Source organism: Fopius arisanus, unplaced genomic scaffold (assembly GCF_000806365.1).
Source record: "Fopius arisanus strain USDA-PBARC FA_bdor unplaced genomic scaffold, ASM80636v1 scaffold00072, whole genome shotgun sequence".
In the NCBI taxonomy this organism is placed as follows: domain Eukaryota; kingdom Metazoa; phylum Arthropoda; class Insecta; order Hymenoptera; family Braconidae; genus Fopius; species Fopius arisanus.
The window spans coordinates 160,512-274,838 of record NW_011887811.1 but is presented as its reverse complement, the minus strand read 5'-3'; the positions used below and the strand labels follow the sequence as shown (position 1 = coordinate 274,838).

Genomic DNA, 114,327 nt, shown 5'->3' with positions numbered 1-114,327 from the left:
CTTCAGGGCTAAAGTAAGAGGGTACAAAAAAAAGTGCACAGGGTACATTCAAGTACTCAATGAGTACAATCCAAACCAACAAAAAAAAGTTAGATTTTTCAAACTTCGATGCCAACTTCACATAGCTGCGTTATTTCTCCCAAATTTTGCAGGATTTTTTTCTGTCAAAATCCACGATGGTATATTTTTTGTAATTTACTTCGAGCTTTTCGAAATCCAGTCAATAATTCAATAATTCGTATTTCCACCAAAAATCGTGACTTTTCTCACATTTCCACAGATTTTATATTCTGGTAAATCAAAAAAAAAAAAACCCGTTCATTGTTCTTGAGTAATTGAGGTGTTTTCGGTGCATTCATTGATTACCGTTAATGTTCATGAAAAATATTAATCCCAGCGCGCTTTTCCCAGAAATAATTCCTCCCATGTTTATAAATGTTAAATAATGCATACTCATAATTCCGTTTTTGTTGAAACGTTATCGCTTTTAATGTTGCACTCGGGCGACGTGAAAATATAATAGAAACCATAGATCCCCGAGTCAATGGACACGAGCTTGCGCTCTAGTCCTCTACTCGACCAAATGCGTGAATAATTTGCGATCGGTGAAATTCTCTCCGGATCATTATTTGCTGGATATAATAGTGGTTGGATCCGGTTATCGGCAAGCCCAGATAGATGAGGTAGAGTGTCCTGATGGTATTCTCACGCAGATATACATGAATTAATAGAAGAGGTCAGTACCGGTGGTGAATTTTTTTTTTGAAATGGCGAATAAAAAAAAAAAGAGGAAAAACCGGTATACCGGGGATTTCTGCGAGATAGAAACGAAAGGGGAATTACACACTTTTTTATTCATACATCGGTGCTTTCTTTTTCGTGTTAACATGAGGAATGGAGGTGCGGGAGATCTGGGGAATTCAGAAGTGCAGAGGATGCCCGGGGAGTAAGATACTATTTTGGTAGGCGCGTCAGGTTTGCACCCCCTGACAAGACCGCGCAAACTCCACCTGTATTATATCTCTATGCTAAAGAACCGGTGTACATAGCCCCATGATCCTCCTCGTCCTCATACTCCGGTAGAATTTTAATTTTTATTACTGAATTGTTTAACATTTTTCTGTTCAACCTTTCGGAATTACACTACACGACAATCTCTCTGAAAATTTCGGAAAATTCCCCGGCCAATTATTTTTACACGACAAACTTCCAAACTCGAGGAAAAAGAATCAAGATCAAGGTCACTGCTGGCCACCCACCGCAGTGAAAAAAAACCGCCGGAAAAAAAAAATTAAACAATTACCCACACACATAAATGAGTGAAAAAGCAACAGTACACAGCAGATGCCAGAGTGGCGTTTTAATGGACTCTTCAAAACTAAAAGGCTGCGGTAGTTGCTGACGGTGTGGACCACTGGTTCGTAATAGATAGGTCCCAGGATAATTGCTTCACTTAACGAGAAACACGTTCGACCTATGGCTGTGCACCCTTTCCCCTTGACTGTACACCTTCCTCAATTCTATTTCATCCACCGCGTCACGTGAGCCATAGCAAAATTCATTTGGCCCATCGCTCCTCCGACCCCTCGAAAATTCACAGTAAAAATGCCAGCGAAAGGAAGTGCAAAAACATTAACAATCAACGTTCTCATGAATCCTCGTATTATCATGACGATGGTACCTACGTTTTCCAATTGTTACCGGTGTTGCTGAGCTTTACCTCCCCATCCGTGATTATCTGACGGCAGAATCTACAACTGTGTGTACCCCCCTCACGTACACATGCAATGTCGACAATAATTTTCGCACGTACCCAAGGTGTGATTCTCCACAGTTGCTAACCACCTCATTCTACTCCTCGACTGTTTCGTACAAAAGCATCATCGGCTTTTGTTGCACATAACGAGGCGGTCGACTGTGCAATTTAAATGGACGTCGAGATCATCCAGAAAATCCCCTGCAGTTCTCCAAGCCCCTTTTTTTCATCTTCTTTATTATCCCACTTGTACAAAGTAGATTATGCGAATTCACGCGAGTCAAGTGAGAAACTGCACTTCAGGCTGTTCAGCTCGTAGGTGCAGGTACATTGTTAAAACATTTTGACTCGAGTTTTTACAGCATCTCTCGGGAAATTTTAGATTGAGGGCATTTTGTAATTAACGGGACAAATGGGACTTGAAGGAAATTTTTCACTTGAAATACTTGATGTTTCGTGATTAATTGGAATTAATTCAAAATATGGAGAAAATTATCATTAAACTTCTAATCAGCTCATAATTAAATTGAAATTTCCGAGAAATTTGTCTGCAATTCGAATTTAATGGCGATATCTCGGGGATTACTTACAGTCCATGGAATTGCGATTTCTTTAAAAGTGGGGCGAGCTTTTTGGCTTCTTCTCCTTCAAAATTGCTTTTTTATTCGTGAAGATTTTTCCAACAAGTTCGAGCCGATAGAAGAGTAAGACAATCAAAAGAAAAAGAATGGCCTCTGTATGAATACATCTCCCCGCGGATGGGTATTTAATTCACAAGGTAGACCCTGGGTAGCCCCACATGCCCATCTTTCCTCCGGGGAATCCTGTTTTCCATACTACAGCCTCTCCCTCCTGGGAAAATAAAGATATCAAGTACCGCTCGAAACCCTACGCTTTTTTCCATCCAACTTTATTATCTCCTCAAGATGTAAAATTGAAAAATTGAAGTAGGAAGAGCAGCCAACCAAGCGCCAAGTTCATAAGACATTCAACTAGGGATGAGCGAATTTTTTAAAAAACATTGTTAAAAAATTGATGTTTTATCTGTGGTAAAGACTCTCAAAAAATTATTCAAAGCAATATCGTTAAAAATATGATAAAATTTCCACGTTTGAATTACGTATGGCGCAATTAATTCCGAATGAAATAATGAAATGAAATGAAATGATTGTGTCACCGGAAGTAATAATAATTTAATTCGCGAGAAATCTTTGGAAATAAACGTCGACCCGAGTGTGACCGTGTGTCGACCCGTGTCCAAAATTAAATTTCACCGAATACTCAATGCTCCACCAAAAAATACTCACATCCGCTCTCGGTACCGAACTGTCCTCCACCTCATTACCTAAATAATCTCCAAGCTTGTGCGATAACCGAGTAAAAAGCCACTGGAATCTCCAAAAATATATTTCCAAACAAAGACTTATTGTCGGTGTAGCCCTCCACGGTTTTCTCACTGCAGTGACAAAACTTTAACGATCAAGTCAAAAACTTCTTCCAACTTGGTCATCGTTTGTAGACTCGTTTATATGCTAATTACCCATTATCCCTGGGAGTTACAAATTTTCAAGAATCTAACAATTATTTCAGTCGTGCAAAGTTCTCCCTGAAATTAATCATTACTTCGATGCGCAAATACAAATATTCTCCACTCTAATATATACGATAAAATAATGAAGTGTCGCCGATTTTCTTCTGAAATCAAAATTCAAATCGGCAAATCCCTGACAAATCGATAAATTGTGTGGATTGAGGTGGGAGTGCTCTCCAGTAAAAATCATTGACACGGGAGTTGATGAAATTTAGTCAAAGCCGTTGGTTGAATATACACTGGACCGAACAAGGGATGACAGTAAAGAAGGTGGAGAGTGGGTGGAGATGGCGACCGATGGAGGTGATTTTGTCAGTTCAAAGGTGAAATTCCCCTCTCCCCGCAACAACGCATCTAATTACTTCCTTCCTGTGGTCGCGACGAATTTACATGTTGTTGATTTAAGCACTCGGTACAGGGTAATCTTGCCAGGGCATAGATTGGATGGTGGAACATCCACTGTCCACCGTATGCAAACTGGAAGACCCGCAAAGTCCTTCCTCTTGTACACTGCGCAATTGTTGTATGTAACGTCACCCAATATGCGTGTAAATTTATCCGTTGCGACGCCAATCATGTACATTAGAATCTTACCTCATGCAAGTGAGAGTCGAATCTTTCTGATTATTATCTTGTCTTATTCGTTTTAATTTTTCATGAAAGTTATTCAATTTCCCTTGAGCATCCGCGGCTGTTATTTTTTTTCATTATTTCCACTCATTTTTATTCCCACTACATTGGACAACGGGATTATAGATTACGAGTCAAACATGCGTGAGCGGTTGGAAATATGGACAAACGTGTAATCAGCATAAAATGTCTCTTCAGGAGGGAACAATCCTCTTTGTACTCCGTTGACATGACTTTTGCAAGCATTTTCATCCCTTCGCTTTGTTGAATTCTCATGTACTACTTCTGCATCCCCGCGAAAGCACAAATAGAGCGAGTATTTATTTTTTGAATTTCCGGAATAAAATCGATGCAGTGACCGATTTATTCCGTAACGAGCAAACGAGAGAATACATACCGAGAATATTTCCAGAGTTATCAATTATGTCGTTGATAAAGTTGCAAATTGGTTTTCCATGTGGGAGGTGTACGAAGGGTTTCTCCAACATCCCAGAAGATATCCTGGGGCGAATAATGAATAATAAACCCAATGTCCGCATATTTCCCCTACCTTCTACGCTCCCTCCTCTAATTACATTCAGATGTTATTCCCGGGTGTGCACTGGTGAATTTTTTTTTTTCCCAAATAAATTCATTCCAAAATTTACCAATTAAATAATATCCTGCGCCGAGAAAAAATTTTATACGAAGTGTCCGATTACCAATTTATTTACCGATTGTGTTCGTATTTCGAATTTAAATTGTGGAGCATATTCCTCGATACGAGTGAAGACGCATTTAAAAAAAAAATGGTCTGAGTGTACTTTGAGAGAAAAGACTGCTCCCGTCAAAACGAAATTATGGGAAGATCGAGGTAAAGATTCCGTGGGGCGTCCAGTTCTCTAGATTTATATCGCTATAAATGCGATATCCGAGCGATATAACAGCCGGCAGTATCGAAAGCATGGAGAGGTGAACCCGATACAAGTGGTGGATCCAGGGTGTACCATCAAACCCCTGCAACACGACGTGCGATCAAATCGAGCGAGGGTAACACGCTCATGACGTTCGCGAAATTCTCGTGTCGCAATCGATACACGATACAATCGAGAGCCCGTCCCTGGGATTTATACGAACTACGAGTAGACAACGTAGATTCAATCGGACATTGTGTGCAACGTGTGCAACACTACAGGGATATACGAATGCTCATCGATACGCGGCAATCCTCTGGTACGATCGAATAATCGAAATTCACAAGTTTCGGACTGTTTCGAGGATATGGGGTGGCCCGTGTCCATCGTCATTCAAATATCATGAGCTCTCGGTTGCTCACGTGGAGGAGTGGATAAACTAGCTGAGCTAAATTGCCGTGTTCTCAATTGAAATTCACTCCTCGGAGGATTGGAAAAAATCCACTCGACACAAGATTCAAAATTGCATTCGCTCCCGAGAAAGGGGAGCCATTCTCTATCGATTCTCTAGTTCTCGGCCGTGATTTAATTCAGTCCTAAATTTTTTTATTTCCGCCATTTTCACAATTTTTATTTAAGCATTCGATTAAATACTGCACGGTAAAAATGACAACTCACCACAAAAAAAATAATAATTCTCTTTTTTTCTGGAACTCTCCGAAATATGGAATAAAATAAAAAAAGAGGTATAAAATTTTTCTCCTGAAAATTTTTGCTCATTTTCAGGTCCTTTACCTCCAGCATCACAGACATCCCTCATTCCCGTCATTCAGAGCCTCGTTGATGCTCTCTTCCCCATTTTTTTTACTCTCTTTTCCTTTCTTTCCATTTTTCCCCGTGCACTTTCGCCCCCTTTCCCTGTCTCTTCTTCAGTCCCGCCGACGGTTTCCTTTCATCCTCTGTATTAGTATAGAAAGCACAACGAGATGTGCGCCGTCCACGTGACCGTTTCATTACTCATCTCCTCCGTACGCGCGTCATCATCGCGTCTATACAGAAACTCCTACAGTACACCCTTTTTTTTTTATCCAATCTCCCCCTTTATTTCCCCTTCGCACCTGTCTCAGACATGCCATCCACGTTCTCCTGGTTGTTATAATGTTTGCAACAATATCCATTCTCATGATAATGCCATAGACCGGGTCTCATTTTTACACCGCGTGAAAACCCTTTATTTCCACGGATTCCCAGCTTTTATTAAAAACATTGAATCCCTTTCAGAAAAAATTCTGGTCTAACCAAAATTCTAGAAATTTCTCGGACAAATTGTCTGGGAAATTATTCCATCCAATAACCGATAAATTTTAATTTCGCTGGATTAATAAAACATCTTAATTACGATTGATGAAGATGTAATCGATGGGTTTCTTTTTTAATCGGATGAACAACCGAAAAAATTGAGGTGCATGGCATTTTGAAATTCGTGACGAACTGATTTAACGAATGTACATTCATCGACCATCACGTGATTGCCGCCCACTCGCAAAGGAGGAGTCGAGTTACAGAGTAATGGGAAGAATCCATTGAACTTAGTTTAATAAGACGGGGTATTTTTGGATGGCGAGCATGGGATCGTAAATCGGTTTCTTTGTCTCGAGTTTAACGAGTCCCAAAGGGGTTCGTTAAAGATGGGAATGAATCAGGGCCAATATTTCGAATAATTTCGAGAGGTCGTACAGCTGGATGACTCTTTGACAAATTTCGCGGGGTCGAACAGGAATAGTTCGATTATCATGAATGTTTTCATCTCGGGTCCTTCCTTCTCCACCATATGATGATTCTGAATTAATTAATGACATCTATATCGAATTTATTTGTATAAAAAAAATTCAATCCGCGCCTTTCTAGAAATCCCTTAAAATTTCATCTGTAATTCCTGAAACCCCTATCACTTCGACATCATTTCCAATTCATGACCCCCGACTCCCCAGGAAAAACCTCTACCCTCTCTCAAAAAAAAAAATCCCTTAATAGTACCCTAACAGTCTCTAAATAAACCCTCGTTAGCGCGGAAAAAAACTCATCCATAAATTACCCCTTCACCTCATAAACCCAAGAGTATAACCTTACAAACTGCGACGCTGAAATTCATTAAACTTCCCGTAATAAGATTTCATCCCGCTATTTTTAGTGGACCAGAATAATCCCCATTGAGGTTCCGCCCCCCTGAAGTTTTTTTTTTTTAAAGTTGCGGAAAAAAGTTATTTGATACGGTTTAAACGGATCCATGCGGCGACATCACGTGGTCCCGCATTATTGTCCCAGACATTAGAGAAGAAAAAAGACGGTGGTTGGAGGGGGTGGGAGGATTTAACATTTGGAGTGGCCAACGACAAAAACAATGCCATTGCAAACCAGAGAGAATGTCGGTTACGTTGAGCTCTTGGGTTTTCCCGCGATGCAAGCAAAACACACGCGACTGAACCTGACACATCGCCGTGGGTAGATGATGGTGGGAAGAATGGGGCGTAAGGGGGTAAAAAGGGGGGTTGGTATGGGATGGATGAGGGGTGGAATGATGAGGCAGAGGGTGAGATGGGGTGTGAGGTGAGGGATTTAGTTTAGATGGAAAAGGTGGAGAGGGAAATCTAGACGCTTACTTAGCGGCACGTGCATGCACACGAGGGGGTGAGGGTGAGATGAGTTGCCAGACTCACTCCAACCCTCTCCTCCCAACCACCCTCTGCTACAACATGTATCGCGTTATAAGCCCTTAACCCGACACAGCGAGCCTACGTGTACGACTCGTCGCAGTGACAAAAGCAGACATCGCAGACATGAGCCGCATGTGACATCTAACCCCTTACCATATGTGCCCACTGTTTATTTATTTATTTATTTTTTTTGAGTTCATGTGTTTTTGATGTCACCGGGATGCATTACATTTAAAATTCAAGTTGATAATGGAGATTTATTAATTTTTACATGAAGACTAATTTTCTTCAAATGGTCGAATTTACCGGACGATAAAAAAATATTTTTTGACAGAATGATAATAGTATATTATGCAACACGTGCGTAATATATTTTTTTACTCGTGGGAGGTTTGTAACACGAGCCGAAGGCGAGTTTTACAATCCCACGAGTCGAAAAATATATTACGCACGCGTTTCATACAAAATTTTATGTCATTGCGCCCGGAATCCGCGATTTAACCGAGCGAAGCGAGGTTAGAATCGCGTGATTACGGGCACCGATGGCATAAAATGAATTAATAAAAAAGCAATGAAAATAAAGCTCCTCAATTTTTCAAGCATGAACAAATGAGTGGCCGAATGAATAAATTCCATTGGGCAGAATATTCATGAGAAAAAAAATAGGGTTTGCACAATAGCGAAGAAACACGTCACCCGGCCATATTCCAAGCATTTTTACTCGACCCCATAAAAAAACAGAAAACCACCCCCCATTCGAAAGAAGCGTGACCAAGCAACTTGACAACACCTATTTCCCAGAATCCTCTCGCAAACAATGAACTTTTAATTAACAAATTCTAATTTTATCCCTTTCCTCCTCTCAGCGACTCGTGAAGAGAAAAAAATGCGGTTATTTCATGCCGACTAAAGTGTCCCCGATCGCGGTGAATTGATATCATCCTTGAGTGACATTTCGTCGCCCACACGCGACCCCTTCTATAATACACATGTAGAAATAATAAGCCCACCCCTCACCCCACCCCAAACAACCCCCTTTGACTTTTGACACGCAAGACTGCCCGCGCGCGCCATCACACCACTCACTCCACACCCGTTTATATGCTTTACCCTCCCCTTCCTGCCTCCATTTATTTCCTCTCCCCACTCTATTCCAAGAGTTTACTTCATCCGACAACTCGGCAGTCATACAAGTGCAATTTTATTCCCCGTGTGTTCACCGTAATATGCGTTACGGCCTCTGCGTCGAGAGAGGGATCAACTAGAAATGAGAAAAAATGAGACGCGCGAATTATGCGCTTCCCCACAAGAAAATTATTGCATTCGACAAAATATTATTCCATAAAAAGACCGCTTACCGTGAAAAGTTTATTAACCAACCTCGGGTTGAATTGAATAATAAATAAAATTAGAACGGAGTTAAAAAATAGGAATTTTTAATATTTCTGAAAATATAATTGAGGGAATTGATGGAGAGGGTGGAGAGGGGCAGATCTTAATCGATTACATAGGGAGTAACAACAAAGCTATCTCAGCCGAAACATCATTTCCATATTTCACGAAGCAGAGCCTCGGCTAAATGAAGAGCAAAGAAACGTAGGAAGAACAGGAGCAAATTGAGAAATAAATGCTTACGAGGAGAAATGTCGAGACTCCGGGGCATTTCTGCCGACGCATGCCGCCATAATTCCCCTGATTTGTCTTACTTATGCGCTTTTCCATGCCGGTGAGAGCCACTAGGTGATTCCCCTCCGTTTTCACCAAAAAAAGGGAGGCACCGACCGCGTATGAACGTCGAGGGGAAAAAAAAGGTAGATAAAAAAAACGAGAAACGACGTAAAATAAAAATGACAGGATTACACAGTTAGTTTTATTGTCAGTGGCAGCAGGAGAAACGAATGAAACCGGGCGGAAGTTTTTTGGCCAATAGCCTCATTCGTTTCAAGGAGGGAAAAACTTTTAAAGTCCCCTGGACTAGTCCTCTGTGTTAACTTTTTCCCTCAAGACAATGATGCCACGTGTTTCTTCGGAAACAAACGTGTATCATATTTGAAAATCGATTATTGTCGAATAAAGTTTTCATTTCTTGCAACAGTCTGCATCCATCGGTTAGTTATAACAGATAGACCCGAGATCGGGTGGAAATATACAGTATTTCGATGATTCAATAATACATTTTTATGACGACAATAAAGAAAAGTTCAGGCGAGTTTATTAATTTTTATGGGGTCGATACGGAGCGAGCAGATCTACATCATGATTCAATCGATATTTCTGCCGCATTTTTCAACTGTCAAGTTTTTTTCCAGTTGTCATGATAAAAAACATTTCGACTCTTGCCGATTATTAAATTGATTCGAGATGCATTTACGCAGACAGGGGGAATTAAATCGCAGTGTCGACTTGAATCAAGTGAAAAAATCTACGCGAGTCAGACCGATACGTTAACTTGAGCTTCAGTCATAAAATAGGTCTCGGCATGATTCAATCCCGATTTGAACTTTTTTTGACTTGATTCAGGGGATGTTTTTTTTTTTGCGATATTCGTTATCCCGGGAATGAGTGAGCTGAGATTTTCTCACTTGCTTTTGACAAAAGAGCAGATGGGGCGGTCGAACAGTTTGCTTTACACTCTATTTCGTATCCCGCGGTGTCGTATTTCTGTCTCTATGGTGTTGTGTCTCACTCTAAACTGGAGTTGAGAGTTACGCAAACTCGGTCCAACTTCAATTTACTCTCACTGTACTAACATTTCTCTTTGCCAACAGGGGCAACTGTGTCTTATAGTCCATAGGGGGTGCGATATGTACCGCGGGGGTAGTTAATTCAGGTGTTTTGCGATGGTTGTGTGTTTGAGCGGAAACTCCGATTGATTGACTATTTTTTGATAGAACACCCCAAATTTTTTTCCATTAATTTGATCATCACTATGTTATTTGACATTTTTTTGATTGATCAATCTTTTTTCAATGAAATTTATCCAAAACTTTTGCAGATTATAATTCCAATATTTCTCCTCATCAAAGATTGACAGTTCGATAACGAGATTCACTAAAAATTCATAGTACTCGTAAAAAAATTGCGTACTTCGAGCAATAATTCTAGAACGCAAACAATCTCTTCAAGCGTGATTGAATATTTGCACAAATGTTGAGCTTTCCCATTTTTTAATTAAAATATTATTAATGGAGAATGCAACGTCATGCGACGTATGAAAACCGCACTCGTAAATTGCGTATCGAGAATACGTTTCTGGATGAATTAATTGTTTTTCACTTGACGTTTCATTAATACAATAAATATTTGAGGGGACCCGAACGGTTGAAATCGAGGGCTTTTCCATTGTCCGAGAGATATGAAATTAGAGTCAGTTATATTGTGTTATTATTGTTGTTTGTGAAATGCCAGAGTGTGTCTACTGGTCGGTTGGCAGAAGTGAGAGAATGAGATACAGAATGGAGTGAGAGCGAAGGGATTGGCCACTTGGCAATCGCAACTTTGCAACTAGCCTCCATTGTGCCAACGTTGGCTGTGGGGGGCCCTTTATTACTTCGCGCCTCGTTCAACCCCGGCGAAACGTCGTTACACTGTTGAGAGGAAATTGACATAAACTGTTGGCCAAAGTATAAAGTGTTGGCAATTGAATCTTATATTTTTCGGTCAGATTCCAGGGCTACTTCCTAATTTAACGTTACGATGCCATTAATACACCATTTTAGACCAATTTATAAAGTCCTTGCGGAATTAAAGTTCTAATTATTATTTGAAGGATTTAATTAGACTATTGAAAAACAACTTATTGCTGGACAATTGCACTGGAATTTTCAAAATATGTAAGACGCGTAATGAGTGCTGTTGATTGAAATTTAATTACCCGGGTAAAAGAAATTGTAATCGGAATATTTTTTCCAAATTTTTGAAACATTTCTGGAAAACTTTTCGGAAAATTTTTCTTTCGAAACAAAAAAAAATCGGGAAACAAAAGAATTTTATTTTTGGGAAATGGTTTGAAAAATTTTTCGGAAAATTTTTTTTATAATTTTCTAGAAATTTGTGCGAATACAATTTTTTCTTTTAATTATACGGCGGTTTTTTTACTTTTTTGATTTTTCAATATTCTCAAAAAATACGCTATCAAAATTGTAAAAAAAATTCCTATTCAAATTTTTGAAAAATTTTTCAAAATCTTTCCCAAAAATAAAATTGTTTTGTTTTCCGATTTTTTTTTGTTTCATAAAAAAAAATTCCGGAAAAGTTTTCCCGAAATTTTTTGAAAATTTGGAAAAAATATTCCAATCACAATTTTTTTTAATCGGGTAAAATTCCTTTTAAAAAAAAGCATGTGAGAAATTCGATGATCCGGTGATGAGCCATTTTCGGACCGTACATATTAATTCCCTGGGAGACCGTAAACTATCAGAAACCATAAATAAAATGCGTCTGCGTGAATTTAATCAACCGCATCTATCTTCTATCTGATATAGTGGTCCATTTGGTTCATGGTTGGGGAATTTACTTTATCGCTAGCTCCTGTTAGAATTTGCGAACTCATCAGCAACCCGCAGGCGCTTTGAATCCCTCTACATAGTGATGGAAGGAAGTAACTCAAAACCGATAGACCAAAGAATTCATGGCATGATGGAACAGACGACCTCTGAACCACTGATTAAATTTGGACATCTCTTCCCCCAAAAGTTCAAAAAATTCCGAAAAATTCGGGGACGACATGCATTTCCGCGAACAATTACCCAATCCACTCAACTTTTTACACGACTAATTTCAATGAATTTTAATTGAGAGAAGTACCTGAAAATATTTCCTTTACATTTTCATTGAGTACTCGTGATGTACTTACGAAATATGAGTGGGTTGTCCCTCGCATTGAAGGACGATTGCATTCTGTAAAGGGCAACCTAGGGCCCCGACATAACCGACCTATCGAACCTCTTGGAATGTCGAACACGTATTGAAGTTTCCTGGGTCGAGACACCTGAGGTACCAGAAAAGACGTGTCCTGGGTTTTAGTATAACCTTCGATGCTCAGAATATATCCCACTTTTTCTCATGATCGTTTTGTGCTTCACATCTTTATTTATCGTTATTCTACATCCCATATAGTCTGTAAATCGAGGATATACTGATGGGTATTCGATACGTATATCATCGGATTTATCAGGTCTAACGGCCGGCAGACGCTAGATTTATAAAATATTTATATACATACGTTTACAAATGAAGAGTTAAGCCGACCCCCGAAATTTATATTATCTCAAATATTTTCGCAATATAAATTGGCGCAATTTATTTATTATTCCCCAGCGATTGGCCTCCACCAAAATTTTCTTATATTTTTTATTTCGCGGGATTCGCGGCGAATTAAAAAAGGAATAATCACAACAGCTGTTGGTAATGAGTCAAACACCGGAAAACAATTTCCTGTTTTAAACAATTTCCAGAAGGCCATCCCATAAAAAAAACGAATTAAAATTCATTCATCTTTGCAACATATTATATTTAATGAGAAAAAATATCCACATCGTATCGCAAATAAAAATGATCGTCAATGGTTAATATGAAAAAGACGTGACAACGACCGACAGTAGATAATTCAGTACCCGACAGGACCATCGACCACAAAAACCAATTGGAGTCCATTCACAACACTCCGGCATTCCCCGGGTGTGAACCCCGCCCCCAGGTTGCCACAAGGTGGGGATAGACGTGCGCCAGTGATGATACGACCGCGTGGACGTATTCCAGAAAGTGGGGACTACTCCGACAACCACAATACCAAGAATCTCACCCTGGATTCATTGAGGTTTTATCATCGCCATTCGCTCGCAGGCCGGTGGTGCGTGCGGATTAGCAATACCCAGGTGTTTCGCGTTTCACCATTTAAATTCCCTGCCAACTTGTCCCAATTACCCACCCATTACCTCCCCCAATCCAACAATCGCAATCTCAATCAATTGCTAAACAGCTGAAGCTTTTCATCGAGTGTTCACCCAAGTTTTTACACATTTTTTTATTCACTTGAACTTTTTATTGAAATTTTTTTTATTCAATTTTTTATTGAGCTTTTTTACACAATTCGTGTAATTGAATGGGCATTTGCGAGCGAATGATAAAAATAGAGGTGTGAGGCGTTAGAACGAACCGAGTGAGACGCAACAACGGTACTTGCAGCTACTTGATACGTACTTGGTACTTGGCAAGAGGCACACGGTGGAAAGTGGTTGCACGCTCCGTTTCACGTTGCCGCATCAGAAACACAACGGCTGACTCGCGATTCCGTGGATGATTCAGGTGAATTAGGAGGTGGAATTTTTATTCTCCTCGAGTATTCAGTGAATGAAGTAATACGGAGAATATCGGGGTGGAGGAGGCACTGTGATACGATTAAATCGTGACGAGGACTCGGGGGTTAATAGCGGATAATTAGTGGGGATGAAGTGACAGTTGGAGTTGAACAAGCTGTTGGGATTTTTTTTTTCCTCGTTGAGATTGCAGATTAGCTGTTAGGTATCATGGAGATCATCATGCTTTTGATGGTGATGGGATTTGCTGCTGGGAGTCAGAGTAAGTAAACTCACTTTCGCTTTGGGCATGCGTTGAACGTCTGTTACCATCGAGATAATTAGGGGAATTATCTGGAAAATTTGTGCTTGGTAAACACGAGAAAATATTCAAGTGTTCGGTATTACAAAAGGCGCCGAAGCGGCTGCGGAGAGACGTTTCCGGCATTGATCAAACAGTTTGTGTTTACAGATTTGAGTTTTTGGAATGTTAGAGTTCAAATTCTCGGGTTGAGTACTTTCTCACGAGTATGAGTTTTATTTACTTTCGAAGATTTCACGTATTATCGGGATTGGCTATTTGTATCAGCGTAAACTTGTTTTGGATGGAATTATTTCTCTTTTCCCATCGATCTCCGAAAAATGGGCGTCTCGGGTAATAATTCCGGAATTGTCACAAAATAAATTTGGCAAATAGCTTTCCGTATATAAAATTCTCTGAGAGATTGCCAGTGCAGTAGAAACACCTGAAAGTTCGAAGAATGTCCCCGTAGAATTCATAATTGAAATATTATCGGCAACATGTTCGTGTAAAAATGAAGAATGAATGGAGAAGGAAAAAAGTGGTCATTGGACATTCCATTGAGCTCACGATCTGTCTGCACGAGTCAATACCAAGTATTACAACCTCACGTCGTGGTAGGTGTATTTCTACCTGTCTGGGCGCCAACTCCCCGCATTGTGAACTCAAAGTCCCCAAACCCCAGTGATCTCCAAAACCAGATAACCCCAAACTAAAAAGGCCAAAAACTGTTTGAGGTGTATTTAGAATTCACCGTCATCTCCAGCAAATGCGTTTTTCCGGTTTAAATGTCAAAAATGGGAGGGAAGAAAAAAAATGGGAAACTGGTGGCAAAGACCCCCTGGCCGTTTATTGTCGTCGAAATAACAATGAGAAACGATCCTGCATACGAATGCATCCACCAAAGTATGTAATCCCATGGTCGAGGGATTCCGAGAGATATCCAGAAAAACTGCCTTGCCTTTTATCGTGTCGCCGTAAAGAAAAAAGGGATAAATAGAGGGAAAGCAAATCGTTTTAAGACTCTTTTCACCGATTTTTGCATTGAACCCATTGTAAAAAATATTTTCCATTCGAATTCCCCGGTGAATTGACGTGAAACCCTGAAAATTGGACTAGTCCGACATCTCGATTGAATTTCAAGGGAAATTTTTTCATTTCGATTGTCTTGAGATGAAATAACGTGTCGGGGGACGAAAGGCTTTGGGAATATCGTAAAAATATGAAATATTGTTCGTGCACACCTGTGGAACGTGTCTTTTCTAGAGCTTGTACCAGGTATACGTCGACACGATAAGGAAAAACGGAAATGAGGCAGAGATAGCCGCCGGCGAAACTGCTGACACGTGCAATCTTGAGATGTTTTGAAATATATCGTGGATCAAGTGTTTTCGTTTGATTCATAACGGAATCAACGGGTGTACGTTGGCCATGACTAGAACAAATCAATTATTTCCCAAGTTTGTTATCAGTCTATGCAATATTTCGTTTCAATACACTATTTCCGTGAAGAACAATAAAAACAAATGGAAAATTAATCAGCAAAAAAAATTCACCTCAACACGAGTATTGAATTTCGCGATATAATTAAAACATTATTTCATTATATTTATATAATTGCTCCATAATTATTCACGTTAATTTCAAATTGTCTAAAAATCTCGTTATTCTTCTCGTACCAATGCGTAATGCATTGCTCTTGATTCCCAAGTATTTTCAACCACTTAAAAAATACAAAGAAAGTCTAGAAAATTGTTAAATGAGTTTGCGATAACAACAGAACCTCTAAGAATAGATTTCTTGGAAAAGAACGGTGAAAAAAAAATCGCTTGAACAATAATCCATTCACACGACGCAGTTAATGACTCGTGTTTTTTTTTCCCTGATGAGTAATCATCTTGGTTGTCTGACGATCAATTCAGGAATTTCCCGTGAAAATATTCAGCTGAGAGTGAGTTCGCAATGACGAGAATACGATAACAGCTCGCGAAGTCGATATGGCATTCGATTCCAGATCGAATCCAAATGATCTGCGTGATGAGATCATAATTATTATCATTCATTGAATTTCAATGCAAGTAATTAATAATTCATAATATATTTAAAAGCCCCAGTGATGGGAATAAACAAATCCAAATTCTCCCATTGTATTATAAATATTTGATTGATTAATCGAATTAATGGATCGATTTAAACCGAAAAAATTTTTCGGTGACAGTAATTTCGGTTCGTGGTGATGACGATCAATTTTTCCACCTAAAAATTCTCCTCGTCATGATGAATTATTCGCGTTTCATCCCCATTATTAATTACCGTAATTTTTTCTATCGCAATATTTTTTCTGGGCTTCCTGTCCTATTCACCTGGCGGATCTCCGGCAATTTTGAGAGACGAAAAATCAACGAGTTTCGAGTCGATTTGACCGCCACAACCGCCACAACCGCAAACAACGGGGCTGCGTATTACGGCTTTATCGAAAGAGGCCGCACAATTTTTTGCCCCGATAATTCTCAGGACCGGGCCCCTTGCGGATGCTGAAACATCGTATTATTTTTTTTAATCTCCCAACGAGAATTTTCGATGGGAGAGAACTCTCGTTTAATTCCCATAAAAAATGCTCCATCGATATACTCGAAGAAAACGAGACGGAAATAGCCATCCATTTGGCCTCGGGGGGGAGGTGGGGTGAATTAAAAACATTTCTGATCCTATTCACTGTCCACTTGACTCTCAAATCACAAATGCATACACTTCAGAATTTATTTTTGAAGATTTATTTATGGGAGGGAAAATGGCCTTTTGTTGTGATGCATCAGTTTTGGGAAATGTCAAACAAATTTCGAGGGATTTATTCCGGTGTGAGGAATTTTTTTCATCTGTGCTCAACACCCATTTGAAAATAATTCCGTCTTTTCTCCGTCTCTCAGGATTTTATTATTTATCATTTTACCGTGTGTAAATGTGTGAAATCATTGGCTACTGGAAAAAAATCGATTTTGGAAAACAGTCGTTTTACTCTTCCAAAAATTTGATCCCTGGGAATTTGGTCCCTTGACATCACTGCGACGATTATATTAAATCGAAATTTAGCCGAAACCCGTCGAGCACTACCACAAGAATTTTCCCGAAGAATTTCTCTTCGTGTAGCGCATCGGTCACCTTAATGGTCCTGCGTGATAGAATTCCCGACGAAAAACCGGGGATTTTTATCACCTCTCTTTGATCCACCGCAAATCGCGAGCGATGATTGATGAGTTCATCCACTCGCGCCCGCGGGACGTCCGATCAAAAGGAATTCGGAATAACGTGATAAAAGCATTAAAAAAATTCCCATCTTCCAAGGGATAGTAATAGCGCAAGAGAAAAGCCTGTCAGAAAATTCCATTGGAAAAAATCCAAAAAATCCACGGATTAAAAATTCTTCACTCAAAATTATGAATACCTACTAATTCATTTTCATTGCAATTCGCTGCAAAATTCGGGATAATGAAGATATCAAAGAGAAAAAACTTTTTTTTTTTTTTGAGGAACGATCATAACTCATGTTGAAATATATTGAGTCATGACGAGGAATATGATCTGTAGGTCGATGAGTTGGAACGATTGATTATGGCGACAGATGCGCCACGCGCCACCTTTGACCCCCTCGGCTGTATGAGACACGTGATCACGGTAAATAAATACCATCGATAACTATTGATCGATCCATCGAGGAAGAATATTGGAGACTTTTTTCCGCACATTTTCGATATTAAATGTTCTGACAGATGCGACCGCTCTCGAATTACCGGAAGCCCTTTTCCCTCATCTCACCTTGATACTCATCCCGATGTTCCACCCAATTCCGGTTTTTTTTATTAATGCAGGTTTTTGTTAACGCATCACGTGCCCCACGCCGGATGGCAACCATTGTTTCGATCTTTGTTAATTTAAAAAAAAAAAAAATAAGTGGTAAATCGTTGGGAAAAATCCCTTTAATTTCGCGGAGGTGATATTTTTTTTTATATCATCGTTCGATCGAGAGATATTCGATGTTGAAAAGTGGTGAAAATTTATTTGTAAATTGAACATTATCTGCAACGTAAAAAAATGGATAGCTGCTTTTGAGACGAGCGATGAAAGGAAAGTTTAAACGTCGCGTGTCGAAAATAGACGTGCCCATGCCGTGCAGGATGGAAATGAGGGAAAAAAATGATAAAACAGGCAATAACTCCAAAAGGAAAGAGCAAATAAACAAAATCCATCAGCCCCACCTGAACCCGCGCTCCTTCTCCACCCTGAAAACAAAATAAAAAATTCCTGCAAAAATTTTTAAAAATTTTTCCTGCATTAAACATCAAATAATCTCAAAATCCATCGACTTCTCCCTGAAAATTCTCTAATTACCACTAGCTAATTAAAAAATACAGTTTTCCGCACCTCGAGAAAGTGATTTATTTCCATCGAAACGATTCAAAATATACGATAGAAAATGGCGGGGCGAATTGGTCATGAACTTGCGCGTTATTGCGTGGGTCATGCGCGTCACCCCATTCCCCCCGCGAGGAGGTGTTGGGTGGGAGGGAAAGGGGGGCCGAGGGGGGATTAAACTACAATCTACTTTCTAAAGCACTCGGTTGAAAGTGTGATTGGCCGACACGCGAATTCATCAATCATCCCCAAGATTGCGCGGATGGTAGCGATAAAAAAAAATAAAAATAAAACAAAGATGATATTTCGTGGAAAAACGGCGAATGATGCATTACAGGGTGACTATATCTATAGAGAGGAGTCGCGTGGGTCGATCGGAATTCCTATGCAAATGCCGCTCAGGCATATATGTACAGTATATAACCAGCCCTGTGTTAACTCCAGTTCTCTCCATTGGGGCTCTTGTCTCGGTTTCCACAATGAAAATAAAGAAAGCAAAACACACTCTCCCCTTTGGATCGCTTCGGCAACTATATAACGAGTCTTTGTTTATGCAAATTTTTTTTTTTTCTACCGAGCTGAAAAAATAAGTGGTGAAAAAATTGGGGACAGGATTGGGGGGTCATTGTGGGAGTGGGAATGCTTTTTCTTTCGGGCGTTTGTTCTCGTGCCTGTGATGTGAGTCATAACCTGTTGGGTGACGCAAATTTCTTCATCGTGTCACAACTCGTTTAACGATAAATGGGGACTGATTATCCTTCTGATGAGTCCGACAATGTGGGGGCGGTAGAACTGAAGATAACTCAGCCGATTAACTCGGTAGTACCTGGAATTTACGAATGGTATTTTAGTATGGGAACAGTCGAATTTTTCGCGGAATCCGAATAAATTGACGAAAATTTTTCTAGTGGCCACCTTCCCACCCACAGAACACCTTGCAGGAAATTGATTTAATGATTTTTTTTTTCTTTTTTCTCGTGTTCCTTCAACCCTCAAGATAACAATAAAATCGAAATTATCACAAATTATCGCACATTAACGTTCATTGGATTAACGATGACAAGTGCAGACTGCCACCGATTGGTGACTTCCTCCAGTTGGTGTTACCCATGGACAAAATGCAGAACCGCGGGAACGTGAGAATACGGCACCCGGACGGCTTCCGAGGTAGAATCACGAAGCCTTTAAATTTCGAATGGAACAAAGACCGAAGTGGCGAGGAAAGACTGAGGGAACACAGTGAGGAGGGATCTGGCATAATACCTCCTCTTGGCTATTATCTAACCGCAGGGATTGTATATCCCCGTGAATTTTTTCACCAGACACCGCCCGATGGGAATGTCGCCGACACTAGGTGTTCGCCAATTCCCAAATATAATTGCTGGAAATATTTTCGACGTTGACACGAACAAGGAAGCCTGTGTAACAGGTCCCAAGAAATAATGAAAAAACTTCTGCTGTTTATGACCGAAACAGTACGTGGACCACTTGCTTAAAAAAAATTCCAAAAAACCAAAAATCTCATCGGAAAATTTCGCCTCAGAGGATTATTTCCGTTTTAATTACTCCTTTTAATTGGAATGAGAAATAATTCCACCGGCGATTTATTCATGGGGAGTGCCTCTCTCGCTGAATAATTTCCCGAACCCCACGAAAATAAATGGCAAGAGCAAAGCCCTGTACCCGAGGATCAAACTTTAATACTTTTATTCAGCCTCCCCTTGGAAAAGGGACATTAAATGGCTCCCCAGTGCCAAACTCTCCCTCTCGTTCATCTCCTCGAGTGGCCAATCGATAGGGTGTGTACCCCAAGCAATACCGTTCACTCGATCTCCACAATCACCAGCCTGAATTCCCAAAAAAATAAAATTTCTCCTCTCCGAAATTGAAAGCCAAAATTTACAGCTGCTCTTCGACGAGCGGTACAAGCGCATTATCCCATAATGACCTCGGCAAGTGCTTGATTCTCGTTGATTACCACGATGAATCGAACTCTCGCTCTTCGCGATATTATTCATCGGGGAATTAACCCCGGTATTTGAATCTGCGTAATACAATAATGCCTTGAGAACTCATTGAAATCCGACACGCGAGCCTCGACCACCTCTCTCGTCTCACTCCTCTCTTTTATGCTGATTTATTTATTTATTTATTTATTTTTTGCTTTCGGTGTTCATTCAGAGTTCGAGAACCGCGTGGAGAGTCACTCGAGTGTATTGTGCACAGCTCAGCCAATTGCGTTAACATTTCACCAAGGGAATTGTTTTTTTTTTTACGAGGACCAGGTGATGGTTAATGTGAATTGGAGATTTTGTTCTTGATCCTCTGCATCATTGCACAAAATTCTCATGCCTCCACCGCTCGTGAGAATGACGGAAAATGACTAATAACGGAAAGAACTTATTCCCAAAAATTTATTGTTCCCTCGATTTAATTGATTAATTAATTAGGTTGCGATAATTTTAAGTTGGAATTTCTGTATTTCCTCTCCGAGGACTCAATACAATGAATTTTATTCAGCAGCTGGCGAAATCCTTCAGCTCTTGAGTCCTTCAAGTTCTGTTGACAAACCTGGAGCGAACTAAAATTAAGATGAAAAAAAAAAGAGTCTTTCACCGTAAAAAGATCGACAGATGTTCCGCATTATGGGTGCTTTCTCATTTCCTCTCAAATGCTTTTTATCTGAAAATAGCACCCTTTGATTCTCCTGACCGTCTCCCATGAATTACAATTCCTCCCCCGCGTTACGTAGAAATCCCCCGAAGAAACTCGGCGTAGCGATAAATAAAAAAAAAATGAGTCATAAAAAAATGGAAAGAGGCAAAACAGATATGGTGATTCTTGGAGCGAGTCGATCGCGTGCCCCGTGAATCACGGATTCGTCTACTGAAGGTTTTATTTCACCTATTGCTCGTTACTTTGCTTACTTGGCGTATTGCCCCCACGTTAAATCGGACGAGTGCGTGGCACGAGCTAGTCCCAAGGAGACAAGATTTCCTTTATTTTCATGCTTCTTGATCCTGGGACAATAATGGAGCAAGTGCTCGGCTTGATGCACTGCCTCACCGTATATAATGTTTATCCTCGTCGGTCAATTCGTCACACGTATTGCACGTCACACGTATTGCCTCGGGTACATTCTGTGAAAAAATACAAGAATTTCTCGGGTTATCACCAATTTGACCGTTATTTTACCCGATAATGACCCGGGTAAAAAAAAAAATTTTAATCGGAATATTTTTTCCAAATTTTCAAAAAATTTCTGGAAAACTTTTCGAAAATTTTTTTTTGAAACAAAAAAAATGAGGAAGCAAAGCAATTTTATTTTTGGAAAATGTTTTGAAAATTTTTCAAAACCTTTGGCAAAAATAAAATTGTTTCTTCTGATTTTTTTCATAAAAAAAATTTTCTGAAAAGTTTTCCCGAAATTTTTGGAAAATTTGGAAAAAATATTCCGATTACAATTTTTTTTTACCCGGGGATGTATTCAATCTTCGTCTACCTTCCGGAAAAAGGACGATTTATCATTCTCGGATGCGAGTGGATAACCGTCGAGGGAGAATTTACCGGTTTTTTCGGAATTAGAGGGATGAGAATGGGTTTGGACTGGAGAAAATGTGGAGTGGACCTGGTTGAATACTCGAAAATTAACGGTTGGAGGAGAAATTTTGAGGGAAACGTGTGCGAGTCCATCTGTGCATCAGGCCCAGGTGTTGCATACCAAAACAACTCCGTAAATACGTGAGACACGAGACACCGTGATAGAAAGAGGTTTTATTTAATAGCCACACATTCCAAGAATCCGAGGACCGAACTTGAGAATTGAAGCTGCCTCTTGTCATTTTTTGGGAATTTGTCGAATATTTTTGCCATTCGTGAGAATTCAAAAGAATTTTTTTTCTCGTACTTACATAGAATTTTCACATATAATGGCGCAAGAATTTTTGACGAGAATTTTCGCGAATTTTTCAGTCATTTAAAAATAGGAATCCAATGAGAATCGAGAAGTGGATAAATATGTTCACGTCGTTCCAGGATGTATCATCGATTAATTTAGTTATTCTAAAAATCCGAACATGATGTAGTTCCGGAGAAATATTCTGACATCATCTGTTGAATATTAAAATCTTTCATCAGAATTTCAAATAAAGTTATTCAGCGTTGAAAGGAGAATAGGAAACAGAAGTCTGAAGTGCGAGATAATTTTTATCTGCCAAATAGTCTCCAGAAAGTTCCATTTTCCGCACTCTTCAAAAATCAAGATCATCTCACCCCTACAGGTCGTTTTCCTCGAATCTCCTCAAAACGAAGAGAGATAATAAAATCCCTATGATAACCTTTTTTACAGCGCCAATTAACAGCAACAAAAAAGCTCCTTACAAAAATCTCTGAATTTTCGTCGGTTTCCTAGATATCTCGGAAAAATCCATCGCATCGACTCGACTCATTCGCATTACCCCTGAAGGTGCCCCTGGGCGGCTGATATCTGACCCCCAAGCCGTAAAAACAAACGGTCAACAATATATCGCGAACCTTTATTATTTTATTACCCAGCAATGAAGAATCCCCAGTGCGGATACCTCGGGAGCGCAACGTGGAACGGACGAGTCCCACGTATTCCCTAGATAAAGATATTCTGCCACAGTAAGAGGGAAATCCACTGTCAAATGTCCACCATGCAATTGTTCAAATTTATGCCTCCACAAAGACTGAAAAAAAATTGAAGGTAAACCGAACAAAAGGGGCTGATCCGATACGCCAGCAATCTCATTCATCCCGTGTTTTTTCTCCTCCTCTAAAAATCCTTTTTTTCATTATTTTTCGTTGATTTTTATTTACTCGGGCGCCTGATAAAAGCACTCGCATAAAACGTGTAATTGGGCATTCGATTTCATCCCGTCCAAGTTGATATCCGACTCTGCCTCATGCCGAGATACGTAAAACCTGTCGGAGCAGGCTGGTGCAGGCATTCCTGCGGATTATAACAAACTTCCGGTCGTACCTCCTCGGTGCGATTTTTTTTTTTCCTCAACTTCTTGGCGCAATCGGTTGGTCATTGTTGCGTTGCCAACGGAGTGCGACGACCTGGCAACCTCGATACATACTCCTCTTCGGCGCACGCCTCATTTCCCGGAGGAAGAGATTGCGAGAAGCTGTTTTTCAATCAGGGGAACATTATACGCACCATAAACATTCTATTGAATTTTTCGTCTTCGAGGAGGACGAGGGCTCATTTATCACGATATCACCGATTGAAGTTTCAGAGCATACGGGGAACTTCATTAATATTACGCGTCGGTATGGATATGCGGAGATGAATTTATAATTGAATTTACCCTAGACCCAATTTTCATTGAAATGGCGATTTGAAAATTATTATTAAAACTCCGAGCAAAACTGCATGGAATCTTTAATAATAAAAAAACAATTTTTCTCATTTCAATAGTTTTAATCAATTCAATTAAAACCGAATTCCAACCCATATAAAAAATTCAAACGACTGCAACTGAAATATGAAGAATTTTTTTTCAGTGTAGGACTAATTAGTTAAAATTTCGAGGATTAAATGTCGCGTACGATATTTCTCTCGTCCCCAGGTATTTCACCAGGGGAAACTGCAAATGGGTAATAATATCTGTAGAAAGTTATGGTCCGCGTAACAATTGATAGGGGCACCTTCCATTAGCATAAAAATAAAAATGGGCAAAAATGATTTAAAGTGAGGTGCAATGAAATACTTGAGATACGACATTGCGTGCTGGGTGGAGTTAGGTGCTCACATATGTGTTATTCGTTTGGCAAGATGAAGGATGCATCTACCTCATACCTAAATGCATACGCAAGTCGAGCGATCGTGACTGCATATTACTGGGTGCATATAGGGCCCCCGGGCGCCGACGACGTTCCTCCGTGTTGTGTCTGTGTAACATGCTCCGCTTTGATGCCAGTATACATCCTCTGGGATAAATTAACATTCCGCTGTGAATCGGACGTTAATAAGCTTCTCGTTTGATTCTCGCGAGAGTGCCGGTTTCATCCAATCCGCAATGGGACTCAGTACCCGATTGTCATCATTTTTATCTCATAATTTCACCATTCGAGAGAATCCAAAATAATAAAAAAACATTGACGAATTATTTTTCACTCCATTTTACTCATGACTGTGAAAATTAATTCCAATTAATTCATGAATTTCTCCACGAAAATTCCGACGCTAGGAAATTCGTCGATTTTTCGCGGACGATGGGACTTATTTCATCTTGCAAAATCTTTGAAATTTCAAGGTTGTGGTAAAACGGGGGAAAATGGTGGAAATGAATGACGGAGTGAATGACAAATAGAGAGTGAGATATAGGATCATATCAGGTATAGAATGGCGCATAGTTACGAAACACGTGGATAAACCCAGAAGACGTAACAATGGGCACACGCACATATTACCGATGCCGGCGGTACCATATAAGTTTTTACCATCCACTTTTACCCAGTTACAGACCGACCTTATCTCCCAGTGTATCAGCGTACTTTAACCTTCTCTGTTTCCACGTACATCCACGCAAATGAATACAACATTCTGTTCTGGGAGTTGAAAAATCCGATGGTGAGTTAAAATTTAGCGGTGAGAGAAGAAGTCGCGTGTATTTTATGCACAACTAAAAGAGAAACTGTTGGCGTGGTGTAACGATAACACCACGGGTCTGACATCGTCTAACCCACTTGCACATTTTCCCATGCCACTCCTCAATGTCCATATGCACCTATTACCGCCGGTGGCGTTTGATGTAGTCGAGGGTAAATATAATTTTTAAAAAATTGAGAAAAAAAAAATCATCAGCCAGAGGTACCGATCATTCGATTCTCCCAACGGGGATCGAACGCGATTTTTTTACGTTTAAAAACTGAACTCCAGCGATAATAATTGTGTCAATTAGGAAAATGTGGGAAAATTAAAAATTCGCGATCCAGAAAATTATTTTTGCGGGGGACAGGGTGAATTGATTTTGCGGAATTTTTGTGGGAAGTTATTTTATTGATTTTTTTATTTAATCGTCACCAGCTGATCTCACCGACAACACCTACCAAATTTAACAATGGCGCTTCTTCGTCGTCATATGTGATGTCGTCTCACATCTCGCACATGTTCCCGACTAATCCCACCCGAAAATACCCCACATCACACAGTCGACTGAATGTCTCGACGTCTCGATAATTTTCACAAAGCTAACCGCCCCTAACTCTCCCCTACGTCCCATTAAAAAAACCGCAAGATATAAAAAATTGTGGAATATTCAGATCAATTGCAGGATTTTTTTAAAATCGTTTTAATGATCCCCTGAAGAAAGGTGAAGTCTCAAAATTTGTGACTCTCTGACTCTTCAAGGGAATTCATTTGACATACGTTTTTTATTTGGACAGTTGTGACAAATTTCAAAAATAAATCGGTCCTCCCGACATTACCGCGAATTGGGGCGCATCTATTTGCTTCTTTGATGGCCGCCAAATTTTCGTTTCAAACTAAAAATAATACCTCCAACTTCCGGTGGTGCACGTGCTTTTTTCCGCTCTTTTATTTTGTTATTTTTATGAATGAAGAGGCATTAGCCGGCAACGTAAGGATAAAATGTGCAGATTCACCGGGAAATTTTTCATCAAAGAAGGGGGAAAAAAAATGGCACGCATTTCCGGTGGTTTCGTTTTTCAATGAGCGAAACAGACGAGTAAATCGCGAATTCGCTCATTCATGATATTCCACTGGAGTAATTAAACATTACAAATATAACCGCGAAAATGTTTCAATTGAATTCCAAAAAGTTCAGATCAGACGTTTACCTCAAACATTTGGAATTTTTTTTTCTCTCCCGACTGCAGTTGCCAATAATCGTTTGAATATAAACTAAAGGGCTTATGAAGTGAGGACCACCGAGGAACTTAACGAGCTGAGGGAAGGGATCTGTTCATCACATAACGCGAGAAATCTCAGAAAGACGAGACGAGAGTGAAGAAGGGGTGCACAGGAGAGGCAAAGAAAGCGTCGCGGTGGGTAAGCGAAGACGAGAACAGGAAGCGCAAAAAAAAAAAAACGAAGAAGCCTTTAATTTTTTTTTCTACTCCCGAGCAAAACGAAATGAGCAAGAAGGTAAAAAGTCGGAGGGGTAAAAGAAATGAAGGAAGATGAAGGTAAAAGAGGCGGACGAATGACGGTGGAAAGGGAGAAGTCGCGGTAACAGGTGCAGCCGCACACAGCCTAATTGACTCTCCGCGAGATGCTCTCTCCCCCTTATTTTCCTCCGTTACCCCCCTTACCTCCTCCTTTGCATCCATAATACATCGACATTCTGCTGCCTCCCCTTTCCCCTCCCCCTCTAAACACACTCTAATCGACTGGAAAAAGTCGTTGCAGTAGTTCATTTTGCGGATAGCGCTCTCAAATTGAAATAATTGACGTGAAATCAATACCAAAATATATATTTTTAAAATGAAATTGTTAATTAAAAAACCGAGGTTTTTCTTCTCGGTAGATATCGATGCCCATGTCGATGGATCGAGTAATCGATCTGCGCTGGTTATCGGGTCAAAGCACACGCGCCGGAAGCGTCTCGTCCCTTTTCATTTTTTATTGTTCCAACGATTATCCCTTTCGTATTAAATCGTATTGAATCAGCAATTTGGGATGATTGGAGTGATGTGGAGAGGTCGAACCCGAAGAAGCGAGAGGAAGTCTCACCCCAGGAATGAACCGCAGCGTCATCCGGTGCTCTCGATTCTTCAACGACAAAAAATTATCGGAATTGTTCTTGAATATGCCGAGTATTTTTCGCTTGAAATTTCCGGAAGTTATAAATTCGAGAGTGACGGGAAATTTGGAAAGTTCTGGCTCTCAATTTTTTTTTTCTCTTTGGTGCAAACATCCGACTTCGGTCTCTCCCTCGGTTCATTATTACCGTTTTTTTTTTTCGGGTAAAAACGGTTAAGTGGGCATAAACTTGCTGGGGCCGGTTCCCAAAATTGTACGAGATATAATGTTTCGGGTTACAGAGGTACCTATAAAGATGAGGTCTTGTTCTGAGAATTCAGTCTGTCCCAATGAACTTCCGGTGGCGAAAACTGTCAGGGAAATTGTTCCACTTTGATGCACCGCGGAAATAATTTATTCTTTCTTATTTATTTATTCTTATACCAATTAATTTAAAAAATCATCACTTGTTTTATTGTAATCACTGATTTATGGGGGTGTATACTGAATATGTGGATGATCGTAATAAAAGCGAAGTATTATATGCAAGGTATGTCGAATGGAGGCACAACGGTTCGTCCCGTCATTAGAGGATGAGGAGGGAGAGGATGCCGTGGACCATATGGCGCATCCTCGGGGAGAAATCGAGGATGTACAAAGGAGAGGATAAAACTTATGGACAGACGAAAACGACACACTCGAGGTCACTTTTTGCCGCGTCATTTATCATAAAAATGAGATACCGCGACCATTGGATAAATTGGTTTATCCTCCTTATTCGTCCGGTGGAACTGAATAATTCCATAAATTCCAATTGACGAATCAATTGACCAATCAATTTTCCTTTCTGACTCTACTTAATTCAAATATTCAATCGCAATATTATTTTAATGAATTACTCCATGAATTTATTGAATCTTCATTTAAATTCATGAATGATCTCTTCTATAATTTCAGATTCATTCACAAATTTTGCAATTTTTATTTAGAATGAATTTTCAATTTGTGATATACTTTTCGGTTTGAATTGACTTAACAATTTTATTTGCTTCTCATCATTACAAAACTTGGTTTTCTTCACTCGTCACGCTTTCCCCGCGCTCACATTACCATCCACATTCAGAATAGCTCAGCAATTATTTAATAATTCACTGATGAACGGAAGTAAACCACCAATACTATTCAAGAGACCTGGGTATTGTACCCCTTGAGTTCGACGTACTCCTGGGTGTAAACCGGGTAAACCCTCATCTTTGCTACTCAGGTAGTCTTTATTGTTTTACAGCTAGACGTAATTGGTGTAATCAAGGTACGCAGGCAGGTCATGCGATTTGTGTTCTACGCATTTACGTTTTGTCTTCGAGTTATTTTTTTAAATTCCTGTAGGAAACTCCGATAAACATCTAGATTCACTACTATTTTTTAGAGGACGACCTCAATTATCCAATCAGTTTTTCATTTTTTGTGAATGATCGTTACCTTCACTTCTTCCGTTGATTTTTTTTTTATTCGGCTCTGACCAGCGATTCAGGTTTCTAGGTGGGAAATTAGAGGTTACCACTGTGATCTCTTTGATGTTGTCATAATTACAGCAAAAAATTGACTTATGGAACGATTGACTAATGAATCCCGAGTGTGTCGAAGTATATTTAGAATTCTCTTGGAATTTCATTACAATTATCAGTCTGATTATTTATAATTGTGAAGCCATACACCCTTGAACATTCCAGCAATAATTTCCCTGGATTTTCAATTTAAAATGGGCACTGAAGGAATTATCTCATGCAATTGTAAATGAGAAAAAAATTCCATTCTCGAACCCAAAAAATGCGGAGAAAAAAATCCGCAGAGCAACGCGTGCCCCACACACGTGGACTTTCCATAACCATCTCCCGTTGATGAAAAAGAGAAAAGAGTACAAAAAAAACCGGTAATTAAATGCTTCTAGATCTGAAGAGCAGACAAGATCCAGCTAATAGCGAACTTCCGGTTGGAAGAATAAGGCAGCAATTCGCGGGGCGCAAAAAGCGTCGGGGAGTAAAATCCGGTGAAAATATTTGGCTGGATAAAATTTCTCGCTCTCGCTACACAATAACAAGAAAAAAAAAACATACGAACTGCTACATTTACATGATAATATTTCGAGGATTAATATTATCAGTGAAGAAAATTTCGAGCGGTCACCCGGGAGACACTTGTCCAGCGAGGAATGTTATCATAGCTCACCCGAGACGCTGGAATAAAAAAAAAATGAAGATGAAGCGACACGGAAATACGAGATGTGAGAAACATAAAACTCTTGTGTAGGAAGTCTGGTTAACGCCACGAGGAAAAGCGGTTCTGCGGTTTGAGTAGAGTTGAGGTGAATCCCACATAAAGCCCGTCACGTACACTATGAGTTCTCCCTGGTAAACGAAAATTGCTGTTATTGCTCAAGGTGGAAACCACTTGTCAATATCTAATTTGACGATAAAAATATTATTCCCACGCTATTCTATCAGATTACCCACCCTGGAGTGAGAGGGAGGTAAATGTGGAGGTCGAGGTGAGACAACTGTAAAAGGGAGTGGTGGGATTACAATACATCTAGACTTTAGACTCAGCTAAAATTGTTGCATTGTATGAGAACGAGTCTCTGTCACACGGAGAGAAGAAGAATTATTTTTAATTCATGAATTTTTATTTATTTATGGAAATATAAATAAATATAATATAATAATGATAAGGAATTGAACAGAAAGTCGATTTCGTGATTTCGTGATATGATATCGTGATATCCTGGTGATAGGTGAAATTCGGACACATGGATACCTGAACATTTTTTTTTTGAGCACCTCCTGGTCGGACAGCCTAAGGAAATCATCACTCATTAATTTATAAGGCATTACCACGAAAAAGTGCATTAAACCCGGCAAAAACTCGTATCAACTTCCGGCGATGAGCGAATCTCGGGGCAATCTTCAATGAAATTGGCATCGACCCGACATACAACCGGGTCTGCTACTTTTTTCCTTCACTTCCTCCCTTCGTCCATAAACCATTCAACTCGAGCAACCGAACATCATGTATTTATTTATTGCCTCACAACCTTCGTAAAATTTAATTCCACATTTTGCTGCACGTTTTTGCGTTATTGAATAACATACCGGGAATTCTGGTGTTTTTTGGAATTGGTAAAAATAAATTAAATTCTTAAGAGCAGATTACTCATTTCCGGAGGATTAAATAATAAACTGACAGAATTTTTTTTCACCAATTCACGAATTTTTACGGATGAGAATTTTCACTGGCAATTGAATTTCAAAGTGAATTGTCATTGGGAATTCAGATGCAGTTGTTATTGTAAATTCAAATAATTCTCACAGGCGTAGTAGAAAAATAATTCAAAGAATGATGAAATGTCTCGAGAGGCGGATCAATTCGTCGCGTGAAATTATTTCGTCCGACTCTCACGGCGACACCCCAAAAATTCCCGCGACCGTCCATCGTTTTTTAGTCGTCTGGACCATAGAATGACCGTGAAAAAAAAAGGCGAGAAAACAAAGAGCTTCAGAAATAAAGAGAAATAAAAACTTAAATTCTCGGCGTCATTATCGCGTTCCGCCCAGATGATTCGGAGATGTTTTTGTTCAGTCCGCCCTATTTACTCCTGGGTAGAAGAGGGTGTGTACCTCTCACCCAAATAAAAATTCCAGTTGTCCATTTTTCATTTTGCAAATGCAGAAAAATATTTTCCATCATCTTCCACGTCAAATCCTTAATATTAATTCCATAAACCGGGAAGAGAAAAAAATGACAAGTCAGTTGTGAAAAAAATTGTTGATGGAAATTATTGGTTTTGAAAATTGGACAACTGTCATGCAAGTGTCAAAATTTCTTTTTGGGGGGATTTAATGGGATTATGAATGTTTATTCTGTTGAAACGAGCCTGGTGGTCTCGAGTGGCCATAAGCCAGTCTGCAAAAATCCTCGCAGAAGTCTGCACCTGCCACCACATCGTGACCATTTAATAACGGATTCTGCGCTAATGACCTTTCATGCTGTGGTTAAGCATGTGCACGGGTGATACGCAGTTGTATATCACTTGTTTCAGTTTGTGGGAGGGGTCTTTATGATTTTCGCACTCGATTTACGATCGTCGCAACACTCTATTAAAAAGTATTTATTTTCAACGACTCGTACGTTATTTTACAACAGTGTAATTAATTCATTCCACATTTCTGCAGTTAGCCATTTTAAATAATCATTATATTTATTATTTGCATGAAATTAATGATATATACATACGGAGAGTAATTTTTTAATCAGCTTTTCGTGGTGCTTATCGCCAGTAGATCTTCAAAAAATGCACCCCATCACTTAATTTGCCATTAACTCCCTGAAAAAAAAAACACATAATTGTATTAAATCAACATGAAAGGTTTGTGCGTGATGACATCCGGTCTGAGAGTGTCCTGAACTAGAGAAAAGTGAAATTAATTGACCTCGATTTAGCGAATAATTTTCACATGACCCTGTCCCCCAATTAATGCGTCTCCCCGCGGATTAATTAATTACCCCGCAGAATTAAACGAATAAAAAAAAAATGTCATTCGCATCTGTCGCCTCTCCCCCCCGTGTCTTAATCAGTGAATCTGAGAATTTATGAGGACAACACGAGTGTAACAGCGGGATGATTGGTAAAAAGGAAAAAAAAAAAATTTTCTTACCTACGCACTTTTTGCCGCGCCGGCGAAGATGAATCTCCCAGCAAAAATCTCACGATTAATTAATACCGGATGATGATTATGCACTCAATTTCTCACCTGTCGATGGTGGTTTAGATAAGAGTCCTGGGTTTTGCCTCTTCTCGGGATTTTAATGCTAGAGCTGTGCTGGAGCGAGTGACAGTGTTATTAATCGGTTGGATATTTATAGATGCCGTTATAATTTCAGACGTCTCGATGAATGCAGCTGAGACATTACCAGGGTATGATCCGCAGTTCATGGCGCGCTGCTATTTCCCCGCGGAATTCCAGGGGGAATTCGTGATGCAGGTGAGCGGTGTCGGGGCCAGGGGGTCCAGCAATACCGGCGAGCCGATACAGTACTCCACAGTCAATATCACCTATGACTCAATACCTGTCTGGGGATATTGTCACAAGAGAATCGGCGAGAATGTTCTACTTGTCGACAAGTATGTCATACTATTTCACAATTTGTACATGCACCGAGTGAAATTACCAATGAAATTTACCCTCATGTACACTTACGCTATGAAAAATAATTACCTTTAATTACCAGTTAATTTACTGCTTTTGGAAATTTCTTTGAGCGCCAGTCACAAGGTCATCAAGATTTTTAATTATATCGGTTTCTCATTTCTGTCGGAAATCCACAAAAAAACGCACAAAAATTGCTCGAACGTTTTAAATTGGGGAAAATAAATTGTTTTTGCATATTCTTGTTTTGCGGAGTTAATAGAAGTTAATTGAGAAATTGAGAATAATTATGAATGTCTAGGGAGGGAATTAGAATACCGAGTTAACCGTAATAAATCTCACTGACAAATTTCGGGGATCTGTCTCCCTCGGAAAATGAGAGCCCTTCACTGGCACTCGGTTCAAGTGCAAAGGATCCCTTTAATAGAAAAAAAAAGATTTCTTATTAGCGACAGTACTACATTCCCGTGGAGGATGCCACGCCGGGCCGTCGGAGCAGGCGGCGACAGGAATAGATCGGAAGATCGGCAAAACTCGTTCTAAAATGTTTGGCGAAATTTCTTTTTGCCCGCATATCGTTTCTAGGGAATACAAGATATCGTCAATATTTTAAATTAATTCTAGATTTTTTCAGACAGTAGAAATTCCAATTAAAGACTAACAATCGCAAAATCAATCATCAATTTTCAAAATTGATGAGAAATTCCAATGAAAATCGAAGCGATAGAATAAATAAAAATTCCAAAATTAATCAAGTGGTTTTACACGACTGCGAGCTGGCGATTCACAGACTGCAATTATTTCCCACTCAATCCCTCCCCTGATTAATTTTTTATCAACACTCTGGAACTGATGGTGTCGTCCGCCCTCGTATCTTAATTTCTACTTAATTTTTAACGGGCGATTTGACACGTTCTGAGAGTGGAACAACGTGTAATCCGGAAAGACCGGTGAGAAATTCCCCAGGAGGGCCCAACGTTCGGGCCTTTTTATTTGCCAGATAGGAGTGACTCCACGGAAAAGGCCCCCGAGTGTGGGTGTTGTTCCAGCAAAGAATGCATAAATTGCCCTCTACACACGCCCCTGCCGCATAATGTATATGATATAGTGATTCACGTGTGATTTTTAACAAGCGACCGCAGCAGGAACAATCGAAAAAAAAAAAATTAATTCTCCCATTTTTCTCTCGGAGATGATTCGAATCTTTATTCACCATTAAATCAAATAGTCCACCGATATTATTAATCCATTTAATTAAATAATTTTTTATACATATTTTTTTTGAGGGGATTTTTGATTTTTTTTTTTGAGGGGATTTTGCATTTTTTTTGAGGGGATTTTGTATTTTTTTTTTGAGGAGATTTTTTATTTTTTTTTGAGGGGATTTTTCATTATTTTTTGAGGCATTTTTTTTCTAATTCAAGTTCGAATATTCCATTTGACTGAATTAATTCAATTAATCCATATTTTCCGTATTGAATCAACATGAATAATTTATATTTTCATGAATGTTTCGCAAAATTATTCAACACAAAAAGAAACTCGTCTCACCGAAGTTCTCATCCCGCTCTAAAATATTTCCACCAGCTAAAACGCAAATATCGGTAATTTATCTGCCAACAGATATGACGATGGCGAATGCATCAGGTGTTTTCGCCTGAGCCGACGTTCTCGCAACATAATAGAGGTCTTCTCCGAGGGCTTCAACAAGTGCTACACGTACGAGAAAAGTGCGATCTCCACCTGCGAGCATCTCAACACCAGAGCTATTCTCTACCGTAAGTAATAGTGGACTTGACTCAAGAAGTGCCATGAAATTCAATAGACCAGAAAAAAAAAAGGTTTCGATACTCTCGCAATAATGGAGATACTGAGAAAATGGCAATTAGCTCGGGGCATTGTGAAGGCACAATTACCCATTTTTTCTTCAACCTTCATTTATGATAAGTCGATCCTTTTCCCTTTTTTCTCACGGATTTCGTCAATTAAAATACCAGTGTGCGTGATATTACCTGGTATTTGCATAATGATCATCACAACTGCTTCGTTATGCTCAGATGTCTATCGAGAGGTTTTCGTTTAGTTTATGCACCGAATTATCGTATTTTTAGGGACATGTGCATGTTCTTTATCGCCTGCACAGAAGCTCTTGATAATTAAGTGAATAATCCCCTCAACCAACGCCTCAAGCCGAATCGACTCGAGCAAAGTGTAAAGATCAATTTGTATCAAGTAAAAAAATCAACTTGAATGAAACCGACAGCTTTGGTAAAGCCTGACCATTTTCTGAGTACAAGAAAAAGGTTTCCCAGGCTTCAGAAACAAACCCACACCGCCATAATCATTACCAATTTATAGACTGGAATGATGCAGCAAAGTTGTGGTTAATTTCTCGGCTCCATGGAAGCGTAACCTTTTCCAATGAGTCCTTCCAGTTCTCCGAAGTCACCTCACCCTGATACTCAGTCAACAAAAATAATCCCCGAAGCGGAGAAATTGAGATTAAAAAAAAAAATGCGGGAACAAACGGTTGTTTGAATTTTCGGATGGGGCACACCGGTCTCGGGAATTACAATCACAAAAGTATAAGATCCTCGGGAGTGAGAGAGTCCTGTGAAATATTCGTCGCGTCGACAAAACACGCCAGGACCACCAACACACCTCGAATCCCCCAGGTATTCCTACCTTTCTATTATACATCGGTCTCACTCGTTTTCATTCTATCGTTGTCGCTGTTGTAATATCAGCCTACGTTCCTCTTCGTTTCCATCAGCTCCTTTTTCTTCTCATTTTCTCGGAGGATTTTTTTTTTTTCACGAATCCCTGTGCCGCACCCTGTACAAGTGCCGAGGCGTGGGAGTGCCCCAACTCCTGCAACAGACGATTCCAATACAATCAAATTTTTATGGAGATTGTAATCATTTTAAATTTGTAATGGGATTCATTAATGCTTTATAAATCCCCGGAGGGTTTTAATAACTTCTTTTGGAGATTTTACTGGTAGTTTTATTAGTCGTTAAGACACAATTAAAGCTCTTATCAGTGGGGATAGGAGTTTAGTTGGTGATAAGTGGAGAACGAAATTTTTATGCGGATTGAGAATATTAAAAATATTTTTTATAAGTTTTTATTTGATTGATGAAAATTTCATTCACAATTTATTTTTATCTTAATTTTCAATTCTTCGTGTCGATTGCAGTGATAACAAACCAGTAATTAGAGTGAACAACGAAACGATTGGAATTCCGTTTTAATAACTCCTCGTTATCCCTTTAAATTCGTTTACCCGCTAATTGCCCTGAAGACCCAATTAAGCTTTAAGGACACACATTCTTATCACCACTGTAAGATCATAAAGATACCCACGACTCCCAGAATTCTCAAAACCCCTTGTCACGCAAAACTCCATCATCACAATTTCCCTGATTCTCATCATCGGCGCACGTCGGTCCCCTCATTTCCTGTCGAGACAGGCATTTCCTCTCCTGACCCCGCGCTACCACCAGAGTTTCACGAACGAATGAGCCGAAAAAGTGGAGTTTGTGCGCGCATTGGGATCAATGAAGCGAAAAGTTGAAAAGGAACAGGTAGAGGATGGAGTGAAAAAAATTTTCAAGGGGAAAAGATGAATGAGAGCTGTTTGCTACCACAACTACATGCTCTGTGCTACCTGTCGAGTAACGACCTTGTCCGTGACCAAACGAAATCGCGTCCGGTTCTGAGGGGGTGAGAGAGATACCTGAAGAGAGCGAACAGGAAGGTACTCGCATTCCTAAAGAGCATCACGACAATTCGACTCGACTCAGCCCCAAAAACCCTTGGGAGAATTTCATTCTTATTCTCAAATCCACTTCAAGTCTGCATTCAAGTACCAAATCGTTGAGAAATTACTCACAACTTCACAATTACAATTCCCCCCAATTTATCCCCAAAAAATATTGTTACATTATTATTTTCAAATAAATAGGATATATTTTTTTGCGTTGAAGGAAATTCTCAAAGATGTATGAGACATTTTCGGGTGAAATTTCAAGTAAGTCCCCCCGGAATCGATACACACCCAGCGAATTAATTCTGTATCAAGCTACAAGAGCCATTAGACCCCGCAAAATTGATTTGACTCGAAAACCTCAGGACAAAATGAAATAAGAATAATCACCCCATCGATTTTACACGTGCGGAAGAAACCAAAGTCAGTGGATCGGGTTACCCCACTGAGGGTGAAGAGCCCACAAAAAATCTGGAATATATCTGTTGCCAAACATATTCGCAGTGGTGAAAAATTGATGAAGTTGGAGGGGCTGAGAGATGAAGGGACGATATGAAGATGTGGGTGGAAGGGACCCTTTTACGTGAGAAAAGAGGAATGTGGTGTGCTGTTTCAACTACTTCCTGTCTGGCCACTGGATACTAGTCCTCTACCAATTCATGGGAGGCACTTCTCATCGAGCCACTTATTCTTCACCAAATCTCAATGCACAATCAAAATTCTTTCTCAATGCAGCTCTCACGTTGTGCCATCAAAAACCATTTAATCCCCAAAATTTCTATTCTCCTGTATTTCATTTCAAAGGGCCAGTAATGGTGGCAATTACGTCCAGGATGTCTTCTGGGAATCCTAGGATTTTCTATTCGTCAATAATAATAATTAATAATCCAGGAATTCCAGGATTTTTTATTTGTCAATAATAATAATTAATCATCCCATTTTCCAAGATTTCGAAAATTATGAATTTTCGTTTTTAGTAATAAATCGATAACGAATTAAAATAATGAAAATTTTTTTCCAGGTACCAAAGAGCTCGGGGGTGTTCCAATCCGAAATGAATTTTGCCCGATAGCCGGCAAATATCATTTCAAATATGACATAAATGATGGATCCGAAGAGAAAGTCGAGTGCAACACATTCTCGTCGGATCTGGACAATTGTCCAGACGGATCCATCTTCCATCTGCAGTTCAAGAGATGCTCATTCGAAAATCATGGTACGATGATCAGTGCTAATAGAACGAGCACATCAAACGATCTAAGTGAGCATCGATTATTCGTGAATAATTCGTGTCTGTTCGGTTATGTGATTGTCTTATTTACACGACTGAGCCACTGCTACCGAGTATTAATCTTATCAGCGATAGTCATCAGGATTGCATTCATGAGGCATTACCATTTGGGGGATGTGCCTGAATAATTTCATCTGTTCGATCATTAATTCACCGGGACGATCGATAAATTCAGGACTCAATGCCAGTCGTTCTTTATTTTTACGCGAATTTTACGCGCCATTCCGTGGGCATTGATTTTTACGACTTGTTTCAAGAACCATCAGCTGTTATTTAGATGTTAAACTTGACTCTCGGCTTAATGAGAAAAATTTAATTGTTGATTAAATATAATTAACGGATAATTAAAGGCAGTCAGCAAAAATGGAAGGGAAATTGTGTCTCAAATTTCTGTCTAATCGCTCGACCGTTTATAATGATGATTCAGTGAATTTTTCATGAGGCAGTTAATTTTTCCGGCTCGTTTCATGAATAGTCCACAATTATTTGCATATAAACATAAAGTATCATTTAAACCGCGAGAAACGTTTGCAATTTTTTCGCAGCTTTTCGAATTCCCGATTAACTCCCGAATTCGAATTCAATAAAATCGTCGAATTAATTATCCGCGTATTAATGAGAATTCTCCACAATTAAAATGATAATTAACGGATAATTAACTGGAATCAGTGGGGATGGATGTGAAATGTGTCTCAAATTCTTGTCTAATCGTTGGATTAATGATGATTGAGTGAATTTTTCACGAGGCATTTTATTTTTCAGACATTACCTTTAATTGCCTGGGAAGCTGGCCTGGTGGACCCCACGGCTCTCGGTATATTGCTCTATTGGATACCAGAGTTGGAGGTGAACGTCGGCCGCAATATCGATGTGGGGTCAGTCCCTCTCTATCTCAAACATGAAAGTGTAATTCAAACACTTGTACTAACTATCCACTTGTATCGTTGCAGCTGTATCACGTTGATAATAAAAAGGGAAAAACGTATTTGGCGTTTAGCAGCGATTCCAGCTGCACTGAGAATCTCGAAAATTCAACAAGTGGATATGAGACACTTGTTCTCAGCAAAGCCCCCAATCAAAAGAAAATGCCGTCGTATGTTTCCACACACTTGGCATCGTACGTGAATTCAATTACTAATTTCTTTTTTTTTTCCTTCAGAACTTACAGCTGCCACTTTAAATCCAATCGATTTTAAAAATGACATTTCCATTATTTTCATTCGTGATTTCTAATTGTTTTCAATTTAATTTCATGAAATTACATGTTTTCCATATTTTTTTCACTTTATTGTGTATGAAAAATTTGAAATCGCGGTATTTTCTCGATTTCGATATTGCGATTGCCAGTAATTATTGGATTAATTATAGATATCCAAAGTGGGCACAAGGCGAGTGGGAGGAGTCCCTCATTGTGAATGGTACGATGACTTTTAATGATCTGAATGGATACCACAGCTACACTTTTGTCACTGTTGACTCAAATCATGACACTGGGAAATATATAGTTTTTTCCAAAGATCATTGGTGAGGAATTTCTCATAGAAATATCAATTGATTTGCATTCTCGAATTTTTTATTAAAAAAAATACACCCAGGAAGATCGGGTTATTGATCTGATCGTAATAATTCTGATTGTCAGTGAACAAGAAGCTTACGTCTGCCTGATGATGCGCCAACGGAGTGAAAATGTCCTGGAGTTCAAGACAGGGATAATTTCGAATCCGGTGTACGCGAGTTATCTCTGTGACGATCCCCATTTGGATAAATCCGACTGGATGACTCAAGCCCGTAAGTTTCATACCCAAATGTCAAATTCCTTTGCCTCATAATTTCTGAAAATTCACAACAAATGTGCATTCATCTCACGCAGGACTAGAGCGCGTCGTGGAATCTCCCTGTCCCATCACTGGACATTACGTAGGAAGGATACCTGATCTTCCAGGCACGTGTGCTGAATTGAGCAGCAACTGCTTCACCAAAGAGATCATGTATTATAAAGTCACCGACTGCGAGTCTGGAGAGCTCTATGAAGGTACACTCCCAACAATTTCTATTTTTTAATTTTTTAATTTTTCGTGTGGAGTTCTACGAATTTCTATCGTGCGCCATTGAAAATTCTCCACTACAGGCGCAACGCGGCCCATTTATTAACGAACGAATTTATTTAATTGCTAATGAGGGAAAAATTATTTTTTTCATTTTTTAAAGAACGCAAATACCTGTGCCTTGGCCAATGGGAAGAGCAAGGAGTAATGTACACTTACACCATGAGAAACGACACGAGCACAAACGAGTGTTTCGTCGGTCTAATAGTGAACGATGAGGAAATTTACATAAAGGAAGCTGGAGATCATTGTCTCCGAGATATCGATCCACGCAAGGAGGGAATGCGTCTCTACAAGAAAGGTATGTATATTATCCTCAGCATTTAATTAAGGTTTATTCGATGTTCCTCTAATTAAAGTGGTTTTTATCTGTTTCTAGGACAATGCTATGGTAATTCACCGAGTCCTGCACCGGTACCCATAAAACCATCCATTCCACATGATCCTATCATGAGAATTGCGTCGACTCCACATTCCAGGATACCAAGTAGGATCTTGTTTCATGATTGCATTGAACAAAATTAGAACTTCTCCTCTCCTTCCACTCGTGAAATCAAACTTTTCTGGGGAATAGTTGAAAAATCATTTCCTATCGCTCGTATTCAATCAAAATAGGTATTCATTTTTTCAAACGATTTTTTTTTTTCAGTGGAACCGACCAGGAACCCCCCGAAGGCCACGGGCGCCTCATCATCAACATTGACAATCAGCCGGTCCTCTGTGATAATTACCGTGATATCATTGTTGATATCCTTCTGGAGAAATTGCCATTAAGTAGAAAAAAATATTTTTCAAATGAATAACTGTATTTTGGGACAATTTACAATGCCAGGAGAGCATCGACAGACTGTTGAACTTTCACGATCAAAAGTCCATCAATTTTTATCTCAACGATTTTTTTTTTAATATTGAATTCCTCACGTGATAAAATGGGGATAATCGAACCTTTCAATTCAAATTGACGAGGAGTCACTGCCTTATTTCACAGGAGAGATTTTTATACGAGAATTATCAATTTGTTAGGAATTTTTACAGAAATCAACAGACTATCGTTAAGCCCTGACGAAATTTTATCGATTATTTTAATTTTTTCTTATAATTTGTACAATATTATTTATTTCCTTTATCACTTTAAGAATCACTTTCACTAGATTTTCATTCACGTTTAATTATAAAGTGCTTATAGTCTGTACAGTCCGAAAAATCCAGAAAAGAGTCCATATATGAATCGATAATTACCAAAAACAGGAAATTTGACTTACCTCAAGTAGCCCTTCACTACAAAAATTCAATTCCGATAATTTTCAAAATTATCTCAAGCCTCGATACCTCTTGTAATTATGAAAAACGAATTATGTAAATATGTGTAAATTACCTAGTATATAAAGAATTTTATTGTGATTGTAATAATCGATGTATAAAGATACCCCCAGGAGCGTTTATTTTTGCATCGATCAACAATAACAACCAGACAACTCCCCAAATTCTATATTCTCCAAGAAATAAATAAACCATCCTATCCAAATGAAAAACTTGGTATCTTTATTATCATCTCTCACAATAATAATCGACAGCATCCCCACCCTCGCAAGAATTTATCGAAATTCCGATAATTCGCGCACCAAGAACAAACTGCACATGACTTGAAAAATCATAAGTAAAAAAAACTCCAACTCCTCAATTATTCACATATGTACACAAAAAAGAGAAAAAAAAAACTCAACGCGATTCCTTCATAATGTACCTCTTAACAATATTTGGTCCAGCCCCGTAACTACCATCGACGTAAATCCCACGTGATCTAGCATCAGCCAGGAGAGTCTTCCACATATCGTCTCTCTCGAAGGTCCGGAAATTTCCACAGATGAACAGACTGTGTTTGGCCCTCGTCAAAGCCACACACAGCCTCTGGCGATCTGACAAAAACCCAATTCCCGAGCTCCTGACACACGACATAATGATAACATCTCTCTCCTGCCCCTGGAAACTATCAACCGTATTTACCTCGATATGAAACTTCTTTCTAACATCCTCAGATATCCCACTACTCATATCCCTGATCATCCCATTGAGAATATTCTTCTGGTTATTATAAGGTGTGATTATTCCCACTTTCAGCACATCTCCCATAGTCTCGAGCTTCGAGTACGTCATCATCGTGAAGATTATAGTTTTGATAAAAGCAGCTTCATTGGTATTTGAGAACCTGTCATCACTCTGTTTGGAGGCCAGATTGATAACTCGATAAAAGTGAAATGGCAGTGATTTCAAATTGGCTGAGTTCTTGAGGGCACCTGCATAAAAGTAACGATTTGGCCAGTAGGCGATGGGATACGACATTCTGTACTGAGTATCGAGCATAATAACAGGATTTCCTGGTTGTCCATCAAATGCATTGTACAGCCTGGCAAAGAGGGACTGATCGAGCCCCAGTTTTTTGGCATCCTGAGATATAACAGTGGCAGGCAATTGATGAGGATCACCAACGAGCACCAGAGTGTTTACACCCAGCATCAAAGGAATTAATGTTTCAGCCTCTGCACTCTGCGTTGCCTCATCCACTATGCAAACTGATATTTTATCCTTGTTCCCTCCAAATATCGCCTCCATCTGATTAGTGTAACACGATGAAAGGGTGCAGGTGATGATGTCAGCTCCAGACAGAATAGTATTCTCAGCTGATCTCTGGAGTTTGGCCAATTGTCTTGGATTGACTCCATTCTCAACACTTCGAGGATTCGTCAGTAAATCGTACTTGACTTTTACACCAGTCAATTTTCTCATTATGTACTGTCTACAATTTTCGTCCTTCCCTTTGGAATACTCGAGTTCAGACTCGATGGCATTGATTCTTGCCTTGAGAAAATTCTTCTCCTCCTCGATGCTCTCCATATTCTGTCCATTGCAGTACTCTGTAGTGGTCTTCTCTACATCGCGTTTAGCCAATTCACAAACCGATATTGATCTGACAGTCTTGTGCATTGCGTCCTGCTTTCCAATTCTCACCATCTTGAAGCGATGCTCCTTGGGCAGATTAGTACGAATATCCATGAGCCTGAGAACAATCTCGTCAATGGCTGCATTGGATGGAGCACACACGAGAATTCTCGTGGGTTTGTGATGCTGATACCGATTTTTTCCATAAAGAATTTCCGTCACAGTATTAACGATGACCTTCGACTTGCCAGTGCCAGGAGGACCCTGAATCATACAAATTTTGGGAATTCGTTTCACGACTATTTCCGTAATTTTCATCACAGCCTCCATCTGCTTGGCATTGAGCTTTTCCTTCGTCGTGAGAGAATACGACTCGTAATTGCCAACATTGGGGAGCTGATACTCGGCGACTGTTGGCTGGAGGATTTGTTTGAGGAGTGGTGAAGCGGGTAAATACTGAAGTGCTTGAATCATTCTCATGCTAGATCGGAGATAACTGACTGTCATGAGTTTCTGAACATTATCAACTTCGACGTTGTTAGGCAGGGGTTTAGTCATTACGGAGTACGTCAGCAGCGTGTGAGGGTTCTTCACGTGCTCCAACAATTTTTGATTGTACTTCATGAAGGGTGTGATGACTCTCTGATCCACCTGGGAGACGTAAGCGAAGATCGTGTGGTACTGGCGATTTTCATTCTTTCGAAGAACGATCCTGAAGATAACGAGATCGCCTACCACTGGTTGCTGCTGCCTAGTGATTTCTTCTCTGGTGACTACAGCCTGCAGGAGAAATGTTGTGACTAGGAGATTCGTGTTGGGTACAGGCTGTCTGGTGATTGTGTTAGGCGTGATGCAGGCCATGATCGGTGGGTGCTTGGATCTCTGCTCGTCCATCTCGAAGTCCTTGGATATTCCATTCCAGAGCTCCAGGGCCAGTAGTGGAGATGTTATCCTGTAGTAGTCGTCGTAGGAGGAGTAGGCTGAGAGCAGGGGCTTCAGGGAACTATAATCGACAACTGGTGGTGGCTCCTTGATGGCCAACTGCTCCTTCAACCACGCTGGATTCCAGTGGAAAAGCTTCAGAAGGAACTCCTCGAGCTTCGGATTGTTTATCGCGGGGTCTGGCTGATTGACAGGTCTCGAGAATTTCTGTGGGAGTAGTGCATCCTTTTGTATACATTTTCTCAGGGTATTTCCAGGGTCTATCTCGAATTCGCGAACCTGAGGCTCTTCAGTACTGAATGTCACCTTCTTTTTGCTGTCATTCGGCGCACGATTCTCCTTCTCTTTATCCTTTTTAGTAATCTTCGTCGTCTTAAAAATGTCAATTAGTTTAATACTGGCTTGCTTTATGTTTTTTGTAGTAAATTTTTTCGACGACGCCTCCGGAAGCGATGGTATCAGTTTTATCTTCCGCGGGGATTTTCGAATTGATTCCGAAGGCACTTCATTGTCGCTTTTATCTCCCAGAGTTTTAAGAGTCGTAGAGACATTTGGACTGGAGATTTCGCTCTCATCGACGGATTTTCGGGATTTCTTTGATATAGAATGGATTTTGGAGTTGTTCTCTGTATCTTCAATGAGAAAATCACCACGAGTTTTGTTGGAGACTTTGGCCTTGGGTTTGCAAGTTCTCTTCTCTGGCAAATCACTGGACGTCTGTTTCTTATTCTCGACTGCCAATTGCTTGAGCTTTTCTTTTCGATCGTGCTTTATCTCGTCCCTCTTGGATTTGGATAGGGAGGAGCGTCGACGTTGCCCTGGTGGTAGACAGTCCGCCCATTTGTGCTGGAGTCTTCGTTTTGTCTGCTCTTTCTTGTAAAGAAGGTCCCGAATCTTATCGTCGTTCGCCATCTCCTTTCTCTCTTTAGCTGTGAGTCTCTCCGATTTGGAGGTAGACGGGCGAAAGTCACTTGAGTCCTCACCGAAGTCATCAGCATTTCCCAACGACGTTGAAGCATTAGGATCGCTGGACCCGTCGAATTTTTTTATACCACAGCTGATTCCTCGTCTCTCTCCTTTCTTGAGGAAGGGGGGATCGATCTGCTGGATCTTTTTCACCCGCTTGGATTCCAGGGGCGACTTTTCACCGCTAAATCTTCTCGAGATTATTGACTCTATGCTATCTCTTCTCGATGTCGATGGCTCGTCGAAAGACAGAGCTCTCCTCTCCTCCTCGTCCTCAGATTTTGACTTGTAGAAACTCTTCACTGACAACTTCTCTAGTTTACCACTTCTCGTCTCGACTTTCTCTTTTTTTTTATGTAACTTTTCTTTATGCTTCTTGCGCTCAGAATCATCAGAATGATCATCGTGACTAGATACACTGACTCTGGATTTCCTAGATATTTCATGTTTTTTAGTCCTGTCTATAATTTTTTTGGACTGCCTAGATACTTTAGGCGCTTTAGAATCCCTCAATTTCTTCGAGTCTTCACGCTCTCCACTTTCCCCAGGCTCCTGAGCTCTCGTGTTGATCGATGATTTTGCGCTCCTCGTAGAGGATGTCGATGACTTCGATTTACTTCTTTTGGGCTCAACGATGGCCACCGCTTCGTCCTTCGACACTTTTTTTACTTTCTCAACCTGAGGAAGACGTTCTTCGATGTCATCCTCGACATCAACCTGTTCCATCTGGTCTTTCTTTACCATCCGAATATCCTCCTCCTCCTCCTCCTCCTCCTCCTCCCCCTCCTCCTCCTCCTCTTCATCATCGTCATTTGGTAAATTCAAACGATTGAGATCCTGGAGAGCAGCCTGCAGGTTAACAGCATCATCGCCTCCTTTTTCCTCCTTAATCTGACTCTCATTCAACAACTGACTCTGGTAAAGTCTCATCAACCACGGATTGTCCTCGTCATCGTCATCGTCAGACAGTGTAACAACATCTGGCTCTTTCTCCTGACTGTGAAATAAATCTGTGAAGCCATCTAAATGCCCCTTGTTGTCCGAATGGAGGTCAGTGTTGCCTCTGTCTGGAGTGTTTTGGACTGAGTCTGATTTCTGGGAGAAGATGTCGTCGTCGTCGTCGATGAAGTCGTCGCAATCTATCTGGGAATAGCTGAGTCTGGGCTCGTCCTTGACTAATACAGAGGGAGAGGCTGTCTGGGAAGAAGAGGCACAAGGCTGAGGTACATGGTCTCTGACGTCCAATTCATATTTTATCACCACTGGGGACTTTGGGTCTCTAGGATTCGGCGTTAAGTGTCCGTTCAGCAGCTTCACTCCGTTCTCAGCTGTTTTTTCTGAATCCACTGAGGCATTTTTCGATCTTCGTTTCTTCCGAAGACGTTCCCTCAAGTCCTCATCGGAGTTGTCATCCTCGAGAACTCGAGAGGATTTTCTTGCTCCCGGTGAAGTCAACTTCTTTTTTCGGGCTCTCGAGCTCGTCACAGGTGAACTCTCCTCGGAGTCGTCGTCGATACTGATTACCTCTGGATCCTCCACCCTTATCACCTTTCTGGGTATGTTTGGGGTGGAGTCTGAGTCGATCTTACGTTTTGTGCTGGGACCTGGATCATTATTCGGAGAGTCATCTGGACTCAGTTGCAGGAGGTACACGAAGTCCTGAGCCTCGAGAGATTCGACGTTGAAACAACCGATACCCACTGTATCGTTCACGCTCAGGGTAGTCTTCACCTTTGGTGTGACTTTTGTACCGTTCACGAACGTGCCGTTTGCACTCTGGGAAAGAATCATTTTTTTTCTACTCAGAAGTCATTTGAAATTCATGACAAAAAAAAAATTACATTAACTTCTGAATTAACGAGTAATTAAAAAAAAGAAAGTGGCCTTTCTATTACTTTGGATTTTCTATCCGCGAGTGGTAGATGATAAAAATTTCAGTGAGTCTTAAAGCGGTGATTATGTCACTATATTTTTTATGGCTGTAATTTGTTTGACAACAAAAACCCGAGAGATTCAAAGATTTTGCATTCTCTACAATAGAAGATCGAGTAAGCGAAAATTTAAAACAAGATTGATGGATATTCCTTACCCCCAGATCGATGATGTCAATTCCATCATCCTTCTGAAAGAATACGCAGTGAAAACGAGAAACTACTGGGCTGAGGCAAACAATATTATTCGTCTTGTCGCGTCCACAGGTTTTGTACTGAAAATGAAAAATACGAGTTAACCTCGAAAACGTTTAATGTGCTGTTAATTCCACTGGTTATTGATGGAGAGCTGCGGATACAATATTAAAATAATTGATAAATGGTGCGTACACATTGCCGGCTGAGAAGAATTGTTTCTTCATTGTTTAAACGCTTCAAAATGAAACTCATTATTTCAATGAAATAAGAACGAGAAACATGACCCTCACTTGATCGCTCAGCGGCGGAAACTAAGTCTTTTTTTGATCCACAAGTGTCGCTAGAACCCACCGTAATATTCAAATGCTTTTATAAATATTTCGGAATAATTCCCTAATTATTCCATCAATTGATTTTGCAAAATGGGGAAATCGTTCGCCAAATGTACTGACAAGAAAAATTCTAAAATGGAATTTCATGATAAACATTTCATTTCTATTTTTTTTTTAGGAAATCTGCGAAATCGATCAGGAGTGCGTGGAAAAATTCGATTTTGGAAAAATAAAAAAATTTTCTCCCTCGAAATTCTAGATTTAGATCTGAATTTTTACCGAGATGTGTTTCTTAATTTTCTAGCGGGTTTATTATCATCTATGGAATAATTCTGGGGGTTGGAGTGACCCCAGCGGCATCGTAGTACTGCACCCCAAGAGAAGGAGGACGCCACATGCAATGGGGGTGTCTGCCCGATAGGGTGAATGTTTTTTTTTGCATTACGAAATTGATATTCACTGAAATTTAAAAATTTTATGGAGTCACTTAAATTTTTTTAAGGGTTCATTGGATTTGGTTACGGGTCACATGGGGGAAAAAACCCCCATTGCGTGTGGTACCCTCTCTCCCTTGGGGTGAGGTACTACGATATCGGTGGAGTCACTCAAACCCCCAGAACAGCCTCGAACAGCCTCCACTTTAGTCAATCCTCTCTGGTTGGTAGAGTAGAAATTTCAAGAACCAGTGGGTATGAAATTTTCTTATAAAACATTGAGATCAGTCACCAGTCTCTGTCCTCCCTCCACCAATATTGGTTATGTACTGACCCAGCGCTACACGAGATAGTATAAGACAGTTTACATGGATTTAATGAATTGTCACATTTGATTTAAAAATCGTGGAGTGACATAAAGTCAAGATGGCTATTATGAAGATTTTTTTGAGATCGGATATCCGAACATTCACCGGTGTCAGAGTAAGTCATAAACTTGTGTCACCAGTACACCATTAATTACCGAATTGAAGCAATCACTCGATCCACAATCCACTTTTTATGAATGAAAATATTAACCCGAGGACACGACGACATGACCAGCGCAACAATGAACAAACGATCCTAACAATCATCCATGAGCGAAGAATTTTTTAATAAAAAAAACAATGACCCCATGCATATCAACAATGAAAATTATGTAAAGGAAATAATTTCGGTACTTTTCGTTTCTGAGTGAGCATTCGCTTGGTTTAGTGTTTCTCCATTGACTTTTACCCGCTGAAAAGTCGTAGAAAAGGTTCTGGGTCAAGGTTCACTCGTACAAATATACTTTCACCTTGGAAACAACAACTAAACAGCTGTTTATAGCACAATCAAAATTAGACTGACAGCTGAAGTTCCCTCAAGGCCTACCGAAGACAATTATTTTTTAATGTATTATTATTGACAGAAAAGTTGGTTGTCCAATGGTCTGGAAATATAAATAAATGTCGCGAACAATTTTCGGTGGAATTCGTTTTTCACCAATTGAATGATTGATCGTGTTGATTTTTTTATGTCCGAGATCGGAATTTATCATTGATTTCGTGCGGATAACGTGGCATGTCTGACAGTGATAACTGTCTAATCGCTCGATGTACTTTCTCTTACCTGAGCAGTAATTTCGCAACGAAATGATCGAGTTTGAACAGTTCAAAGTTAAGAAAGTAAAGAATTTATATAAAACAATTTTTCATATCTAAAAATAATTTCCTTTTCTGCATACAAAAAAAAAATTCAGAAGTACAATTGTCTTAAAAATTAAATTGGAAATTGATTACGAAAAATTTCTAACAAAAGGGTATAATTGCAGCACCTGAGTACAAAGCCAAAATTCGGCTTGATATTCGATATCGACGGTGTGATAGTGAGAGGTAAAACTGTGCTACCACCAGTGCCCGAATCATTTGCGCGTTTGCGCGATGACACAGGTAAATTTCGTGTCCCAACTGTATTCGTAACAAACAGTGGAAATGCACTTCGTTCGGAGAAGGCACGAGACCTGTCAAAATGGATAGGTTTCGAGGTGTCCGAGGACCAGGTGGTGATGGCTCACTCGCCCCTGCGAATGTTCAAGCAATTTCACGACAAGCGGGTGCTGGTCTCAGGCCAAGGCCAGATCCGCGAAATAGCCAAAGAACTAGGATTTAAAAGGATAGTAACGATGGACGAATTAGTTAGAAATTTTCCAAGTCTAGACTACGTCAATAAAGACAGGAGGAATCCAACCTGTGGTCCTGTGGATCCAAATTTCTCTCCCATCGAGGGAATAGTTATGCTCAGCGAACCCACCACGTGGGAGACTCCCCTGCAGCTCATGGTGGACCTCATGATGACCGATGGAATGCCATCAAATCTTCCAAATACCTTACCTCATCCTCATATACCTGTTCTAGCTTGCAATATGGATCTCCTCTGGGTCTCTGAGGCTCCCATACCCAGGTATGGTCATGGGGCTTTTCTCGTTTGCTTAGAAGCTTTGTACAAAAAAGTCACGGGAAAGGACATGGTTTATACAGCCTTGATTGGAAAACCCAGTGAAATCACTTATTATCACGCCAATCAGATGATCATGAAGCACGCCAAGGAAATTGGTATCGATCATAATGTGGAAACCATTTATGCCATTGGGTGAGTTTTCTCGGGCTTTCGTTTTCATTTCGAATATATCGATTCACAATTACGATCTATCCAACCCGGAAGAAAAAAATTATTTCTTTGAATTGTTTAAATTTAATATTTGAGAGTAAAAAAATTTAGGGCCTATTTTTTCACGTTTCTAGCGGAAACCTGATGAACATTAAATTTTTCTCATGCCAATTACTCATAAAAACTGAAAATAATCCGCAATTTTGTAATGAATTAATTATCTGTTTCAGGGACAATATTAACACCGACGTATTCGGTGCGAATCTTTACGATAAATATCTGGCGAGATATTCGAAGGGCAAAGAGACGAAATCCCGGGGGATGGAGAAGTTATTAGGCACAAATTTAGAAGCACCAACTGTCAAAGCTTGTATCAGTATTTTAGTTGAAACTGGTGTTCATCGACGGGATTCTGAATTCATATCAGAGCACTGCCCCAGGGATTTTCTACCACTCGAGGAGGGCCTCTGCAGGCCAGCTTTCGTTGTTAAAGATGTAGGTCGGGCGATAAATCTGGCGTTAAAGGAAGAAAATTTCGATTAGGAATTGTATATATCTTATCTAGTGTGAGCTCAACGAACGTAATAAAATCTAGAGACGTATGTCTCTGGATTTTCAGTTAATAGACGCATAAAAAAATGTTTCATCGATGAAATGTTGAATTACAAAATTATTTTCAACGCAGCAATAATTATTTCATAAGAAAAATTCATGACTAACAGGTGGAATTATTTTTTTTTCTACGAATCTAGTCCGTTATGAAAGGAGTTCCGTACCCATTACAGTAGATCATCACGAAATTATTTCTTCGATAAATTTAATTGCACGCGTGAACAAAAAACTCAATAAATATTCTGTGGAAATGAAATTTTAAGGAATTGGCGTAGAAATTCCTTTGTTTTCTGTTTGAATTTTCCTTTCCAGATTGTTTAAGTTTTTTTCGGTTGTATTTTATTTTGTTTTATATCGCAAAATTTAAATGTTATTGAAAAATAAAAATCCAGTGCTACTGGAAATTAATGAAATTAATTGAGGAATTGTTTAGAATTTGTGGAGAAAGCCGAGCAGGTATTTCTATTGATTTTTCTCCTACGTGAGTGTCCTTCCCCTACCTTTCTTCCTTGAACCGAGATTTCTCAGAACTCATGACCTTTCACCATTACACGACAGCCTAATTATCAAAACGAATCGAAAACGCGAAGAAGCACCTACCAGTGCCTAGACGTCATTTCTAAAATCCCCTACGTTGTTTATCAAACGTAAATTTTATTTCTCACCGTACAAATATACATATATACAAAATACATATATATTTTTTTATAAATAAAAAATGAGATATGAGTGGACTTGTGAAATAAAACTGTACATTGTTGTCGTACCAGAGCGTTATTCGCCCTCAAATCTACCCGACACTATAAATAAATAACCGATAATAAATAAACGACTATTTAAATTACCGCCGAATTTTCCTGTCTTCCACAGTTCAATTCAGGAGAGAAATTGTGAGATGAATGAAATTTCCTTGAACTCATTTCCAAAATGATTAAATATCGATTGATCTGCTGATCCCCCAAAAAAATACAAGAAGATCTTTTTTATAAAAAATGTAAACCTCCGTAAAAAAGGTCCTTCACAGCATCCACCCATAATTATCCGTTTTCAAGATAAATCGATAATTAATAAAAATGGCAAAGTAGTTTACCAATTCGCTCCTGAATTTCAATTTGTATTAACCACCTTGTTTATATTAAAGCGTTCAACAATTCTCAAACAATTGAAAACAAACCGAAGAAAATTCAATTTGCACTTGTGCCGTGTCACCAGTACCTCCCACCTTGTAATGGTAGGTTAAATAATAGATCGTTATCTCGTATACAGCTGTCTGGGTCCCATGACCCCTGGGGTCGTTTTCAATTGTTCGATTAAAATCATTCCATTATAAATTCGTCCCCCATACCCCACACGGATAATTTTTTCACTCAATTGACTGCCGATATTCCCACCCTGAAAGATAATTTGCATTTCCATGGGTCAATTCCAAAATTAATATCGAATTAGCCTGCCTGGAATCAAGACCGGAAGTCTCCAGAGCATTTTCCCTGCTTCTGATAGCATTCGATGGCATGTCTGATCCTCTGAGCGAGTTCTTCGATGGTGTCCTCGCCGATCGTCAATCCATCCTGATAAGCCCTCCCAAACGATCTCTTCCCAACCATCGCACTGAGCATAAGAGTAACCGCAGGTATCGACAATCCGAGTAAAAACATGGGATTCATCATATTCTTCATCCCATGCTTTTTAAAACTGACATACAACTCATGCCAGAACCCCTTCTCCTCCTGTTTCCCGAGTTTTCCATAAAGCCACGGTTTGATCTTGCCAGTCTTAGCGATATAATTATAGTAATGGGGATCGTAAGACTGAGCCCATAACTGTGAGTAATAAACGTCTTTATTGAGAGGGGGATGCTCGCTCTCGGGGAAATATTCACTGGGACCGTTGTAGGCACCTGGGGAATTGGGAGGTCCGGGTAAACCCGGTGGTTTCGTATAGATCACCTCGATGGGTTTATCACCAGGATAAATAGGAGTTCCATGGGGTCCAGGTGATAGCGGTGGTTTTGCAATAAAAGGCGGACCAATTCTCGATTGGGCGTGATATCTGTTACGATAACGCGGTGCACCTCGATGATGATAGATGGGTCGTCTTCTGGGTATGGGAATGACGTCTCGTCTACTCTGGAAAGTCGTTAGCGGCCAAACCGGTGCTAATGGATGTGTTTGATAGACCTGGGGATTAATGATCTGTCCATTCTGCTGAGGAGCACTAACTGGCAACTGTGCTTGATTAATATTCGGAGGACTGTTCAATGTGTTGATGTTAGTCTGATCATTGCTGAGGTATTGGGGCGCGTTAGACTGAATATTCAGGGTGTTCTGATTGTCCTCGGTATTTTGTGTCATTTGATTAATTATATTTGTCGGTGGGGAGTGAGGGGAGGAGTTGGGATAGTGGTGACTTTTTAAGTAGTTGTCCAGGGCTATTTGGGACTCCTGGGGAGTTCTGGAATTTAGGAAGGTGTCCAGGGGGTCTGAGGAGAGGTGACGGGGGGTTTGATCGGTTTCATTCCGTCTCATGGCACTCGGGTAGATTCTCATACCCACGTCGGAGACGAGGTTCGTTGCACCTTCATTTTTCAACACTCTTTTTACACTCGGTGATATTGATCGCGCGTCTGTTATCGGTCCAATGTTTTCTCCTGTCGTGTAAGTGTCGGTTTTCCTGCCACTCGGTGGATTCAATTCTCGCGATTTAGCGATTTCCTCGCGGATCGAATAATGGGACTCTTCGGCGGTGTAGTCCGTGCTGTCTGTCTGTGGGCTTCCTTCGAAATTCAATTGACTTTGGCAGATGCCTATTGATAGGCTTGTCAGCATCATGAATTTCCACATTGTTCCGCTGGAATTTAAGGAGAGGATTTTTAGTGCGACCGGTGGTTGGTGGATCACCGGAGATTTTTCAAGGGGTGAGAGTTAAAATACCGTCAAGTTCCATTACATTGAATAATCAAATGCACAAATAGACCCCTTTTAATTACCCCTCAGGATAATAACTAATCATAAACGATAGATAATCACGTGAATTGATGATCATCGATACAGTAAATGGAGGTAAAATGAAATGGTCAATAATGTTTGGTGGGATTTTGGTAGGATGTTAATTAATGCAATCCCATAAATCAGGTATTCGTTGACCGTATGAAATGTTTGCTCGTAACTCGTCGTATCAGCTCATCACGGATCGTATCCCACTTACCGTAGTTTCGGATGTTACCGGGAGGACTATTAAATCGTTCGATTTAATCCACAAATATCCGATTAGGCTAACAATTTTCAACTGACGTGCTTAACTTTGAGTTGAAAAATTTGACCAAATTTATTTGGCGATATTGACACCAACTTTGCACTCTGATGAGGATACCCGTCCATCGGAGAAGTGAGAGATACACTGGGGACTCAACACTTGGTATTCCACCGGGATGAGCGAATGGGAAAGGCGTACACCGGTACCAAACGAGTACACACCGTAAACTCCCTACTTTTGACAGAACTCGTTGCCAGGTAGGGATAAACATCAGGATGACACACCTACGGATAGAAATGTTGGATCAACCAGTCTACAGCCGGTTTTCCCTGATTATTTTGCCATCTGAATTATTACCAACAAATCACCTTATTCAATAATAATTTATCCCCAGAAAATCCAATAAAGCACATCATCGAAAATAATGATTATTTAATTACACTCAACATTCAATCACTCATGACTCCATTCAATAATTATCGGAGCTAATGGAAAATAATTATCTACGGGATTTAGGGGTTTGTTGAATTTTTTATTGAATTTTTGAGAATGCGGAGGTGAGGAATTTTGTCAAAAAAATTGTTGTCGATGGAATGCTTTCGGGTCGTCTATTCTTTGGCGTTCTGCCATCCTCTGGTGACATTCACCTCGAATCACTGTCACCTACATCTTAGTAATTCAATGAATGAAACTCGTATGACTGCTTGAGTATGCGGGAACTCCATTTTTTTTAGGAAAGTTCCTCTGGGCGGTTCTCGATCCCCTCTAGGCTGTAACTTTCCAAATATTGTGACCCCTTTTTTTACCCAAGTGTTTCTCCCACCAGAGTTCCACCATGAGTCATAAAGGAATGCCCAATAAATTAGACTCGAACAAATGAAAAAAAAATGTAAAATAATTTTTTTCACAATTTTAGATTTTTGGCAATCATAATAGTTTTGAAATAATTAATCGTGTGAATCGATTTGTGGTAATGAGATGTTGGGTGCAGTATGCGGTAAATTATTGGATGGATCGAATGGCGAGACTAAATATTGGCAATCACGCATTGAGGAAAGGAATGACACGCTAGGACGCCTCAATGATTGCTGGTGCTGTCAATTCACGATAAATGGCTCGTCGGTGACACTAATTTTCCGTATTTCTTGTTCTCATTTTTTCAAGGAGTCATCCGCTGGAACAGACGGTTTATGCTCGTTTCCGATCCAGAGTTACCGTTACCCTGATGGCCTTTCCTTTTTTTTCTGCGGCGCATCACCGCGGCAATTTCCATCTCCGCGACCCGCGATTTTATGATTAGTAATTAGCGAGGCAAGGGGAGGTAGTAATTGTAAAAAAAAATCATGAAAATCCGCGAATCGTATCCCAAGCAATTGTTCCCCTTTTAAACCCCGATCTACTACTATATAATACCTCTATAAAAATATATATAATAAATATTCTCGTAATTACTCATGAAAAATATTAATAAAATTCCACGCAAGGAATAATTATTTTATCGAACTCATAATTTCTTCTGTCAAGTCACGACAAGAATTCCTGCCAACCGTTAAATTTGATTGCGAGTCTCGCGGATATTTTTCTCTGTGGAAAATCATTGGGAAAATGACTGTCAGTGAAAATGGAAATTTTCCTGGTGAGAAGATTATCGATAAAAAGTCTCATCGAGTTTCATTTGGATGTATGTAGGTGGTCGCCTGAGATTGACGCCCACAGATTTTCTTTTGAGTGTAATTGTGTTATGTGGTCATACCCGGGGGATTACATTTGATGAATTGAAGCATGTGAGGAGTCATTATGCGAGACGCCTTGGGTGTTTCAGTTTAGTTTGACATCTCATTGTGCACCGGTGACAATGGAAACTAGTGGGAGACCGGAGGCGGAGAGTAGGTGGAGACGACTAAAAGATTCTGTCGTTCATTTCTATTTTAATCCGGGTACAATTTTTTATAAGTGAGTATCCAGTGAATTTTCCCAGTAACACATTAAAACTCAAAACAATATAATTATATATTTAATAATTAAACATTGACTGACAAAATCGTTCATAAAATGACATTTCACTGGTAGATAAATTCTCGCATAATCATATCACCGGCAAGAAAATTCTCTTCGTGTCTTCTTCATTACTGCCGAATTAATTCCTTCTCAAACTTGATTTCCCTGCCCCACAATTTAGCCCTGTGAAATGATAAATTAAGTTCTCTCAACCTTGAGTGGTATTTCCACAATTTTCTGCTCTCAGGAAAACCGATTCCCTGGAAAAATGAATTATATTCCAGCAACAGCGGGAATGCTGGACAATTTTTTAATTTTCAATGAACAATAAATTTCCATCATCAAAGGACACATCTGGCCACTCGTGAATAACAATAACGAGTGCTTAATTTATTAATACCGAGGGGAACAAAAAATGTGGAGACAATGCAAAGGGGTTGAAATAGAGAATGGAATTGATCGTTGCTAATTAAAATCCCGGGGACATTATTTTTCTTTCAGAATAGGTTTAAGTATAGGCAATAACCCTTGGCTGTGGCTGATAACATCGTTATGCCTGAGTGGAGTCTGCGGTTCTGGGATGTCTCTGTGGAGGGAGGAAGTAGACGATGTTGAATTATATATTCCCATGAAGGCAGCTCTGAGGTCAGACGCCTCCTGGGTCAAGGAACACTTCAAAGATGAGCTCACATATGCGAGCATCCTCGTCACAGCCTCCAATGTACTAGACCCCGAGGTCCTGCGTTCGGTAATTCCGTCATTCTCCAATTAATTCCACTCCACCTTTTCCCCAAGTTCTCACCCCATTTTTTAACAACATTCTCACAACATTTTTCAATCATCTCAATCCATTTTTTCAATACCAAAATTTTAATACTCAAAGCTATAATCGATATTAATAAATTACTCGATAATTATTCAATAATTCCGGACAGTTATTAAAAATCGTAATAACTGTAATTTTTTTATAATTTCCATTTTTGTTAGAGGAATTAATGAAAATTGATTGTTGGGGTGAGAAATGGAAGGAAAAATGAATTAAAATGAAACGAATGAAGAAAATGGAATTTTTTCATTGAGAAATATAATCTTTCTGAAACATATACCCCCAAATAATTAATACTCTCTGCATAAAAGTGAAATCTCTGGTGTTAGATATCCGAGATGGAAGACGTAGTCAAGGGAATAGTAGTCAACGGCGATTCCTGGTCGGACGTGTGCGCCAGGTGGGAATGAAACCAACGAGAATCGAAAGCAATAGTCATCGTCATTAACATTGACACTTAACACTCTAACAGGTACTTGACGTGGTTCTCAAATGTCACGTCAATCGAGGAACTCGAGAGGGACTACCCCCTGCTGGCATACGGCACTTTCCGTGATTTTCTACGAAAAGACTCTTGCATCTATCAATCTATCCTGAAATTGTGGCCAGAAGGTGTATCCAATCTGACCCTCGAGGAAATATCTCGGGACGTCACCGAGGCATTCCACGAAACGTAAGAACTCCAAGGAATAATCATTTCCATCGACTCCAAAGAATTCACTGGATCCAAAAAATTACTCATCCAAATTACTCACCCAAATTACTTATCCACATCATCTCACCTCTCTATCATTGCGAAAAAAAATATCATTGATTTTTTTCCTGAGTGGCAAGTGGATTTTTCCCCTCGGTGGAATTCAATTTCCAGAAGAATTCGGAAAACTTTCATCATCCCACATCACCCCCTAATAATTCCCCATAAATAATACGCGTCATGAAACCGAATAATGAGACACTCGGAAGATTTTCCTCGCTGAAAAGAATTTCTCGTAAATTCCAGGAAAAACGACAACGGAATATTAATGGACATATCGCCCTTGCTCTCGACTCTGACGTACGACGGATCGGGCCACGTGATAGGTGCAAAAGGTACATTATTGAACTTCCTGTTGAAAAAATCAAATGCAAATTCGTCAGCCTGGGAACTGGAGTTCATCGAAAAAGTGTTGTACTCGAACCGTACAATTCCCAGAGGTATGAGAATTTACGCACTAGCGTCACGAAGTTTCCACGACATCCTCGATCGAGTCCTCGAGAACAACCTGGCAATTCTCTTCTGCGGTCCCATCCTCATCATGATCTACGTTGCAGCGATGATTGGCAGATGTAACAAGGTCCAGCAACGAATTTATCTGTCACTACTGGGTGTCTCAGTGACAGGCCAAGCAATATTGTCCGCCTACGGTGTCTGCTTCTACTTGGGGTTCTCCTACGGTCCTGTCCACCCAATCCTACCATTCCTCCTCCTCGGAATCGGTGTCGACGACATGTTCGTGATTATTCAGAGTCTGGAGACGCTGACAGAGATTGAAAAAAATTCTCAACTACCTGTACGAATTGCCAAAGCACTCGAGCAATCGGGAATGTCTATAACGGTAACTTCATTAACAAATGTCATTGCATTCGGCATCGGGATGACCACAGTTATGCCATTCCTCAAATCATTCTGCATGTTCGCTGCTATGGGAATATTCTTCTTGTTCGTTTACGAAGTTATGTTCTTCGTTAGCTGTCTTGTACTTGACGAGAGGCGAGTTGCTTCCAATAAAGACGGATGCTTCTGTACGAAGAGGTGAGCTCCTCGTTACGTAAATTATCTATAGTCTGATAGTGTTAAATGGGAATAGAGAGTGAAAAATAATGATTGAGAGAAAGAAAATATTGTCCAGATCCCAGTGGCGGCCGAACGAGTGCAGCCAGAGGAATGTGCAGAGAGTGATATTCCAGGAGTTCATTGGACCCCTTTTGATGTGCCGACGAGTGAAGTTCCTGGTCATCTCTATGGCTGCTTTATTACTGGGTCTCAATGTCTGGGGTATTTGTCGGCTCGATCGGAATTTCGAGCCTCTACTGTACCTGAATCAGGAATCATATCCCATTGAATTTTCTGAGAAGCTCTTCGAGCTATTTCCCAACTACGGACGCCGAGCTGATATTTACTTCGATAGTGTGGATTACTGTGAAGATAGAGAGGCACTTGGAGAGATGATCAAGGCACTTGAGAACAATAGTTATGTAAACAAACGGACCTTGAACTCGTGGTTCACGAGGTATGGCGAGTGGTTGGAGGAAAGGTATCAAGGTAAATACTGGCTTTCCCAGTCGAGATGTACACTCACGTGGAAAACTAACGGGAATTAACCGGGGTATTAATTAAACCATTAGCGGATACCTCGTGGAAGTGGGTGAGAATTGTTGGGAGGTTTTTGTTCGCAGGTGTTGGGGATTGCGAGGAGTATTACGGAAAACTCTCGGAATTTCTCTTCATGAGCAAAGAGGGACAGGCATTCGTCAGAGACATGAAGTTCGATGGAATTCCCATTAGTGATTATAATATTACGGTAACTAGTCTGATCTCATTGAGACTGTATTTTTTTCGCGTAAAGATTTTTTTCCACAGGATCGGACAATTATTTCTTAAAATTCTAGATAACTAAAATTGGATTGCAACACGTAACAATACCCACGGCACACGAGCGAGAGCATGCGATGGAATCCATCCGCGAAATAATCCAGAGCGTTAATTTCTCAAAGGGAAACGAGCACTCAGCGATTTTCGCTCACGACTACGTCTATTGGACGGCAAATCAAGTACCCTTAATGGTTAATTAAAAGTAATATTGCTCTGGAACAGTTGTCCGACGTTGACGATTAAATTTCAGATAATTGGTGACGAATTAATCAGAAATCTGATCCTGGAAATTCTGGCTGTGAGTGTGGTTAGCATGCTATTACTCCGTGATTTATGGGTATCCTTTTGGGTAATTTGTTGCGTACTCTTCACGTTAATTGATCTACTGGGCTCAATGTATTATGTGGGATTAACTATTGAAATTTCATCGAGCATCATGATTCTCCTCTGTGCCGGACTGGCTGTTGATTATGCAGCACATGTGGGATTAGAATTTACAAGAGCCAGGGGCACACGAGATGGTACACTGTATTATTATTTATTGATGATACACCCCGAATCCACCGATAAATAAATGAATGCATTCTCGATTTTCCAGAGAGATCGATTTCTACTTTGGGATTAATAGGCCCTGCAGTATTCAATGGCGGTTTGAGTACATTTCTGGCTTTTATGTTGTTGGGAGCCAGTAGAGATTATCTCTTCAGTAGTTTTTTCAAGGTATTTCCTAATTTGCCTTTCCAAATTAAAATCTCCTCCACTGATTCGCATCCTTATCAGTTTAAAAAATTCTACGATATTGGAGGGAAATTCTAATTGAGTTTAAAGATGCATCAGTGATTACAACAATTAATTGTTCATTCTTTTAATGAAAAATCCTATTACATCCTTTCAGAGCATTGAATCCAAGAACACCTCGTTAGCGATATAATTCTGTAATACCAGAAGCACTAATTATCTCCAATATTTTAATAGCCCCATTAAACTCCCACTATTTTCATTTCAGTTATTCGCAGCAGTAGTTGTTTTCGGTCTATTCCACGGATTAATTTTTCTCCCAGTAATACTGAGTCTGCTGGGATCAGAGAAGAAGAAGGAGAATGAAAAAACCGATAACCCACCGTGGGAGCCCAATAAATATTGTACACTCCCTCTTCCACATCCCAACAATGGGAAATGACTCATTCTCCTCCATTGAATAGGATTAAATATGTACTAGTTCTCCATTGTGATCAACAGTTGACTATCAACAATTCGTAGGAACAAAAGACTGTTTAGGATTAAATAGGCAATACATAAATAAATTGGATTAGACTTTTCAACTGTCAGGATGTTTATTTTTTCCTTCGAGTTTTTACAGCCACCCAATCATCATCAGCTGGCACTTCCATTCGCTCGTCATCCCCCTCACTATCAGATTCCGTCTGTTCATTAACTCCTCCCACTGGTTTATTATTCCCCTGTTGTCTGATTTCCTCACGTGTCAGTATCCACGTCTTCAGGGATGGCAATTTTTCCATTTCCGTAACTGCAACAGCTTCATTTCCCTCGACGCAGTAACGATGAAATTTCAACAGCTGTTCAGCTACTTGCATCGCACTTCCATCCTCCAGTTCTGTCTGGAATTCTGATTCCATGTAGTCTTCCAGGGCCTCTGCCACCTCGTTATTCGAGGGGTTCTCTAACAATCGAACTGTCGATAAGTATTTATATATGTGAAGGACAGGGGGAATTAAAGAGTGCAGTCCATTAAATAATGTGAGAAAATCCTTGAGAATCTTAAAACATTTACAGTGTTAAAGGATCATTCAATTGTTGATCAAGATGATTTTTTCTTCTCTATTTTTTACAACAGAAATTCATTTCTGAGGTCATGAACATTCGAAAAAAATATTGTAGAAATGTAGTCACCATTCATGAACAGTGTTTCTGCTATCCAAGGGCAGAATTGAATTGCACTATCCTTTGATCCCATCCCATGTGCCACGGCCATCTGAATAAAATGCAGTTTTCAATGAATTTTTTATTCTAAAAACGAGAAGTAAGGGTACAATGAGTGGAGCAGAATCAAAGACGAATAGGTTAAGAACTAGATCGAGCCTTTGAAAACGACTTATTGATTACCTCCAATGCGCTCCAGTTGCTGAAAATTCTTTGTGCAACACTGAGTATGACATCCTGTGCAGACTGCATTTAATTCGGGAGAATGTGTGAAATTCGAAGGAATATAAAATCATAAAATTACACACGCACGTATATTTACAAAATTACCCTGAAGGTACTGCAGGTTCATGACTGGTCTCCGTCGATAAGTACGTTCTCCACTACTATAAACTATCAATTATTATTGTTCAATGAAAAAATCACCTGGGGACTGCAAAAGTCATGATTATTGACCAGAAGAGATGAAAAAAAATAAATGGAAGTACTGGAGTAATTACGGGTAATAATGAACAATAAATTTAAACATTCGACATTTAATATAATTATATTTATAAGATTACAGATTATGCTTACTCCGATTCGAATAGGGAAAATACATCGCTATAATAAATTTTATTGTAGTCTCATCTATAATTATAGACATGTGTGGCACTCTGATCAGTTTCGACATGGAGATTATAAAAAAGGTCTAGAAATAGCATATTTGCAAATGAAAAAAGAAAATATATTCCATCAGTACTAAGTCAAAAATACTTCACTCACTCAAAGCCCCAATTCGATGCATCTGTCACCGCTAAAAGGAAATAAAATGTCAAATTACTGTATCGCACTATTTCGATTCGTTATTTTTGCGCTCGCAATATTTTCAATCCTAAAAAATTAACAGTCATGTCATTACTCGTTTGATTAAAACGTACCGATGTATTTACGCTCTCTAAATTCACTAACACTTGTAATCATTATTTTTTCCTTTTGCTTTTGATTTCGGTTAAAATCAACGAGCCCGCCATTCAACATCCATAAATCCATCTCAAACATTTTAATACTGAAAAACACTCGTATATTAATTATACATAATCGGTTTTATTCTGTCACCATTTTCCATATTTTTCGCTTCTTTTCTCTACACGAATACGCAATTTATCCTAAATTAATAGGCAGACATTCCTCTCACCCAAACACGCCATTTGTGCGCCATTTGGGCGCCATTTAATATTAAGTGTACCGAGAGAAAAATCCTGAAAATATTATCACGTGTTCTGTAACCGAGGAGAGATCGATTTTATAATGAAAAAAAAAATGGAGAAATTCGCGAGTACATTTTATTCTAATCCTATCGACAGTTTTATTTCCCCCTCCCCCTCCCTCAAATTTTTTCGCCTTACGTACCCGGGTAAAAAAAAATTGTGATCGGAATATTTTTTTTCCAAATTTTCAAAAAATTTTTGGAAAACTTTTCAGAATTTTTTTTTTTGAAACAAAAAAAAATCGGGAAACATATAATTGTATTTTTGGGAGATGTTTTGAAAAATTTTTCAAAAGCTTTCGCAAAAATAAAATTGTCTTTATTTCCATTTTTTTTTCTGTTTCATAAAAAAAATGTTTGAAAAATTTTCCAGAAATTTTTTGAAAATTTGGAAAAAATATTCCGATTACAATTTTGTTTTCACCCGGGTAATCCAAAAAAAAAATGTATCTAGTATTTTTAAAATCCCTATATATTATCTATTTCTTAGATAACAAATGCACTAGCCCCTTGGCTCCCGATAATCTCTCAGATTTTTCTCTCCACACATTTACTCGTATAAACTGGAGGCCACCGATGATTCAGTATGACCCCCCAAAATGGAGTTTCGATTCCCATAAATTTATTCTCCGTCCCATCTCCCCATCAAATTCATCAATAACTCATAATCCTCGATTAATCAAAAGCATACACGATACAGAATCCATTGAAAATAATATTTTCGCTCCTCCCACCCCGATCACCGAGAATTCAATATAACATTAACAAATACTCGATGTTTTCATTGAATACACACAATGGCTCGACGAAACATTGTCTCCAATAATTACACATAACACGTAACATCCCCTTGGAAAATCCCCTCCCCCTCCCTAGTATACATACTTATTAACACTTTATATTACAAAAAACGGATGGCAACTCTCCATATAAATAAAAGATGAATATAAAAAAGAAATGAATAAGCGACTCAAGTTAGGCCGAGTTAGGTAGCTGTGCACGTGGTACAATGAACCCCGAACGTTGACACAAGGATTATAAAAATCCCCTGACCAATGAAAACGCTCAAAAAAGAGAGTGATTAAACTATCGAAACATATCCATGTACACGGGAAATAAATTCCCTCCGGATAATTTATCAATTATTACAGTCTTTTCTCGAGTTAATGAATATTCACAGAGCAAGACTATCCGGGTTCATACTCGATTGAATTATAATCATGAGTATGTCCCGAAGGTGTTGACTGCTAGACCCAGTACTGATTTCTCCTCAATAATGGATTTGCCCTGCGGTTAGTCGTGGGTGGTGGGCATGGTAAATCAGCAGTGTCAAAACTACTCCAGTCATCACCATCAGGCACACCATAAGGATACCTCGACGAGACATCGGCATCAGAGCTGACACTCTCAAGTGGATTGAGTGGTATGACTTTGCACTGTGGCAATGTCGATGTGATTGTTGAGTGAGTTGGAAGTGGAGTGCTGGCAGCGATGTCCATGGTTTCATTGCCAAATCTCTTGAGATGAGGTGTACTTGGCATAAGATGATCAGGGGGTCTCGGTAGTGGAATCACACCGACAGTTGGTGTTGTCTCGCTCGTTTTGCTCTCCTGGGTATTCTTGTACCTCCTTTGTCTGCACCTTATTGTCATAATGACGAGTACACCGAGGACAAAAACACCAAGAAGCATGCCAAGGATCATCAAGTAATCGTGGGACATGTTGGGGGCTATTGACATTTCACCCTCATGTCCCACTGGATCCATCGGACCACCCAAAGTACTGTTCGATATCTCAGGATCTGATTTAAGTCTTATCTCGAATATACCATTTGCCGGCTGATAAGTCGAGGCTGTCAGATTGAATTCAAAATAATCCAGCAATCCCTCAGGATCTGTTGTCGGTAATCTACGGCAAACGAGATAAATTAGGCCAGATATTATTTCCCGATGGGAGAATCGTGATGTTTCTCGCTCCCTGGTACTCCTCTTCTCCCCAGAGCTGCGAATTATTTTTTTGAGCTTGCAGTATCGTGACTTGGCAGTGATACGATAGACGGGATTTCCGTTAGTTGCCTCAGCCAATGGTGTAGCATCCATAAATCGTTTGGTTATCTGATTCTTTTCACCGGCAAATGCCACCATCGGACGGATTATCATTAACGGTGTCACTCTGATGCTCACCCTTATCCCTTTGACTTCGTAATCGCTGAGTCGTGATGTTACAACGAAACTGTCATTAGGAGATGACATATCGGTTTGCAAAAAAACAACTGTTTTCGATAATAAATCAGTGTGCTTAAACGTCACAGCTTCAACATCCCTGACATAAAGTAGCCCGTATTTGGGTGGGCTTGTTATCGAGTAGAGTACGTACTCCTGTCTGGCATTAGTATCAAGTTTTATATTTTCCTCGGTAACAAAACCCATGTTAAAACCCTGCTGTAAGCTAACGGGACACGGTGTTGTTACGTTGAGCTTTATCGGCAGTACATGAACATTAAAAATAGTGTAAACCGGTGCAAAACATCCATCCGATACGCGAAAGTAAAAAGTTACCGACTGAGACGATCCACTGTGCTCATACACAAGCCGATTAGCATCAACATCCTGCTGGCTAAATTTAGTAACTTGTATCACTTCCGATATATTTTGTTCAACAGTTAGCATCAACAGTCGTCCAGCAGTTGGTCCTGAAATAACATCATAAACAAGTTCCTCGGGCATTGTATCAGGATCGGTAGTCAATAAATCATTGCGCGTTATAGTCTGCGTTTGATTCTGCACAACAGTAATGAATGGCGCCTTTGTCACAAGCTTAAACGTTTCATCATTCACGGGTGATATGATAACCTGAATAGTCACATTGCACAGCATAACGTACCCCTGCTTCAGATGAAGTGAGAATTGTATCTTGTCGTCTAAGCTGTTGGAGTGATCGTGATAGTAAGCTACTTTTCCACCTTCAATCTGCGTCTCACTGAAAACCGTTATATTCAAGTCGGGCAGTAGCATAACGTGTCCGTGGCTCGGTTGGCCAGTTAATCTCGTGAAAACTTCGGGATTGGTAATGCCGGATTTACTCCGTAAATATCTTACGATTTCACTGATATTCATGAGTACACGGGCCGATCCACCCTCTTCAACTCTCACCGGATTAGCCACGATGTATCTTCCAAGACCTCCACTCGATACCGATACATCAATTCGAAACACCTGATTCCGTATAACACCCCCAAAATCGCTCTCAACGTCAAATACAAATGAATCATTAGTGAACAAATCCATAAACTGCTTGGTATGCTCGTACGTAACTCTACTCTCGTTCACATCATTCTGAGTAAATCTATCGACCTCGTGCCAAGTGCCCTCATTCGTTTCCATAATTATCTTTCCAAGACTTGGCCCCTGTCTCACAATATACCTAATCTCTCTCGCTGGATCACTGCACACTGTCATCAGTGATTTTTCACTTATCGGTTTTCTCGTTAACGGAAATATATTTAGAGCATTGTTCTCCACAATAGTAACACCGATCGGAATAGTATCGATAGATATATTGTACGTGTGAGTTGTATGTACTCCATCCGACAATGTAAAACAAAAAGCTCCATCCGTACCATTCGTATGAGTGAACATAATCATTGATTTATCGATTTGCTCTTGAGTGAAATTGTAAACATCGACAATTGGCGATGACTGAATGGAAAAAAATCCATTCTTAACGCTCGTTACATTGTAAATGATTTGTGATGGGTTTGTGTCATTATCGACAGCGGACAAATTTTGCCATGTCACTAGGGCCCTGCCACCCTGCCACAGCCTCAACGTCGTGTAATTAACAAGCACTGGCACTTGATCATTTACCGGTTGTATATTTACCCAAATATCGATGGGCTGGCTCGTTTTATCCCCCGCAATTACAACCATTTTAAAGCTGTCCTCGATGGACTCATCACCGCTGTGCTTGTAAACGATAACACCCGCCTCCAAATGTTTCTGTGAGAATTTTTTTATTTGATTATTTTTCGTCGAGTCGATGATAACACCGTGCCTCGGTTTTTCAATAATTCTGTAATCCGTCAGCTTACCCGAGTAATACATTGTGATAACATTAAAATTTGTTGATCGGAGTGGAACGACTTTGCCCTCAATGACAGTGACGTTGTCAGCCTCAACGTACAGCTTGTCAGGTATTATTATAAAATTAACAACGATACCGCGCATCCATGTTATTCCATTAGTGACATCAACGACAAAACTGTCATCCGTTTGATTTGCTACTGATTGAACATAGTGTACACGAGCCTCATTGATTACACTTTGATCAAAGTGCCTCACTAGATTCGCCTCGTAATCGTCCTTTGACTCCTCACCGTGTCCATCACTTTGTGTCTGTACCTCGAGATAACCGTACTTGGGCCATTCACGAATCAAATAAGTGATCTCAGTGGGTGTTATTTTGGGATGTGATATTTCCAAGTTTCGCTTGCTGATTAAAACACTTGTCGCCTCTTCAACAAGAATAGCCCGGTTATTTTTAACATCGAGTGGCTCCCAGTAGCACTTGGGATAAACTTTTATCATGACTCTCGTCTCAGCGGCAACACCCTTAACCATCACCCTAATCCTAAATTCATCCTTGGTCATTGATCCCCCCAAGTGTCTGTAAGATATCAATTTGTTGGCAATATCTTGGCGCTCGAACGAGCCAATCTCCTTATTATTCCGCTGAAGAATAACTCCGTGCTTGGGTTTACTCGTAACACTGTATTTAACTTGTTTGTCATTAACATCGATATTCGTAACAACATCTAAATCTCTAATTGAAAATATCACTGAGCCATTAAACTGAACAATTGTCGCATTGGTATCGAGAAAACGTACGTAAGGTGGACTCGCTCGAATTTCCAAGTATCCAGGTGTACGTGATACACCATCACTCACGTAGAACTCCATTTTTCCCAACTCCTCACCGCGATGTTTGAACAAAATTTTACCATCATTAATATCACGCTGGGAGAATTCCTCAAGCTGAAGACTCGAATCACCAGCGGCATAAATTCCACCATTCGATATACTCTGTATTTGATAAATCAGATCACCAGGTTGAGTACCAGTATCACGATCCGTGTACGTGAGATCTCGTCGTGTTATCACTCTATCTCCATTAATTACAACGTCGAAAACTGACAATTCCGATCTCACCGGTGGATTGTCGTTCTTCAGAGTAACTTCGACATCAAATCCCCCAACGTACATGAAATCCACGTCAATAGCAATTGCCACGTACCTCAACCTATCATGACTCGTCTCCGAATCATCGTGAACGTAATAAACCGATTGACTGATGAGTTCTTCACTGGTGAAAGACGTCACGTTTGATCTAGCTGTTTGATTCGAATGGCATTGAACCGTAAGCCATCCATTATACGGCCCTTCAGTCAAATTGTAAATCAAGCCATTCACTTTGAACTCACTTGGATTTATTTTAATGATATTTAAAGCGACCTGCAGTCCCTCTGTAACTTTTAACGTTTCAGTAGTGTCGAGTGAATTGAGTGCCTTTGAGTTCTTTCCAATGGAGTGCTTAATTGCCAGGCTCGAGTACAAGGATTGGCACTGTGGTGCACTTACCTCAAATGTCATTTCATCCTCAACCAGCGAGTACGCCAGTTTAAACAGACGATACTCAATGCCACCTGAATCAATGTCCTCTTGGGTAAATTTTTCATTCCTCAGCAGGACTCGCTCCCTCACCATCAAATCCCCATACTTGGGTGTACCCAACAATTTATACTCAATTCTCGTTGGTGGTGTAATTAAAGGATTTGTCTGGTACTTGAGATGATGGTTTGTCACATTAACTCTGTTAACGTTTGTGAATTCCAATCCAATTCTGTGTACATCCTTGAGCTCCATATCGATAAAGGAAATTCTAAAGTCAAAAGTTTGCTGTGTCCTCAGATCTCTGACACTAGCTTGAAACTTGAGAAGATCGTGCGATGGGCTACCAACGGTATGCAGATAACGCACAACACCACCCTCAATCTCCTTACTCGTAAAACGCTCGACGCTGTACCAACTATTAGTCGTTTCATTTAATTCCTGCACAACTCCGTACTGCGGTTGTGCTACAATACTGTACACTATCTCAATACTACTGTCATCCGAGTTCGTTGCGAACGATAAGTTTGCTGGAGTTAAATAAGACATGGATCGATGCACCACAACCAGCCCACTATTGTGCTTCAATTTTATTTGAAGTGGATAAGCGGATATACGAAGAAACGATGGCCGACTCGTTTCACTTCCATCGCTCACTTGGAGCCCCAGCATAGCATTCGACTTGGCTGAAAAATATAAAAACCAGAGGAGTGCAACAAAAACAATCAACAAGACAATATTAAATCACTTGATTCTATCTAGCTACCGAGTTTCATCCTCAAGTGGTGAATTCAAAATGAAATACCATCAAATACAACGAAATAAACTGATGGAGTGAGGGAGGAGGCAAGTTAAATGGAAGGCTCACCATTTCCGTGATGAACGTAGGAGATAAGTCCCTCTGCTAATTCAGCCTGGTTGAATGTTTCAAGTGGATGAGACGAGTGATTGACTTTTTCAACGTGGCCTGCATCAGTATCAGCACGTAACACCGTGTACACCAGTAACTCTGGTGATGTATCCGGATCCACACTCCACACGAGCTCTTTCGTCAGTATTTTTCTCGTCCCCTGTGCAGTTTTATTTATATATATTTTTTTTTCATTCTCCATTAACTTTACACCATTTCATTGATTAAAATTGACATTGCCGTGTTAATTAATCCAGAGTGGAAACAACAGTTGTGGTCAGAGTCATTTAGGTTGAAGCATGGCAGACAGCAACGCGTTTATAATCGTCTACCAGAGAATAACCAATACGCATGTACCCGTATGTTGAACAATGTTTTAAGCGTGTGATGGTATGCCTGTCTGATTAAATTTTATCCTCCCTTCCTTCCCCCGAATTTATTGGATAATTGAACCGTATAAAGTTACTGGCTTTAGTTCCCAGGGCTAACGGCCAACTTTTAATTGGCAACTGGAGAAGGCTAACGAGTGAGAGAGAATATTTTTTAAGAAATATACATTATTTTTTGTTACTCCTCCTCTCTCTCACTCTCTCTCACCCTATCTCTCTCTTTCTGGACTCACTTGTGCTAGCCTGAGGACCTTGGTTGTTGGTATTTCGAGAAGAGGAGGGTCGTTCACCGGCGTAACGTTGACATGAAGGGGAAACCTCAGACGGCTCTGTAGATATCCAGGAAGCGTGAAGCCAATTCCAGCCGTCAGTTTCAACTCTAATATCATAGAGTCCCCCGGGCCCTCGCTTCCATCATGAACATACTTTACCTGTAATGGAATTAATGTTTTTGATATACATGAAATGCTATTATACCGCTTGTGTATCTAAATAAATGGAACATAAAAATTCAGAAGATCACCGCTGGCCATTTTAATATCTTAAGTATTTCAAGTGCCATGTAAAAATGAAAAATAATTCACCTTGAATTTATTTTACAACAGTCTAATCCATTATTTAAAATGGTTCATTAGAATTTTCGTGAGGAGTGGTTATCATCGGTGGTGAGTACTCCTCAGTGATTCATTAAAAATTCGACGATTAGCATACAACAGTGGTTGTCCAGTTCAATTATTCAGAAGCTGGAAAGACTGCCACCGACGAAGAGAGGTAAAGAAGAGACCGGCAATAAAGTCATGGCAAATTAATTCAAAGTCTTTTGGATGGTGCAAAGTTGCCAGGGAAGATAAGCTCCCTGTTCTTGCTGTTGGAGGACACATCGAGGGAGAGGTCTGCTAAAATAATTTTAATGGTACAGGGAGAAATGAACACACACCGAGAGGTGGAAGAGAGGGGGAGGAGGTAAAAAAGGAATGTTAGCTGAGACTTGACTTAAAATAAGGCAATAAATGCAGAGAAAGGGAGATTAAAAAGAGTGTAGTCCATAGTCGTTTGGTTTTATATATAGAATGACTCTTGGTACATGGCAGTTTGAAACGCGGGTGTTACCAGCCCCTGTGTCTCTGAGGGGTCTCCCTCCCTCAATGCTTTTCTAAAGTTAGGTACTTCCCCGTCACGTACTATGTATAGTCTATGTATAGTCTATCCACGAAGGCTGTTGGACGTTAAACACGTGATTGCTCGCTGTGACGACGCTTACGAACCCATCAACTAGTTTTTCTCTTTTCTTTATTCTTTGCTGATCTCTACTGATCCAGGATGGATTACCACTCGGAACATGTCAAACTCCATCGTACTATGATTCGTGACACCTTTTTTTCCCCCTATTTTTTTTTTTCTATTTTTTCTACTTCACCAGTCCCCTTTGATCTGCTCTCTCCTGATCTTTTGTTATTTTACTCCCTTTTCTCTGTAATTTTTTTTTTCTTTTCGCATTTTGTCGTCTTGGATAAGAATGTACTGGCAAATCGAGGGATGAAGATTATCGAGTTTTTCGGGTGTACCGGGAATAGCATTGAGTCACGGGTAAATCGAACAAAACCCAGATATTGTGAACAATGGAAGTGATATCGGTCTGGGCTGGGCTGTTATTCAAAGTTTGTTTGAATCTACTGACAGTGGCACACGATGCATTCGGCAAATGGTCTATACGAAATTCAAGTTTCGCTGGTGAGAGGGGAAAGTTTAAGTAGCTAACCACGAAAACCACCGAGCGAATATAACTTTAAAGTTTGCGGGGGGGAGGAATTGGTATGGGTTATAAAGGTGTTCAAGACTAACTTGAATTCTATTGGAACAATAAAACAATTTTAAGACGGGGTAAATGCCGAGTTGGAAAAACCCCCGGGAATTTTTAAATTAATATCCGTCAGTCTTAAAATTTTTTCCTTCTATAACACAAAAAAAAATACCACGGGGTAAAGATTGTGGTGATAATCTAGAAAAATAAATCGATGCAATCGACATATTTGGTTTAATAATTTTTTTATTAGAGAAAACAAAAATTGTTGGTGAATAACAAAAGGATTTTTATGTGCGGAACAAATTGGACAGAAAGGGATGGGAAATTTTGAATAGGAAACTATTAGATAGCGGATAGTGAAAATGATTGATATATATTACCTTGTTTCTGTAAATGTCGTGGAGGGTGAATGCTAGCTCGGGGGTTGATACTGTGGGTGAAACGGCTGAATTGAGGATGAGTCTGCCGTGTTCCGGTGGTATCACCATCGTGAAAATGACCCCGTCCTCATTTGCCCCATACTTGGCAATGTCCAGTACCATCGCTATATTGTCAGGAGTAACCAACGCATGTTCGCCTTCTGGCACGACAATAGCCCTTGGTGCTACAATCTCCAGGTCTACCGCTAGACTCACGTTTGCCTGCAGCACAATTGGCACACTCGTTTCAATTGACACATTTCAATTAGCCCGAATAGCCAGTAACTGGGGTATTTCAATGGACTATTACATCCAACTGCGAAGAGTTTATTGGTGAGTCACGAACTTTGTTTGCCATTAACTTTGTAATTATGATCTTTGGACGAATGACTGGACGAGAAACGCCGATAGGTAATTAATTTATTCAGCATTAATTAAATTGCTAATTGAAAATTGTCAAAAGTTAGTTCTACCCTCTGAAAATTCACCGGACCCCTGGGTTCAAGTGGAAAAAATTCTTTTACTTTCCACCGGAATCCGGAGAATATTCGGTCTTTTACGAATGTATGAGAATGGAAATGGAGAGACTGGCGTGGGTGAGAGGTGGAATTTACGAGACCAGTCGACATTACTTTTCGAAATGACTGAAGTATTAGGTCTTTTATTCCATGTAAAAGCCGTACTAAATCCGAAAATATAACACAGTGTGTTTAACCGGTGATAACAACGTGAAAATGATGGAAATTGAGTAGAAAAGCTTGAAATTAAAGTTTCACCAGTATTTGCAGCAAACATTATCCCCCTGATTAATCAATTTCACTGGTCTATGAATTCCCATTGTCTTGATTTAACGAGTGATATTTGAAGTTTCGTGACAAAATCGAGGCATTCACTGATCCCCAGCTGTTGGAGGCAAACTACAGCCAGCGATAAATTATTCTTTCATGCAAGTGGACATGAGGGACAAATCCAAAGTTAAACTCCACCTAGAAAACAGCATCTGAATAATTCCACAGAAACCTTAAGTACTCCCACCATCGTGTACAACAAGTAACTCGTGTAAAGAACACCTCCTTTATTTTTTCAACTCTACCTCTGCCCGTGGGAATAGCGAAAAGTAGCTTGATTTCCTACGAGACGACGAAGGCAGAGGCCAGGGTGGATCGCGAGCGATTCCCCATGATACTCACTACCGCAGCATCAACCAATAGTAGCGCACACAAAAGACTACCAGAGAAAAGAAGCGATTTCTTGCCTCCCTTTATATCCAATGGGAGTTATTCCAATCAGTCGGATAGACATCCATGAGCTCTCAATTCTACCAGTTATCGATAAGTTTATATACTCAATACCATCAAGTACCTTGGAAATTTTCTCATAAAAAGGTCTTGGAATTATTGACCCATTGAAACACTCTCTGAATGAGCGAGGGAATTGGATTGATAACTTTCACGATGAAAAATCTGAGAAAAGAATTTTTTTTTAATTCACTATTTATTCTACTGGAATAATTCCAATTATATCGTCAAATCAATGAAATAAAAAAAACAATTATTCCCTGAGCAACAGATATTTCGTGATTCCCTCTTCGTTTGCATCTGACATTGAGGGGAAAAGGGGGGGAGAGGTTTGAATTGATCTGGAAAAAAATTGAGATATTTAATGAGAGTCAAGTCAATGAAGATGAAGGTGTACTGGATGGGCGAGTCGGAAGACACACTTGGTGGTGTCTCGTTAGCCGAGAAACGGAGCTTTCCGCAAATCAGCACTCTCGTTTCAACGACGACCACAAACCGCACAAGGTAAATAGGAATCATGCCCATTGTTGAAGTGCCCTCTCCACCCCACTTCTAGCATTTCAAACACTATCACTAGGTGCAATTCCCTCTTCATCCCCACACACCCCCTTTGATCAATGATTGGTTAATGTAACGTGGACAACAGCACTCCCTTTGTATGGAAACAATTGACATCGCAAATACACCGACGAATAAAATTGATTGGATTCAATTACAGAATGAATGAGCGATTAAATTTGCTGTGAATGGAGGGAGTAAAATGAACTTAAAATGAACTTAAAATGAACTTAAAATGAACTTAAAATGAACTTACGTTTATCGTTGATACGTAGTTACTCCTGACGCAGTGGGGTTGATCGCAGGTACATTGGAATGAGTCAACACCGAGTTGTGTGCATGTTGCACTTGAAATGCAGGGTTGAACACTGGTGCAGGGATAAGACCAGACACAACCAACGACTATACCCTCGCTGATCTTGACGTCTGGTAGGCCAATTTCATTGGCATCGAGTGACATGTTTCTGATGCAACCCTTGTAGCTACGATCACCCGACTTGATGCCTTTACCAATTGCTCTGGCTCGTTTGTTTAGCTCTGTACCACCTATGTAGAGCACATCAGCCAAATCCAGATATCGATTACCACCAATCGGTAGATTTAAACGCTCCAATTTATCATCGATACTTATACCAATCACAGTGGGATTAAAGTCTATCGATACACGATGCCAATTCCCATCAGCAACAATTGATGAGTGAATGAGCTCAGTTGCTCCATTACCTTTGTTCATCAGTACACGTATTTTACCATCACTCAATTCAATGCCCAAGTAATCAGCGTGCGATGCTTGTCCAGCATTGTAGAACAACAGACCTGATTCAGACGTTGTTCTCAACTCCAAGTCCCATCTGCAATGCGACAGCAGTAAGAATTTTATCTTCTTTTCTTTCTTTTTAGGGAGAAATAAAATGAATTTATCGTTTGTTCTTGTTACGGGTGTACAAATATTTACACAAAAAAAATCTCTCTAGAATGAACTCTTTCATTTGAATATATTTTTTCGTATATTTCGCAGACTCATTTTCTAGTCAATCCAGAATTTTTTTGAGTCCTTTGAATATTCATTTGTTGCCGTAATTGCTATATTTTTTATTTTTAAATATTTCAAATGTGGAATAAACAGGACCAGGGTAAAAAAATTGTAATAGGAATATTTTTTGCAAATTTTCAAAAAATTTCTGGAAAACTTTTCAGAAATTTTTTTTTATCAAACAAAAAAAATCGGAAATCAAAATAATTTTATTTTTGGGAAAGGTTTTGAAATTTTTTTTTATAATTTACATAGCGTATTTTTTGAGAATATTGAAAAATAAAAAAAAAACAACAGGATAATCAAAAGAAAAAATTATATTCGTAAAAATTTCTAGCAAATAATAAAAAAAATTTCCCGAAATAAATTTTGAAAAAACATTTCCCAAAAATACAATTGTTGTGTTTCCCAATTTGTTTTTTGTTTCAAAAGAAAAATTTTTCGAAAATTTTTCCAGAAATTTTTTGAAAATTTGGAACAAAAAATCCGCGTACAATTTTTTTTTTACCCGGGGAATTACTCCGAGGAGGGTAAAATAGCCGAAACAGATTGCTGACAGAGGTTTCACCAATTTTTCACAGGCAGATTGTTTTCCTCGAGATTCAACATTTTTTTCCACCCCCAGCAAATCTCATTCATCCTCAAAATTACCTTGATCCAGCCCGTGGAATGGCCCGTGGAATAGATACAAACGCACCTTCCTGGAGAAAACTTATCTGAGATTTTCTCGTAGCATCAAATTCAGATGAACAGCCCCACGTAACAGCAGTTGCCTCAGACTTAACTTTCCGCAATTTCGTGGATTCTATAACATTCGCCCCATTGTACACAATGTCGGCCATACAACCCCGCATATATTCCGTGTGACCTAAAAACGAAAAAAAAAAAAATATATCATAATAAAAAAAATGTGGGTATGTTTAACATTGTTCAAAATATCTCATGCAGTGAAGAGACCGCCGACTCCCGAGAATTTGTTCAAACATCATCATTACCCCGTATTCCACTGGCCATATATATTCTATTCTACATTTTACGTTTTCATGGGAGCATTAACCGTCCAGCGTAATAGGGCCTATGAATAATTCGCCAGAGTAAAAGACGAGGAAGGTGAGGTGTGTACATATGATATTCATAAATTTAAGCCAATGTAAGGGCTGAGGGATAGAGGAGTGGCTCCATCCATTTCCTTTCTATTTGTGTATCCAGACCGCTATCTCCCATCTCCTTTTTCCCTCCAGTCTTTCCCCTTATCCATCCCCTTTATCGCCCATGCAAACGATCAATGAATTAAAAAAAAAAAAGATGCCACGAAGAAAGTAAAAAAGGAGAAACCATTTATAACACTAACCCACCACTTTATGGTTCCATCCACGAAAAAACACAAGGGAGATTGCTCGCCGGTCGTATATTAGAACCAGAGATATCGCGTTTCATACTCCACAAGCCAAAAAACTTTTCTTAAATATTTATTTATGCAAATTGAAAAGAGCACGAGGAGAGGGGGGAGCGAGGAAAAAAAAATAGATAAAAATGGGAAAAAATGTGGGCGGGGGTGGAGGGAGTCTACCTGATAAAACATGGGATTGCATCTCTCTCCGTGCACTCACCGGGACATGCACTAGTGTTACTCAGTTATTACTTGAAAAAAAATCAGACTGTGTAATTTTTCATCAAATTCTCTGCCCTCTATACTCCATCTCATTTTTTTTCATTTGAATTTTCCCTTGTTCTACCGGATTTCTTCATTTTCTCTCATCCTCCTCGTCACAATCCCATGGCAATGACGAGATAATGGTTATGGAATAAAGTCGTTGATATCGTCTGATGAAATTGCATTACAATTTACATTGTTTTCTCAGGGCTCTCGGAAAATTGTCGTGCTTTTTTTTTTTGTCTTTTCTCTTATGTTTTCATTTGGAATAAAACGGGGCAAGCGGTGAGAATTATTGAGCTTTCTCACTTTGGAAAATTTGGGTTGTACAGGCCGCGAACAAATGAATCGTCATGAATATGTAAATTGAATTTCACTGGTTAGCCCCGGGAATATTGTGCTGGAGAAAGTCGCTGTTTGCGCTGATCGTATTCAATTCGGTGACCTGGGGGGCGAATTAGATGGCGAAAGCTGGAGACCACCCTCGTGGCCTTTCTTCTTTCTCGCCTTTTCTTTATTCGATGTGGATTTTTTTCCACGTCTCACGGCCAAGATTACTTCTTCAACGAATATCGCTTGGCTTTCATGAGAATTGTGTTAAGGGACAATTCTGCAAGGGGTTTCTATGATTTCCCATTTTTTTTTTCAACTTCAACTCATTGGTTCATTGAATTTTATTGATGGCAATTTACTCAAATAATTTTCATACGAATAAAGTGACATTTATGAAATTCGAGAGGAAAATAAAAATAAATTCTGATAGTCTCGTATAAATGACGATATTGCATGGAAATTTCGTTATTTGTGAAATTAAAATTCTCTGGAAATTCCAGAAAAAATTCTGGCACAACATAAAATACGAGTTCCACCATCGCCAGCTTTCAATCTTGCGATTTCTGAAGTATTTCCAACCAGTTGAAAACAAAGGATCAATTTTAATACTTCGACCCAGTTGAAAAGTGCTTGAATACAAACGTTGATATCCAATCCGCAATCCAAACGTAAAAGGGATGATTAATGTAAAAGAAAGAATAAAAAAAGAAAGATGAAAATTGTTAGCGTTGAAAAAAATTCGTAGGGTTTCGTGTTTGATATTGAACGTTTCATCGCCGATGTGTGCACACGAACGTGGGATAAAAATTCAGCAATTTAACCCGAATTGGAGCGTCAGAGAATGCATGCAATGTTAAATGGTCCGTATGATCCATAACGAACAATAATTCTCCCGTAATTTTTCGTTCGATAACACGTCGACGTAACGAGGCACCTTCCAATTTCCAATTTCCCGTTATTATATTCCTCCATTCTTGAGCGGGTGGCATTCATGCGGATAAATATGAGAATAAAATGATGGAGAATGTTGCGTTATTGGAGGTTGTAGGCGTGCAGCACAAGACTGCGGGTATGAAAAAAGTTATTGCACTTACCTAGAAATAACTCATTGAAATCACCCCGTCCACCTATATAAACACCATAGAGTATGTTGAGAACGAAAAAACGACCGGGTAAAATCATTCTCGTTGTGTGGATAACGTCAATCTGAAGCGTCATATTTGCCTCGCGTCGTGTTAAATTAATTTCATGCCAACTCTGATCGTTCAACGTCAATCCTCGTGGGCTGGAAATCTCACTCTCACCAGCTCCCAAATTGATGTTTACCTGGAAATTCAAATAAAAAAAGAAAACATTAAACACGAGTTAATGTCATCAAAGTTAAACATTGCGACAGGTCCAACTTCCCCATCATCCCACTATTTGTTTATTTCCATTCTCACGTTGACGCTCATCTCTAAAATTACTAAAATTACTTTCCCCAATCATCCGAAGCTCAATGATCGCGTGATTGAAATTTCGGCAAGTGCAGAGGGAAGTAGAGACCACAATGCACATGCGAAATTGCTGAGCAGTAAAAAATTGCAACTAAACATTTATTGGTTATTGTTGATTGCCACTGTGACGGGGTAATTAGTGTATATTTTACAAATACCCGAAACGAGTGGAAATTGTTGTTTGAATTTTTTAATTTGTAGAGACACTGTTTACACTAGAATTATTATCTGAATTTTCATTCTCGTTGGATGTTTGGAAAATTCGTGTGGTTGACATTTCCATGTAAATTCAAAATCTCACGAGCAATTTCATCGCAATTTCAATGCAATACCTCAACGGAAATTGGCATGTAACGGTCAGTTAAATTAATAATGTTTGAGAAGTGCCTCAATGCGGTTACGGTGCTTATGTTGATGTTTGAGAACTTCATCGAATTTGTTCAATAGTGCATATACTGGTTTATTGACTGTGACGAATTTCTGTCGCTGATAACAGCCCTGCGGCGATCGTTCCGTTTTACCGTATCATACTGGTCGCCATATGCACCTTGTACATCCATTTTAAAAATCCGCACCAATCTTTAATTATCCACCTGTAAACTGAAGTCTGAAGTTTCAATAATAATTCAATTTCACCCCATTACGAAAAGCACTAAAAATTTTTTTTCACTAAAAATGTTTTCCACTAGAAATAAAATTACTGAAATTTTCCTATGAATGCTAAATTTCATATTCCGCCAGTTCAACGGTAATTTTCATCTGGTGTACCTCACGAAACCTAAAAAGACGTCATCAACCGGTTGATTGATCAGAGAGGTAGATTTTCCCTGATTCGAGAGGAAATTCTGGGATCTGCCATTTGGCAGCCGTAAAGTGCTGGCAACGTGATGTGTCAAATTTCCAGTGCAGATTGCACCGCATATTTCTTCGACATTCTGATAGTCTCAGATAAAAAGAATTGATGATGGAGAATATAGGAAGCTCACGATCGAGGCATGATAATAATCCACGTCGACTGGAGAATGTCATTTATTAAATCCCGATAGTTTAGCAGTTATCATGGAAACAATGAGAAATGCGACGCCGTGCACCAGACATGTGAGGTGAGATGTGAGGTTCAAGCTATTACGTACCATAATAAATGGCATTTGGTCATACCGCAATTGATGCGTTTTATGGCATCTCTCCTTTACCGATCATCCGAGACGAATAAGTACGAATGAATATGCAGTATTGTTTTGCCATGCACATTCATCGCGCATTTTTCCTCTCTTTTTTTTTTTACCAAGGAGCGATCTGTCGGAATTAACCTCCTTTACATCTCTGTTTATCCTCGGGCTATTCGCAGATAGTCCGATGAATTGAGGGGAAAAACCGATGGAGAGAACGCGAAAGGACAATAAAAACAAAAATACTGATCCCTGGATTTTCTACTGAAATTTGCGCATTGCAAATTATAGCGGTGATAAATCATATGGAAAAAATGGGAGAAACTTCGGAAATTCAGGGTAATCGGAAAATTTGATATTTTTATTCAACTTAATTAAGGTTTTGAATTTTCAGAGACAAAATATTTGAAATTCAGTATTCGGAAATCCGCAGTATTGTGCAATATCTTATGGTATATTTGGATAATCGATAAACAATTATTTTAATTTCAATTGAGCGCTGGAGATGAATTATATATTGGGTAATAATGACTTGTCAATTGATAAGTCATTAATTAACTTTGTGGAATTGTTTTCTGTTGATAAATTGTATTACGAGTTATTATTCGTCATTTTTTCGGTGCAATTCATCTGAAATGTTTGAAATTGTTGTCATCAAAGTAACTTATTAACCCGTGCAGAGTGAGTTTAATTAATTATTTAATTATTCCATTATGCCCAACTCCGTTTCCAATTCAAACTCCATGCATTCGCCGCTAAAAACCCGTTTTTTACCACATAAAAAAAAAGATGTCAGAATATTACAATTTTTTTTTCTTCCATGACTATTGAATCTCGCGGAATTTTTATTTCTCGTGAACAAAATGAAAAACTCTATTCCGCGTTTCACGTGTGAATATTAATTGTTTTTTTTTTCACCATTATTTGCAGATATCATTGCTTTATTTTCATTATTCGATCGTAATTATATGAATTGAATATGATACGAAGCGGAATAAATGAAACGGTTGAATTAAATTGGAATTCACTTCGTTTAGGACGACTAATTGCAGTTTTTCATTTTCGAGTTTCACTGATTGAGCATTTTTTTCCCCTAGCTATTTCAATTTCTCTCAATTTAACAAAATGGATATAAAAACTGGAGTGCTCTGTCGTTCTCGAGTTTTTATAATTCCTGGCGAAAAAAAAAATGATTCATCACGGGATAAATTTATACCACTCTGTCCCCAGCCGAAACATCCAAAATTCTGGAACCATTTCGAAGCGATGGAATTGACTCACCATTTGCCCCGAAATATTTCAAAAATAGTACCCAAGAGAAATTCCCGGAGCGCACAATCCACTCAACTTCTCATTTAGTCTCCCCCTCAAATTAAATTAAAACGAAAAAAAGCGAATGGTAAAGAGCGTTGAAAAAGAAATTCCATAAAAATCCTAAGTAATTCAAAAAATAATGACTAAATTTGAATTTAACCCAGTCCACCCGGTGAAAATGTATTCATAAATTCATGGAACACCTCCCGTACCCGACTCCCCCGAATTAAAATCACAATTTTACATCCATTACCCCACTCTATCACCTCTTGGAAAAACTCTCAACAACCCAAAACAGAGAAAACCCCCTCAGGCCAAGAAATTATCGACATTACTCCTCCCCCGACAAATAGACCAAAACATAACACAAATCTCTCAACACCAGATTCCATCACATTTACCAGAATCCAATTTTTTCCACTGATCAAAAAATATCTCCATCCGCTTTCGACTCTAAAACCAAAAATCACCGTTTCCAAAATTTATTTACCCAAGAATCAGTGCACTGACTAGAATAATTCCATGGAAGTCCTGGAACCGCGTGTTACCGCGAGTCCAACCCAGAGGAAGATCATGAAAAAACGAGTACCAGAGTAAAACAAAAAAAAAAAAATTGAGTAAAAATGTGGTAAAAGTGGTACCATGGTGGTAGCACGTAGCGAGTATTTTGGAAGCTGAAACCTCGAGAGGAGTCGAATGGGTATGCAGATTCAACATAAACGTAGTAAGATCCCCCAGTGCACCCTGTGCAGAGAAGTTTCACGGTACCAAAGGCGCCAACTTACCCCAGTGCCAAATCCCTCTCCCTGAGTCCTCGCACACCCTCCGACATTCCCATCCACACTGAGACGATTAATACGTTACTTTGGCACGTCGAGAGCGTAGGCCACCCCAAAGCACCACCCCAAAGCACCACCCCAAAGCACCACCCCATAACCCCTTCCACCCCATCGTCCCTTCCACCCCATCACCCCCTCCACCCCACACCAAATTGTCAGTCCCCACCTTAATTTTCAACATTATGAAATTTCCAGTCCAATCCCAGAAACATTTAATCCCAAGTGATAGAATTAGAACCAATTAATTTCCCTCTAACACTCGCGTTACATTCGTGTGCATGCACGCGTAATGGCCTTTTATGGAAATTCTCCATCGCATTGAGGCTGATGGGTTTGTATATCTGTCCTGCGGTTGCAGATCGATGCGGCGGGCTTATCCCACTCCTGCCCCGATAAATTCGATTTTTTTTTTGCTTTTTTTATGATTTTAAATATGAATATACCGAAAGCTGAGAGGAAATCGCGCGGAATCGATTGGATCTGGCAGCGCTATCGACATTCTGACCCGATCCCACCGACTGGAAATGACTATTTTTAATTCTCTTCGTTTTTATATATATATATAAAAAGTTTTTTTTTTTTTGTTCAACCGACCAAACGGTATATTTTCCACTCCCCAGGGCCTCTGTTTTTGCCGCGTGACTTTTCCATGTGTCACGTCCTTACGGGGCTGACGGGAAATATCGAGAGGAAGTTACGGGGATTGACGGAAGTCTGGGGGTTGGTGGGGGTAGAAGGGGCGAGGGGGAGTCATTAGGAGATGGTAAATATCTTTGAGGGGAGGAATTTCGTGGGAAGGAGATTACTTCTCATTATTTACTGCTCCGGGTTTCGAGGAATTTCAAAGGCTATTGAGAAGGGGAAAAGAAACTCGATTTTAATTTTTTTTTTTCTGGTTTTATTATATTTTTTTATGGGCGTTCAATATTTGTAATTGAAGATTGAAATCGAAATTTTTTATCGGGGAATTACGGTTGTTTAGGAAATTGGAAGAATAGATCGTTGGAAATTATTTAAGGCTTTTTTTTTAATGAGTTCGGATATTTGGATGGTTAATTGTGAGGCTCAATTTCAATTGGAATTCCAGGGAATTTCGTTGTTTTCGGGCAGCGAGTCAACGGAAATTCCAGACATGCCGCGAATGTTCAATGGACGTGTCAAGGGTCAGAAGTAATTTCAGTACCAATTACTTAAATCATTTTTGGGCCTTAAATCGACCAATTCATAATTCCCATAAACTGAACAATTTACGGAATTCATAATTAAGAGAGAATCCAATTTTATCTTTCGATACTAGAATGCCCGGAATTCCGAGGAATTTCTTCATTCATAAAGGGTGAGAAAACGGGAATTCCACAAAATCAGTAAATATTGAAATTGAATTTAAACTGCTATAATTAAATAATATAAAAATGTGGATTTGATCCAGACGATTTTCGGGGGAAATTCTGGAAAATTTTGACAAGTGCATTCTTCCTGGAATCGGGTGAAACCCTCCAGTTGGCAGTCCCTCTATTTAATTAACCAGTGAAGAAACGTCAGACGAGTTGAAGACAAGGGCAAATGCCCTCACCCGTCAACTTTTTTTTTTTAAAGAAGCCTCAGCAGCCGTGTCATTACGGGGGTGGATCCGAGGTTCGAGTGGAAGATAGTGAGCGTCAGTTTTGTAGGTTGAGAGAGTAGCCCCGAAGGAGAGCTCCAGGTAGAAGGAAGATGGAGGCGAGCTTGATTAATTATCCGAGGAGGGGAGAAGATCCCTCGCCCGGGATTACGTCAATTTGCAACGTGATATTCGTTTTAGAACCGCGCGGGCTTGACCCCGTGCCAACTGAGATCGTTAAGAGTTAATTATCGCTCTGCACTCCGCGTGTCTTTCCGTTATTCCCTTTACTCAGCTGATCCAGGGTAGACCCAATTCCCGATAACATCTGCATCCCCATGATCATCCACCACCAAAATTTTCTCCTACTCCACCGGAAAGATGGCATAATTCAACCGATTTCAATCTCTCCATCGAGAGAAATACTCCCTTTAAATAGCAGAACTTCAATAAAATAATATTACATATATTATTTTATTGAAGATAAAATGTAAATGAGTTTTAGAGAAAATCCAGGACAACTTCAAGTTGGCCAACTTGACATTGGAAGATTAATTTTCTGCCGGTTGCAAATTAGAGGGTTTTCCGCGGTCCATTCCTCAGTCAATGGTTTCTATTTTTTCGTTTGATCCCAGCTGTTGTCTTTTTTTCTTTCATCTGTCCACTAGTTCCTTTTGGGTTCGATTTGGTGGAAGCGGAGGTATTCCCTCGTTGAAATTGGTATGAGCACGTCGAGGAAATATCGATTACCGCATCGAGGAGAGGTATAACGTACCAACTGGCTAATCCGTACGACCTCTCGGATTTATGTTGTCACTAACTCCCATATCACATGAGATTTTCGCCTCTACTCTTACACCCGGAGCTCTGTACACGACACCGCGATCCCCTTGAACCCTTCTATCTCATACCCCCAGTGTTACTACCATTTTCTGAATATCCAACGGCATTCTCAACCCACTACCGTTTGTAAAATCGTTTTCGGTTGTATCACACCGTGACGTATAACCGAGGTGCATTCTGTGGTGTATGTATTGTGCAAGTGAGGTAAATGGTCGTGAAAGCAATTGCGCAGTGGAGCTGTTACCATTTTGACTGGGGGGGAATCCCAGATCTGAGGCGAAGGATATGGAGAATATCGAATGGTGTGATTCGAGGAGACTCAAATGTGCTTTTACCGATGGATATGGCCACCAGAATTCAACGATCGTACTCTCGAGATGATGACAACGAGACTACAGCCAGAAAATCAGAGACTGCACGCTATTATTCTCACAATCCTCCAACTCCAACTGCCAACTTCCCGACAATTTTTATTGCCTCTTCTGGAAATTATTCTTCTCCTATTTCAACATCTCTCCCATTTTACGTCACTCCCTTCATTAATTATTCACAAAATCAACATTTTCTAGTTTCATTTAAAAGTTTCGAAGATATTCGAAATTTCCAATTAATCCCCCGTCCAAAAATATTTTCCATCAAGTTCCATTGATTTTTATAAAATAATTGATGAATAAATAGGAACACAGGGGTAACGGACAGCCATGAAAAATTGTTCAATTCCCAACTTTTAATTTCCAGACGGAAATTCCTGAAACTGGAAACTCTGGTCTCCCCGTAAAATTGATGAAAATCCTGATGAAGTTGACTACTTGAATTTCCACGGTGTAATTTCCCACCGGATATAATTACCGTTAGAGCACCAGGTGAATTTTATTTTTGGCAAACATTAGCTGCCTCACGTACAATGAGTATTCCACATGCCAATCGGCAAGATCAATGTGATGAGTACACACCAGAACCTGTGGATCCGATTTAATTTCCCCACCTCATTACCCATAACTCAAACTGATTGGAACGAATCCATCAGTTGCAATATGATCGCGAGTTCTCTAATTTTTTGACCATTCGGTGTACCCGAAACCGATTGGTTTCCCATCGAAAATATTTCCCCAAGAGATTCCCCTGTATCAAGTCGGATAAATTTCAAACTCGAGTTTCTCAGGGTCTTTGTCTCATTCCCCTTTATACTCCACAAGACCATCTGTGATACTGTGATACGGACTGACGCTTTCTTCAAAGTTTCAAAATACTGAGCAAACGGAATGGAGAAGTTGGAAGCCTATCGGCAATGAGCCAGACAATGGTGGTATCGTCAAAGAGGAGACACAAACCTTCAGTCTTCCGGCTTCGAGTTTTATCAGACAATAGTCGGTTTTTCCAGCTGCCAATAGGAGAGTTGCGTCGGATTGATGAGTACGAAAACGAAAGCTTATGTCGGTGCCGCCCTTTGCCTCCTGCACTGGGAAGTGAATGTAGCTTGCACCATACAGGGACACTGAAATCAAATAAAAGAATTTTACTGGTTTTTTATATTAAGCCGTTACTTTTCAATTATTTATTATTTTTTTACTTCCAAATCCACCCCGTGTGCAACGGAGATTAATTTTTTACAATATATGGAATTTGTTTATTAATAGACGATAACTGGATTTATATATTTTGTTATACACAGCTTTTTCATTATCAGAGAAAAATCTGGTATTTATGAATTTATGATTTGCCATGACTTTTAACTGAATCCGGAATGATCTATTGATATTGAATATTATATTTTGTCGTGTTTGTCGTCTCGATGTATTTCAGGGAATGGATCTCTTTTCTCAGCTTATGGTGCTCCTTTCCAGTCTGAATATTTTTTTTTTCCTGGCAAAAGGGGGTGGGAGGAGTGATTTAGATGATATTGCATGGAGCGGGAATAAACCGTGTACTCCAATAAAACTGGCTCAAAGACAGGTTCCGGAGATGATTATAGGGAAGAGTGAACAGGCGGGTTCTACATCGAGAGTCGATAAAGGGGCGACTTTTCCCAATAGTCGGAATCGTGAGAGAAAAAAAAAACTCCTGTCCATTCACAGCACGTCTTTTGTACTTCCAGTGGTACTTTTTTCCTTTTCAATTTTATTTTAAACTCTCATCCGTTTTGTGGTAATTCGCGGGAAGTAGAGTCTTTTATTGAGCATTATCACCTCCTTGATTCAGTATTAACAGGGGAAATTACGGGCTATTCTTGGGCTAGGAATCGGTTCGACTTATTTTCTGGATGTGACTTGCGGAAATCCACGGGGCAATATTTTTTCATCAAGTTACCAGACTAAGTGGATGTATCATCACAGCTTTCGTGAAATTACTGTGCAACTATTTGAATTCAAGAGGATATTAAATATCCGTCATTTTTTAGGTTGATGGAAATTGATGGAACGAATCTCTAATCATTGTTCGGCATCTCCTGGTTAATGCTAATTATATTGATTACGTTGCCGTTTGCGTAACGCTTTGCCCGGATAGAGCGTTTTAGCTTCCTCGGGCTATAGAGAGCATAATCCTTCCTTAATCCTGTTCTGAAACGCTCATACGCGTTGTGAAGTTGGTGTATCAGGATAGCTTGAAAGTTGTCCTGTTTCGGGCTTGTCCAGAGCCATGACAAAATCCAAACTCTCAGTATGGCGAAAATTCGATAGAAATTGTGGGAAAAATTACCAGAGTTTCGTGCGATCACAAAAAAAAATTCGCGTATCCAATAAATCGAATTTAAAATCAATTCTTCAATGAAAAATTCATAAAAATCTCACGTCACTTTTTAATTGTTAATTTTCATTTATTTTTTTATGTCGAGTTTCAATAGTAATTCTCAAACCGTGAAATGCACACAGTGATCAAGTGAAATAGTTTCATCACGTACTCTCAAGCTCATTGCTCAAGCAATTAAACAAATCCTTGCGAAAATGGGTTAATTAGTTATTTGGATATAATCAATGGTCAGCCGGAATATTCTGTGAGTTCTTCACGTGGAAATTCAGCTCTCCACGGATATCAATCCACATATATAAAAATAGCGACGCGAAAAATAATTCGCATGACAGGTGATTGCATATTTGTTGATATTCATTTTTAAAGCCTGAGGTAATTGAAATAGTGAGTAAAACATATTCAATTTTTTCTCCATTCCCAATTTTATTATAGAACAATTGAAAAGTGGAAATGAAATAAATTGTTTATTTATTCATTTTTAAAATTCACGTTTTATTTTAATTGAATATTCTAATTGTGAGGGGAATAGAATTTAATGCCTGGAATCCCTGGATATTCCGGGTAAACCTATTGGAATATAAACTTTTTCCCCTCCGCGTCATTAGATTTGAATTCTCAGTGCGCATTTCCACATCTGTTGAAAAATACTCAACTCAATTTCCGTAAACAATTGCATCTCGAATTCGATTTGCAGTTGAGAACTTGAGTAGCATGCATCCGCCGATTAAACTTCAACAAATTTCTAACAACCCAGTTGAATGCGATGGGCGATTTTTCAACCTCTCGTCTGACATTTTCAATTCGAGGGTTAAATATCTCTGAAACTAAATCGTCAATTGCTCCAATCAAGTGGTAAAAAAATAATTACATCAAAGAATCGCCACCGAATTTTTAAAAAAAGAATATTTTTGTAAAACATCCCCTAAATCTCAAACTAGTCTCATTTTCCGGGTGCTTTAATGAAAAAGTTAACTCAAGCAAATAATTCGACTATTTTTCTTCCTCTTAATGTTGAGAGACCAGAGACGTGAAATTTTAAATTGCCTATTTTCCCTCTCCCCAAGAAAAGTAGATACAAAGATAAACCCCGAAGATTCCAGCAAACTCACTCCATCTTGCCCCCCCTGGCCCCCTGTCCCCCCCCATAACTTTTTACATTTCCGATATCCACTGTGAAAACCACGGTATTCATGTGTGAGAAAACGAAATTTCCAGTGATGTGGAGTGTTGTATGCACCGACACTAGCTGTCTAGTCGTTCGTGTATTTTCCCCACTAGGTAGTTTCTCGTTTCACGTTTATTTATTGACGAGGAGGAACGCTTGGTTTTGTTACACTGCAGGAGGGCTCAGAACATCCAATGTATCGACATAGCCCATGAATTGAGGCATTTTTTTCCTAGCTTTTTTTCACTCCCCCCGGCGAATTTTTTTTTTCATCACCGATTATATGCACCGGGTAGCGAACAATTTTCCAAAATGCAGCCGTCAACGTTACGGGGGTTTATGTTTGCCCATTGTTGGGTGATAAAAATTGAGAGGTAAACGGTGATAGTATTTTACGTATGAAAGTTCTATTGAATCTGATGAAATTCCAATTAAAATTTATCAAACATGTGCTCCAACGTTTGCTCCCGTGAATGGTGTTCATTCGGACGATGACACTTTTTTTTTTTTTTAACTTTTTCAATGGAAAATGCTCTCACTGTCAGTGTTATGTATTTTTGGAAGTCGATCGATATCGAATTCGGTACAGACGTATTGCTATTGCCAGTGATGGAAACTCGTAAAATAAACATTCGTGTTTCCTCTCGTGTAATTGAATCGAGAAATCCTATGTACGGGGCAACAAACGAATGCCATATACTATTCACGATTCATCTCCGTGGGAGGAAAATACGAGGGGGATGGGGGCATCGTCGGCATTGGTAACTCCATTATTTTACGATACCAATTCTCAAATCGCGAGTCAACTTTTGACAGTGTGATCAATGCATTCGGTATGGATGTATGGATTTTTTATTCGCCGCTGGTCGGTTATTCATTTTTATATCCGATATTTTTGGGGCGACGAGTGAAGAATAAACTTCACTATTTCCAATATTTCTCTGTGCCTCTATTTTTTTTTTTCACCGGGCACGAACGATAAAAAATATCGTAAAATAAAAATATTGGGGGTTATGAAATAAAGTTTGAAGATGTTTCCAGTCGGGGAATTCCGATTGGTGAGGAGGAATAATTTCGCGAATGTTTGAGAACTCTTCAAAGGGATCGAGAGGTGGATTACTGCCCTCGGAGTTCGGTATCAATTGCGGGGGAAATTTATACAGTAATTGATACTTTTTCAGCGTTCCAAACAAGAGGTCCTCGGAAAAATGGGAATTTTCATATAATTTTCACGACCTGCGCAATCTCTCCTGAATTTTCAATTCTGCGAGTTTCAATAAAATTTCAATTCCAAATTTAATTTTTCGCGTTCAACTTTGATTTCTGAAGATTTCCACAATTTTTCGTGAGGAAATTATCCGATAAAATCGATAACAATTTGAATAATCGAGAACCAACCGATGCGTCAACAAATAATTCTCCAAAAATATCACTCAGTCGTTATTTAAAATAAAAAGACTTCTCACTGAAAAATTCCAGTGTATTTTTTTGACCTGCAGCGTCTAGTTCCACCGAGTCGACGATTATCCTAAACAAACATAAACTGCCACGGGGATCGCGGAATAAACTGGATTATAATGATTTTATGTATAGCGAGGTGAGGGTGGAGCTGGTGATATGGTGCGCCGTCTCCTTCGACCTTAGCATTTCATACTTATGGAGAGTTATAATGGCAACGATAACAGCCACTTTGCTCTGGATGTGGCTTTTGGTGTTTCACCTTGTGCAAACCCGGGCTCTGGGATAATAGAATGGATGGCAGTAGGTGGCATTCGGCAAAACCCAGGTCTGAGCCTTCTTACTCGCGTGATGGTGTGCCCTGGCACTTTCGTAAACAAACATTGAGGGATAATTCAGGGGACCACCGAACAATGAGCGAGTATTTTCACTTCTAGACTTGAAGAGACATTTGCTCGTTTTTTAGTCGAAATTCAATGGAGAGTGGAGCTGGCTCTGACAGCGATGGTTGGAGAAGGGTAATGTTATTGAATTGTGACAGTTGTATTTTGTGCTCATTGAACTGGAATTGGGATAATGGAGGACATGTAGGTCAATGGGTTTTATATATTTTTTTTCCGTCGACAGACGATCTCATGTAAATAAATAAATAATCAAACAGGTAAAAAGAACGACGGAGAATATTAAATGGGGATGTGTTACACCTAAAGAAAATGATGTCTGAAGTTGATGGCACATGGCGTTGCCATCGCAATCCACCTCTATCCTTACCTTTTTCATCGGTCTGGCAGAAGCCCAAGAAGATGGTAGCAGCAGCAAGTAACATCAACAGTCCCATGTCGACGGCAAAGTTGATGCTCTCCCACGTATATATGTACTGGTCTTGCCGTTATTTATATTTATCCCTCCGTCTTTTTCCAACTTCGCACTTGATTTTTCACGTCTAATCTATGTATTTGGTCTTCACCAGCCAACCCCCTCGACGTCAGTATGTATTCCACGCTCTTGTCCAGGATAAACGGCCTCGCCAAAAGCGAACGAACCTAAAGCGGCATCGATCCCAAATAGAAGCGTTATACGAGCTCAGTGTTGGTTATTTATGCGAGGCCATAAGTTACGTACTTTCGTGGCGTCATGTTTTTCACAGCTTTCCTCTCCAAACATCCCCTTTCATCCCCCTGAGATTCCAGAATAGAGGGGTGATGCCAAGGTATTCTACATACAGGCCAAGTACAACTTGCCTCACCACCTTTTTCCGTTTTCCACCCTTGGCTACCAACACTGGTGAAATACCAATGCAGATCTCCACTCTTTTCTCTCTTCCTGTTTCTCCCTTTTTTTTTCCCCTTTTTCCCCGTTTTTCACGTCTCAGGATATGCCAGTTGGACGATGAGTTGTGTCTCCACGCTTCACGAATTTCACCGTCAAATCACGACAACTGATTTATTCATATATGTCACGTACTTGTACTGTATCAGCTGTTTCAATAGTCAACATCGCCGTTTCATCAGCTCGGATTAACCCCAATCGATCCAATTCACTAAGTTTGTAACTTATTGACGCGTTACACCTTTGGACATGTCACAACGACCAATCACCGTGATTCTTGGTGATAACCTTCGGCACAACCGAATGGTAACGAACCACCACCATCAACGGCGTTCGTTTGCATGGACATCGCTCCATCCAGCCCCTTGATTGCCTCTTGCACCAATTAATGCTCCACCCAGTTGGTGCTACCAAACCACCTTCCACCCAAGTTTTAACAGTCAGTTGCCTCCTCCATTAAACATTTCACGTATTACGTGTTGTAGTTGTTTCACCCTGGTCTCCATCAACCCTCAATCCTGCCTCCTGGACTCACCAAAGTCCCATTTTTTTTTCTCTCCCTCTCTACCTCGCAGTCGTCGTCGACTCTGTAAATCCAAAGAGTCGTTTAAAGTTTTTTGTTTAGCTTTTTCATCTACTTTGTTAGTTCTACTTCACCTCTTTCACCCATAGTTTCTATTCTACCATCCCATCCCATACCCAGTTAATTTATTTCAATTCTTTTTCAGAACGCAGCGCCAGTTCTACTCCGCTGATTTCAAGTTTGACATTCCAATTCTTGAGGCGGAATTTAACCTCCTCGTGGGGATGGATTCTGGACGGAATTTATTATATTCGGGGTGGATGAGAGTTCTGGGTCTTGTCGTGATTTTTACGGTGAAGTTTTGAGGAGTTCGGTGGAAATACTTGGATGTCAGTCTAAATTTGCAAATGTACTTCGAGCAAGTGGAAAATCAAATGGGATAGTCCGATTTTTTAAGTGCCCCCTTGGGTAGGCGATCTTTGGATGAATCGTTAATGGAAGAGCTCAAGAATTATTTTCCCACCGGTTCTTTCTTCCGATTTTTTCATTTTCCCGTCAGAGACGCGTCTGTATAATTAATGCCAATCCTGATTTTAGGTCACCCTGTATAATTCCCTTTTCCACCCTTCCCCCGGTTGAGCCCTTATTTTTTCACCACCATCCCCCATTTCTTTGTCTCTCCCATAATATTCATTTATTTTCTATGAATAAAAAAGTCACTTTTTTATGGGCTCTTGTCACGAGTGTCGCAAAAACGGAGGCGAAAAAAAAAGGATTTGCTCTTGGTGTAAAAGTGGAGGATAAAAAGAAAATGGAGAGACAAAAAGAAATGGGAGATGAGGATTCAGCTGGGGGGAGTCACTGGTGGAAAAAAAAAATCTGTTGGAACTCGTAATTTAATTTGGCGAGATTGTGTCAGAGATAGTTTACGAGAGTGTGATTCCCTCTCAGTGGCGAAATATTACAGAACCCGGTACAAACAGAAGCCTCAAACATCGGGGGGTTTCTCTCTTTCACAACAAATTTCCGTGTACGGAAGGAAATTGGGGTTATCGTTTTGCCTCATGGTTCTGTGAAGGTTTATGGAGTTATGAGAGTTGTGTTTACCCGAATTTTACCCGGTTGTAAACAGAATTACTGATCAACGCTCTCGTGTGGATCTTCATTATTTCAGTGGAATTTTGAAATTCATGGAAATTGGGAAAAATTCATTTTTGGTTATTAAATACCTTGCGAATATATAGTGTTCGCTGCTTTGTTCGAACGAGTGTGCGGAAAAATAACAACAATGGGTATCATAATTTTAATAAAAATGTTAGAAAATTCTTGTACAAATGAAAATTTAGAGTCGAAATGCCATTTTTTTTTGGTTTCTCTTGGACGGAAAGATCAATACACAAATTATGGAACCACTCGCGTAGCAGTCTCGAGATAAAAGCTAATTTTCCGAAGAAATTTACGGTTTTCATGGATTTTTTCATAGGAATTCATGATTTTTCCAGCGAAAATTGGAGTCGACTCGAAAAAATTGATGGAATTAAAAGAAAGTATTCGTGTTTCACCGCCTAATTTTTTTCGCATCGTAAAAATAAATGAAATAAACCTTTCACTTCCCGATTGTGCGACTTGACACATAATTTTTCCGGAACTTTTCCATCCGCGGAAATATAAAATTTTCTCCAACGCAGTCGCCGCAGGGGGTGAAGAAAATCGACCGTCAGAACAATGTTCATTGGACATTTTGCAATTTAACATAATAATTTATATTATACTATGAAGTATTTGCGCCTACAATTAATTTTTTTGATAGAAAAAAAAATGGCTGCACGTAACGAAAATTCAACTGCAAATCAGAAAATCCGGTAATTTTGTATTATTCCATGCCCCAATTTAATCTTTTCAAAAATCTCTACATTAAAAGCTGAAAGCCCGTTGATTGAATTTATTTAATTATATGTTCATGCACTGATACAAAAGAAATGGTAGACGTAGTGGAGAATGAAGTGATCGCAAAATTTTATTGATTGACAGGTGCAATAATGAGTAAATAGAATTACATTGAAAAAAAAATGGAAAACATTGGCATCACTGTTGAAAAATTACCCATTAAATTTCTAACAATGAGAAATTTCCATAAAGTTTATCTCCATTTTGTTACTGAAAAATCAGGTCGTGTCTTGAATATTCAATGAAATTCTAATTTCCTAGTCCGTACGACAATGAAAATAACTGAAAATAGTGAATATTCAAGCCATTATTTGCGCGAAATTTCAATCCGTTGAAAATTCAATTGAACTAATGTCCAATATCTCTAATGACTTTTGCAATTCAAGCTTTCTTTTTTATTTCAATTTTCAGGGTCAGAGTCCGGCATTTTTCATCAACTCGATTCACCTGAAAGTTCCGGGAGTCTTATCACTGAAAAATTGAATAATCCAGAGATTTTCTGGGCTAATCACCCGGAAATTAATGAGATACTTATTTTTCAATTCAATTATCCCGTGAAAATAATGAAAAATCCTGAGAAAATGGAAAAGCCTGTCATTTCAGTCCTGAATATTCATGGTTCACTGGCACTTCATGAATTCCATTAAATTCCACCGAAAACCTGAATTTTCATAACCATTATCCCTTAAACCCGACCCAGTATCACTCCACGAGAATTTCTGTCGTATTTCCCTCATCTTCCAAAAATATTCAACACCGCAAAGCGCCCGTTTTAAATGATTTTTTATTAACTCGAATGAAACTCAAATCTGAAAAATCAAAGGCAAACATCAGTGCGCGAAGAAGAGCCCCAAAAATCCCGGGCGAAAACCCCCGCCTGATATAAATCCCAAATCCCCGCAATCATTACATCGATATTCCCAAATCCACCGAAATCCCCTGAGCCATTGCTACCTCAAACTACTAAACCGTCACCATAAAACCAAAAAATAAAAAAAATCTCAAAACATCCCAAATAATTCAAAGGCACCGAAAAAAAAACTCCCCAAACCCTGAACAAAACGAGAATTCCCTCAACAAATTGAATCCAAAAAAATAATCCCCAAAATTTCCTCGGAAAAATTTCGGTCAGCAGTTGGTGCTGGAAATGTGAAAGCCCCCGAAAAATCCGCGAAAGCCCCCAGAATAAAAATAGGTAAAACGAAAAAAAAAAAACGGTGAAAAATTGCACGGACGATTGAAACGTCAACCAATAAAAATTCAGCCCAAACAATTAAACGACATAATGATGATGAATAATCAAACATACACTGACATTCGCTGGTTTCACCAGTCAACATATTCCTGACGTGATTCACGGTCGCGTATCCAGCTGTGAAACGTTTCGCACCCGGTGAAAATTTGCATGGGGCACGTATATAACATATACATCATATAAAACATATATACCGTATCACGTATACGGCATCACCATCGACGACTCCCTCACAGAAAAACTCGACGACTATAAAATATCAAAGCAGCATAAATCCCCCTCACCCCCTCAATTTATCCTCCACAATGCTAAAAGCACTTGTACCCGATCTCCTGTACTCTTCCTCCGAACTTCACGTTTCCCTGGGATTATTCAGTTGAAAATCGAGTGGGGGAACACATGGGACACACACGACGGCACAATCCCGTTGGAGTGTCCCTGAACGATCGAGTGCCACCGGATCCGTTGGAGGAAAATCAGGAAAAATTCAGGGCACATAAAAGCACTCTCATCCCCTTCTACCCCCACATCAGATAAAAAAAAAAACCATTCCCCATATCCCGTAATCCCCTCTCAATTATTCACATCTACCCGTTTCCCCGCGCACTCAATCAATGAACCATTCACTCTTGCACCGGTTAATTGGAATTGGGTACGGTGTACGTCACTGGTTATGAACTCGACGCACGTTTTTTAAATCCACGGAGCGATGGTTCAACGTCAATGACTCCTCGACGACTAACGAGCCGCTCTCAACGGGTACCAAACGCTTTTCCTCGACATCGCGCGTCCCGACGCTTTGCGCCGTCGCTCCGGCCTCAGCCTCCGGTTCTCCCCCTCATCATACCCCTCTCTGGTCTCCTCTCTGGTCTCCTCTCTGGTCCCCCCTCTGGTCTCCCCCTCTGGTCTCCCCCTCAGGCCTCCCCCTTTCTCCCCGGGTCCACCTTCTCTTCTGGGGGCTATACATATCATCGTCTCTCGGATAGACGACGGAGGTTTCCGTGCCGGTGGCACTGGGCTACAGCGCAGGAGCATGGCCGACCGACCCGGACCCTCTCATCATCCCCCTCCTTCCTCCCACCTACCCACCCCATTTATATGTAGAACCTCGAAATTTTTATTCTCCCATCCCCCTCACGAATCATCTTGCAATTAATTATCTCACCTCCTCCAATTGATTGGAACTTTACGGATTAACTTTAATGAAAATCTCGGAAATTTGGAGATTATTTATTAATGTTAGCGCATTTTTTTAATTTGGTGCAGAATTTTTTTTATTATTCAATAATTATTTAATTATATTTCATTATTTTTATTGAATTCAATTTATTAACGGTTTGAGGGAATAAAAATAATACCCTCGGGTATAGTGGAAAATATATTTTTTATGCAGATCCATTGATTCGAGAAATTATTAAAAATGTTCCTCAATATTTATTATGAATATTCAAGGAATTTCCAATTTTCCGGTTGATGCGATACGGGAATGCCTAAAAATTTTGAAAATCCGAGCAATAGCCCCCCGGAATGTTAAATTTATTGAAAATCGAATGTGAAGTCATGAAATTTGAGGAAAATGGAAAAGCCTTTTGAAATAATTTGAGAGCATTTGAAATAAAACATTCGACAAAATCACTCGAAATCAGTAATCATTGTCATGATATTCAACACCGAATACCTGACATACCTCCATATATTTGCTCTCAACAGTACAATTTAAAAACAACCCATGGGAAAATTTTGCGGATGGTATTTCCACTATAATCCAAGAGTGCGGCCCCCGCGTGCCGCCGCATCTCGCGCCAGCGCGGCTCCAGCGCGGCGGTGAGATTTTTCGCCTTTTTCTCCTCTTTAACCACCCACTCCCCCCTCCACCCACTCTCATCTTTCCTTGTTTCTCCATTTCGTTTTATTTTTCCACGAGCGTGTGTGCACACACCCACGAGTGCTGTACACCGGGTTATGCCTCGCTGTTCGACGCTGAAAATTCCACACCAAAAGACGCAAAACTCGAACTTTCGTCTGACCCTACCTCCCTCTCCACCCAACCCCCCGACATCGCACCCCGCTGAAACAACGACGCTCATATATTGTGATAAAGTTGTCATAAATTCGGCACTCGGTGCTCTTATTTCAGTCCGCAGTCTGTTTACTTCATCAAACGTTTTTGCAGGTATTATTACAGAGGGAGACGAAGCCAGTTGTTTTTCTTCGTCTTGCCAACGGCATCCATTGGGTCCGAAGACACAGCAATATAGCTCTTTGAACCCATTGGAGAAAGGGGGTTTATTTATCTTGGAAATTTTCCCATTCTCGTGACTTCTCCTTTCTCAGCTCTCAGGGAAGTTGTTCGGTTCTTTCTTGTCCCTCTCTGCATACGTATGGGCGCATGTGGGTTTATTGGAAATGGAGAGACCGGTCTTTTTTTCGGGTGAGGGAAGAATCGTTTCTGGTGGGAAAAAAAGGAGGGAAAAAGAGGAAAAAAATAGAAAAAAGGAGGGAAAAAGCGGGGAAAAAAAAAGGGATCGTTGAGTTTTAGGTGGCAGTATAATGAGCCTTGCCACTATCGACCGACCAGAGGGTCTGGCAAGACTCTTGAGAATCTGTAAGATCGCCTTGGGCAAAAACCAGTCCCGGTCCTATTCCATCGTACCCCACGGGGGAGCGATTAAGCGACGTGGGCCGGAAGAAAAGCGTTTATAAATATTTTCCGGGGACTTGACGAGCCTTTCACCTACCAACTCACTCCTCCTACCACCTATCCACCCTCTTTTCACCCCCTTGTCGTTGCGAGTGGACATTGGGGGAGATGAAAAGGGGTTTAAATCGTCTACTTCGTGGGACACTCGTTCTCACCACTCGTTCATCTCCATTCGGTTTTTTTAAGGGAAAACTTTTGTACGTTGGACACTTGGGCGCCGATCTCTCTTGGAGACGAGAATTTTTGAATAAGGGCAGTATTATGCTGCACCGCTTGTCTTATCTGTACTCTTACCTCCTTCTGCATCATTCTTATTTATGAGAGATAAATCATTTCCTGGTTGACATTGCTCGACATTTAATCTTTCGGTGAGTGATTTTTCCGGGGATTCAGACTTTTCCGGGGGATTGATGGGTGATTGTTTGGTTTGTTGATGCATCGGCTTTTTATGGACCGAGCAGATTGAAATTTCAGTCGGGTATCGGATCGCCAGGCGAATTTTTCGTTCTCATTCTCAGCGGGTGATACTGAAACGAAAATTATGAAAATTAACACTGGAAATAAAAAAAATAATGCTGAATATTTTTTTGTAGAAATCATTGAAATCGCAGGAGGAATGTTAAAATAAAAATAAAAATTTTATATCTCAATTATATTGCAAATAAAATATTACTCTCCGTGTGACCAAAAAAATTTAAATATTCCCGATAGATATACAAAAAAATATATTCTACGCACAAATTTTCACATATCGTGGGAAAATAAATATTTCAGTAGAATACTCGTACCCAGAATCATCCGGATACTTCACTCTACATATATAAAATTAACGGTTGAATGACTCCAAATAATTGCGTATCAACTGACGGACAAATATTCCCCATTTGTTTGCGCATCGTTTCCGGCCAAGTCGCAATTTATTTTTCCATTGATGAAATTGCAAAAGTTCCCATAGACTATAGGCAAATTGAGAGTGCGGATTGCGAAGAGTTTTTAAGTTTGAGGTAAGTGGGGAGGCGTCTTACGGGCATTTCATGCTCTTATAATTTAACGGCTTTTCTTTTGAAGTTGTCCGCACTCCATTAAGAAGGGCTGTTTGTATACTTCGAGTATGAGCATAAACAAATCACGGAAAATTACTTTTGTATTCATTATCACATTTTTTAATGAACTTCTGGATAATCAAAGGAGCTGAGTAATTGATGAAAAATAAATAAATAAAAACGGGCTTTACTCTGCATTAAAAAATCATTCGCCATAATTTTTCAATTACTATTAAGATCCCTTAAAAATATTTTCATTCATTAATTTAATTTAAATTAATGAATGATAAAAAATTAATTTTAATTTAATTTTCATGCATGAATTTATTTTACTCGGGAATAAATTTCAGGGTAATTTTCCAAAAAATAAATAATTTCTCTCAAACCCGTGAATTCGCAGTACAAAATAGTATCGAGCGATTCAAGCCCCGATAATTAGTCCTCAAATAATGCAACCAATTAAATCAATCCATAACTCTTCAAAAGAAAATGCGACAACAATTTTTAATTGCACTGGATATTTCCATGAATTTCCCCGCCAAAGAAAACCCTCTAATCTCTTCTCGTAAACATTTTCCTTCCATTAGTGCGTAAACAGAAAATGTTTATTAAATTTTTTTTCCCACTCAAAAGAGCAGAATTAGTCTACTTAAAAATGTTCGGTTTTTTGTTAAAAATAGCCGATAATTTTTCAGCACCGGTATTATATACTGATATATTTTCACGTCAAGGGAAAAGCCGAAGTTTATTATCGTGCGATCGTACAAGAATTAATCAAATATTGAATATTCCAATGTAAATATTCCTCACATTCAATTGCAGTATTTATATTTCATCTTTGTTTGAGCTCAAGAGTGGAATTTCAGAGAGATTTTAGTTCGCGGGGCATTCAAGTACTCAATTCTCATGTGCTTCCATATTTATATTATTGAAACCGTCGAGGCGTATGGAAACAGTATTTCGAGTGATCAAATACACTCCGTGTATTTATTTTGATTTATTTTGATACAAAGGCAGCGTCAAATGTTGTTATCGCAGGTACCATTTATACTGAATATACAGGCGAGAATTATGGTACTTATGTAATTACTCGAAGGGAGAGACTCGTGACTCGGGTGAGATTAACGGGTTGTACGTGTTCACATCAAAACGAAAATTGCCATGTCACAGGGCTAATAACTGCTGGGGGAAATCGTTGTCCTGTCCTCCAGGTGAAAAATAGTGGATTCAAGCTTTGGAATGTGCGGGAGAGAGATGATCTTGAGACTGATGCGGAAAAAATCTTGACTCACAAACTTTTTCTTGAGCGTTTGTCTCTGGAATCTACTTTGAACAACGTCAAGTCGATGTGAACTTTCCGACGAACTTTCCGATGAACTTTCCGATGAACTTTCCGATGAACTTCTTCACACTTTTCACGACTTTGTTGGCCTTTCATTTTTGGGCTGTTGATGTATATTCGAGGGAATTATTAAAATGCCGTTTTTTAATGGGGATAGCCGGAGGCTGTGATTTTCGGTCTCTGGTGCGGAAAGTGATTTTTTTTCATTTCGATTTTACCCCGTGCGTCTGTCGGCTAGGAGAAAACATTATAAATCAATAAATGATTTATGGAAAAATTTATGGAAAAATTCTACCAAAAAATCTGAGGCAATCATGAGATATTTCTATTCCAATATTTTCATCATTTAATTTCTCCAGTTATCACCTGCAAAAAAAAAAACTGGAGTTGAATCGCTGGAAAAATTTACTTTCACTCAAATAAATTCTAAATAATTCCTCCAAGAATTCCATTTGATCTCCAAATTAGTTTTCAACAACTCAATATTCACCACTCAACTCCCTCACACACGCAGAAGTGAGCGTAAAATAAATTTAATGAAGTAATAAATGTTAGTTTACAGTGCATTTGATATGAAGCGCAGGTTTGAATAATGTATGCAGTACGTCGAACGAGGGGTTGAACAGAGAGACGCACATTTTTCCCTCTCGTTTTTTCTCGATTATTTCTTTTATACCTCGAGGTTTCAATAAAATTCTTCATTTTATCTTGAGGAAGACGACAACGAATATTGGTTCATGGCGATTGGAAGGTACGATTGAATTGGAGCACCGCTTTCCACTTCGTTCCCATCCACTCCATTTTATTTCGTATCGCGAATGTCGACTACCGTTTCTCTCGGCGTATTCACTCAAGACGGAAATCGACATCGAAAGCTTGTTTGATTCACCCTATATACCAAGTTCGTTTGTGAATCGGTAGTTTCACTGGAGACTATACCGTGGAGGTTATACAACTCCGGTGACATTTTTGTTGATATATTTTCTAGAAGACGAGGCTAAAAATTGGATAAGTCATGAAAATGGGGCGCATTGACAGTAATTGGATGTTTAACCGATAAATCACGGTGGATAAATCGGTAAATTTTAATGAAATATGATGTGACGGGAGTCAAGGTACGTCACCTAGACGTTCATCAGTCGTTCGTCGGTCTTGAGAAGTCTGACGTAATTCAAATTCAAACGGTGAGAAAACTTTCATTATACGATTGAAAACTCATTTTGCTTTCCAGTGGAAGTTATGTCGACTCACTCTGACATTTTTTTTTCCATGCAAGTATTGTTGAGTCGTAGTGATCAATATTAATTAAGCGGTAATTAATTTATTGACTTTCTCATTGATCTCGAATCTTCTTTTCAGACATTGAAAAAGTTTTCCTGTCCGTACGGCTTCTTGTATACACCAAAATTAATTACTTTAACTCAATGAGTTCATTTAAATTTAATTTCTTTGAATCTTTTCATTTGACTTTTGAGATGAAAATTTCCTGTGGATGAAAATCGTGAACAAACTGTTGACATTTTTCCATTTCATGAAGAAGGAGGAAAATAAAAAATATAAAAAAGGGAGGGAATTTATTCATTAATAATTACATGCAAGAGAAAAAATTATGGCATGCCATTTTTCCTCGTTCGCGGGCGCCTAGTGTTTCTCCGACTTCTTCATTTCCCAATGAATAACATTTCTCCTCCCCAGGAAGTCCCCGAAGTGAAAATTAATTCATAACAATTCCGTACGAATAAATAATTAAATTCTTTCATAAGATTAATTATCAGAAATCAGAAAAGTCCCTAAAGTCCATCATCATTAATTAAAAACATTCGTTCCCGTCATCAATCATTAATTCCTCCATTTCCTCCGACAATTCATCATTACCCCTCAATTCGCAATTACGAATGCAGTGATATGCCACCGAATATAACGAGGTCCTCTTGCACAATTAATTTATACATATGTGTAAAAATTATAATGACGTACGAGCTGGCCGGATCACATTAGCCGCGGAAGGAAGAGCAACCCTTCACCCCATTTTTTTTCATCCCCATTTCCACAATACTTCACCCCCTCGGTTTTTCCAAACATAATTCCGTTTTTCTTCAGCATACACTAGCATTATACTATAATATTTTAACGTGCTTCCTGACCGAATTGTCCGGGAATCCGGAATATATGCAAATTAAAATCGCTCTAGTTTCCACCATTGCGCCCCCATCGTGGCGCCCCCCCTCACAAATCCACCCACCACCCCTCGGACTATAACGACCAGCGGTGCTTGATATATGATCTCTTATGAACTATCCAGTGAAGAAATATAAAAATTCCTTATTTATATCCAGCGGGTGGTACTTTCTCACAATAATAACCGGGTAATGGCACCACCAAATGTTCTTTTTATTGTCGGTTGAAATTAATTCTAAATCATCAATGTTAAATTACTCCGGCAGACTGCTATTAAGTGGATTTCTCGGGCTTGAGTTGCTCGAGTCGTTAGGGAGATTGGACGAACCGGTGATTTATTCAAATTACGGAAATTACCAATTACGAAGAAATCCGATTTTTTATGGGGTAATTGAGTTATCCGACGATTCGAATAATCCCGGACTCATGGGTCTTGAGTAATTAGAGGAGATGGCGCTGTTTTGCAGTCTCTCACTTTTCCGTTATTCCACAAATCGGGGAATCACTTTTTTCATGGGTAACTGACGGTTTCAACCGTTTGTCGGTAAGGGAGATTCTGCGGGGGATTCTGCACCTTCGATTTTCGAATCGAGTTTGAATTTTAAAAATCAGGCCGAAGGGGTACAATAATTTGGTATTGTTTATCGCAATTCCGTTTGGTTTGTTCGGCCTCTCAGCTGAAGTTCCATTTGGGATAATCTCTGATGCGTTACCGATTTTCCCAATCACTGGGGGTAAATGTATTTGTCGATGTGAATGATCCAATTAAGATACGTGAATTCTACCGAGGCACAGCAGTATCGATAATTCTCTCGATACTCTGTCATGCGTAAATTACTCATTCACCAATTATCTCGGTAATTATACGAAGATGTTGAGATACCATTCGACGTCGACTTGTCATTCTACCGTCAATACGTGATTCATTTTCACGGGGTCATATGGAATGAATAAGCGCATTGACAATGACGACTATCGATTGTTCTCGTTATCTCTCGATACATCGCACCAAACACAATACTTGTGTGCCTCTTAAAATCATCCCCTGCCCCCATGGCATTCCCATTGTGACCGACTAATGGCAAGAGACGCCGGCGGCTTCTATCCCAGAATTGAATTGACGATGTAATCTCTTAAATTCATTTTTCATCCCCTCGGAGCTTCATTTCCTGTTTATTCCCGTCAATATTCAGCAAATGCAAAAATGCAGAAAAATTTTTAAATTACATAACCATCAATTTCCCTTCCCAAGACTCGACCAGATTTTTCAAATGCCCGAATCCACCCCCTGAATACCGTAACCCCCGAAATTCCCCCGCCTCCCCCCCCCCAACACATCAATCCCCCTCGGCCTCCCCCAAAATCCCGAGCCCCCGAAAGCTCCATAAAAAAAATGAGTAATCCACGAAAAGAGAGACAGCACCAGGAAATCTGACCGTGGAATATCGAGCGGAGGCCCCCGGCGGGAAAAGCGGGGGTGCGCACATGCAATATCTGGGGTAATTTTACTCACACGCATGCGCCGACCCTCTCCGTCTCATTTCCATTTTTCCACCCTCGGGTATTTTTCTCACGACTTGTACACTCGCGCCACCGTTTCCCCAGTGTTCATCAGGAAAGCTCAAATGTCGCGTTGACGCATGCGCTGGTGCTCCGGCTGCTCCGTCCTCGTCCGGTATAACATTGACCGGTCGTCGGAGTGAGACCCCATCGGAGCTACAGCAGGAGTTTTTCCAGGGTGGGGTAGGGGTGTGGGCACCAATCCAGAGGCGATGCGAGAGGAGAAGGGGGATGGAAAGTGGTGGAAAGGGATGGAAGGGGGTGAAGAGTGGCGGAAAGGGATGGAAGGGGTGAAGAGTGGTGGAAAGGGATGGAGGGGGTGAAGAGTGGTGGAAAGGGATGGAGGGGGTGAAGAGTGGTGGAAAGGGGTCGCTGAGGGTAAAATGCTAGAAGTGAGTAAGGACGAGGAGGATAACGATGGTAAGACCAGGAGCGTCGTAGGCAAGTTTAAACGTGGAAAACAAGGGGGTGGTATGGGCTTGTATTCCAGTGTGCAGCGGGCGGGCATCGCGGCGGCGGCGGCGCCGTTCTGCTGCTCCTGTAGATACTCCTAGAAAATCACTGACAGTTACTCGTCATATGCATTACCCGTAATCGGTGTCATCTCGTGTACAACCACCGGTGTATGACGATTATTTCATTGACAGCGTCACCGCTAACTCCAATGGCAGTGTGACAAATTGATAATAATTGATAAGAATTCATGAGCGGACCATGCGTGATAGTGACTGATGTCGGATTCGTGTGATTCAGATGGACGGAATTTTGAGAATTGAATGGGCTAGGGTGAGACTGTCAATTCGGTGAAATCTGAGGATTGAGCATTTGGAATTAGATTTGTACGGATTGAGAAAAAAAAAAAAACAGGCAGCGGAGGAAGTGGCAGAGGGAGCTGCCGCACCTACTCGCACTTCTCGCAGCTACACACATACACTTTTCCGTGAGGATGCAACGGACGAGAGTCTCGAGCCCCGAGGCTCCCTGATAAAGACTTCATTTGGATCCGCGTAAGTGCGGAGACAAATGGCTATTCATCGCTTGTGAAGGTGGTAATTGGGTGGTTAATTTGTAGATCAGTGGTGGGGGGGATGAAATAAGTAAGAACCATTGAACTCGTCATCCCCGGGACTTACTGGGCTCTGGGGGATTCGTCAAAATGCCCCAGCGCTGATTGGCAAATCGTCAAACTGGCCCCGGGGTGTTGTCGTGATAATAATCTCGTTTGGGATATGCGTGTCAACTCTGACCTGTCACTGAATTTAATTGCATGCCAGTGGGGGAGTGAGTGGGTGGTACTGAATTTTTTTTTTTGGGGGGGGATGTTAATCTAGTGATTTATACGTGTGCGTGAAGAAAGTGTATGAATGATGACGTGTTTGATACAATGTGTTCACGTAATGATTGATATTTTACATGTGTGGTAAATGGCGTACAGTGGTATTGTCGATGTTTTTTTTTTGTTATAAATCGAACCGATGATGTCGGTCCACACGATTGGAATAACAGTTAAGATGGCAACGTTATTTCTACTCATAGCAGCAGCAACATCGTCCACGAGGGGCCATCGTCCTGCCCCAAATAATCCAGCCCAACTTGTACCCAGTACGGTATCACCATCGTCATTGTACATCAATGGTGGTAATGCGAGTCATCATCACAATGTTCATCAGAGTAAAGGACCGTGGGATGGTTTTAATAGTACAATTCATCATTTGAATGCTCACATCAAGGGACACAACAGAACTGATAATGAAACTGAGGAAAAAGTTCCACTCTTTCCGGCTGATTTGTTCACTATTGAGGAGAGACAGCGTGGTGCTGTTATACTTCATCTACTCGGTGTTATCTACATGTTCGTTGCCCTTGCCATCGTCTGTGATGAATTTTTTGTTCCATCGTTGGATGTTATTATTGAAAAATTGGAGATTGCTGATGATGTTGCTGGTGCTACTTTCATGGCTGCTGGTGGATCAGCACCAGAGTTATTTACGTCGGTTATTGGTGTTTTTGTGTCATTCGATGATGTGGGTATTGGTACCATTGTTGGATCAGCTGTATTTAATATTCTATTTGTCATCGGTATGTGTGCAATATTCTCTAAAACAGTATTGTCACTCACATGGTGGCCATTGTTTCGTGATTGCACATTCTACAGCGCCAGTTTACTGACGTTAATATATTTCTTTCGGGATAACTTTATACATTGGTATGAGGCACTTGTATTGTTCTGCTTCTATCTGGCCTACGTTAGTTTCATGAAATGGAATCAGCCCATGGAGAAACTCGTCAAGAGGATATTGTACAGAAATAAAGTCACCAGGGTTAGATCGACGGACCAGCTCATGCCATCGGTGAGGCTATTTCTATTTTATTGTTAATATTTTTTTTTATTTGTTATCAGGAAACGCCCGCAGGGGAGAATTCCTGAATTTTTACAACAGCTTAATTATTTTTATCGATTTATCTCGAAAGCTATCGATTTACAGAGAAAATTTTAAAGAGCTTTTTTGTAGCTGATTAAATTTCACAGGAAAAAGGTTTTGTGATGTTTTATCGTAAAATCAATAGTTTTGGTACTGGATTGACTCGAACACTTGATTTCATTCGGAAATCTTTAATTCAACTTCAATCACGAATTCTCTTCGGGTGTGACTTTTTAAAATATATTTTATTCATAACATCTGGGTGTACTGTATGTTATCACTTGCATTCATGACCCCTCGGGTTTAATCCACTGGATATTCTCTCTATTGTTCCTTTATTCCATGGCAAATCTATTGAACAATTTTTTTTTTTTTGGTCAGCGAAATAAATCCGAATGAGTTTTCGATATCACCGAGGCAAGATCAAAAAATATCGCAGGGAATTCCAGTGATAAAAGCCCATTGGCATTGGCAATGGTATTGTTGACTCGTGCTTTCTCCATGACATTCCTATACCCCTCCGTGAAGTACAATTGGATGTAATCGAATGGGTGCCGACTGGAAAAAAAAAATGGAGAATTGTCATTTATTACCTCTGGGAATAATTGAATGACACATTCGCTGAAAATTTATTATCAATTGATGATTATTTATTGAATCCATGGAGAGGCGTTGGGAGAACATTTTTTTAAATCGCTGAAATCGCGGGAAATTCCTGGGAGAAGGGGAGGGGAGTATGAGGGGAGATGGGGATTGCTTTCGAGATGATTTTTAAAATCAAGTGGGGGAAAACAAAAACTAGCACTGCAGCAACTTGACGGTAAAGCCGCACCAATCGATTCGCTTTCGATGCTCAAACCCCACCCCCTTAACCCCTCCCACTTTACGTTTTACTACTTGCACTAGTCAAGCGTGTACTTCACTTAAAGCTGTCGCTGACTCATTACTACTTCATTTCCCATAAAGTTGGCACGTAATCCATAATATAAATTCCATTTCCCAGCGTGAATTCACCTCTACCGATTGAAAATGTGGATATTATGTATATTATGTATATAGATGTATATAAATAAAACTGGGCAACGAGATTTTGGGTGTGTGCCAGGACGGCGTGTCAAGTTCCATCTCTTAGTCTGGCATGTACTTGACAAAATGCAACGTTCATGTTGAATTTTGTAATAAAGCCTCCGGTTTTATCGTTTTGCCGATGTGACAAATATCTGGGAATCGGGTATGGAATTAATGGGAAATTAACGGTTGAGAAATCATTCACTGATTCGTCGAAAAATTGCGCGGAAAATTTGAGAAGTTGTTGGTAGAAAATTTAATCGTTTTAGAATGAAAATGGAGAGAATTCTCTCGAAATTTTCCATGGAAAATTTCTGGACAAATACTTGACGATTTCCTCAGGGTAGATATTGTTTTTTTAAATGGGGGGGTGCTCGGAACATTGAAATTTAATATCTATGAAATATTCGGGGACTATTCGAGGAAAAGTTTTGGTGGTTTCTGGTGAAGTTTATGGGGATGTCTAGGGATATTTCATGGGATGTAAGCCATGTGATATATCCGCACTTTTTTCACCGCAATTTTTACCGCATTTTATGGTTATTTTTTCTCTGTGGCGCGTGAAACCGGGAAAATTCGGTGTAAGTAGAAATGGCCGTGAGGATCAGACGAGCGAAAGAGTAACGAGTGCAATGATCTCGTTCATGTCGTGGATTCAGGTACCACATATCCAGGGATTTCAAATGACGACTCGTAAACTCAATTTTTTATTTTACTTTTATTTATAAAATAACGAGAACCTCAGTAATCAGAAATGTGTGAGATTTCATATAATTTTTCAATAGTTAATACAAATAAATATATAATTACCACACGATAAAATGATTGCATACAACTGACACGTCCCTCACATTTTCCAAAACTTATACTCTCCCATAAAATCCCAAGTGCTAAAAATGCGTTTCAAGAGCTGGAAACATCCGTCACCGCGTAAAATTCTCTCATTAATTAAACTCCAGCGAAACACCTCGAAAAATCCGTGAATTGTTTACTCAAAATTAATCCGTCAACTCTCAAAGAAAGAAAAAAAAATTCACTCCAACTCCAACAGCGCGAGAAAATTGGCGTGCAGGCCATTTATTAATGCACATGCCAGCTGTAAAATTTCGTAGTGAAAACTCCAAAACTGTCCAAGCACTGATAACGACAATCTGAATAAATGGACAAACAAAAAGTAAAAAAAAAAAAGAAAATGAGGGACTGAAGGGGACGGAACGAATGGCGAGAGAACAGAAGAAGGATTTTAACGAATTGGCCGGGAAAGTTAATGACACGGAAAAGGATAAAATTCTGGTTTAGACGTTTAAACTTTTTCTCCCGTTATTTTCATTTTCTACCATTTTTATTTTTCGTTCGTTAGACCTCCAACATTGGTATACGGTTGGATTGCCTCTGACGCGTTATTTGCGCACGGTTCGTGTAACACTTCGGTTTTTACTGATCGATATTCACTTCTACTAGAGCATTTGAGGAAAACCTTCAGTTCAAACGACTTCTGGTAACGACACGTAGCGCATTACGATTAGGGACACTGGTCAATTGAGATTATGAGTTCATTCATCAGATAACTACGTCTTTTATGTTAATCCGGAGAAATGGGTTATTTCAATCAAATTTTAATCTTCGTTTGTATTTCCGTAGCGACTCGGAGAAAAAAAATTTTAATCGGAATTTTTTTTTCGAATTTTCGAATAATTTCTGGAAAACTTTTCAGAATTTTTTTTTTGAAACAAAAAAAAATTCGTTTATATTTCCGTAGCGACTCAGGGAAAACAAATTTTAATCGGAATTTTTTTTTCGAATTTTCGAATAATTTCTGGAAAACTTTTCAGAATTTTTTTTTTGAAACAAAAAAAAATTCGTTTATATTTCCGTAGCGACTCAGGGAAAACAAATTTTAATCGGAATTTTTTTTTCGAATTTTCAAATAATTTCTGGAAAACTTTTCAGAATTTTTTTTTGAAACAAAAAAAAATTGTTTATATTTCCGTAGCAACCCGGGTAAAGAAAAATTGTAATCGGAATATTTTTTTCAAATTTTCAAAAAATTTCTGGAAAACTTTTCAGAATTTTTTTTTGGAAATTTATTTCGGAAATTTTTTTTAAATAATTTTCTCGAAATTTTTGCAAATATAATTTTTTCTTTTAATTATACTGTTTTCTTAATTACTTTTTAAATTTTTCAATATTCTCAAAAAATACGCCATCTAAATAATAAAAAAATTTCCGATTCAAATTTTTGAAAATTTTAGTCCATTTTTAAAAATGGACTAAAATATAAAAAAAGGGGAATAAAATTCAAGTAGCATTACCCCACAAAAAGAACCACAATAAAAAATAATATTTAAAAAAAGTATCGAATGTATTTCGGAAGCACCCAACACGCGAGATGAACCTGATAAAAATTAATCAATTCTCCAAAACTTGAGTGACAAAAATATCAGGTTGAGCACTAGGAGAAACAATTTATCATAAACTTGCGACTTAACCAGTAACTCGGTGTTTCTTGCTTGCAGCACCAGAGCGCTGCCCAGGCATTGGTGAGTCGCATGTGAATCTTCCATTTTTCTCTTCTTATCACTATTATCCATTTAATTTTTGATAGCCTCCTTTATCTCATAAACAACAACCATCAGATAACATTACCAAGTACTCTAGATAAATAAGTTATTTATAACTGTAATTAAACTAACGCCTAGCAGATGCAAGCAAAATCATTTCAATTTTATCACCACTCTTATCAATTCACTTATCAAGGATTGAATTTGCTTCAGAGCTTCATGCCACGGTAATTTCAACGTTATTATATTTATTTTGATTTTTTTGTTGATTGTCTCGGATATTTTGGGTTTTCATAATTGCACTACACTGGATTCTAATTTTACACTGGCTAGGGGTAGGGTAATTGGACGAGTGGATAATTGATCGGTGGGACAATGGGGGTGGGTAACTAGTGAAAATTGTCAGCTCGACCAGTGTCGTACGTATTTCACTAGACAAGTAGAATAGGAAGCTTTATAGTCGAACAAGAGTATGGCTTTATCTTACTGGTAGATCGTCTTGTGAGGCATTCAGTCCGTTTCATTCAATTCATTGTCGTCATTTGCATTATTCAGTGGTCTTGAGGGGAGGGTAATCCACCACCCCCTCAAAAAAATGTCATGATTATTCCGCTGGTAAAAAAAATTGGCGAAAGACCCGACAGTTCCGATCCACTTGGGAGAAGTTTCAGGGGTTTAATTCTGGGATCAGATTCATATCTATAGGGAATTCCGGAAAAATCCAGGGGTTGGAAAATTTTCGAGAGAATTTCAGGGAATTTTCGGGTTCAGTGGAAAGTCTGGGATTTCTTTATTTTAATTGGAAAACTCAGGGAATTCTTCGGAGCATTTGAGGGAATCTCTTGCTTTTGGGGGAATTCAGTGTCCGTTCCGGGTTTTGGTGGCATGAATAAGGAAATTCTACGATTACATGAAGTTTAAAGTAAAATGAATATTCAGGGAAAATTCAATTATATCCCATTGCAAATTTCTGTAATTCCGCGGAAAATGTTGGAGATGTAATGAATTTATAAATATGTAAAATAATATGAAATTCAGGGCTTATGGTATTTATCGGTGAAGATTGAGGGGAATTTTAGTGGGGATTTTTTACCCGTGAAAATTTCATAATCAAAATCCTCAAATTGGGATTTTCTCATTTAATCCGGGTAGCTCTTAAAAATGTTGGCCATCTGTCCCAAGTTTTTGGGAGTTCTCCAGTGGAAACTGGAGTGTCTGGAAACTGAATTCAGTCCAGAGCTGATCACATCTCCAAACTGGTTCGGCCCCACTCGACCCACTCTCCAATCACCTAAACTTTCCAACCCTCCAAGGGCCTGAACCCCTTGAGGTTCTCACCAAAAAAAAAAACCATCCCCCGGGAACTTCCAAAGTGTCAAGTAAACTCGACATAATGCCATCGATAATGACTCCCCCATCACTAATCGTCAATTAACCAGAGTGTTAATTGCGAGAAATATTAATTGCCAGAAATTTTCCACAGGCCCAATCAAAAATCTCCGAATTTTATTTTTATTTCCCAATCAAAAATTTAAAAATAATTTACGGTATATTTTAAATTGACGATAAATTCGCTGAATATTTTTCGCTGAAGAAGTGATTCTGCGATATGATGTCGATTTATCCCGGGTGCATTAAAGTGCTCATAAAATATTTGATACGGAGAGATAGAAAAAATGTAGATCATGTATTTTTATAAAGGTCGATTCTGTAATACAAAGCTGAGAGGGCTTTGTGAGGCCTAGGATCGTTTTATGCTTTAAACCCGGGGTATAATCGATATTCAGGAGGGAGGAAAAAAAAAAGGAACGGGTTGTATATGCACGAGGGAGTCTTACAAGGCAGCTGACCGACTTCTCCGGCACTCATTGCAATTAACCCTCTCGCAAAAGCAACTAGCTCGAGAAGTTTTCATTGTGTGACCATACGTACCCTTCTAGCTTTTCACCACATCACCGCAGTATAATAATAACATGATGCTCCCTTCATCCTATTCATTCATTAAGAGCAGAGGAGACAATCAGAGTGAAAGAGCAATAACAACCGAGGATGAAGGATGAATAAATAGCACACGACTCCAGAAATTTCAAATCAATTACCAAAAAATCAAGTGTCCACCCAAAAATTTTCATTTCTCATCGGTTTGTCTTTTTTTCTGAATCTCTTAGTCCGTATAAAAATCATTGCATGCTGTAGAAACAATGAGGAAATTTATTTTGACAATCATATATTTTTAATATAAAACATATAAATATAAATTGATTGATATTCTAGATATTTTATAGAAATTTCATATATATTGCAATAATATATTAAATTCCCCTGTAACGATTACATTATTTTTTATTTCTTATTAAATTTGTTGTAAGTTATCACGAGAAATATCTGCAGGAAAATTTTTTAGAGGGAATTTCGAAGGTTTTTGTGTATTTTTTATGAATTTTTTGAAATGGATGGTTGAATGAAAATTGAAAAAAGCGGAAAATACGGAAGACCAGTTAATAAAATAATTTTCTGGTTGTTTCATGTGGAACAGCATCCGAATGCAACAAACAGCAGTGAGACGAGTGTTGGCGGTACGTCGGGTGCGTGCGGTAATAGTGGTGTTGCCATAAATGCAGACGCCGGCTGCAGCAGTCGTGGTGGAAGCAGCAGTGGACAGGGATGTGAGCAAATGTCACATCCTGGTCAGCATCATTCGTCGAGGGAAAGTCATGCGAAATTCAGGCACGGCCTATTACAACTGATGATCCACACGATTGATCCGCTCCACGACGGTCAGTCCCATGCCGGTATATCCTCAACACTCTATCACTCTCGCCTTTCTGCTTGCAAGCACGCTATTGTTATTATTATTTATGCAATTTTACTCTGATCAATGGAGACCTGGAATTAAGCGCAACCGCAATTTCCGGATAAAAAATCTAAGTGCGAATTGAAAGAGCAGAAACGAGAATTTGTAATCGGAATATTTTTTCCTAATTTTCAAAAAATTGCTGGAAAACTTTTCTGAAATTTTTTTTTATGAAACACAAAAAACCCTTTCCAAAAAATAAAATTATTTTGCTTTCAGATTTTTTTTGGTTCCATAAAAAAAATTTTCTGAAAAGTTTTCCAGAAATTTTTTGAAAACTTGGAAAAAATATTCCGATTGCAATTTTTCTTTTTACCTGGGTTATTCTCAGACGAAGAAAAATATACATGAAGAAAAAATGGAATTTATTGAACATAATTAAACTTTCGGTTCGTCGGTGGGAGTAATTGGGTTTTCCATTGAATTTTCGGGGAATTTTCTCGGTGGAAAAATTCGTGGGAACGGTGGAACTGCGGGTTAATTATTCCCTTGAATTTAATTTCACTTCTCTCAGATTTTCCGTTGAATCCCGTGATTTCCCGAATTTCCAGGATTTTCACGTGGCTTCCAAAGTTTGTAGATACTCAGGGAGAAAGTTACGCTCCGCATGAAACAAAAAGCCGTAAACTCTCTTCGGAAGGAACCCCAAACAGGATTGATTACTCCTGTAATCTCTAGGTAGCCCTTCCAAAATGATCTCCCACAGTCCCAACTCCTCAGATTTCCAGTAATAGACCTGACACCACTGATATTACACATCCCTTGAGACTTCCAAGATGGCACTGGTCTTCTGTTAATCCTGACCTTCAGGATTACACGACTAGTCCATTAGCCACAAAAAAAAAAAATCAACAGCAAACTGATAAAACAAAAATCACACGAATAAAAATTCTCACCCGTCGACTTATCATCAAAATCATCGATTCAAGACACAACCATTTTTTCAACTACATTATTAATATTTTAAACAATTAATAAGTAACCAAACTGCAAAATTATTCAAACCCTAAAAAATGAAACGTGCCCTCGCCCCAAAAAATATTTGTCTCATTCTCTGATGTGGCGTAATGAATGTAAAATCAATTGGACGTGGATGAGGGGGTGGACGAGGGGGTGGGTGGGTGGTGGAAAGGGTAGGTTAAAAGACAAAAGCGAAGGTGAACCCTCGAACGAAGGTGAGAACTGTCATTGTGAAAAAAGTATGCCGAAAAGTACGTGCATGCCTCTGCTTGAGCTTCTGCAAAAACCGCCTCCAACGAATTGACTCAAACCAGCCCACCCACCCCTCATCACCCCTCGGGTACAAACTCCCACACCCCTCACACCCCCCATGCTCTGTGTTTCGAGTGCATTCCCCAAGTACGTACCTACTTGCGAGTAGAGCGAGTGTATCGAGACCCTGACCTACAAACCGCTGTATCGATCGCAACTAGCGACTGTACACTTTGCGAACTAGAGGCTTCCATCTTATCTTTCTCCTTTTTTTTTATCTCCAACTATTTTTTCGTGCATTCATATAAATTATCCACTCCGTTCTCACGGCCGTCGGTAACTTAATGAGGGAAAGATTGTTTTAATTGGAATTTTCGTTGAATTCTTCTCGAGGTCGGATTACGCAAATTGGAGATATATTTTATCAACAAATGGCAATTATTTTTTTTATTTTTATGGAGAAATATTGATTTATGGGGTGAAGGACCCTCTTATACCTGAGGATATTTATTATTCGTTATTATTGATCGCTTATGGGTATAAATATTTGTTTTAAAGTTCAATTAGACTCGCGAAATTGCCTCTGTTTTTTATAACTTCGTGCACAGAATTGTTGATTTATTACTGCCTTGAAAAATAACTGGATTGGTTTTTTAAAAAAAATCGAAGAGGAACCACCGGAAAATCGGAAAACTGTCGTAACCAAATGGTAAACGTCAGTCGCAGGAGAAAATACAATTCGAGAGGGGAAAACTTTCAGAATTCTCTTTGTAACTCCCCAATGCCCGAGGATGAATAATTCTCGATAAAATTAATGAATCGATACCGATCGAGCTGATATAATTACCAACTATAGCTGAGTCCGAATTTCTGCTGGAGTAGAGATAAAATAGTAGATCAACACGGAGACTCATCCCCTAAATTCAACAGATCGTCGGGCTCCAGTTGGGAACCCCCGAGAGTCACGAAAATTTCAAACTCAAACAAATCGACAAGATATCGAGAATGGACGACCCTCTTTGGATCGACCCTCCTAAATTCTCCAGCCCTGAGTGAGTGGAAATGAGAGCACGATGCTGATGTGGGTGAAATGCTGTGCCAAATTCCAGTAATGCTGGGGCACAGGGAATAATAGTTTGAGGGTTGCAAGTGGAATGCGCCCGTGGAATATCGGGTCACCTCGACTGACGCCTCAACCCTCGGGCCATGTGTTACCTACACTTCACCCTGGCTCGTTTGTTCCCCCACATTATCCAAAATCATCCCCTCATACTCCAATCATATTCCCCTCCAGCGCTGGAAATTTAATCGCTCTTTTATCTTCAAGTGCTTCTCATTTTCACCTCCAAATCAAAATCGCACATTCCACTCATTCATGAACTCAAAATACTACAGTTAAAAATATCCCCAATAAATCAATTTATAAAATTATAAAATTATAAAATTATAAAATTATAAAATTATAAAATTATAAAATTATAAAATTATAAAATTATAAAATTAT

The 114,327-nt window shown here is 39.5% G+C and overlaps 8 protein-coding genes across 15 annotated transcripts in view; 4 read left to right on the top strand and 4 right to left on the bottom strand.

The window, feature by feature from the left end:
- Positions 1 to 13,363: 13,363 nt before the first annotated feature.
- LOC105269654 (uncharacterized) lies at positions 13,364 to 41,222 on the top strand. 3 transcript variants are annotated; one of them, XM_011310068.1, is made up of 12 exons: positions 13,364 to 14,163; positions 32,261 to 32,501; positions 34,150 to 34,304; positions 37,317 to 37,556; positions 38,349 to 38,461; positions 38,537 to 38,703; positions 38,955 to 39,110; positions 39,226 to 39,374; positions 39,457 to 39,618; positions 39,795 to 39,992; positions 40,071 to 40,082; positions 40,341 to 41,222. In XM_011310068.1, the coding sequence occupies exons 1-12, from the start codon at positions 14,112 to 14,114 to the stop codon at positions 40,463 to 40,465; spliced, it is 1,770 nt and encodes a 589-aa protein (XP_011308370.1). In that variant the 5' UTR covers positions 13,364 to 14,111; the 3' UTR covers positions 40,466 to 41,222. The 3 variants fall into 3 exon arrangements, with proteins under 3 accessions (XP_011308370.1, XP_011308369.1, XP_011308368.1); XM_011310067.1 differs by having other exon boundaries at positions 37,317 to 37,511; positions 40,071 to 40,178; positions 40,341 to 41,220; XM_011310066.1 differs by having other exon boundaries at positions 13,365 to 14,163; positions 40,071 to 40,178; positions 40,341 to 41,219.
- Positions 41,223 to 41,362: 140 nt separating this feature from the next.
- LOC105269691 (uncharacterized ATP-dependent helicase C29A10.10c-like) lies at positions 41,363 to 46,959 on the bottom strand. The gene is made up of 4 exons (XM_011310134.1): positions 46,858 to 46,959; positions 46,626 to 46,742; positions 45,317 to 46,312; positions 41,363 to 45,271 (listed from the first exon to the last, which is right to left on the bottom strand). The coding sequence occupies exons 1-4, from the start codon at positions 46,915 to 46,917 to the stop codon at positions 41,411 to 41,413; spliced, it is 5,034 nt and encodes a 1,677-aa protein (XP_011308436.1). The 5' UTR covers positions 46,918 to 46,959; the 3' UTR covers positions 41,363 to 41,410.
- A 744-nt stretch (positions 46,960 to 47,703) lies between these two features.
- Positions 47,704 to 50,565, top strand: LOC105269653 (cat eye syndrome critical region protein 5 homolog). Its single transcript, XM_011310065.1, has 3 exons — positions 47,704 to 47,914; positions 48,786 to 49,603; positions 49,852 to 50,565. The coding sequence occupies exons 1-3, from the start codon at positions 47,858 to 47,860 to the stop codon at positions 50,162 to 50,164; spliced, it is 1,188 nt and encodes a 395-aa protein (XP_011308367.1). The 5' UTR covers positions 47,704 to 47,857; the 3' UTR covers positions 50,165 to 50,565.
- A 564-nt stretch (positions 50,566 to 51,129) lies between these two features.
- Positions 51,130 to 53,641, bottom strand: LOC105269652 (COPII coat assembly protein sec16-like). The gene is made up of 2 exons (XM_011310063.1): positions 53,438 to 53,641; positions 51,130 to 53,080 (listed from the first exon to the last, which is right to left on the bottom strand). The coding sequence occupies exon 2, from the start codon at positions 53,071 to 53,073 to the stop codon at positions 51,691 to 51,693; it is 1,383 nt and encodes a 460-aa protein (XP_011308365.1). The 5' UTR covers positions 53,074 to 53,080; positions 53,438 to 53,641; the 3' UTR covers positions 51,130 to 51,690.
- A 1,682-nt stretch (positions 53,642 to 55,323) lies between these two features.
- On the top strand, positions 55,324 to 60,256 carry LOC105269649 (patched domain-containing protein 3). Of its 2 annotated transcripts, none has more exons than XM_011310060.1 (11): positions 55,324 to 55,438; positions 55,985 to 56,231; positions 56,639 to 56,709; positions 56,782 to 56,982; positions 57,310 to 58,101; positions 58,199 to 58,611; positions 58,746 to 58,870; positions 58,959 to 59,120; positions 59,192 to 59,462; positions 59,540 to 59,661; positions 59,948 to 60,256. In XM_011310060.1, exons 1-11 carry the CDS (start codon positions 55,341 to 55,343, stop codon positions 60,119 to 60,121), a joined length of 2,676 nt encoding a protein of 891 aa, XP_011308362.1. In that variant the 5' UTR covers positions 55,324 to 55,340; the 3' UTR covers positions 60,122 to 60,256. The 2 variants fall into 2 exon arrangements, with proteins under 2 accessions (XP_011308362.1, XP_011308361.1); XM_011310059.1 differs by having other exon boundaries at positions 58,959 to 59,132; positions 59,948 to 60,149.
- On the bottom strand, positions 60,246 to 61,229 carry LOC105269651 (uncharacterized). Of its 2 annotated transcripts, none has more exons than XM_011310061.1 (3): positions 61,066 to 61,229; positions 60,853 to 60,934; positions 60,246 to 60,622 (listed from the first exon to the last, which is right to left on the bottom strand). In XM_011310061.1, the coding sequence occupies exons 1-3, from the start codon at positions 61,132 to 61,134 to the stop codon at positions 60,276 to 60,278; spliced, it is 498 nt and encodes a 165-aa protein (XP_011308363.1). In that variant the 5' UTR covers positions 61,135 to 61,229; the 3' UTR covers positions 60,246 to 60,275. The 2 variants fall into 2 exon arrangements, with proteins under 2 accessions (XP_011308363.1, XP_011308364.1); XM_011310062.1 differs by having other exon boundaries at positions 60,853 to 60,969; positions 61,066 to 61,153.
- Positions 61,230 to 62,536: 1,307 nt separating this feature from the next.
- kon (chondroitin sulfate proteoglycan 4-like protein) lies at positions 62,537 to 94,601 on the bottom strand. Of its 2 annotated transcripts, XM_011310058.1 has the most exons (11): positions 94,076 to 94,601; positions 89,950 to 90,743; positions 89,599 to 89,870; positions 84,788 to 84,951; positions 77,290 to 77,521; positions 74,860 to 75,076; positions 73,432 to 74,026; positions 71,281 to 71,541; positions 69,330 to 69,527; positions 68,666 to 68,867; positions 62,537 to 68,483 (listed from the first exon to the last, which is right to left on the bottom strand). In XM_011310058.1, the coding sequence occupies exons 3-11, from the start codon at positions 89,663 to 89,665 to the stop codon at positions 63,379 to 63,381; spliced, it is 7,041 nt and encodes a 2,346-aa protein (XP_011308360.1). In that variant the 5' UTR covers positions 89,666 to 89,870; positions 89,950 to 90,743; positions 94,076 to 94,601; the 3' UTR covers positions 62,537 to 63,378. The 2 variants fall into 2 exon arrangements, with proteins under 2 accessions (XP_011308360.1, XP_011308359.1); XM_011310057.1 differs by having other exon boundaries at positions 89,599 to 90,743.
- Positions 94,602 to 103,219: 8,618 nt separating this feature from the next.
- The window catches only part of Nckx30C (solute carrier family 24 member Nckx30C), a 23,743-nt gene continuing 12,635 nt past the window's right edge, over positions 103,220 to 114,327 (top strand). The window contains exons 1-3 of one of the 3 annotated variants that reach the window (XM_011310053.1): positions 103,220 to 105,056; positions 108,713 to 108,736; positions 111,294 to 111,534. In XM_011310053.1, coding sequence (XP_011308355.1) covers positions 104,181 to 105,056; positions 108,713 to 108,736; positions 111,294 to 111,534 — 1,141 coding nt within the window. In that variant the 5' untranslated portion in view covers positions 103,220 to 104,180. Of the gene's footprint in view, positions 105,057 to 108,712; positions 108,737 to 111,293; positions 111,550 to 114,327 lie in introns of all 3 variants that reach the window. The other 2 variants (XM_011310051.1, XM_011310054.1) reach the window with 2 other exon arrangements.

Excerpts from the sequence above, each read along its gene's own strand:
- LOC105269653 (XM_011310065.1), top strand. The coding sequence starts at position 47,858 with ATGGCTATTATGAAGATTTTTTTGAGATCGGATATCCGAACATTCACC. Across the intron at positions 47,915-48,785 it reads GAACATTCACCGGTGTCAGA|CACCTGAGTACAAAGCCAAA; the intron begins GTAAGTCATAAA and ends GTATAATTGCAG. Across the intron at positions 49,604-49,851 it reads GAAACCATTTATGCCATTGG|GGACAATATTAACACCGACG; the intron begins GTGAGTTTTCTC and ends TATCTGTTTCAG.
- LOC105269651 (XM_011310061.1), bottom strand. The coding sequence starts at position 61,134 with ATGCAGTCTGCACAGGATGTCATACTCAGTGTTGCACAAAGAATTTTC. Across the intron at positions 60,935-61,065 it reads GCAACTGGAGCGCATTGGAG|ATGGCCGTGGCACATGGGAT; the intron begins GTAATCAATAAG and ends CATTTTATTCAG. Across the intron at positions 60,623-60,852 it reads AGAAACACTGTTCATGAATG|AGAACCCCTCGAATAACGAG; the intron begins GTGACTACATTT and ends TTCGATTGTTAG.
- LOC105269654 (XM_011310066.1), top strand. The coding sequence starts at position 14,112 with ATGGAGATCATCATGCTTTTGATGGTGATGGGATTTGCTGCTGGGAGT. Across the intron at positions 14,164-32,260 it reads ATTTGCTGCTGGGAGTCAGA|ACGTCTCGATGAATGCAGCT; the intron begins GTAAGTAAACTC and ends TTATAATTTCAG. Across the intron at positions 38,704-38,954 it reads GTTTCCACACACTTGGCATC|ATATCCAAAGTGGGCACAAG; the intron begins GTACGTGAATTC and ends GATTAATTATAG.
- kon (XM_011310057.1), bottom strand. The coding sequence starts at position 89,665 with ATGGGACTGTTGATGTTACTTGCTGCTGCTACCATCTTCTTGGGCTTC. Across the intron at positions 77,522-84,787 it reads TCGAAGCCGGAAGACTGAAG|GTAAACATCAATTTGGGAGC; the intron begins GTTTGTGTCTCC and ends TTGAATTTCCAG. Across the intron at positions 68,484-68,665 it reads CTACGTTCATCACGGAAATG|CCAAGTCGAATGCTATGCTG; the intron begins GTGAGCCTTCCA and ends TATATTTTTCAG.
- LOC105269652 (XM_011310063.1), bottom strand. The coding sequence starts at position 53,073 with ATGTGGAAATTCATGATGCTGACAAGCCTATCAATAGGCATCTGCCAA.
- LOC105269649 (XM_011310059.1), top strand. The coding sequence starts at position 55,341 with ATGGAAACTAGTGGGAGACCGGAGGCGGAGAGTAGGTGGAGACGACTA. Across the intron at positions 59,133-59,191 it reads CAAATCAAGTACCCTTAATG|ATAATTGGTGACGAATTAAT; the intron begins GTTAATTAAAAG and ends ATTAAATTTCAG. Across the intron at positions 59,463-59,539 it reads AGCCAGGGGCACACGAGATG|AGAGATCGATTTCTACTTTG; the intron begins GTACACTGTATT and ends TCGATTTTCCAG.
- LOC105269691 (XM_011310134.1), bottom strand. The coding sequence starts at position 46,917 with ATGAGTTTCATTTTGAAGCGTTTAAACAATGAAGAAACAATTCTTCTC. Across the intron at positions 46,743-46,857 it reads TTCTTCTCAGCCGGCAATGT|TACAAAACCTGTGGACGCGA; the intron begins GTACGCACCATT and ends TTTCATTTTCAG. Across the intron at positions 45,272-45,316 it reads AAGAGGAGGAGGAGGAGGGG|AAAGACCAGATGGAACAGGT; the intron begins GAGGAGGAGGAG and ends CGGATGGTAAAG.